Source organism: Anthonomus grandis, chromosome 6 (assembly GCF_022605725.1).
Source record: "Anthonomus grandis grandis chromosome 6, icAntGran1.3, whole genome shotgun sequence".
Classification (NCBI taxonomy): domain Eukaryota; kingdom Metazoa; phylum Arthropoda; class Insecta; order Coleoptera; family Curculionidae; genus Anthonomus; species Anthonomus grandis.
In genome coordinates, this window is record NC_065551.1 from 3,373,751 (window position 1) to 3,517,929 (window position 144,179).

A 144,179-nucleotide genomic window follows, 5' to 3' on the forward strand; every position below is an offset into this window, starting at 1 on the left:
TTAATAGAACTTAACATTTTTGGGCTAATCAAAATCCATCCTTAGATCTGGCGTTTTCAATGTAATCAACAAGGAAATTACGTGCTTTAGGCTTTACTACTTGCCAATCATTATTTCTGTTGGCCACGTTTTGGTGTACCAGATTTTGGATTTCCTGTATTTTGTTTAAGGAATGAGCCTCTGGAATACTATTATCTCCTTTCGATTTATCGTCAAATTTCAAAAACAAATTCATCAAAGTTCGAGAATAATCGCATCCTTATTCCGAAATATTTCGTTCTTAGCCTTCAATATTTTTTTTTGCGTTCTGATGCATACATACTCTGAAATCATCCTGCGTCACACAGCATTTAACGAAATTGTTCTTCTCTATAGCGATCAATCATCTAACCGCATAAGCTTAACTTAACGCACAGCACATGATGCTTTAATTAAATTAATAAAATCATTTAAAAGATGTTTTTATTTTACATATTATTTTACTTAAGGACTAATTTATATTAATTATTATTATAATACTTCATTAAAAAAAGTTGGGGCAATATTTTCAAACATTACGTTATTAATGTTTTTAGTAAAAAAAAGTAAATAAAAAAAAATACAATAGTAAATGCCAAAAAGGCCAATTAATTTAGGGACATTACTTTTAGAGCACCAATAATGTCAAAAATTCAGTTCAGCTAAGCCTATAGAAGCGACCTATCTATCTTTCTGAATAATAAATAACACTTTCATGATAAAAGATCAAAATGCACAATTTATACATCTTTTCCACAATTGATCTCAAAGATCTGAAGGCATCAGTTATCAGATTTGTTATGCCTCTTTTGCATCGCCGCCGCTAATTCTTGTTTGAGAATATCCTTTTTCCTGCTCTCCGCTAAGGGTTGTACCTAAAATTTAAAATTACCATTAAACTTCTCAATTAAATATACATGATAATGTATAGATGAATAATTCAAGTCAATCGCTCGCAATTAACAAAAAAATAAAATTTCTTACGGAATAATCAAATACTTTTAAAGGAGTGTTTGGTAAAGTGAGTGTAAAGAAAAGTAGAAGTGTACATTGCGTTTCCTTTTTGTTGGGATTGCAGGGTATCTCCCTTGCTATTAAGGATCGTAGTACCGTGCGATTTTAACGAACCTTTACCACTTTTTCATTAAACATAAATGCTGCAAACAAACATTAGCTAGCTTTTTTGTTTCTGTGATACAGGGCGGAAATAAATTAATCAAACAAAAACTTTTATTTGCTTCAATTACAACACATAGTGTTACGATCGTCACAGAAGAAAAAAAGAAGAACCTAATTGCACAGATCAAAATATTAAAGTTTTTAACCTAAAAACATAGTTTAAGAATTGATGACAAATTCATGTCATAATGAACAGACAAGAATATAGAAACAAGTATTGAAATACCAAACGATTCTTGGGGCGCGTTCACAATGGATGTCGGGCGTTCTCTAGACGCACTCGGCAGCCTGGGTAAAGCGTTTATGGTAATATTTAAACTCGTTCACATTTGAGGGTAAATTTCGTCGGAGGAAGGCGGACAGAGCAACTTTTTAACCCGGTCTTCTACATAGTTAAAAGTTGTCCGACTGGCCCGCGCAGACGTAAATATAGGTTTTATTTGAATATTTAGAAAAGTCATAACCCCAGAAAATTGTTTTGAAAAAAAAATTGAATACAAATAAATAAAGAAAAATTTAAAAAAATTAATTTGAGTAAAAATAATGGCTGTTATTTTTACTCAAGTCACACCCACAATCTAGTCGTGGATGAAAATCAGGATCCCATTATAATTAAAGATGGTCAAATAGTATTAACTTTTTTTCAGCAGAATTTCAGGTAGGTTCTATAATACATAATATTCAATACTACATAATTATATGAAACTACATGAAATACCTACCTATATTATTTAATAATCTATTCCTTCTTATGTTTTTTATAGCTATAACTATTATACTTAATCCTAATTGAAGTATGTAAATAATTCCAAACTACAACAGCAGTCACTTAATTCATCTTTTCCTCTAGATATTTTTTTATATCCTGCATATTTTTTAGACAAATCTCTCCTGTATTTTCCAAAAAATCTGGTAGAAGTCTTTGTTACCATTCAACCACGTCAGCCGCAATCAAGGCAACAATCACATGAAGAGGACTTGAGCTCTGAATTAGATGATGAACCAATTGTTATGAATGTTTTAAATTCATCAAATGTATGTTAGGGCCAGTTTTATCTTATAAATACTTATGAGTTAAAAGTATTTGATAAATAACTCAATGTTATTTCATAGAATGACATTACCACAGTACACAAATGAGAATTTTTTTTCTTTTGTGTACTGTGGACATTTTGGAATTAGTTTTGACAATTTAAGTGTTGTTTCTAAAGTTGGTTATTTATTAAATAACCTTAACACATGTTTATAATACCGGCCCTTAGAATTATATAATTATGTACAATGTATTATATAATTATGTACATATGTTATAAAATATAAAAATGTAGGTATACTTATATATATTTTCTTTGCAGACTACATAATTTTCCAATGCATTTTCATTAAAATCAGATTCTGAAAGAATCCAATGGACAAGAAAGGTTAATAAGTATTTATAAGAACCATACAAAACTATTTAAGTCACAAACATTGAGAAATGAGAAAGTGTGGAAACCAATTGCAGAAAAAATGGGCAAATATACAGGGGAGCAGTGTAAGAATAAATTCAAATACCTCAAATCAAAATATGTAAAGAAAAAGGATAATATGTCAAATAAGGCAACTGGACAAAAAAAAGTAACATTTCACTATTTTCATGAATTCGAAGACATGTTTGGCAGTGCAACCAATATTCAGCCAGTAGCAGTTGCATCTACAAGTGTGGCAATTCCTCCCATATCGGCAGATTACCAAGCAATTCCTTCTACATCCACGGATGATAATATGACCGAGAATATCACTAAAAGTGCAAATAGCAATAATGAAATTATTGATGGTGTTGTAAATAATGTTACAGTAACCAAAACACTAAAAACAAAAAAAAATTGCAATTTAAGCAAATGATTCAAGAAATAAAAAAACTAAGGGAAGATCTAAATAAACGCGAAGAAAATAAACAGAGGCGGCATAAGAAAAATCTGAAACAAAAAGAAGAAGCCACAGAAGCTTTTAAGGAATACACTAATTTTTTAAAGCACAATAAGTGAATTTTTTTTTCAGTTCCTGCATAACTATTATTTTTTGTTAAAGTTATTTTTAGAATAAGGGATAATAATCATTAATTTGTGATAAATATAATAAATTTATAATAAATTTCTAGTCTAAAGAAATAGATTTAAGTGTTCTAAAAAATGTACCTACTCATAATTCTGAGTTTCACATAATTCTAATTAATTTTCAGGAATGTTGGGTATGTAAATGAAAATCAAAACCTTTGTTAGTTAAATTTGTAATATACAATATTACAATACAAAAATTAAAATGCAGTTAAGAGTAATGTGAAGTTGTTATTATGTTCCTTAAGCTTTGATTAGATAGAATTAGATCATTAGTTTAAATATTTGTACAAATCTTCGTGATATAAATAATTACATAACATATTTTTTGAAATATTTTTTTATTCAATAAAACCTTAAAAAATAACATTTTTATCTTATTTAACAAAATAAGGACCTACATTTAAATATGAAATCTAGGCACCTAATACAGATGTTTTATACAAGGTGTCTTAAATAATATATGTCATTATTGCTATCTTGGAAATTATTATTATAGTTGTTAAATATTGATTATAGTTGTTAAAGTCAAAATTTAGTTAATTAGTCAGTAAATTACTGGCAATTTGATTTCTTAATTCCAGTCCTTTCCTATATGATGTTTCAGCGTATTGATATTGTTGCACATTTTCGAGCACATTTTTTTCTGCATTTGTATTAGTTATACCCTCAGATGTATATGCATCTATGTAATTATCGAGAACATTAAACATATATTGTATAAAACATATGCAGCTAGTATAACATTAGGAATAATTTGTGCCTTTGACATATCAAGATATTTCAGTCTTCTAAAACGCCCAAGCAGAAGTGCAAAACTTCTTTCTATCAATTGTCTGGTTTTGGCATGTTGTGTATTGAAATTCAGCTCCTTTCTGCCAAGGTTGCCTCTGTCTATATAGGGTGGCATACAGTTTATTAATATCGGATATGCTTTATCCTCTAGGATGAATTCGTTTTGTCCAAAGTAAAGTTCTGGATTTGAAGTTACATTTTTGAAGAAGTCAGAATTCTTGAAAATCCTTAGGTCACCAACGGAACTTGGATAACCAACAAACACATCTCGAAACCTTCGTTTATGGTCACAAATAGCTTGCAAAACATTTCCTGTTGATGTAAACCTCAGGATGTAAACTCAGGATCGTCAGATTCGTGTGGTGCTTTTATAGGTACATAAGTCCCATCTACTGCTTCAACCACTCCAGGAATTTGACCCCACTTGAAAAAGTCATTTTTAATTTCTCTTCGCTCTTCAGTTGATAGCCATTTAATTATCTCTGGACCCAGCTCAACAAGAGAACCTACCACTCTTTCAAAACATTTAAATAAAGTTGATTTTGGCATATCAAATCTATCTCCAACAGATCTGAAACAAAAGAAAATTCTGTTATCCTAAATGTTGAGAGGTTTATTGTTAATAAGACCTAGAACTGGCATTATAATGTCCCATTGACCACATGTTAATTGAGTTTCAACTACCCATTAACCTATATGTTTTTAATATGTTTAACTGCTAATAGTTGACCTCGAGTTGAAACTCAACCTGTTGTCCACCAGACATTATTATACTGGCCCTAATATAAAGAATTTTCTACTTACCGATAACTATCGGGTGTACTCATAATCCAAATTGAAGCTAAAATTTGCTTTTGAGGCGATACTCTTTCTGGACCATATGAAAAGTTTTTCAATTTATTCTCCAGCTTGTTCTGAAGCCAACTGAATGCTTCTCTGGTTATGCGGAAGTTTTCCTGGAACTCTTGGTCTGTAAAATTTGGGATAGTCACAGATATAAAATTATCTGTACGTTCTATGACCCTTTTCTCACTACTTTTATTAATGTTAGAGATAAAAGCAGCAGTTTGGGAAATTGCACAGGCAACATCTTCATCAGTTGTTGAATCACTACTATCTGCTTCAATAATATTTTGAAAAAAATTTATAGCATTAGGATTCATTTTAGTCGACAATCACATACGACCCTTGCACAAGAAAAATATACACACATTTAAAAAAATAAACAAACAATTATAAGATTGCACTGCGCATGACCACATCGTTCATAGAGGTGAAACAGAAATTGTCGGGGCGAAATTTATGCGGGCGTGACATGTAAAATTTAACCGGGTGAACTTTTAACCCATGGGTAGCGACTGTGAACGCGCCCTTGAAGCTACATAAATAAATAAAAAGAAAATAATAAATAATTCTTTGTCAGCTCAATTTTTGGGTCCGGTAAAGTTAAAGGGAGGTCTAAAAACCGATTTGTTTTTGAAAATTTGTACATAGAATGTTGAGTTTAAACATTTTATTGATAAAAAAGTGAGGATGGAGTAAAAAAAAAAGGCATAATTTTAAATATTATAAAGGATTTTCTACTCACGTATAATTCACGGTAATTCTGCAGTTTAGCGGCTTTTGTCTAAATTAACGAAAAATTATGGGACTTTTTGCACAATGGGTAGATTTGGAAATATATATTTTACACTAAGAATGGCGAGAAGCTAAATTTTATCACGACGAGGGTGTTATCACGCCCTAAATCACTCACTATGGGACGCGATTAATCATTAGAATAACCCTGTATTCAGCGCCGTAGCTACAATGGTTCCACGGGTTCGGTGGAACCAGGCCCGCTACTCTTAAGGGCCCGTAGCCAGCTAATAAACATAATAATAAATAAATAAACAGAGGATGTAAATTTAAACTAAAACTCAATAATATATTGTGAACTTATATAATCTAACAAACCACATAAAAAACATAAAAATCCAAGACTCAGCTATTAATTTTTACATCGATGTGCCTATCCGCAGCCGAAGCAAATCTTTTCTGGCCTTTAGCCTTTAGCACAGATTTAAATAACGCTAGTGTTATTTAAATCTGTCAGTTACAATGTGGAACAGTTAGTTTACAACAAATATCTACTAACTTCAATATTTTGGATACAGAAGTTCTATTAAATTCTAGTGACACAGTAATATACCAAATGGCTGAAAATATTCGTGAAATATATCAAGATGATATATCAGATATACTTTCTAATCAATTATTAGCATTTCGAACATGTTTTTCTGAAAAACTTAAAAATATTAGGTCAGTTAAAGATTTGCTTAAATTTATCCTGGTTGACAATTATTCGTCTAGTAGTAGCTTTACTGAAATAATAACATTATGCTTCTTATATCTGACAATTCCTGTAACGGTTGCATCGGCAGAACGATCGTTCTCAAAATTAAAATTAATTAAAAATTTAAGGAATTCGATGAATCAAAATCGATTATCTTCTTTGGCAATGCTGTCCGTTGAAAATAAAGTTGCTCGCTCTATAGATTTAAAGGAAATTATTAAATCATTTGCGACTGCTAAATCTCAAAAAGTAACTTTTTAATGGGTGTATTTCTTCTATATTAACTTTGTATTTGTATCCTTTTGTAAATGTTTTTTATAATTATGTACATATGTTTTTAATATTTTTATATTTTTCCGTAACTACTGTTATTAGTATTTTTGTCTTAATATTAATTTCATAAAAGTTTAGTTAACATGTAATAAATGCCTTTTAATTTTTTCTTTCCTTAAGCCATTGATTTAGGGAGAGACGAAGGTTAGTATCTCTTTAGGGGCCCGCGGATATAGTCTCGAACCCAGGCCCGTTATGTTGTTGCTACGGCGCTGCCTGTATTCGATTAGTTTTATCAACAAATAGGTGACAACTAAGGTGAGGTTAGGTGTGGTGTTGCTAGTTCTGTCGTCAACTGCGTTTTGTCTGCAGCTTCAGCCTTGTCCTCATGAGTGCCTTCTCTAAAGTGGAGAATTCACTCTGTATTTTTTTAGTCACGTGAAATGTTAGGTATTATGCGTAAAATAATTTCACAAAACCTGTTTTTACCTTTTCTTGTAACTAAATCTGTTATTTTCGTGCAACAAACATACCGAAGACACCCATAATGTATTATTATTTTGGTAATTTTTAGATTTTGGTCCGAATTAAAAATAATATGATTTTGCAGTTTAGCGGCTTTTGTCAAATTTAGCGTATTTTCACCGGTTTTCTTTTTTAAATGGCTTAATTTTACTTGGAAAAAATTAATTAAGTGGCGGAAGGTGTATTTTGCAAATAGTTTCTTTATAAACAATGTAAAGTACTCACAAATGGAGGTAAACTGATTTATTTAAATTTTTTGCTGTTTTTTTTGCATAAATTCAATGAGAGACGCTATCTGTCAAATGAGTTGTCGACTCTGGGAGTATGTGTGCAGTGTTTCGGTTTGTTCCGTTCCTCTATCACTGCGAGGAGAGCATAAGGTTCTGCGCACAGAGCATAGATATACCTAACCCAACTCAACCCAACCCGGGTTGGGTTACGCCCGCACAACATTTACGAGGGGTTGGGGTAGGGATGAGTTGTCGATAAATTGTTTTGACTTATAAGTGCATATAGGGGTTATAAATGTATATATGTATGTATAAATGGACTTGCGTCCCAATGTGCTTGACATCCTTTTTTATGCAGAAGTTCGAACCCTTCATATTTTCTTATCAAAATGTACATGTTCGCGCACCCCGTGTGCTTAACATTTACGAGGGGTTGGGTTGGGATAAATTGGGTTAGGATAAATTGTTTTGACTTATAAGTGTATATATGGGTTATAAATGTATATATGTATGTATATACATATATACATTTATGGGGCTTGCGCCCTCTGTGTGCTCAACTCAACTCAATATAACCGAACCCAATAAAACCGAGCTCAACACCCTAAAAAATTCATATGGAAGGAATAACAAATTCTTTAATGAAGGAACATGTATGGCAACCCTATCACCTCGCTGCGTTATGTCAAACGTCATTAAAAAAGAATAGTAACAGGAAGATGGAAGAGAATTTTGTTTTTGTTATTTATATGAAAAATTAATTTTCTTTAGAGTTAATTTTAAATAAAATATCCCATACTTCTTATTATTTTTGATTCGGACCGAAATCTAAAAATTGTCAATAATAATACAATTATGTCTTCGGTATGTTTTTTACACGAAAATAACAGACTTGGTTACTAGAAAAGGTAAAAATATTTTTTGCGAATATTATTATATTAAATTATATTACTTTATTTTATGCATAATGCTTATCATTTCACGTGACTAAAAAACTATGGAGTGAATTCTCCATAGTTTTTTAGTCACTTTTTAGTGAATTTTAGAGAAGGCAGTCATGAGTCAGCCAGGCTGGGGGCTAAATAAGCTGCAAAATGACAAAACGCAGTTGACGACAGAACTGGCAACACCACACCTAACCTCACCTCAGTTGTCACCTATTTGTTGGTAAAACTAATCGAATACAGGGTTATTCTAATGATTAATTACGTCCCATAGTGAGTGATTTAGTGCGTGATAACACCCTCGTCGTGATAAAATTTGGCTTTCCGCCACTCTTAGTGAAAGATATATATCCAAATCTACTCATTTTGCAAAAAACCCGACCATTTTTCGTCAGTTTTGACAAAAGCCGCTAAACTGCAGAATTACCTAATTCACAAGTATACCCGACTTAACTACACTCTATTTGCGACTAGGCATCACGTTGATCATTATATAAGCTATTAATTTAAATTTAAAGCCTTAAGTAACCAAATTCTATAACTTAGAAGGTTTTACATCACTTCTTTAGGTATGAGATACTTCAGATGTTCTTTAGATACTTCAGAAACACAAATTTCCACACGCAAATCAGAAATATCAAATATGGGTATAAGGGTATACCCAAATATGTAAACACGGATTAATTCATAAATAAAAAAGACCGTCCAAATGTCACTTACGTCAACAAATATTATTTTATTATTTATCGGGTTATACTGTGTGGTTGGCGCACATGTGGAGTTGAGATTGCAGAAAGGGATTGGAACCTTGGGTTGGCGCTAAATAGTGGGTTAGGTAGTCGTTTGAGCCCTATTTAGGGAATGGGATAATAGTTAGGAAATTAATAATTAGGTAGCCCCATGTTTGTGCATTTGTATACGCATTTGTATGCTTGTATATGCGTGTGTACATACAAGCGTACGCCCATGTGCATGTCAAGTCCCAATCTAATATCTTTGACATGCGGGAGGTAGCCCTGTTTAGTATCATTAGATTATAGTCCTATGGTTGGAAAAACCTTTGGTGTGATGCTCAAATAACGAGACAGTTTTACCACTAACCAAAACTCTTTATTTTTAATCTCGACACGTGTTTCGCTAACTATGTTAGCATCTTCGGGAGAAGATTAAACCTTTTTTTTTCTGAGTTTTAATCTTCGCCCGAAGATGCTAACATAGTTAGCGAAACACGTGTCGAGATTAAAAATAAAGAGTTTTGGTTAGTGGTAAAGCTGATAGTTTTAGTGATAGTTTTAAGTATAACCTGGGTATGTTTTCACTAAACTTTATTATAGAAATAAAAATACGGTATAGTATAAAATCCTTAACCCTTTCGGCCCCAATGGGACAAATAAATCCCAACATACATATCATAACATCTGCGGGGCGCTATCTGTCCCGTTTTTAATGGAAATTGTCATTAGCGGGTATTTTAAGATATTAACAATTTTTCGACAGGCAGCGACACGCTTTTTGGAGGTCATTCTGATTGTAAACGCCGAAAAGCGAGCACGTTGTTGGTTTTTGACACTGTTTTTTTACAAATTTGATAGTTTTTGTGTGGTTTTTGAAACAATCTGTTTAGGTAAGTTCAGCATATATAATAGCAAAGTATTTTGATGTTTTTTTTGTTTTAGTTTTTGCAAGTTGACTAGGGCAGAGCTTCAAGATCTTGCTGACAATTTAGAAGAGTTGTCATCCGGAGAAGAGGTGCAGTCCCCATATGAGGACTCTTCCTCAGAAGAAGACCCATTCCATAATAGTGAAGTGAAGAGTCCGACGAGTTGTATCAGCCCTCGGATACTTCGGACGAAGATAGTGGAGACATTGAAAGTGATGCAAACGAGAACCTAATCCAACCCAACGACGGCGTTATTTCTGCTGAAAATTCAGATCAACAGGCTGAAACTCCTGTTACAACTGGTAATATAATTTGGTCATTACCTACAAATACCTATGTCCCAAGACTTAGCATTCCAAATGAAAGTCAATGTGTCATACATCTTTCAATTGCTGCAAATGCCTCCCCGCTGGACATATTCACTAAAATTTGTCCTCGAAGTTTATTTACTTTTATTGCTGAGTCTACAAACCAGCGAATCAAAATTTACAAAGAAAATAAAAAAAAGCAGGCGACTTTCACTGATGCAGGGGAGATTATGATTACTATTGGCTGCACATTAGTTATGTGTTTCAATAAGGTGCCAAAACTTCGCCATTACTGGTCATTGCATCCATCTTTGGGAAACAAGGCCATCAAATCTATATACAAAAAAAATAAATCTATATATAAATCTATATAAAAAAGAGTTTGCCCTGACTGACTGACTCATCATCGCAGAGCCCAAACTACAATAGCTAGAAACGTGAAATTTTGGCAACCGGTTCCTTTTATAATGTAGGCACCGGATAAGAACGGATTTTTTGAAATTCCACCGATAAGGGGTAAAAAATGGGAAAATTATTACCCGTGACCTCGAGAACTAAGGAGGCGTGGCTTCGGAGTTTGAACGGAGACTGCCCGCACCAACGAGTCGCAGGCATCAACTTAAGAAAAAAAAAATTAACTGCAACAATGGTTATTTTATAATGTAGGCCCCGAATACGAACGAACTTTTTGAAATTCCACCGATAAGGGGTGTTAGCGATAAGATAAATATCGCATAGTGGCATAAAACTGATTAAAACTGAAAATACGATTGAAAAAGTGCCTCTGTATTATTTATATTTTGGTAGACATAACAACAAGGCGGGTCCATGCGAGACTGATACCCGAGAGGTGACTCGACTCGAGTCTTACCGGTCGCTCTGCATCTAACGAATCATTTTTAAGATTATTTGTGTCTTGGTTTTATAATAATTATATTATATTAATCGCGCACCTTGACCTCAAGAAAAACGGCGTGGCAATTGTGGGTTGCATGTACTATCAATGAGGCGAGGCTTCGGATTTTATTTTTGTGTATTGTGGGTTGCATTTACTATTATTGGAGGCCTTCTTCGACTTTTCTTTTATTTTCACGCGAGCAACGCCGCATGCATTCAGTCTAGTCAACAGCTAGTCGGCCATATCCAAAAACAGGTTTTTGTTTTTACTATCCAAGCTTTATTTCAATAATCCAGTCAAGCCAGAAGGGGTCAGTAAGATTTAATATGTACAAGAGCTTCTATCTTGCTTCAAATATACGTTTCAGAAATATCGATCCGACAGTACAAGTCAAAGTATTGACGAGAGCATGGTGGGCTTCAAAGGAAGTCTTCACTGAAACAATATATGCTACAAAAACCTATGAAAAAAGGCATAAAATTATGGTCTAGATGTGATGCCAAAACAGGATATACATACGATGCAAATGTATATTGCGGCAAATGTATAAGGACGACGTTGAAAGAAGCGAAACTTTGGGCGAAACTGTTGTAAAAAAATTATGTGAAACTATACAAAATCCAAACGTAGTTCTGGCCTTTGATCGATTTTTTACATCAGTCCGTTTGATGGATTCTATCGAATACCCAGCTGTGGTAACAGCCATTATTACAAAAAAAGACATGCCAGAAAAATTCATCGAAAAACGAAAAATGTCTAGGGGTGAATGCGAGTTTTTATCAAATCAAACAAACTCTATTGCGATCAAATGGCAAGATACAAAGCAGGTTATTCTTTTGAGTAACTGCCATACCCCTGATATGACCTGTGTGAAGATAAAAGACAAGACTGGGCAGAGAGTTGACGTACCATGTCCCACTGCTTTTGCATACTACAATGAAATCATGGGTGGTGTGGATCTGGCTGATCAGATGAGTGGTGTGTATGACTTTGGCAGAAAATCATGCAAATGGTGGAAAAAAGTATTTTATCGACTTTTGATGATTGCTGTTGTCAACAGCTGGGTAATATATAATGACTTACGTCGTACCCAAAAAAGATACCCTTACTGGAATTTTTATTTACCTTATCAGAGGACCTCGTTTCTCGACCAAGTCATATTTCACTTTTTATTTTTTATTTTATTTTTTGCTTTTTTCTGTTCTCCCGTTCAACTTAACCTCACTCTGCTTGTTTTGTTTACTTTTATTTAATTAGTTTTGACACCGAAATTAATGTGAACGTCAACATTATTTTTATTTTGTATGTATTTATTTTTGTTTTAACTTGAATGTTTGTGGTGTTAATCCTATAGCTTTACCGGTAAGTCAAATCTCTATATTGTAATTTGTGTCTATGCATTGTAGTTTTTGTACTAGGGTTGCTTTCTGTTTTCTTTTAGATCTGACGATGCCTTAGGGCGAAACACGTGTAATCATTTTTTAAAATAAACATCTTTTGAGACCATTGACTTTGTGTCCCTCTATTCTCTGAATTTTTATTATCAAGAGGTCTCTTTGAGAAAAATGGACTACTTTTTTGAAAATTGTGCAAGCATTGTTTTGCGCTTTATCATTCGTCCTAAAATACTTACCTTTGCGGGTTGTCTTTTTGTGAATAAAAAAATAAAAATTTTGAAATACAAAAATGTGTTTTTTTTGGCCCCTAGAGATATTTATAACCCACCTAAAAATCCCGCTGGGATATATTTGTCCCACAATTTTTTGCTCTCCCTGTATATATTTTTCTTATTTTAACTAGTACATATTGTCAAATGATCTCTTAAAGTACCATAACTCGCAAAAACATCCTTAAAATAACGTCGCAAGGCGTTGGTGGTTTGCCGGCCTAATTATTAAGGCCAATGTTAATTACTTAGTCAAGCCATTCCTAGTTGTTTTTAACACTTCATTAAAATATGGGATTTTGAAAAACCTGGAAAATAGCATTTTCCACCCTATACTTATACTATTTTTAGTAGTACTATTACCCACCGAATTTTTTTACATCGTTTAATTGGCACCCTGTATATTATGTTTTACTGTTTAATCAATTATCCATTAATCAAATCAGATATGTCTGGCCCAACAAAAAAAGCAAGAAAGATAGAGAAACATTTTATTTTTTGTAAAGTTATTTTGACAGTTTAATTTTTATCAACTAGTTTCTACAACTTATTATTTTCCAAATCTCTTTTTTTTCTTCGGATTTTCCATTGACAGGTATGATTTTATTTTCCACATATTTTTGTTTTTCTTTAAGCTTCACTGTTTTAAAATAAAAATTGTCTCTGATAGACCTGTTCTAGTTCTCTGGTCTCTATTTCTCTGGTCTCTCTAGAACTTAGGTCTATCAGAGACAATTTTTATTTTAAAACAGTGAAGCTTAAAGAACAATAGTGAGTGGAAAATAAAATAAACCATTTTTTTTGCTTATTTGTAGTGTGTACACTTTTTGTGGTAAATGGAAATGCTTCGTAATTTTTTGTAAAAGAATGTCTAAAAATGTTTAGCTGTTAAACTCAAATTCCAAGTTGTTTGACCGGATGAATGCAAATTCTATATTAATTTTTCAAAGGAAGTATAAATATCTGTTGCTTAATGGTAACTTCAAGTTTTAATAATAATAATAATAATAATAATAATAATAATGAATATTTTTTATTTGCATAGAAAGAAAAAAAATACAAGTTTACAAAATCTAGTAATAAATTTACGCAAATAAAAGGCCGACAAATTCAGAATTCTGCCATGGCAAATTCTGGTCTTTAACATTGTGGCCCCACACTTCATTAAAAAAAATGGTAATTTTAGTAACGCTTATTAACAGTAACGCTGAACTAATAACTGATTTAATACAGCTTTTTCTTTAATCATATACCTAATAAACATACATATAAAAGTTCTAAATTCTAAATTTGACAGTTTAACATCAAGCAAAACAATAACACACTGCAAATACCCAAGAAACAGATTAATTTTTTTGTTTAATAACAAAAAAAAAGAAAAATTATTACAATAAATAAATAAATAAAATGATTCCAATAGCAAAAATTGTAATAAAATAAGAAAACAACCATTCAAAAAGTTAATAAAGAAGAACCTAAATTATACCTAAATTATATACCCTGCTGATTTATTAGATGTACAATCATCCTATTACGAAAAGTATTACAAGAAATTGATAATCGGTCCGGATCCAAATTTAAAGAATTTATTTGATAAGCAAAATTGTAAGAAAATGATCGTTTAAATAACTGTGTTTTATGTCTCGGAATGAGAATAGTATTTCTTCTTAAATTTAAATGGTGTACATCATCACCATCGAAAACAACAAAAACATGAAAGTACTTAAAACACATAACAATGATGGACGCCTCCAAATACATCAACTAAGGGACGCAAACGGAAATATCAAAGAGGACAGTAAAGATTTAATGGATATCGTGGAAAATTTCTACAGCACACTGTACACAGGAGAAAACCCAGAACAAGCAATCGAAGTTGATGAAACAATTCTCAATGTAGGCTCCGAAGATCTTCCTGACATCACCAGAGAAGAAGTAGAACTAGCATTGTCTCAAATAAAAAACGGTAAAGCACCAGGGGAAGATGGAATTACAGCTGAAATGATAACACTTGGGGGAAGAACTACTGTAAAAGCAATGACAATTCTTCTTAACAAATGTATGACAGAAGGCGTGATACCCCAAGCATGGCAAAAGGCCCAGGTGATTTTACAGTACCAAAAAGGAGATAGGTTGAGAATCGACAACTATCGACCTATTAGCTTACTCCCCACCCGTACAAACTTCTGACAAAGATAGTAGCAAATAGGCTTACAGCTAAACTAGATGCTTATCAGCCCCCGGAACAAGCTGGCTTCCGAAAAGGTCATAGCACAATAGAATACATACAATCCGTTCGCACTATAATAGAAAAATGCAACGAGTACAATGAACCACTACACCTCGCATTTGTTGACTATAACAAAGCTTTTGACTCCGTAGAGTTGTGGGCTATTTTTAAGGCCATGAACAATGCAAGAATCGACTCTCGATACAAGCAGCTTCTCAAACACATACGAAAATGCGACAGTCACCGTTAAAATCTCGGAAGAGATAGAAACAAACAAAATTCAAATAAAAAGAGGAGTAAGACAAGGGGACACCATCTCCCCAAAGATGTTTACACTGGCACTGGAAGACGTTTTTAAAACTGTGGACTGGAACGAGAGAGGCATCAAAATCGACGGCAAACATCTGAGCCATTTACGCTTTGCGGATGATATAGTACTCTTTAGCCAGAATATAATAGTATTACAGGAGATGTTGGCAGAACTTCAAAGAGAATCGAAAAGAATAGGTTTAACCATTAATTTAAATAAAACAAAAGTCATGTCACCTGACAATATTCAAGTACATATAGAAGACCGAATTATTGACAACGTCGAAGAATATGTATATTTGGGACATTGCATCAAATTGGGCAAAGAAAATCAAGCTGCCGAAATAAACAGACGTGTTCGTTTGACATGGGCAGCCACGGGTAAACTGTCACACGTCTTGAGAAATGAAACTATTCCAATTAATTTGAAAAGGAAGGTCTTCAATGCCTGCTTACTGCCCGTGATGACTTACGGAATGGAAACCATGACACTCACTGTTAAATCAGCTAACAAGCTTAGGACCACCCAAAGAGCCATAGAGCGGATGATGCTAGGAATAAGCCTGAGACACCATATCATAAATGAGAGTATTAGACAAAGAACTAAAGTTGAAGACGTCATAACACGCATAGCCCACCTGAAATGGAACTGGGTAGGACACGTCGCCCGACAGAACGACTTGAGATGGTCAAGATACATCGTTCAATGGAGACCTCGCATACATAAACGCAGCGTTGGCAGACCACAGTTACGCTGGCTCGATGATGTCAAAAACAAAGTGGGCAACAGATGGCACCAACTGGCATAGAACAAAGAAACATGGAAGAATATAGGGGAGACCTATGTCCAGGAGTGGACTGTGAAGGGTTGCTGAAGGAAGCAGAAGAAGAAAAAAAACATCATTTCTAAAAGTTATTTTTTGATAGAGATAGGGCGGACTACGATATATTAAATTTTACAAAAAAATTTTAAAGAATGAGCAATTCTTCGATTATGCATAGTAAGCCATCCAAGTTCGTGAAGTTTATGGGAAATGCGGTTTCTCCTGCGAATGCCAAATGTTAGTCGAATGCAAGAGTTTTGGAGCTTTTGCAGTCTACCCCTATCCTCATAATCAAGACACCAGTCATACACTACATCACAGTAATTACATTGTGAAAGGAGCTATGAATCACATAAAAGCTTCTTAATATCTTTACTTAAATAGTGTCTATGCAAATAAATTAATTTTAAAGCAAGATATGCCTTTTTAAGAATATTAGACATGTGATGTTTAAAACGAATATTATTATCTACTATAAGGCCCAGACTCTTACATTTGTCAACAACTGAAATTCTTTCGTTCCCCAATTTAATGTTTATACCATTTAAAATATTATTTACATTAGTTCGATTATCTATGAATATTATAATGACTTCGAAGGATTTAATTTTAATAAATGCTTTGAAGAAACATCACAAATAGCTTGTAAATCCTGATTAATTTTAAACTTAGCCATTTTACAATCTCCTGGTAAAAATGAATAATATAACTGCGTGTCGTCCGCGTAAAAATGATGGGCACAATGCTTTAATTGAAGATAAAATCTAGACGTGTAAATAATAAAAAACAAGGGTCCTAAAATACTACCCTGAGGCACACCACTTTCAACTTCCAAAGGATCAGATATTTCGTTATCTATTTTAACACGTTGAATCCTATTATTTAAATATGAGGCAATTAAATTAATAGCAGAATCAGAAAAACTAATATAATGAAACAAAGACTTTAAAATTGAGTGGCTAACGAAATCAAAAGCTTTAGTATAATCCAACAACACCAGAGCAGAAATCTTACCATCATCCCTAGCCCGAATTACGTCATCAATAACGTCCGCCATAGCCGAAGTACAACTATAATTTGTTCTAAATTCAGATTGCTTAGGTGGTAAAATATCATTATTATTAAGAAAACTACGAATTTGAGAGTCTAGAATGCGTTCGATAATTTTTGAAAACGTTGGTAAAATACTGATAGACCTAAATTGACTAAAATCTGTTGGATTATGCACTTTCGGCAATGGCAACACAAAGGCTTCTTTCCAGCATTTGGGAAAGTAGTTTTTATTAATACACTCGGTAACAATATGTAAAATAAAAGGTATAATAAAAGGGCAGCATAGTTGAATTAACGTAATATTAAGATTATCCACCCCGAATGCTTTAGACTTAATATGTAAGATAATTGCAGAAATAGTATTATAATCAGTGGGATGAAAAGAAAACTTATTTAAGTTTGGTAATGCATTCTGATCATAAAAATTAATTACCTCATCACAATTATCAATATTTGTCATTCTTGTACTATCTAAAAAATATAATATGAATTAAAATTGTTGGTATTTACAAAAGATTTAGGAATTTGCTTTTGCTTTGATAGCAATATTTTTCTTAGTTCACGCCACTTGTCCTTGTATATACAATTCTCAAATCTATCACTATAAAAAGCCCTTTTTTCCGCTCTAATTGCTGTTGTGGTATAGTTTCTAAGCTGTTTGTAATAATTCCATTTAGCTGGCAGTTTAGTTGTTTTAATATCCTTTAATGCCTTATTTCTTAATTTTTGTAATAGTTTAATATTATCTGTCAGCCACGGAAAATCTTTTTTTTTTCGAACAACTATAGTTTTAATAGGAGCATGCTTGTCGAACAATTTGAGTAAGTTATTGTTTAAAAAATGTATCTTATCATCTATGGATTCGAATTCATATATTAAATGAAATGGAACAGCCCCCAAATCCTCTTGAAAGTTGTTTAGGTGTATATCTTTTAAGGATCTATAAGATACAATGTGTGGTTTGTACAATAGACTCCGTGACATTAAATTCACAAAAAACGCCAAAATGGTCAGAAAATGTAGAGCTTATTATGCCAGATTTCAAAATGCTAACATGATTTGTAAAAATAACGTCTATAATTGAACTAGTGTTGTTGGTCATACGAATAGGCTCGGTTATAAGCTGCTTCAAATCGAAAGTTTCACAAGTTTTTCAGTTTTTAATCTCGTAATTATCGATAATGTAGATCCATGTTAAAGATTTTGTTTTTTGTTTCAGGCAATTTGTATACACTTCAGTAATATAAAAGAACACTTGGCGAATACTACCTTTTATGTAAATATTGAAAATATTGCATAATAAACATTATTGTTATATCTAGCTGGCTCATTATAGATAAACAACTGAAAGTATTCATTAGAAGAAACATTTAGCAAGTTTGATCCCTGCTCAGATTGGAAAAATAAAATAAAAATAGCACGTTGATTTATTTTTAAAGTGAATGGATCAACCTGTACGAGTGACTTACATATAAATAAATATATGGGAAACTGATACTTACCGATCTTAAACTGTTAACAATATCTTTAGTCTTACTAAAATAAATTTCATTTAAGGTATTCCTTATTTTATTTTCCATCTCTTCAACCATTCTTCCTATATTGGCTATATGCGGATTGTTTTCATTTACTGGCGCATCTTGTTCTATCTAGGGGCAATAGGAAGGTAACATTTAAAAAATATTACCAAATTATCTAAATCCCACCTGTCTGGTCAAACTGCCACCCAAATTCATAGTACCGGAACCAGCCTCATTGGTTTGAAGCCAAAGCATGGCAGTTGAGGTCATTTTATAATGTGACATTCTTCCAGAACTCTTTTCTTGGACTTCCACCACATGTAGGGAGTCCCAGCAGCCCTTAATTTTTCTACTACCGTCTCCGATTTTTTTAATTAAGATAACACCTATGAATATTAAAGATCTATTCATTTAAAGTGATAAGCAATATAATTCACAACCCTTACCTGCAAAACCATGATCTAAATCCCAAAAATACACTGAGCTAACACCTCCCTCAAAGTACATTTCTCTATACTGATCAAAGGCCATATTGGCTTCAAGCTCTAGTTTTCTCAGCCTCTCTGAGGGCATTTGACCATCATCCAGAGGTGGATAATATGTGTTGGACCAGGGAGATCTAAAAAAATCTCCCTGTAATGTTTCTCATGATTAAATTTTAATAAATATTACCTATAAGAGTCACCATCTCGATTATAATCACACAATACATAGTCCTTGCCAGTCTCTTTATCTTTAGCAATTTTAAGAGGTTGGTCTACCGATGAAAGAAGATCTTCACATAAACTTGGCACTAGATCAATCAGGTCACTTAGGTTTTTCTCGATTTGTTGAGGTGGTAACCTTCGCATGAGGTCTAGGGCACAGTCAAATTGGTCACCCTAATAAATTAATCAATGAATATGTGAATCAAATCAAATCAAATCATTTATTCATGTTGAATACCAAAAAGGTTTACACAAGTCAAGAAAAAAAATCAGTCAGCTACTATCCTTAAAATATACAATTAAACATTTAATACTAAAAAAAGTTAAAATATACTAAGCAGTTCGCATGTAATTTTTTTGTTAATACGCATAACAAAAATATAAGACACTAAAATTACCAATCAACAAACAGAACAAATTAGTCATCCACTGAAAGAGATATTTTCTGTGAGAAACTGTATGTGGTCATATAAGGGATTTCTTAAGAGCACTAAAGCCTTCAGGGTATTTGGAAGTTTGTTTTAATATTTTACGCCCCAACTTGGGCCACCTCGACACCTCTCAAGCCTACAAAGCGGAACAGCAAGCCCGTAACGGGTCGAATACTTATGTTGGCGGTCATTTGTCGGATATTTATCAAGATTTTGTTCTATATAGATTAGATTTTCTAAAATAAACACGTTGGGAAATGTTGGGAAATAAACTGTTGGGAGAATATTTAACTCTATGAATTTTTGCCTACAATCATCTCTATAATCTAGACCACCAACAATTCGTATCGCCCTTCGCCACTGTGCGCCAATGTCCCCATGCAAGGATAGCATAGGACATGACCGAGTGAAACAAAGCAAAGTACGCAGTCCTCAACACTTCCTCCGATACCGTTCCCAACAAATTACGCAAGGCAAATAAACTTCCATTCAGCTTTTTAGTCAAACCCTCAACATATGCCTCCCACTTGAGTCCACTATCCATATGGACCCCCAAGAATGATGCAGTACCAATACCAATTAGCAGAGCACAATCTTCAGCTTCCCTTAGGGTGAAGAGAAGTTACTCAGTCTTGGATTCATTTAGGGCAAGGCTATTTTTATGAAACATTTTTCAGCTCTCGACTGTGCATTCCACACTCCGCTCTCCAAAGCCTCCATTTAGGGCTCTCTGGCCGATATGGTGGTATCATGAGCAAATAGGACATACTGTTCTTTTACTATGATGTAGAAAAGATTATTGATATAAATCAAGTATAGTATAGGGACCTGTGACAGATGCTTGTGGTACCCCAATGTATATAGTTCTTATGTCCAATGACACACCACCAATCACGACCCTAGTATGAGCTCATCAAGTTAGTGATAATAATAATAATATCCTTTATTTGCCAACAAAATCGTATACAGGACGACAAAGCAACGTCATACAAAGGAGGATCTAGTTCCCATACGAAACATTTTTTTCATAATTTTTCTTATCTAGAATTCATAGACGCAATAACCTTATATTAACAAAATTTAAAATAAATATTCTAAATATCTAACATAAGTTACCATTATTATTTAAAAGTAAAATTATAAAAACATTTAATCTGTAACCAGTGGTAAACAGCTTAAACAGCTTTTTTAAATTGGACTGTAGATTCAATGTTTCTAATATCAGCAGGTAGCATTCTATAAGCCCTGATGGCCATATAATGAGAACCCCTTTCATAGTAAGCTGGATTATGCAACGGAATACGGAGATCGCTTCTATGTCGTGTAATCATAGTCACATCCTCAGCGTAAATTGCCCTATTCTCAACAAACAAATGATTGTGTTTTTTCAAGAATAACACCGAGGAAGAAAAGTATAAGGAGGGAAGGGTGAGTATTTTTAGTTTGCTGAAGTAAGGTCTACAGGAAGTTCTGTAGGTCAAGCCCAATAAACAACGAATGGTACGCTTTTGTATTCTAAATATATCTAGAGCTCCTCTTGCTAATCCCCAGAAACAGATACCATATTGTAAGATCGACTGTATCTGTCCGGAATAAAATAGGTGAAGAGATACCTCAGACACTACATCCCTTAATCTTCTAATCAATCCGCACAAGCTAGCTAATCTGGAATAAAGGTTTTGAGTTTCTCCCAATTTAAATTGGGATCAATGTGTATTCCTAAGAATTTAATACTATTGGCTACAGGGATTGACGGCCCACCAGACCACACAAGTAGAAATTCTGAGACAACAGTGGCCTTCGAAAAATTAATCAACCCCGTTTTACCAGAGTTCAAAGACAACTTACTGTCCAGAGACCAGGTCCTCATGCGCTCCACTGCGGTTGAGCAGCCCCGCGAAAGATCTGCCACTGTCCTCCTGGCAACTATAACTGATGTGTCGTCGACGAATTGACAAATCATATCAGAAGGGAACAGCTCAAGCAAACCATTAACATAGAGTAGGAAGAGCACAGGTCCCAAGATTGAGCCCTGAGGCACACCTCTTCCTATAATTTGGGGGCGGTTGGTGCGCCGGAATGTGTCACACATTCCAACTATTTGTTCTCTTTGCTCTAGATATGAACTGAGTAATTTAGATGCTGCACCCCTGATTCCATACTGTTCCAGGATCTCCAGCAGTAAAGAATGGTCAACCGTGTCAAAGGCCTTAGACCAATCGAAATACAGTCCAGCTACACTGGCCTTTCTCTCCAGATTCTCCTTGATATATTGTATTGCACTATAAATGGCCATTTCCGTCGATCTTTTGGGAACGAATCCGTATTGGTGTTTATTTATTATTTAATGGTGAGTTAAATAATTCATAACTATTTGATATATAACCCTTTTCAAATACCTTTGATATGGATGGCAATGCGGATACCGGCCGATAGTTGGCAATATTCGTTTTTTAGCTCTTCTTAAAAACAGCCACTACTTTTGCCCGCTTAAGAGCAGAAGGGAAAATTTGGGTAGCAAGACTCTCATTGATCACATTGGAAATGGGTCCGGCAAAGTGAATCCAAACAAACTTTAAAACGAATACCGGAATTTCATCTAAGCCAGAGGAAAATTTATTTGGAAGGTTCATCAATATCTTAAAGATATCCTGAGAATTAACAGGATTGGGAAATGTGGTTGGATAATCATTATGCAAGTCATGTATATTGGAGTTACAGCTTTGTTGATGGTCAAGAGTAAAATGTTGAGCAAATAATTCGGTGATTAAAGCTGGGTTTTCAATGGACTGACCATCTTTTCTTAAAACAATATTGTTAGTTTTATTTTTACCTGACTCAGATTTTATGTTTGACCATGCCGATTTTATCTTGTTTTTTGAATTTTGTTATCATTTATAGACATTTTATAAGAGGAGATGTAACATCGATATTGTTTTCTTTCACGCTTGTATGTAACGTAGTGTTCCCTAGAATTAATATATTTGTACCAAACATAGAGATCTTTTATGTAGTCAGAATATCTTTTTATCTCTGGTGTAATCCAGGTTGACTTCTTATTTTTCAACCTAGTTGTACATATTGGAAAAGCCCTGTTTACAAGGATTGATTTTGAGGGTTAAATTAGTCCAGAATTATCTCTAGGATCAAAATGTCAGTTGAAGTGAGTTTAGATGAAGAATAATAGAACATAACCTCTAAATCTTTCAAAGTGTTAATGTTTAAAGATAATAAAAATAAACTAATAATTTATTTTTCAAGACTTAAGCTTGTCCTCTGTATTTTCTTCTTTATTTTTCTGTACAAAAATAAAAACCTCGTAAGCTAACATCCAATAAAATGTCATCTTGTTACTTCAAAATAGGTCCTAGGTGTTTACACTGAAAAAAACTAAATTTAATCTACCCTGTTTGGGAAGCATCAAATTCGCGTATGAAATTTTAGTGCACTGCCGGTTTACACCGAAAAAATAGTCCTCATGACGTCATTTGATCCATGAATTAAATATTTGGTACACGCGTTGTAAACGTAGCTAGTGACTCATACTCGACTTTTGGGATATTACGAAATATTGATATTAACAATAGTATTGTTACAATACATTCTTATGCATAGCCTAGAATTAATTTTAAATTACAAACCCTTTAGAATTAGTACCTAAACAACTTAAAGTCTGTATGTGCCCAATTATTTTATTTTCTTATATTATTATAATATTACTCATAATTATATTTTTTTTACAAATAAAACAAATTTGAAATAAACAATATAAAACTAACAAAATCCAAACAAGAGAAAAATGGAAACAAAAATATAACAATTGTTATTATTATAATTACTAGTTATTTCCATGCTGACAATATATAAATCTGTTGTAGATTCAAAATAATATTATTATATATTTAATTAGTGGGATTGAATGTATTAAATATTTGTTTATACTTATATTTAGAATGTAGTTTCATGGTTTTTAACGGATTTAAATTTGTTATTTAAAGTTCACCGCCAAGCTATAATCTCATCTCACAGTAATGACTCAATAAGTTTAGTTTAGTTTATTGACGGAATCCCCATTTACAAAATTTAAATATAAAATAATATAATAAATACAGATCTTAGAAAAGTTATAAACAACCTTTAGGTATAATACAATAGAAATATAAATTAAAAGTAAAACACAAGCTATTTTTTGACAACAATCTTCAAATGTACTACAAACTGTCTCCAGCAAAAAAACCAAAAGATATACTTAAATTAAAATTATCAATCTTTTTATTTAGCAAATAAACCATACGAAATATATAAATTTCCTTGAGTAGATCATTGGCCAGTCTACACATTCCATCAAGAGGCCTATTAAAACCATAATTAGTTCTATGAAATTGGGTTCCAAATGTTACCTCATGTCTATTTCTCCTAACAGGTACAAGAAAATTAACTAGTGCGAGAAGATTAGGAGAATTGATCAGACCATTCGTTAATTTAAATAAAGTACATAAATCTATATATGTTCATCTGTCTATTAATTTAGGGAGTTTTGGTAACACATAAAGGTCATCATAATTAATATTATCTACCGGAATATTCAACTTGTAGGCGATGAATCTTAGGAATTGTCCTTGAACCCTTTCCAGAAGATCGATGTGGCACTGATAGAATGGTGATCCTACATAACTAGCATACTCCAATCCAGATCTTGCAACAGCACAATATAGACATCCCTAATGACATACACATTATTAAAGCTTTTCATAGCTCTGTTGGATATCTGAGCAACATGAGAAGCAAGTGCAAGCTTTTAATCTAAGATGATGCCAAGATCCTTTATTTCTTGTGGTCTATCGAGAATAATATTGCCAATCTCATATGGAAATAAAATTGGATTCCTTATGCGGTGAAAAGTTATTGATTTACACTTATTTATATTAAGCTTTAATTTATTCAATTTGCACCACTGCATGATTGATGTAAGATTCTGCTGAAGCTTAAAGCAGTCATTAGTAGCCTTGACATCTGTAAAAATTTTCAAATTATCGGCATACAGTAAAAAATCACAAGTACAGATCATTTATGAAACAATTAAATAGAAATGGAGACAAGTATTCACCTTGGGAAACACCAGAATGAACAGTTATCACAAACTCCCATTACTTTAAGTTTCTGTATCAAAATACAATGGTTTACCTGGTTGCAAGCCTTCGAGAAGTCAGTGTATATTGTAACCATTTGATAATGACTCTCCAGGGCTCCCAGCACAGTAGATTGAAATTCCAATAGGTTAGATGTAGTTGATTTAAACCTAATAAACCTGTGTTGTTGCTGAATCAACATATAATTAAATTGGGATGTTAGAGCTTTAGTTAAAAGAGATTCCAAAATTTTCAGTATGAGACATTTTGGATATAGCTCTATATCCAAAAGAGAGATAACGACATCAGAACGATCACCATTTTTAAATAGGGCAAACACCCAAACCCAAAGGGTTTTTTGAAGACGTTTGAAAGACATTTGACAGAACACACTTTGTATTTTTCAGGAAAATAGCAGGAATTCCATCTGGCCCACAACTTAGATTAATATTTAAGAGAGCACTATATCACAGAGCGCAAGAGGTCTATATATCAGAACAGACAGATTCTCTGGTAGATTTCTCTTAATGTGTAAAATTTGTATATAAGTTTTCTTAATTTTATTACCATACAATCTATATGTCTTGTCCATTTTACGTGCAGATTTGTTAAAAATAAAAGACTGGTGTGATGCAAATTTTTTGACATTTAATGTATCCAAAACAAATATCCTTAATTTTAAATGTAATACAAATGATATATGTTTGAATAATGAAGCCATCACCATGCCACCGTTCAGTAAGTTTTTGGGTCTTTCCATAGACAAGTTCCTTAAATTTGAAGACCATATTGTGAATGTATGTAGAAAAGTCTCATCAGGCTGCTACGCCCTAAGGGTTATTGCCACCAGTCTTAATTTCTCCATCGCCAGATCTGCATACTTCGCGATTATCGAGTCGCACCTTCGATATGGAATTTGCTTTTGGGGTTCATGTTCAAATTCACTTTTTAGTTCAGTGTTTGTACTCCAGAAAAGGGCCATTAGATATCTATGTAGGGCCAAGCCTCGTGACTTATGTCACCCGCTTCTTGTAAGTCATAATATTTTAACCCTGTGTTGTATCTTTATTTTGGAAACAGTTTGCTTAGTTTTTAGAAAATATAAACAGGAACTCCACTTAGGAAGCCACTATAATACGCGACAAAATTATTTGTTGAGGCTACCCATTCCTCATTTTGAACTTGTCCGTAGCTCTATCATATATGGAGGTAGAAAGCTGTTTAATAAACTTCCACTAGAAATAAGACAACTTAAGACTGAAAAAAGCCTATGTACAAGGACGAAAATATTTCTTGCTAGTAAAGCGTACTAGTTTAAGTGAATTTTTTAATGATTAGCATTTAAGTATTTTTCAAAATTTTATATAATTTTATTTTATTTTAAATTAGTTTCTTGTTTTTATTCATTTAATGTACAGTCTATTGGCTTTGTCTACACCTTCTATGTTTATATTGACAATAAAGCATTTTTGAGTTTGAGTTTGAGTAAGCACTTGTCAGTTATTTTATTTTTTCACAAGTTAATCTATTCTTTTTTCCTTTAGGTAGATATTATCAAAGTTTGGTCTACTAAAGTTTATGGGAGAAAACGCGACGTACTAGTTTGTCTTTTGTAGATTTAGTGAAAGTTTAAATGTTTGCAACCAGTTAATGATCTGTTTTAGACCAGCTGTATTACCTCCTTCCAAGTTTTACCCTTAAATCTGACTTCATTATCGTCAGCATATGCCACTGCCAATTTATAAAAAAAAATAAGAAAAAAGATAGGAATAATAAATTTATTATGTCTGGGCACTTATTACTTTGTTGACTTTGATCTGTTGGTTTCATAAAGACAAGTAGCTCCTAAAGACCTTCAACACAGTGCCTCTCACTTGATAATGCTCCAAAAAATACCCAAAAGTCAAGTATGAGACAAAGTAAAAAAAAAGTAATGAGAGATGTGTCAAAAGCCTTGTCACAGTCCTAAAAACACCACAGTATTTTTATTTATTTATTTTATACACTTTACAAACACCAAAAACACTAGATTGGTATTTACATGTAAAGGAGAAAGGAAACAATAAAATTAATACAAAGACAAATCATCATTAAAAATCAAACAGAAACAAAAAAAAACAAAATGAAATAACTATTTACAACCTAATCAAAACTAGGAATTTGTTTTTAGTCAGTAACAGCCTCAACTGTGCCCTGGACACTTTAAAAATAAGTATATTAAGTTTATTTAGATACTGGTTACAATTATCATTCTGCTAATAGGAGAAATGCTTCCAGGATCTACCCTAAAGAAGTTTTGGTGTAAATGTCTTAAATACACTTAGGAACATTAAAGTTAATGTGATTATTCAGCAAACAATTTTTATATTTTAGGTTGGGTTGGGTTGGGAGAGAAGAGATATTCAAATTCCCCAGCACAATAAAGAATTATATAAATGATAAGTTTTCTATAACATCACAAATTACATAAACTCTCTTAACATAAATGTCAATCAATTTGTGCGCAGTGCAATTTGGTCTCGTTAGCTTTTTGTGAAGGAATAATAAAAATGTTAATGAGCATTGACCAAATTTATATAAATACAGGCAAAATTGAGGTATTTTCACTCTTGGTACTTGTATATAACACATTTAGTACTTTGCATACAGTTTGGTATAGGCAATAATATATTTGAATTTATGTATATTTAGGTAATACTTTGTTTTTTTTTAAACCAACAGACAACTTTGTCTTTGTGAAGAAATTTGAATCTGTTGAACTTTTATTTGCTAAAATATTTTGTATCTTTTTTTACATATTTTTTTGGCAAATAAAGAATATTTATTATTATTACTATTATTAACATAAAGCAATGAATTAAGTATGAGACCAGAACCCATATAATATAAAATATTACACATCTTAATTACATTTATAACATATATAACAAATCAGGAATGTCCCAGTACTAGTTCTCAGGTATTGGATTCATTAAGATTAAGATGAAAATGAGTAATAATCAAAAATACTTGTTATTATCATGGCTGATAACTGATAATATTCCATATTAGGAATTAGTTTTTACATCAAGTTTTAGTTTGTTTACTTATTGAAAGCTCAGGCAAATATGGATTTTGTCTACCATAGTAAAAGTTGAGCTAAGATACGAAAGCTTAGTGCCACATAAGAAAAATTAAACTTGGATGTGGGAATGATTCCTCAGAGAAAAATAGGAAAACTTGAAATAGTTCTTGTGGGTGTGACACATATTTACAAGACAAAAATTTAAAAAAACCAATCCAGTTGTCTCAACCATGTTTTATAAAAAACTGCACTTACCATTTTGATCAGTTGAATTATCAGAAAGAAGAAAGTCCTATAGTTCTGTTTAAAATATCACAAGAATCCCTTTTTATTTTTTTTAATAAAAATAAAATATTTTGACGTCTATGATGACACTGATGACGTCATCTTAGAAAAAAACCTAACCTGACGAGTTGACAAATGACAGTTGACGGGCATAAAAAGTTTGTTCCTGCACAAATATAAGCGATTCCAAGCGATCTATCGGTTTTAACCGCGGTTAAGCCCTTGGTTCACCTTGAACAGTCCCTTTATAACTTAACCAACGTGTCCCCTTAGACGTGTTTGGTTGAAGTAACTTCGTAATTTGTCAGCTGTCACTATCATCATTTTGTTTGTTTTTAAATAATACCCACGAACTTAAAAATATACCTGGACTGCTAATGCATATGGCCGCGATACTCAAAAATGACCACTGCATGGTGGCCGCCATTTTTATAGTGGTTGTGTCCTTTTGATGTTGGTCACTCTGAAAATGTTTTGTGTTGCCAACAAAAAATATATTAAATAACGGTAATGAAGTTGACATTTGACGTGTGAGTATAGCGGATTGCCTAGTTTTTGACGATTTGTAAACGACGCTAGGGTATATCGTCTGGAACAGGCGATGTATCTTTCTCCTTATTTAATACGTGAATAATGTATCACCATCTTTATTTAAAGGTATTTGGTTCAGTTTCTCAAAACCGAATTATTGTGAATTGTCCGTCTGCGTTGTTTATAATAGAATAATATATTGAGTTGTTGACAGAATAATAGATTTTTTCTATATAAACCCTTTATAATTACAAACCCTCATAAAATCATCTATATTTTGATTCTTATATATGGTTGTACCTATTAATGTGGATGTGGAAACACTGTACATGGAAGGAAAGTAAAACTTAAAAAAATTATAGTAAAAATAGAAAGAAAATAAGTGTTTTTAACTGAATTTGTTAAGTAAATACAAGCAAAAAGTTAAATGAATATCAGGATTTTCATGGTATTAGGATTTATAAGATTCAAGATTATCAGAATGATAAAACAAATATTTTAAAGTGCACGCATCTATTCTAAGTTGATTGAAACTTTGTCTCATTTTAGGTGAGGATTACTTTCTTTCATAAATTTTAATGAAATTCTTAAAGAAGTACCAGAAAAATCACAGATCTAACTCAACTATCTTAAATTCTTACCAATATGTAACTTTCTATTTTGTATTTTTGTAAACATAACCTCTCAAAAACTTTAGATGTTTTGTTTCCCTACAGTTGGCACAATTAAAATTTGTCAGAGTGACCAACATCGAAAGGACACAATCACGCACAATGGCGGCCCCCTAGTAGTGGTCATTTACTTTTCATTGAATTGGCAGTCCATGTATAGTTATAAGTTCGTGATAATACCCCAGACGCCAGTAATATTATATGTAATAAGTTTTTAAACATAAATATCAAAAAAGAAAACTTATTAGCCATAATAAATTTTGTGTCATTTTTAAAAAGGAAATAATTTGTTGTTTGTTTTTATTTTTTCCCGCACTTATTTCAATATCTTTGACATTTGACGTTTAGAAAACAGCTCCGGACTTGGGTAATTACTGTTCCAAATTGATGACGTACAAAGGGCTAATTGGTGACGTCACGTATCTCAAGCGGTTATAACTATAACCGCTTGAACGTGTTTGGTTAATACCATTTAGGTAATTACCGATAGACTGGAATCGGTTTTTATTTCCTTAACCCTTAGTCTCCCATGACCTTCAAATTGTTTATAACATTAACCAGCTGACGGTACTTTAAAGTCCCATGTTTATAAAAGCCCATAAAACCTCTTTACATGTAAAAAATGCTTTTAAATTCTAACGATCCTTTTAAGTACCTATCGGTAAATACAAAATTTAGGTTGCCACTACTTGCTTTGACATTTCATGCTTTCAGTTTATATTTGTGTTCTGTGACTTCTGTGGCTGACCGTGACAGTGCGTGGTGTGATAAATTTGGTATGTATTTTTCTAGTTTTTTATTAGAAATTTTAATTTTTAAAGTTATTTATGGTAAAATTCCTGTTTTGTTTATGTTAAAAGAGTATACTAGAATAATATTTATACAATTTTTATTAAATAACACCACTTATGACCCCTAGTTCAGAGTGGTACTTATAAGTACCGTTGGGATAAATAACGTTGCATTTTTAGATTTGAAGACAGTATACAAAAATGGCAAAGAAAAACTTTTATACAAAAAAGTTGTCTGACTCAGAATTGCTGGAAATTATAGAGGATGAAGATTTTTATTTAGATGAATATTTTCCATCTTTTAATGATCCTGACACTGATATGGAGGATTTTGATGCGGTTGAAGAAGGTATGTGTAATGTGTATACTTAAAGTTTATTGGTGTCTAGATACTTATATCCATGTATATATTATTTATATTTACATAATATATATATATATACAGGGTGTCATTGAAATGGTGTAAAAAAATTCGGGGGGTGATAGTACTCCTAAAAATTTTAAAAAAAGTTCCTATAACTATAGGGTGGAATAATATGCATATTAATAAATATGCATATTAAGGGAGTTAGGGGCACTGAAAGGGTAAATTTAAAAAACGGTTTTTTGAAATTGTAGGCTTAAAAAACGAGATAAAATTTCGAAAAAAAATCCTCTGCCATAAATTTTGACCCAAAATCAAATGGTGATACTGAAAAATAATTTGGAAAATCGGAAAGGGTAGTTTTTGCAAGGGTAGGGGGTTAATTCGTGAATAACTTTTTTTAGGTTATTTTTTCGCAACGTGGGTTCATTTTTTAAAAACTACATACTTTTTCCTACAAAAAAGGTACTCTTGTTGCACATCGCCCAGAACGATGGTTTTCGAGAAAATTGAAGGCAAAAAGTTTGCTCTGATGGGCTGCTAACTGGTTAAACAACATAAACTTATGAAAGTTATGGGGTTTCAAAAGTAAACAAGTAGTTATTAAATAATTAATTGAAAAATCTAAATTTCATGATTTTTAAAACATCGTATTGCTTTAAAAAAACGAAATAAACCAATTACCAAAATTCCTTATTAAATGCATACTTATTTGATTCATTAGCCTAGTTTACACCGCGAGTACCAAATATTCAATACGCGGACCCAATCCCCTATTCTCAAACTCAACGTGCGCGAGTTGACAAGTTTACACGTAAATTATTCCAAATTGTGACTTAATAGGTTTGAGAATAATGTAGAGGTTTTAGTCCGCGTACTGAATATTTGGTACTCGCGGGGTAAACGTAGCTATTGAAGGTATGCGGTCTTATCACTTTATTTATTTTGCATGTACGCAAAAGAAATGTTCTGGTTCATAAATTATGTATTTTTGTCAGTTGATTGTTGTTGAAGTGTGCGTAAACGTAAAATTTCACAAATTATGGAATACCCTGTGTGTGAACTGGCAGATATACATTTTATTTATGGAAGAGCAAACGGAAACGGTCTTTTGGCTAAGCGCTTGTATGTCCAAAAATATCCAAATCGCAGGGCACCTTCTCACCGGATATTTGCGAGAATTCATCAGCGCCTAAGAGACACAGGTTCATTTGGACATAGAAACCAAGACCGTGGCCGTAACTTGATGGTACGTACACCTGATGTTGAGGAGCGCTTTTTAGCACATGTAGAGGAAGATCCGGGGATATCTGTAAGGAGAATTGCAGCGCGGGAAAACGTGAGTCGCCATTCTGTGTGGATGACTCTTAAAACTCAACTCCTGCATCCGTATCACATCCAAAGGGTACAAGCTCTTGCTCCGGCAGACTATCCCGCTCGAGTCATCTTCTGTCGTTGGTTATTAAGAAAACAGGTACAAGAACCCCTTTTTTTGGCAAATATTTTATGCACGGATGAAGCTGGGTTTACAAGAAATGGAATTTTCAATTACCATAATACACATCACTGGTCCGATGAGAACCCTCATGCTGTTGTGGAAAGTCGACACCAAATTCGATTCTCAGTTAATGTTTGGGCGGGAATTCTTGGCGATAGACTTATTGGACCATTTTTTCTACCCCCGAGGTTAATTTGACACCTTTTGAAAAGTCGCTTATTATTTATAATAATAAACATTTTAGGCTAAATGGTCAAAGTTACCTTAATTTTCTAATACATGATCTACCAGCACTTTTGGAGGAAGTTCCCATAGCACAGAGGCAGATCACGTATTTTATGCATGATGGTGCACCAGCTCATTTTCCGCTAGCGGTGAGGAATCATTTAAACCAAGTTTTTGAGAGGCGTTGGATAGGACGTGGTGGTCCACAAGCTTGGCCAGCAAGATCACCAGATCTTAATCCATTAGATTTCTACTTCTGGGGCCACTTGAAAACTTTGGTTTACTCAGTGCCGATTAATACTGAAGAGCAACTACGTCAACGCATTATCGACTGTTCCAATCAAATTCGTACAACCCCAGGGATATTCCACAGGGTACGCAGATCATGGAGAAGAAGAGCAGATGTCTGCATTGAAATGAATGGTGGTCACTTTGAACATTTACTATGAATGAATTAAGAAATGCATTATTTTAATAAGGAATTTTGGTAATTGGTTTATTTCGTTTTTTAAAGCAATAAGATGTTTTAAAAATCATAAAATTTAGATTTTTCAATTAATTATTTAATAACTACGTGTTTACTTTTGAAACCCCATAACTTTCATAGGTTTATGTTGTTTAACCAGTTAGCAACCCATCAGAGCAAACTTTTTGCCTTCAATTTTCTCGAAAACCATCGTTCTGGGCGATGTGCAACAAGAGTACCTTTTTTGTAGGAAAAAGTATGTAGTTTTTAAAAAATGAACCCACGTTGCGAAAAAAATAACCTAAAAAAAGTTATTCACGAATTAACCCCCTACCCTTGCAAAAACTACCCTTTCCGATTTTCCAAATTATTTTTCAGTATCACCATTTGATTTTGGGTCAAAATTTATGGCAGAGGATTTTTTTTCGAAATTTTATCTCGTTTTTTAAGCCTACAATTTCAAAAAACCGTTTTTTAAATTTACCCTTTCAGTGCCCCTAACTCCCTTAATATGCATTTTCCGCCCTATAGTTATAGGAACTTTTTTTAAAATTTTTAGAAGTACTATCACCCCCCGAATTTTTTTACACCATTTCAATGACACCCTGTATATATTTATACTAATGTATTTTTAGGTCCATTAGCAGATGTATTTTCCAGTGACAATTCTAATAATCAAGCCGAAGAAATTTTAGAAGATACAAATAAGGTGATGAATAGTGAACAAAAAGAAGTTACAGAACAGATAGAGAGTGAATTCGATCTAGAAAATATAAATGACAATGAAACTGAAGGTGATCAAGAGGAAAACGACAAAAATGTCGAATCAACAATACAAAGAAAATGGGAAAGAAGATTAGCAAAAGCTCCTGATTTGCCAGAATATAATCAACCAGCAGGAATTAATGAAAACGAGTTTATTGAATGTGATACGGCTCTTGCGTTTTTCTAAAATTATTAGCTCCAGCTGTAGAAAAAATTGTTTTTCAGTCAAACCTTTATGCTGTGCAAAAAGGGAAGTCATTAAATTTAACAGAAAATGAATTTTTGTGCTTTCTTGGAATAAATTTCTTGATGGGCTACCATCAACTGCCCAGCCTATCATGTTACTGGAATACTAGTAGAGATCTCCATGTTGCTTTGGTAAGTGAGGCAATGTCAAGAAACCGCTTTCAAAAAATATTAATGACAACAGCCTTTTATCTAAGGAAAACAAAGATAAAGTGTATAAAGTCAGACCATTATTCAACATTTTGAATAATCAATTTAAATTTCTTTATTATGGAAGTCGGGAGTTATCATTGGATGAATCTATTGTCAAATTTAAGGGGAGGAGCGTGCTAAAGCAGGTTAACCCCATGAAACCAGTCAAACGTGGATATAAGCTTTGGTGCCTGTCAGATCAATATGGATTTATTAAAAAATTTGACATATACCAGGGAAAAAATGAGATAATAGAGACAAAATATAAAGACCACACTTTGGGTGAGAGGGTAGTTTTACATATGACCGAGGAGGAAAGAGGTAAAAAAAAGTTGGTTTACTTCGATAACTATTACACCACGATAAAGTTGTTGGAAATCTTACGTGGTCAAGATATATTTGCGTGTGGTACAATTAGAAATAATAGAAAAAGATTACCTAAAAATATGAAGTCTGATAAGATGTTGGAACGAGGGGCAGCAGATATGATGGTATCTAACACCGATATCACATATTTTAAATGGAAGGAAAATCGTGTTGTCCATGCGGCCTCAAATTTTCATGGCACAGAAGAAACCATCATACAGAGAAAAGATAAAACTGGAAAAAATGTGACATAACTGCACCATGTGCAATAAAAAATTATAACAAATATATGGGAGGGGTTGATCATGCAGATCGATTGCGGTACTGTTATTCAATTGACAGACGATCAAAAAAATGGTGGCACCGTTTATTTTGGGCTATGTTTGAAATTACATTTGTTAACAGCTACAATGTATCCAAGCACTTTTTAGATTTAGGTTCTAGCAAAGATTTGCTCACATTTAGGAGAGATTTAACTATGGGGCTAATAAACAGGTCTCCTTTACAAAAAATCAGGAAAAGATTGTCTGATGGATCATTAAATCCTACAAAAAGAAGAAAGTACAACTACAGTGTACCAGATAGTGTAAGGCTTGAAAACCTTGGTCGTCATTGGGTGCAGTTTCAAACACGCCGTGGAAGATGTGAACAATGCAGTTCAAGAGGTATTCAATCAAAACCCTATTCGATTTGTTCAGCATGTAAAGTTTTTTTGTGTTGCAACGAAAAAAAACAATGTTTTACTGAATATCATGAAATTACTTGGTAATAAAATTTATTTTATTTTGTACACTGGAGTTTTTTTATTGTGGTAAATATCCCAACGGTACTTCTATGTACCACTAAAAAAAAATTAATAAGAAAATACAATTTTGCAAAAACTCATTTTGATAAGTGATAGCACTATATTTTTAAATCAGAATTACAAAAAACATTTAGTAAATCTAATAGATTTCTGGTCTTGGGATTTGAAGGTACCAGAATTTAGCGGTACTTACAAGTGCCGTAAGTAGATTAAGGGTTAAATCAAATAATTAAGCGATGAAACGACTTTAAAGCTAAAGGCGCGCTTAGACGGTTCAGTTTGGGTGATCATTTCGGATGGATCATCCAAAGTGATTTTGACAACAATGTTTATACGGATCTACCAAATTGAATTATTCAGTTCACTAAAAAATGGCGCCAAATGAAGTTGTACGTACAGGCGTTCTGATAATCAGTGAATATCTTTTAAGTAAATTAAGAAAAATAAAACGTAGAAAAATAAGAAGATGGTGGATACAGCCATGGATAAATCGACGAAATATCAGTGGCGAAGCGTACGAGTAGACTAAGGTAGACACTGTCTACCCAAAATTATTTAGTTATTTGTCATTAATTGATCACGTAATTATTTCATGTAATTGTTAAATTAAAATTAAAAAAAAATAACACAGAACATAGTCGCTATCCTTACTATTATTATATAGTATCTAAACATGATTAATCCGAAGGCGCGCCCCGCCTGCCGCACCGATTAAGATAAAAATACAGGGCTAATTAATGTATACGAGCCCCAGGAAGACACATTGATATTTGTCTTCCGAAATTTGGAGTATATAATCGAATCATGTATCAAGCAGGCTACAGAGGTCCCGCCGCATCAGCATTCAGCCTATTACGTATGCAAAATTTACTCGCGGGAAAGACATTCGAGCTTTTGTCTATCGAAGTCGACCAGCTATTTTATTATGCTGTTGAGGGTTATTGTTTATTGACACGCTTGATCTGGTCGGCCGCAATACATCTTCAGTTTTGTTTCGTTTTGATGAATCTGCATTTGGTGTGGGCGCGTGCTATAGTAATTTAATAATTAGTATTTTTATTTTTGGGTGTATAGAAAAGGTTTTTTAGTGGATATTTTAGTGGTTATTTATGAACGACTGTTCGATATTGGCAATTGTATTTTAGTTGTGTTTTTTGTAAGTAGTATTTATTTTTATCTATCTATCTTTTAATGCTAGTAGTAATTATTTTTTTCGTTTTTATATCACTACATAATTTTTCTCTTTGAGTTAATATTTCATGCGCTTTCATTCTCTATTTCATTAAAGTGAATAATATTGAATACACATTTTTTTCTAATTAACGATTTTTATTGTTTGTCGACCCGAAAAAAAAGTTCACGCTTCGCCACTGCGAAATATAATAGGTGCGTCAACTTGTTTGTTATAAGAATGGATTGCCGAAGATCAACCAATGTTTAAAAATCATTTAAGAATGTCTGCAGCACAATTTGAATAGCTACTTGAAAAAGTGGCGCCACTAATTCAAAAAGAAAATAAAAATATGAGAGAAAGTATTTGCCCCAGGCTAAAACTGCACATTGTACTTAGATATCTTGCAGCAGGCGATTGCTTTGCAACACTAGAAGCATTATACCGTGTACCAAAATGTTCTATCTTTCAGTTTTTACCAGAAGTATTGGACGCTATTTACAAAGTTCTTAAAGTATATTTAAAGGTAAGTAGTAGTTAGGTATAATATGGTTATATTACATTAAAATAATAAGGCACATACTTTTAATATAATCTGTGAATATAATGAATATTTATTTACTGGTAATCAACAGTAGACAAGGCTTGTGACAATATATCCTGAGATGTCTGTTCTGGGTTAGTTTCGTTTTAGACAGCACTTTCTACAAAGTTCGGCAGCTTAGGCGACTGTAATGTTGAAGGAATAGGGGTGGCAGAGTAGGAATTTATTACATAGGATGTTGTCGAGTTTGGCATCTGACTATTCGGCGAAGGCGAGTAGGTCTATTGTGGAGAATATTGGGAAAGGGGTCCAGGGGCATCCGTTTCAGTTGTGTTGACTGACTTTTACAGAAGTGATCAAATTCATGCTCACTTTCTGTGGCAAAATTATATGCAGGAAGTGCAGATAATTTATCAATCGTCCTTTCTACATTCTCAACTTCAGAAAAACGGCTCTTTTTTGAAGATGGAGCTTTCCAGTCTCTCTGGGTGTTATCTTTTGTGACTCTTTTATGTGCATCGTCATTTGCTAATGCTTCTACAGGTGTGGCATCTGTATCGTCAATATCTTGAGTCGGGCTTGATTTACGATGTGGAATCTGAAATAAATAGATATTGTTTATTAAATTGAATGGTACACGTTCATACATATTTTTTTATTCATGCACAATTTTTTTTTAAAGTACAACATTTTTTTTACATCGTTTATTCATTGCAGGTTGGCACTATAATGGAGGAGTGGGAAAAAGTAATGAAGGATTACTACACTCTTTGGTACTTTCCTAATTGTTGCGGGGCTATGGACGGCAAACATGTTGCGATACGGTGCCCTAAGAAGAGCGGTTCTTATTTTTTTAACTATAAAAAAAACGTTTAGTGTCATTCTTTTTGCAATTGTAGATGCTAACTACAACTTTTTATATATTGATGTCGGTACGAATGATAGAGCAAACGATGCACTAGTATTTTTCAAATGCACATTTAATGAAGCCTTTGAGAATAATTGGCTAAATATACCAAAAAATGGTGTCGACGCTTTTCCTCTTAGAACCTATCTCTTAAAACCTTACAGCAAAAAATCATTATACGACGAAGAAAAGATATTTAATTACCGGCTATCCAGGGCGCGTCGCGTGGTAGAAATGCGATTGGCATTCTCGTGTCGCGTTTTCGAATATTTGAAAAGGCCTTTCCGCTGCAAGTAGAAACAACTGAACTAATAGTGAAAAACAACATGAGGTGTTCTTCATAACTCAGGACAACTTCTTCTCGACAAAACCCATACTTTAATGCAGAATTGGTTGATACTGAACTATGGGAGCAAGGCAGGATTTTATCTGGAAATTGGCGGCAGGTTACACATGATGGTCTTAGAGATATTAAACTCACGATAAGTAACAACTCTAAGAGATCTGCTACAGACTTGCGTGAAAATTACGCAAAAGAGTTTTGTTCCACAGAAATTGTCCCGTGGCAATGGAAAATGATTTAAACTCCAATAATTTAAATTTCTTTATGATTTACGTTGCTAATATAGTTATTTAAGTGAGATTTTATTGGAAATCTCCAATAATCACACCTCTTATTTTGGAAATATTGAGTAGACAAAGAATCATACTTACTTTAGTTGCTGTGCTAGTCCTTGGTACACATACTGCATTTAAAAAAGAATCTGCTAGTTTATACCAAAAAAGTTTAGGTACGTAAATATCATCTGACCCAACTCCACTCTTTGTTGACTGATTCACTTTAGCCAGCTCGGATGAGTATCTTGTACGGATTGTTTTTATTTTTAATTTAACATCTTCAACTGTGACCTTTTCGATATTTAACTCGTCGACGATTTCCTTTAAAGCTCTTTCTCGGACAGTTTTACTTTTATACTCTTCTATTTTCGTATTACACAAGCACTGTCGGTCTTTAATTAAGTTCAAAATTAACGGAGTATGATCTTCCTTCCACTTAAATGTTTAATAATTTTACGTTGTAGAACGCTGATAAAAATGCTATAAACAACTAGCCGCAGTAAATAACAGCCACCAATCATGCTAGATTTTCAACCATTCATTAATCACTGTACGCCGCGCCGGGAATGTTTACATGGTTCACTTTTAATGATTCATCCGCGATGAATCACCGAAAGTGAAACAAAGTAGAGCGGGTTCAATTTTATTTCATCTTCATCTTGGATGATCACTTTCGATGAATACTAGTTTAGACGATTCACTTCTATTTCACTTTCGATGATTCATCCGAAATGATCACCCAAATTGAACACCCAAATTGAACCGTCTAAACGCGCCTTAAGTTTTCGGTTATGTATCTGCCCATTGCGTCGGATAGCAACCGCAAGCTGCAGCGGCTGGCAGTGCGGCTTGTTAGTTACTTTTTAGTTCTTCTTCTTCTGTTGTGGGTGTCTGTTGTGGTTGTGTAGCGACTTAGACTATTAACCATGTACTATTCCCTCTGCTGGCGTCTGTACTTTAGCAGGGCTCCTTTTTCTTTTTAGCTTCCCTTTACCAATCTTTGCTGGCTTAAGGGGAGCTGATTTTTTTGTGTTCTCACGCCCTCGCTATGTAGAATGGGTTGAGGCTCTTCTGTTTCGAGGCACAGTCAGGGGCGTACCCAGGTAGAGGCAGGGAGGACAACTGCCTCCCCCTGCCCTCTATCTTCTTCCAGGGAAAGGGCAGGAACCTCCCCCTAGAAGATAAAATAAACGCCAATTTTCCTGGCAAGTAGGATTAAAAACGTGTTATCTACTCGCAAAATGAAATCAGTTATTTTGATTTAATATTTTTTTATTTATAATTTACAACATTCGACATAGTATATTATCAGCGACTTAATATAATTTAAATCTCCCGCGAAACCGTCGCCTCTCGTAGTTTCTAGGATTAAAGCCGAATATAATTGGAAGAAAACAACATCTAGCGCTATCTAGTTACGGGCGACAGTACTTTTTCCAGTAAAGAGAAGAAGAGAAATCTGAAATAGCATCAATTTATACGGTCAATAGCGACATCTTCTATTGAATAACAATACCACGAAGAAGGTTCTAGCTGGAAAGGAAAGGCAGTGATAGCAAGTATGAGACAAGGACGGAAATAGAGTCGAGAGTCGAGTATTTTCTACGTATTTCAGGAGCCGGAATATTTGATTATTTAAGTGGGATCATGAGGCAGAGCAAGACATTCAGTTCAACGAGAAAACGAATACAAATCAATTCAATCTCAATAGCGCATTTAGGGAACTAAATTCACTCATAAATTTAAACGAAGCTCTTAAGGCAGTACAACAATTTACACAAATCCTTCGAGAGGGAGGCGATACCTCAAAGGACAAGTTTGAAATTATGACACATTTCTTCAACGAAATTTTGCCTAACTATAAAATTTAGTGTTTTCAGGATGCATGTTGGAATGTTAATGGAATAATTAACAAACTTGGGGAGTTTATTGATTTCATAAATTCGCGCAGGATAGATATTATGATTGTCACTGAAACAAAATGATCTAACACGAGTATTATCTGATATGAGATTTAATTAATGTTTACTACGCAACAATTGGAGACTGGAAATATTACTCTGTGGATATCAAATGGATATCAGAAAATTCTTTGAAAGAGGTAAGTCAAAACAAAACAAAACCTAATATGATTATTTGATTTCTTTGTTCAAACCACAAATTTAATGAATTTTGAATATCGCAATTTTACTCTTACTCATAGCAAGTCCAAAGTAAATGATATTTGAATTATTATAGGTATCTTGATTTTTTATTTTCCGTATTTTCGTCCTATGCCTAAACACCGTAAGAGTAATTTTGTGTATCCATTTTTTAGGGACAACACGCGAAAAAAGAAAAAAGGTCAGGAAAGTAGCAGTGGAAGCGGAAGCGATGAAAATGACAAATATAATAAAACTACTCATGTAATGCCAAGATCATTGCCTGCTAACATTGGACAAGCGTCACATTCTCCAGCAGAACCTGTAAATTTATCTGTTGCCAACTATTGCTCTCCATCAACGTCCCAACAAATTTATGACATCAACGTCGATCCTGAAATTATAGTGGACGATGGCTATCATGAAAATGGTCTGGGTCGTTATGTTGGCTACCCAGCTATCGACTGAAAAGAAGAGGGAGTTGTTAAAAAATCCTTGGATCCCGCCCAGAAATTAAGATTTTGAAAGTAATGCAAGCCATTTGAAATGAAAATTTAATCATGCTTGGTTGGATCAATATGCACCATGGCTAGTATATTCGAAGGGACTAAAAGGTGCTCTTCGTAAGCATCGTGTCTTGTTCCCTCCGCCCATCAGCACTGTGGGAGGAATTTTAGGATCATTTATGGTCATTATGTCCATATAAAGTTCAAAAATATGCATGAAGACTACTGAAAGCATGCAACGACCAAACTTCACCTAACAGCGACAAGTGCTGCTGACAATTTTCTTGAAAATTTTCCTGTAGACATTTAACTGCAAAGTGGACACCAAAAAGCAATCGATGAAAACAGACATTGACAGATTGTCATCAATTTTTTCTTGTATAGTATTTTGCGGTACACATGATATGCTTCTTAGGGGAAAACCAACAGATGAAGGAGTTTTATTAGATTTATTGAAGTCGAGAATCAATTCAGAGGACCACAAATTAAAGAGTCGCCTGGAAAAGTGCGCGTCGCAATGCAGTTTACACATCGCCAAAAATACAAAACGAATTGATAAATTTATGTGGCGAAGTTATTAAGGAGAATATAATAAGTGGGGTTCAGAAGACCATGGCTTACGCAGTCTTAGCTGATAAAACAGCAGATGTAGCTGGAAAAGAACACCTGTCAATAGGCGTGCGATTCTACGACGAAAGCAAAAGGAAAATCAGAGAAGAATTTGTAGGGTTCGTTGAACTAAAAGCACAAAATGCTTTAACAATTGCCGAAACAGTTGACAATCTCTTGATTAGTTCTAACGTCCCAACCGAAGATTGCGTAGGGTTTGGATTCGATGGCTGTTTTACAATGGCAGGAAAAGATACCGTCGTGCTTTATATTTTCATTATTCAAGTCACAAACTTAACCTTGTTGTGAATGATGCGAATGCAGTGCCAGAAATTAGAAATACTGTCGCCACTCTCAGAAAGTTATAACTTTTTTCAGAAAATCGACTACACGTCGAAACTACGCTCCAAACCTATCACGATTGTGTGAGACGAGATGGTCCGAAAAATATAAATTAATCAGAAAGTTTTCTCAAAATTTCCCAGAACTTGTGATATCTCTAGAAACGTTATCCCTAGAGGGAAATTTTGCCACTAGAAAATCTGCATATCAGTTGCATTCAGCCGTTACAAAACCAGTGTTTATTATTGCTCTACAAACAATAGCCAAATATTCAGCAGTTTTAGAACTAGTACTTAGCCAAGCTAAATCAATCGACATGATCTGGGTGGGGGAACACATAAAAAATATCAAGGACATTCTCAGAAATGACCGCGAGTTTCCTGATAGAATAAGTAATGAAATGCTTCAAAAAGCGCGAGCTGTTGCAATGGATTTGAACATAGAAATTTCGGTTCCACGTCTTGCTTACAAGCAAACACATAGAAGAATCCGCCATCAGACAATGATAACAAATATTGGCGGCGTTCCCTGATAATACCATACATTGATTTACTCATTTCATCATTCGATTCTCCTAGGAAAATACTCCGGCGTTTGCTTTAAGTAAGCTTCATCCCTTGTATATGACCAAGACCAAAACCAGCATTACAGACGTACACAAGAACGCAGAATCATTTCAAGAATTTTATAACCTGAATATCACCGGAGAACTGAACCTTTGGCATAATTTATGGGCGAAGAAGGCTTTATCAGATGATCAATTAAGGGAGATAGAAGTAGTTGATCTATTCAATGAAGCCAACATTTTTTACCCAGCTGTCAGAAAGGCATTGTTTATTTTAAGCACTATCGGACGAATGGTCATAATATAATCTAAATATCTCGAAAAGGATAACGCGTATCTGGATTTTTGAAGTATACCTTTTTCAAGCAGAACTGTTTGCAATGCATATTTTAAATAAAAAGTTAAATTATATCAAGCCTAAAAAAAATCAGCCTTACAGAATTTAAAGAAAATAAAAAAGGTTTTGGGTGGCGCCCTCTATGACAAAATTCTAAAAAACGTTAATTTTAAGATTTGTTGTATACCATGTGTCGAAGATAAGGATGTCTATTATGGAGATCTTGGAAAACAACAGTTCCCCATAGGATTATCTGGTCGGACGAGAGTATGGAATTTTTAACTGGAGAAATATCTATTGTTGGTCAAGGGACAATCCCTCAATATACCGAATGGCTAGGCATCAGCACCATTTTGGTTTTAATATGTGGTTTTGGAACAAATTTATTGGGCCTTTTTTACGACAACTCATTTTTCCAGAGCATTATCGCAATTTATTGGAACCCGATTTGGAAGAACCCTCGGACAACTTATCGCTTGCAAGGGTTAGAAACTGTTGATTTTAGCAGGATCGTATTCCCACGCAAAATGTCCTGATCATGCGTGAGTATTTATTGAACAGATTTCATGTATAGGTTCAACAGTTTCGTGGCCCTCTTGTTCGCTGGACATAGTTCCGCTTGACTTTTTCCCTTGGAGTTTTGCAAAAACTATGTTTACAAGTGTGTTTTTGAATTTGAGGATCAGCTGAGGAGAATAGTTTTTGCTGCGTTCAAGAACCTTACACCTGATATGTTAAGAAATTTTTTTATATTCGCGTATTTTAATTTAAAATTTTGAGGCAAGAGTAATAATAACCGACTACTCCATACTCAGCGTCATCATTTCACTGCCTACTAAACCAAACTATTAGGAATTCAATAAAAACCCATTTTGTCTAATTTAAATATTGCAGAATCATATTCTGTCATATATCGTTGCATTCGTAATAAAATATGCTATTTAATACAGGGTATACTTTTTTTACGTGCCATATAAAAAAATTAGGTTAATGATGGTTTCTCCGAAACGAAACGTCGTATGGAGAATATCTCAATGCTGTTTTTTAGAGCTTAAAAAGTGGTCATAAGAATGTGTCTATTCCTTTAAATAATGTCGTGTTGAAAAAATACAACGAAATCGGAAAATTTCGGTTTTTAGGCATATCTCCGGAACTACTCGGAATTTTAAAATTTTCTAAACGGCATATTGTTAAGCTTGAAAATGCGCACCTTTTCATTTAACCATCTTTGTATTTTTTTACTTTTTTAAGATCCCCATGATAGACATGCTTATCTTGGACAGACTATATAAATAATTATTGTCCATAATTTATTAAAAACGAAGAATTGGCCAAAATACATTAAATATATCACCCTGTGATGGTGGTCTTTGACTTTCGGACTAGGAATACTTTACTTAACCTCTTTTTTTTTAAGGAATTTGCTGTTAAATCATTTACTATTATTTATGGGACATCCTGTATATCAAACTACAAATACGCAATGAATATAAGTTGTATATATCAAACGCCGAAAGGAATATTTCTTTGGACCCATCTAGCTTTTGGAATTTTATTGGTTCTAAGAAGGCTGGCACCAGGATTACTGGTATGATGAGGCTACCTAATGACGTGGTAATTAATGACCCACAAGACATAGTTGATGCTCTTGCACTGTTCTTTGGTGAGGCATTTATACAATCAAATTTCATTAACCATTCGTCGACTTCTGATAATGTGCCCCACTTTGACATTTCCAACGTTGATGCTTCCCAGATTATTTTGGCTAGTAAAAAACTCAAAAATAAGTTAACATCTGGTGTAGATGGTGTTTTCAACTTAATACTGTCAACAGAACAGATTCCTGAAATTTGGAAGACTGCTAAAATAATACCTATTTTAAAAGCTGGGGACTCATAAACTTCAGGTCAATCTCATTACTCTGTAACTTCTCATAAATTTTCGAACTTATCCTGAATTGGTCGCTATTTAGTCACGCAAAAGAACTCATCTCTGTAGACCAACATGGATTTTTTAGCGGCTGATCATGTGTTACTAACTTATCCTGTCTGTCTAGCCACATCTGTGAATCACTTGATGTTAATACTCAAGTTGTTATGTTATAAATATTATCCCGGCAAGACTATCCGGTTTACAGGGGCTATTTCTAGGGAGTTGAGTTTGTTCGACAGTCTTGGTTTAAGAGTTCTAAACAACAAGAACAACTCCCTAGATCTGATAGGTTCCAGAAACCCTGTTAAATTTAAAAGATGGAACAAAAAAAAAAGAACCTATCAGGCCGGCTTCGTGGGTTCTCTGTATGGTCAGTTGCCTCAGTCACACTCACTCACTCAGCAGTAAAACACCTTAATTTAATTTAAATAGGGTGTTTATTAAAGTCTTCATACTCAATAGCTTAATTTATCAGAAACAAGGAGTTAAATCTACATGGTAAGTAAATATAAGTAAATATACAAGATGGTTTTAAAAAGGTAAACAAAAATAAATAAAAGATATATATATATATACAAGTTTATAACCCAAAGGTAGATACCTGAATTCGTCAGTGATCACTTCGGAAGCATTACATAATAAGGCGTAACATTGAATTGTTTTAATGTAGATAATTATACCATAAATATAGTTACTTAAGTTTTAAATATTAAAATGAGAAAGTGATAATAAATTCATGTTAAATCATACAAAAAAAATCAAAAGAAGAATATGGTTAAGATTAAAAGAATGTGCTTACGGGTCAAGAAAGAATGTGCTTACGGGTCAAGTTCCATGGTGTTCTTCTTTCGGGGGCGAGAGCCCGCGATGGGCAATTTTTCACCACATAGGGCTTACGGCATGATGTGTGTTGACGGGGCTAAGGGCGGCGAAATTATTTTTCAGGCTTCAGGGCGAAATCCTCATCACTGCTGGGTCACGGCTGGCGGTTTACACTGTCATATTTAAGGAGCCCTAAGAGAGATTTCTCAATGGAAACACGGAACACCAAATAAAATGTCACCAACGGTGAAAACTACTTACGAAGTTTCGAGAGGCATCAAACTACTAAAACCCATCCTGCTTCAAAAATATTTCGTTGAAACTGAAGAAACACTAATGCATTTTAGTTTTAGATGTTATTTTAACAAAAAAGGTGCTGGCGGAGAGAGATGATAATAGATTTATTTCAAACCTCTCTCCGTCACAGCGGGCAGCACGGTTCACTCTTGACGGACGCAGGAGCTGGAAAGACCCCCAGATGCGTCGCGGAACTGCTTAAGTAGTAGTCCAAAAGACGTCTGGGCGCAAGACCGGAGATTGAGGAACTTCACTCGTTACTTTATGGGTTTAGCCGCTATGGGCCCAACCAAAACCCATACATAGGTCACTAATAAGCAAACCATAGAGTGCCTAGTGGAAAGTACAATTACGGGCCAAATCGTAATAATTCGACACGCGGCGCCACTGGCGTCCGCTTTAGTATACCGGTTGACCAATTCAATTGCCGTGAAATCTTCTCCATGCACAGCATATTGTAAACAATAACAAAGAATTAAAATGGTGATAATATTGATAGTGGTTTAATGAAAAATATTGGCGAATTCCATTAAGAGTCGAAGGCAATTGTAATTATGGTGGGTGTCTCAGTTTTGAAAGAAAAATTTAGAATAAAGTCATTTTTAAATATTTTAACCAAATGAATAAAAGTTAGGATTCTCCAGATCCCGTCTAAAGCGTAATTAATCCTGCAACAACTTCCCCTCTTCCCCCAAGAGAATTACCAGAAAAGTAATTCTCATGCGAAGAGAAGTAAGCATCCAACTGGGAAGAGAAGTAAAGAATGTGCGAACAATCTAATTATTTGAAAATGCTATTCAAGCATTAAAATAAGTCAGAAAAATTAAAACTTCAAATTGATTGACTCATGGAATAATAATACTATAATAACCAACGAAATACCAAATAACACAAAATTTCTAGTAATTTCTGATAGAATTCCTAATCGGAAATCTAAAATGCTTCAAGTGGTAGGCCTTCACCACAAGAAACTTCACTAGAAAGAGAAAAACAAACAAGGTAGCTACTATCCAATAACCGCAAAAACATCAAAATACCCAGTCCGCACAGCTTTGAGGAAAGAAACTGGAGAAAAAGAAATTATATTTGAATTGAAAAATCAAAAGAACTAATAAGTAAAACACAAAAAAAAAACATACGTCCCGACCAGTAAGCAAAATCGATAAAGTCTAATCGGAATCGGAATCAACGAGTAGCTCTTCTTTTGGGATCTTTTTCAAATCTTTAACATGCCAAGCACCCTTAAACTTGCGCTTTTCGTCAATCAGTTCATAGACTACCGGAGATAACTTCTTCTTTATTGTAAAGGGGCCCAAAAATTTTGGTGCGAGTTTGGCGGTAAAGTTTTTACTAGCATCAGAAAGATCGTAATTTTTGCGATAAACTCGCTCACCGATCTCAAAACTAATTGGTCTTCGTCGAAGATTATAACGATTCTTTGATCTTTGATGCGCCGCTTTCAGTCTTTCCTCAACGTCCCTATATACTTTACTTAATTCACGTGAACGTGCCATAAAGTCGCCAACCGTGATACTGGGAACATCCCTATTATTGTGTTGGTCGCCCGAGGGCATATATTCTCTGGAAAAATTCATAAAATAGGGAGTGAGCCCGGTGGCTTCATGCACCGAAGATCTTATGGCAGAACCAACCTTAGGTAGAAGTCGATCCCAATTCTTATGATTATCCTCAATATAACAACTTAACATGGTTTTAAGGACTTGATTCACACGCTCCACGGGGTTGGCCTGGGGATGATAAGCCGGAGTATATCGGATATTGACCTTATACTGCTCACACAGTTTGGAAAAAAGTTCACCTCGAAATTGAGCACCATTATCGCAAATAAGAAATTGGGGAACACCAAAAATGAGAAAAACTTGTTCCTCTATAAGACGACAAATCATAGGGGCCTTAGCTGAGCAAAGAGGGAAGAACAAAGGAAATTTAGTGAAGGTATCCAAGACGACCAATACGTATTTGTAACCCTGAGTAGAACGAGGCAAGGGCCCAAAAAGATCGACGCTAATCGTGTTCCATGGCTTCAAAACTTGAGTTTGTTGTCCCATTAATCCGTGTCGCTCCCGGAGGGGCTTTTGCGAAATACATTTGGCGCAATGCCTAACATATCGGAGGACATCAGCTCTCATTTTTGGCCAATAATAACGACGCTTCAATCGTTCGTATGTCTTCATGACACCACCATGACCAGCCAAGGGATGATCATGATTTTCTTCCAAAATCATACGTCTTCGATCCTTGGGTACTACTTCCTTCCAGAAATCTTCATCATCTCGAAGAGACGGGTAAGAACATTTCACATACTTGTAAAGTAAATTTCCTTCAATTCGCCATTGGGGATAATTAATAGGATTCTCTACGACCTGATTGAAAACTCTTCGATACCACTTATCTGCAACTTCTGGTTCCTGGTATACACTCAATTTAGCAATCTCTGGCACAGCTCTACTGAGAACATCCGGCACAACATGATCTTGGCCCTTTCTATGAATAACCTCAAAATCGAATTGTTGCAACCGCAAAACCCATCTGGCAAGCCGTCCTGTTGGTTCCTTCAGACTATGAATCCATTTCAGACTATGATGATCTGTTATCACTTTAAAGGAGTATCCCTCTAAGTAGGGTCGTAATTTCTCGCAAGCATAAATAATGGCCAACAGTTCTCTCTCTGTGGTGGAAAAATTCCTCTCTGCTTTAGACAGAGATCGAGATATGTAACAGATAACATGTTCACCATCATCAAACTCTTGAGATAATACAGCACCGATCCCATACGCTGAGGCATCAGTCTGAACCAAAAAGGGTTTCGAGAAATCAGGACAAGTAAGTACAGGAGCGGAAACTAACGAATTTTTGATGTTCCGAAACGAATTTTGACATTCTGGGGTCCAGTTCCACTTTTTGTGTTTACAAAGAAGAGCGGTAAGGGGAGAAATAACAGTTGAGAACTGAGGAATAAAACGCCTGTACCAGGACGCCATACCGATGACACGTCGGACTTCTGTGGTGTTCTTTGGAGTCGGAATGTTCAATACGGCTGTCACCTTATCCGGGTCGACATGAAGTCCATCTTTATCGACAACATATCCTAAATACTTAAGTTCGGATCGACAGAATTTACACTTATCCTGAGAGAGTGTTATACCGGCTCTATGAAATCTCTGGAAAATCTCTTCCAAAACCTCTAAATGTTGCTGAAAAGTCTCAGAAATACAGATTACGTCATCTAAATAAACAAAGACATGTGGCTCCAAATCAGCTCCCAATAAGGTATCTACCAATCGCTGCCAAGTTGCAGGGGCATTCGTCAACCCAAATGGCATTCTCTTAAATCGATAAAGTCCCCGACCAGGGACAGAAAAACTAGTTTTATCACGTGAATGTTCATCAACCTCGATTTGCCAATATGCAGAGTTAACATCTAACGAAGTAAGATACTTTGCATTTCTTAATTTGTCCAAAATACTATCAATAAAAGGGATCGGATAAGCATCCTTAGCCGTAACAGAATTTAGTTTTCGATAGTCCACGCAAAATCTCCATTTACCATTACCTTTCGGTACTACTAAGGCAGGGAAAGACCAGGCAGATTGTGATGGCTCGATAATATCGAGTTGCAGCATGTTATCAACCTCCTCATCGATAATCTTTAGAGTGGCGGGTGAGTATCTATAAGGGCGCAAACGAATGGGTTGGGCATTACCAGTATTAATCTGATGCTTCACTAAATCTGTTCGACCAAGCTTACCACCCATTAAAGAAAAGTATTTTGAAGTCAATTTATCCAAGGCGGATCGCTGTTCGGGGGTTAAAGTTTCCTGAGGAATAATGGCTTCAGTGATACAGATGTCCTGAGACGGCACACCAAAATACCAACAACCATTTTGCAAATCAGGAACGACACCAACAGTTTTCCAAAAATCGGTACCCAATATCAATGGACAACTCAATTTCTCCACTACCAAAACACTGCAAACCGCTACCTTATCATACAAAACAATAGGTAAGTTAATTGCGCCAATCACTTTACTAGAACTATGATTTCCAAAATTGCACTGAGAAAAAGGTGATGATAACAATTGTATGTCTGAACGTTGTAATATATTCCATATGCTTAAACCAATAGCAGTAACATTTGCTCCAGAATCCAATAAGCCAATAAATTTCATACCAAATATCGAGACTTCGAGATGAGGACGATCATCACCCTTGCACTGTGCGAAGGCGTAATCTAGAATAGGGTAGCTGGGGTTACTAGTCGAGACCTTAGGAATCGAACTGATCTCTCGACTAACTAACAGTTCGCCCTTGGGTTTCCCGACCTACTACAATTTGGACATGAACGGGTAGTCACATTTTCCCGACCGCAACGGAAACAGTGTCGACGAAAGGGTTGTGGACAAGTACTACTCAAATGGCCAGTACTACGACAATTCCAACAAACCACCGGACCACGAGAATTCTGAAGGTGCGGTGAAGAATTCATTGTATGTACACGAGGGTTTCTTGGTCGCTGATACATCAACTCAGGCTCGGCGACATTATTAGGGTTTACTGGAGGAGGTTGCATGCGTTGAGTTCGCAATTGGATGTTCTCAATCTCTTGTGCTGCAAGTTCCAGCTCTGTGATGTTGGTGAAATTGTGAAGTGCAAGTTGATTTTGCAATGAGGGGAGCAAATTTCGGCGTATAATGCGAAGTTGCATTTCATTTTTTTCCCTATTATTCACTTTTACTATTGATTGGTGTTCCCTTCGTTTTCCATTGTTCCTTCAGGTTGCTGACCAGACCTCTATTCAGAGGATTCTTAATTTCCTAAATTATATTTTTCAAACAGGCATAATTGTTTTGGTATAAGGAACTTGCATTAAACAGATCTCACCAAGAATGTCCCGCTATCGTGAATGGGACCTTTCTTGTAAGGTTTATGTAGGTAATTTGGGTTCTTCAGCAAGCAAACATGAAATAGAGAACGCGTTCAGCAAATATGGTCCTCTGAGGAATGTTTGGGTTGCCCGAAACCCGCCTGGGTTTGCATTTGTTGAGTATGAAGACTTTAATAAACACCCTATTTAAATTAAATTAAGGTGTTTTACTACTGAGTGAGTGAGTGTGACTGAGGCAACTGACCATACAGAGAACCCACGAAGCCGGCCTGATAGGTTCTTTTTTTTTTTGTTCCATCTTTTAAATTTAACAGGGTTTCTGGAACCTATCAGATCTAGGGAGTTGTTCTTGTTGTTTAGAACTCTTAAACCAAGACTGTCGAACAAACTCAACTCCCTAGAAATAGCCCCTGTAAACCGGATAGTCTTGCCGGGATAATATTTATAACATAACAAGAGTTAATATTCGACATATTGAGATCTACCAATCAAGTAGGAATTAAATAAATTAAATAATCTCCCTGAAAAACCATACTGAGTTAATTTATGCAGCAAAATATAGTGATCTATCCAATCAAAGGCTTTTTGGAAGTCCGTATAAATAACATCGTACCGTACAGTATGGGGTTTCAAATATGGGCAAAATATTAGAGAAAGCGCCCTGGCTAGGGATAAATGTTTGTTGGAGAGCAGTGAAAAGAAAAGAGATATCGAATCGGGATGTAAGAGTGATGCTGCACCAGGAAGCTGTACGAAATCAGAACCAGGACCGTCATCTTCCCAAGTTTGTGATCTTTTTCTGTTGTGCAAACTTGGGAAGATGACGGTCCTGGTTCTGATTTCGTACAGCTTCCTGGTGCAGCATCACTCTTACATCCCGATTCGATATCTCTTTTCTTTTCACTGCTCTCCAACAAACATTTATCCCTAGCCAGGGCGCTTTCTCTAATATTTTGCCCATATTTGAAACCCCATACTGTACGGTACGATGTTATTTATACGGACTTCCAAAAAGCCTTTGATTGGATAGATCACTATATTTTGCTGCATAAATTAACTCAGTATGGTTTTTCAGGGAGATTATTTAATTTATTTAATTCCTACTTGATTGGTAGATCTCAATATGTCGAATATGAGGGCTTTAAATCGAAACTTTTTAACGTAGCGTCGGGTGTGCCACAGGGCTCGAACCTGGGTCCGCTCCTGTTTAGTTTTTTTATAAATGACTTGATCGAGTCACTTACTTGTCATAGGCTGGCTTTTGCCGATGATTTGAAGCTATATTTCGCTCTAGCTAGAGTCTAAGCTAGACTCGCTCCATCCTATATGTCCAATCAAAAAGATTGGAGGGAAGAGTGATATCTTCTATGCTTGCTCCATGCATCGCGCTGGAGTCGATCTACCGCAGCCAGCTCGTTTTCTGCCTCGTTTCTCTGTGTGTGCGGCTACACATAAAGCTGGTAACGGAGAAGGTGGCGGTGGTGGAGGTTTCGGAAACTGGTTACACATGTCGCTGGTTTGGACGACTATTTTAATTGTACTTCTGCAAAACTTAATACGAAATAACCTAATACGCGCAAAAATATCAAACAAATTTAAACGCTTCGCTACCAGCTAGCAAGTATGCGTCCTTCCGCCATGCGCTCTGCCGTATGTGTGGCCATATATATTTAATTTAACGCAATTGAACGCTCCGCTATCCTCTTCAATCCGATGTTCGCCTTATGTGTGGCGCACACTTACTCGCTGTTTCGCACTTATTTTTACAACTAATAATAAATATCAATTACATTTGCCAGGCGGGCGTTGCGCATTGCGCTACTGTGCAAATGCTAGTCCGAGAATAGCAGTGTAGAGGTAGCGATATCGCCATACAGAATTTGGCCCACCCAGCACAGGCAAGTTATCTCTCCTCCTTTCAGTCTTCTTGCATATTGCCATTGTTTACAATCACATTGTTGTGACATGTGATTTTGACAATTTTGACAGTGACAGTTCATTCATTTAATTTGAGGAGAATCTTCAAAAATAAAAATAATCTGTAATAATCCCGAAAATCCCGCAGAGTTTTAATCGTTTTTCAGTGAAAAATCTAAGAAAATAATATTTTCAGCATGACAGCACCAAGAGCTGCCGGTGATTCGAACAGAAACAGAAATTTGGCGTATAAAGACAAAAGTAAACCCGCAGATGTCCGTTCCAGTAATATAAATGCCGCAAAAGCCGTTTGCGATGCTATTAGAACTAGTTTGGGGCCCAGGGGTATGGATAAGATGATCCAGGCCTCTAACGGCGAGGTCTGTACCATTTTTCTTTACTGTTTATTTTTGTGGTATATTAAAAACAATTTTTCATTGGGCCTTACAAGAAGTTTTGTTGTGGGTGTAAAATTCTTTTCTGAGACTTTATTACTTCAACCTTGTTTCTAAAATAAAACATGTAGAATGAGGAAGACTGAAACTTTAAAATGAATTTTTACCTTTAAAATATTTAGTTACCCATTTAATTTCTTTACTGGTTTAGGATGACAACAAGCTATAAAAGACTATTTTAAAAGTAAAAGTAGTCTGCAATTTATGATAATTTATTTATGCAATAAAAATGTAGAATTTAGACTTTTTGGATTACACAAATAAAAGCTAATAATTCAAATTAAATCAGTTATTACTGGCCAAGCACATTAAAGTAATCATAAGATTTTTAGTAAAAACTAAAATCTTATTACTACTACTAACCATCCTAATATATTGCTTATACCATATCTGTAAAAGAAACACTTAAAATGCAAAGCTAATGAACAATATGACATAAATGTATAAACATTTTACTTCACACACAGGCAAATACCTGTTCACAAAATATAAAATTTGGCAATATGGGCAGCTATAGCCAAGCTTTCTCAATTTGTTGGAATCAGATGTGTTAGTGTTCAAAAAATGAATTACTGTATAAAATGGATGTTGGATACTGTAGAATTGCAGCAATTATATAAAGAAATTATTAAATATACCTACATATTCAATTTTCGCACTTCATCAGGCAATGCATTGTAGATTTCAATTCACATGAAATAAGGACTGTCTTCAAAAAATTTGGTCTTATGCCTGGGTACTGAGAAGTTTTCCTTTTAATTAATTTCCTTTTTTTAAATTTTTTATTTTTATGTTAGGCAACATATTTTATACAAATAAGGAGAGATGCTCATTATCCCCATAGTCAGAAATACCTTAGATGTGGTTCTTACTATTTTTTTTTGAATAAGAAATATGCACTGCATAGTATCTGTTTGAGAGTCCTAGAAAATTATTCCATCGCTGATATGGGAATGCACCTAAGCATAATATAATTGTAAAAGAGACTTCTCACCCACAATGCCTCTAATATTATGAATTGCAAAATTGTCCACAGAAATCTTCTTGTATATTCTAGTTCTCTAGCTTCCACAGTTTAAATTCCTGTTTGTTGTAAGCCCTAGAAAACCAGTTTCATCAGTCTGTTGAACTTATTTACTTTAAGAACCTTTTTTCTTTTGTCTCTATTTTAAAACTGGATAAACTTAGTATTGCCAGAAACAAACAACTTTTCATTACACCATTTCTGCATTGCAGCTGCAATGGATTTTCCAAGGTTTAGGGCTGTTTTCTCATCTCTATGTGACACGAAACATGTATTGTCATCAGTAAACTGTGATAAAATTAAACAGGATACTATTTAGATCATTACAAAATTAAATGAAAAGAACCAGAGACAGGAGAGAACCTTGGGGAGCCCTTGTTGGAGGGTTGTGAAACTTGATCTGTAGGTGTAGTTTATAATCCTGACAGCAGTCAATTTGAAAAAAAAAAGATAGAAAGTATTAAAAAATTATACTAGCTAAAGACCTTTAGCAGGCAAAAAATAGGCAAGAGCCAGAAAGGCTAGCCAAATTAAAAGAAAGTACCATTTAGTATAATACTGTCCTTTCTTCCCCTACTCTCAACAGATTGTGGCGATCACTCAAAAATTACCCAACCTAACCAATCTCCTTGGCACAAAGTTCCACTGATTTAAATCGAAACAAAATATGGTTTATTGTCACAAAAATAAAATATTCATGGACTAAGGTAAACTTTTACAAATTTACCAAACTATTTTTAAATTAAATAAAAAATAAATCAAAGTAATAAAAAAAATTACATAAAACAAATGTATATGGTATAATAATATTTGCCAAATAAGTACACAACAAATTACAAACTGGAACAAACATACAAAGTACGAAGGACATCTAAGAGAAGTCTGTGATCCATCTTGAGATTAAAAAAACTAAAAAATACACTGCAAATGTGTACTTTCCAGTATCTATGGCTTCTATTGTTTAAAAAAATCATGTTGAGTTTTGGTAAAATAGATTACATTAAAGTGATTTAAGAGCCTATCATAAAAAGCAATCTGCCACATGTTTACAATTGTTTATATATCAGAGGTACTTCCTATTTTATGTAAAGGTATTAAGCTATTTTTTTAAATTTCTGGACACATTCCTTCTTGGAAGGATCAGTTTATCTGAATGTATATGGTAAGACTAATTGTATGTGAAATTTTCCTCAAATTATTACAGAGGATTTCATTGAGGCCCACAAATTGTTGCTACCTGTTTTTTTAATGGTATTAAAAACCTCAATCAAATCCACTGATTCAACTGGAAATTTTAAATTAACTGCAGTTTTTATTGTGGTCTCTATACATTGTTGGAAGGTTACTAAAATGGGTATTAAATAGTTTACATAGCTTACTACCATTAGAGCTTACTTGACCATTGTTATCAATTTCTTTTGTGGATCTTTTCTTTTGCTATTTCTTTTTTTAGAATATTCTGTATTATTTTTTATTTTTACCACTTCACAATTTAAATCTTTCTTTAGCCAGTGTAAAGATTTAGGTTCATTTGAGAAATTGAATATATTTTGGTCCAACCATTTTTTTGTTTAACTTTATTATTTATGTTTTTTTTTCTGAAAAAGCTAATTTAAAGTAGTGCTTAAATGTACCAAAAAAGCATAAAAGCTCTATTTTCATATATTTGATACAATAATTGTGTTTCCAGTGGTTTTTGTAACTTATCATAGTCAGCCATTTCACCACCAATTAATGGGTAATGGTTTCCATCTACTGCATATTGTTTCTTGGCCATTCTTTAATTAATTTCCTGTAGTTGTCAGATAGACACAGGTGTGTCTGAGGACTTTTGCCAATTTGTCTCCTCTATCATTAACTCTAATTGAATCCTTGATTAAGGCACAGGGTATTTTCAATATTCTATTCACTGTTCTATGAAAGATAGCATAGCTTTAGGAAGTTGCATTCAACCAGCTTGTCAGTTATGGATTTGTGGAAGAAGGTACTTCAGGGCTTTGGGGGTGATTTACACTATCACACCATATTTTATGATTTATTGAGAGCCTTTGAATGAGCATGATATTCTTCAAAAATTAAATTACTATAATTTTGACTCCAGTAGTCATCAATTATTTTAGTCCTGTCTGACTGATAGAAGTAGAAGTCAGTTTGGGTGGTCTGAGGAGTGTGAATTACAGAAAGCATTGAACCATGGAGTTTCACAAAGCTCTGTTCTAGGGCCTATTTTATTTTTTATTTGTCATGCAGGCTCTGTATTTGATCTCTGCAGCATGACTTCTTTAATTGCTCATGCTGATGAACTACCTTTACAAAGTCATTTATGTGCAATATAAGCAAAGTAGGGCCCAAGACTCCCCTGTGGGAAACACCATACACTGTTTCTTTGGTAGAGGAGAATTTTCCATTGAACTTGGGTCACTTCTTGGCTATCCCTTAAGTAATCCCCAAACCATTTGAGGATAGGCTGGTTCATCTTGGATATCAATGGTTTCAGAAGCATGTTTGAATGCCAAAAAGACAACCCCTATTAGTTTTCTATCATCCAATGCTTTTTTCTAATTGAAAAGAACTGTTTGTAAAGTACTTTCACTGATTTTTTTTTTCTGAAACCCAGCCTGGTATACACTAAGTATATATTTTCCTCTATATAGTTTACAATTTGTTCATTCACACACATCTCGAGTAGATTTTCATAGGATGAGACCATTTTTATAGGTCGAAATTCCACATTTGTTTGTCCCACTAATTTTCTCAATTGGGACAACAGTGGTTAGTTTCCACATGTGCCAGACTCCTGGCTTTGGTTAATTACATTCAGCATTTTGTCTCCAATTACTTCAAATGATAATTCTTACGCTAATGCCATTGGTGTTGCTTTCTTTATTTTTCATAAGACTTATAAGTTTTCTTAATTTAGATAATTCTAACTTGCAAAATTGGTCCAGCTCATGTTCACACATTATATTTTGTATAACATCTTCATTACTTTTATTTCTGGGTATATATTCTGCTATTTGTTTAATACTATCCAGAAAGAAATTGATAAAACTCTCACAGAGATCCTTTTCTTTAACAATCACATTATTAAATATTATTTCCTTTTTCTTTTCAACATATCCGATATGGCTAATTAGTTTTTTTAATGATTTCCACATTAGAGTTATTTTTTACTTCATCAATTTTACAATTGTAGTAACTTACTTTAGCTGATCTAATGAATGATACTACTTTATTTCATTGCCTTGAGTAGTTGTTCCAATCTTCCTCGGTTTCGGCATTAGGAATGTGGCTTCCAGTTTCAGGTTTTCTAAGCAATCTTCTAATTTTTCTATAAATATCATCACTTGTGCTTGGGAAATGATATAAACAATATATATAATATTTATGTATTTTTATCATAATTTCAATTCCCAAGAACCACATATTGTTGCTAAAATTATAATTGGCTATTTTTTTATATGCATACCCTTTTTTTATATATATTGCTGTGCCTCCGGTACATGAGTTTGATGAAAGATTGTTGATTGTGTTATACCCATCTATTTTTATTTCATTTTGAGTAAAGTCCTCTGTGATGTGAGTTTCAGATACACACAAAATCAATGGTTTTACATTTTTTACAAACCATTCCAATGAGTTTTATGAGTATTCAGACCTTGTATATTTAGGTATATTATTTGTGCTTTTAATTTATTTTTGGCTTGGATAAATATTATTTGGATAGTTTATTTTTTACTCTATTTGGTTATAGACTCTTTTATATATGGCACAGTTTTTATCTTAAACATGGTGATCAAAACTTACGTTTGGTATTTTTAGGACTATTTACTTCTACAAATTTAAACTTATTTTTAAACGATCTGGAAACACAAGGATTTATAGGAAAGCAAAATATGTGCAATATATTTATTGGGGATATTAACATTAATATTTTGGAGGAAACTGATATGAATGTAACTAAGTATTTAAGTGTTATGTCGCAAAATGGTTATATGTCGTGCATAAATCAAGCAACAAGAGAAACCCACAATTCTAAAACAGCACTCGATCATATATTTTTAAAAATAGATCAGTTTGATTTAAGAAAAAACTCTATCATACCATTAATCTTTAAAACTAATCTAACTGACCATTATCCTATTGGGCTATCTATTAAAAATGTAACAAAAAATATTGCCCAGTTTAATAGCATGCAACGGAAAGCAAATATAAATTACACAAATTTAGAAAATGATCTGGCTAAAGAAATATGGGAAGAAGTGTTTACAAACAACAATATAGAAGAGTCATATACCTGTTTTAAAAATAAAATTTTATATTTTCTAAGGAAACACACGTATATTATAACACTAAATAGCAAAACAAGAAAACGTAAGCCTTGGGTAACCCAGGGTATTATTAATTCTATAAAACAGAGAGATAGCATGAAAAAATCTTTAAACATGAACCATAATATTGCCGATGAAATAAAATATAAAAAATTTAGGAATAATTTAACTAAGGTAATGAAATTGGCAAAAAATAATTATTATAAGCTAAAAATAGATGAATCCAAAAATGACCACAAAAAAACATGGAAATTTATTAATGAGATTACCAACCATCAAAAAAAAGCGCCTCAAAATAATTTTAAAATAAAAGTAAATAATGACATAATAACAGATGAAGTAACAATTAGTAATACCTTTAATGAGTTTTTTACAAATGTAGGTTCAAAAATTCAAAAAGATATCAATAAAAATTCATCGAGTTTTAAAGAAAAAATTAAAATTAATCCTAACTCCATGTTTCTTTTTCCAGTTAATACAAATGAACTTATAATGCACATTAAAACATTAAAAAATAACTCAGCACCAGGGGAAGATAAAATTTCAACTAATTTAATTAAAAGAATACATGTTCATATTTTAAAACCTTTAGCTTACTTAATAAATTTGTCATTTTCAACGTTTAACTTACCCTCTGATTGGAAAGTCTCTCTGGTATCTCCTATATTTAAATCAGATAATCGTGATGAAACTACTAATTATAGACCCATTTCTCTCATAAATAACTTTGCTAAGATATTTGAAAAATGTTTAAAGTCAAGAATAATGAATTTCCTGGAAAAGAATAATCTTTTATATCAAAAGCAATATGGTTTTCGAGATAAAAAAAATACGGAGAAAGCCGTATTTGATTTAGTTAATAATATTAACATTAATCTACAAAACAGAAAAAAAAGTTTAGCAGTTTTTATGGATCTTTCGAAAGCCTTCGATACAGTTTCACATGAAATTCTCTTTAACCGTTTAGAAAAAATTGGTATTCGAAACGGGCCTCTTAACTTATTAAAAAATTATTTATCAGATAGAAAACAATTTGTTAAGATTAATAACACAATGAGCTCTCCTAAATACATTAAAACCGGAGTTCCACAAGGGACAGTGCTGGGACCAGTACTCTTCCTTGTGTATATTAATAGTATAGGAAGCTTATTGGACGACTGCGAAGTTATTTCGTACGCAGATGATACTGCATTATTGTTTTCTGATAATTCTTGGAAGAGAGTCTTTAAAAAAGCCGAAATTGGCCTTAGTAAAATGTATGAGTGGCTCAACAATAGTCTTTTAAGTTTAAACTTTAATAAAACTTATTATATGAGTTTTTCCGCAACGTCAGTAGATCAACCACCGCCCACAGAGATTGTTATTCATAATAATGACTGCTTATCGCATAATGATGCATGTAATTGTATCAAAATAAAAAAAGTTGAAAAAATCAAATATCTGGGGGTTATACTGGATCAGTATCTTAAATGGGAGGAACATATTGCATTCGTTAATAAAAAAATTAGAAATATTTTCTATAAATTGTATCAGGTACGTGAAATCCTAAATGTAAAAATGTTAAAAACTTTATATAACGCACTAATAGAATCCAATTTAAGGTACTGTATTGTTATATGGGGTTGCGCGTATAACAATACTATAAAGAAGTTGTTAATTACTCAGAATTCTGCACTAAAAATAATATTTAAAAGACCATATAGATTTTCAACTGGTGAACTATATAATAATCTAAATTTACTAAGTGTCAGAAATATTTATATCCATTCCACTTTAAACTATGTCCATACTACATTATCACCAATTAATAGTGATTCTATCAACTATCTCACAAGAGCAACAAAAGAGATAAATATGTTTATTCCATTTAAACGTACAAATGTGACCCAAAGATTTGTAACCTATTATGGACCAGTTCTTTTTAACACACTGCCTGCTGAATTGAAAAAATATTATAATTATCCAAAAATTTTCAAAGTCAAAACCAAACAATTTTTATTGAAAAATCAAACATTTTTTGAAACGTTGTTCTGAGTTTGTGGATATTGGGTTATTTTAGTGCATGTTAGTCGTAATTTTTACTACCTTTTTGTTCTCTCGCCTGTTTTCCGCCTGCATAGCGGCCGGGCTGTTGCCGTTCTTAGCCTCTTAATATCTGTGCCATTTTTGGAAGAGGAAATCTGCACACAAGGTACGTCATTAGATGGCCTTAGGCCGATTCCTCTTCTTGGATTTTTACATTAGGTGTGTAGGTATTTAACGTTATTTTTCTTCTCTCATGAAATAGGGTTGTTATCTATTTTTATTTGTACCTATTTACCTATGTAACAATAACACTTTTGTATATAACTTTACGTAATATATTTGAATTTGAATTTGAATTTATTTGAATTTACAATTTGCACAATTAATATTTGATTGACATTCCTCAAATTTGTGATTACCAGCATATTTTCCACATATGACATTTTGAGATTTGCATTCTTTGGAAAGATGGCCAAATTTGTAGCATTTAAAACTCTGGATGACATTTATGTGGTCAAAGAACTTGTATGACTTCCAACCAATAGACAATCTATCTTTTTTTTTGCATAAGACTGTATGTATTTGGATCAATTTCTAAAATGACACTTTCCTCTGTTTCCTTTATAATGTGTGACTGACATTTTCCGTTCAGACATATCTGTGTTTATAGCATTCTGATAAAAATTTACTCTAAAAAGTCTTCCTCATTATTTAGGAGTTTTTCTTCTATGTTTACAATTTTTACTTTCGGGCACTTTTTTTGCAAGATTAAAACCTCATTGCCTAGTCATTGCCTTATTGATGTTTTATGCTTTCTGAAATATCAAGCAAGTTTTTCCATCACAACCACAGCTTATTGCTACACCACCATCTTTAATAAACTTCATACGAGACACTTCAGCTTTGATATTCTTTGGATCTACTTTTTTTTCAATATAAGTTTTTGCTGCATAACTTTCCTGAGCTTTCTTTGGTTTGATGATCACCACTTCATTATATTTTTTTTCTCTGTTGCAACAGTGCCCTTTGATTTGCTTTCTTCATTTCACTTCTGGTTTCAATGTCTTCAATTTCTTTTCTTAACATCAAAATTTGATCTTCTAGGTTTATTATATGTTGATCTTTACTTTCAATAACTTTTTCCTTGGCTTTTACCACCTCATCCTTGCATGGCCTCATCTTTTTAAGCAGTGTTATGAGTTCAACATTTTTGCATTTAACACAGTAGAATTTCATAACTCTTCAACTCAGTTCTAATACTCTTACTTCTGATGATGTTAGCTGTCTACATAGTTTGCAATTACATTTTTTGCAGATATCACAGCCATAAACTGGATTTTTGTTTTGTTTACATATATCACATTCCACATTGAGGTTAAGTGCACTCAAATAATAAATTCAATTTCAATTAAACTGGAATACACAACATTTCTTGACAATTTTCCTTGTAATCCCATGCAACAAACATCAATAACATAACCTATACCCATCAATAATTCATATTTAATTTATTGATCCACAAATCTGAAAAAGGTGTATGAACATGAACAGTTTTAAAGAAAAGGCAAAATTTAATAATAAACCAAGACTAAAAATTCAATCAAATTTATCTACTTCTAATAATATGCAGTTGTACTCATATACCTCAGATGAAAGTTAAAATGAAGATGTCAATGTGATATACATTTTTGTCAAATGGGAAATTATATTTGTCTTTTTTTTTAAATTTATACATGACATACTGTCACATTAAAAAGTGCTTTATTACAGGTGACAATTACAAATGATGGAGCAACAATCTTAAAACAAATGAATGTAATTCATCCAGCTGCAAAAATGCTGGTCGAACTGTCAAGGGCTCAAGATGTAGAAGCTGGAGATGGTACAACATCTGTTGTGGTTATTGCTGGAGCCCTTCTTGATGCTGCTCAGAAGCTTTTGTACAGAGGTACACTTAATTCTTATTTACTAATTCCTAATAAACCTTTTAATTTTTGAGCTATAAGGTCTAAAGTTTTAGTATTTTACTGTTTTTTTAACAACCAAATTTTCCTTAGTAAATTTTGATTTTTAATTTTTTTTGAAAGAATTTGCTCTGTAGCCTTAATCTCGTACGACTGGACCAGACAACATTAAAAAACGATATATTTGATATATTTTTTTCATTTTTAATATAATTTTTGGACAAGAATTAATTTTTCTACATTAACCATTAAGTCATGTCCGCAGAGGCATTATATTGGAATAGACAAAAAGTGAAAAGGACATTAAATTCCTGCTTAAAGCAAATGAAATAAAAATTAGTAGGCTGTACAATAATTTTTTAATGGTTGCATTCACTGTAAACTGAGCCAATCAAATTTTAGTGATAATAATTTAATTGCCTAAGAAGGAAGAGCAGTTGAATTTTTTAAAGTTATTTGTATGTATACTTAAATACTAACTTGGCAAATTGCTTTCTTGTGTGCCAACATATTCAAATTCAACAATGCTTTATTGTTTTCAAAGAAAGATTTTTATAACCAAACTTTCAAATAGAAAATTCAAGTAAAAAGCAATTATAATAAGTCATAAAACAGTACACTTCATGACACAATAGGTAAATTAAACATGTACAAAGGATGAAGAGACAAGATCAAGGGACAGTGGCAGCTCGTGATTTTAGGAAGAGGTGAAGCGCAAAACCCAAAATATACCATAAGCAGCAAAAACAAAATTTTAAAACACATAATAAAAAATTATTAGAGAGACACTTTAAAGTCAATAGAATAAGAACCTTTGGCTGGCAGCGGCATGCATACGCAGCGCCGTTCTGTAAATTACCCCGCGTGTTTGTCCGTCCGTTGCCATAGCAACCGTCGTAAGCGCGGGGGGAGGTGTTGCATCGGATTATTGTTTCTGCTAATTGTGCCGCATTGACTCATGCGGTGGCAGTCGCCGCTGCTCTTATGAGAATATGTTTAGCGCGCTCGGGTTTCTGAATACTTTTACAAATATATTCTTTATAGGATTACACTAATTTTGATAAATCAGATAAAATAAAGAATTAATTTGTTATAAAATATAAAACAAACTAAATTGTAAACGTAAAGATGTCGATTTTAAAACACTTAAATTTTTTTAAATTTGTGGTGAAGCGGCGCTTCACCAGCGTCCCCTGATGAGCCGCTACTGTTAAAGGATAAAAAACGCGCCAAGTAAGAATCAGTTTAAAAGTAATCTTATAATTGGACATTGTTTGAATCACAAAACAGTTTTACCACTAACTGAAACCTTTTATTTTATGCTCAACACATGTTTTGCTAATGATAGCATCTTTAGCAGAACTAATTTATGGTTTTTTTCCTCTCTTTTCTTTGTTGTTCTGGTTGTGCAGCCCTAAAGATCCCAAAAAGTGGAAACACTTGGCGATAGATACCACCTATACTTCTTTTGCTTCCTGTCTAACATATTATCCCAATAAACTTCTTTTACTAAATCAAATATTTCCAACATGTTCCTTCTCTTTCTAAAGTCAAAGTTGTATTTGAGGAAGAATTTTTCTTTTACAAAAAATATATTTATTTATTCATTGAAACTCCAATCAAAACACATTAATAATGTACCTAATTAGAATGAGGGAGTGCCTAGAAAGAGAAGAAAATGTGCTATATTACGTAAGACAAAACAAAATCTTGTGTACAAGAATCCTAAAAACTAAAAAGTTCCAAATTCACTTTAAATTTTAAATTTCAAACAAACATAACATCTAAAACATTTTACCATAAAATTTATGCACATTACCAAAATTAATTATAACAAAACAAATTGAAAAAAAAAATCTTTTTGATAAATTTAATTAAAAAATAAGTAAAGCTTAAAACAGAATTTAGAGGAAGTAAATTAAAATATTTAATAGGAAACAAAACTAAAACACTAAAATGATGTCAGAGCACAGGTCAAAAGGTATAATTAAAAAAATCGTCAACGCTATAATATGCCCTGGATAATAAAGTGATTTTAATTTCTTTTTGAATTTCTTAACTTCTAAAATTTGTCTGATACATAGAGGAACATGGTTGTAAATTTTTTTGCTAAGGTATATAAGTGAGTTCTTGGTGAGAAAGGATGTAGGGATTGGTAAGGGAAAATCGTTAACCTGGCGAGTCATATGACCAGTGTTAGAGGGAGGTTTAGGACATTTATGAATAAGAGTAGCTGTTTCTAAGATAAAAAGAGTTAGGATTTTTTGAGTTATAAAGAGAGGTTTACAAGAATCTCTTAATCCAGCGGAACATAGGTATCTAACTGCCTTTTTTGAATTACAAAAAATATGCTCACCAACTAACTAAACAAAACCAAACTAACGTAATAAAAAATAAACAATATAATTACTAAATAAAACAATAAAATTAAACTATAGGGAAAAGTTACAGGTCAATAAAGGCAGTACTGAGATATATGCCAAAATAAAATAAGATTGAGTATAGTAATAAGGACTAAAACAGAGGATTATAAAATTAAGTTAATTCCACACTAGGTAATTTTTCTTTAAGAATTAAAACATTTATATTAAAAATATCTATATCAGAGTTAGATCACTTTATTGCACTTAGCATGATTTTAAGGCGTGATAAACTAGCCAAATTCACATTAAATAACTTGATTGATAATTAAATATGATATATCTCTTATATCTTTATACCTCTTCTTCCCTCAACTTCTTTGGTGTTATTTGTGAAAAAAAGGGCATTTCCAATTATTATTTGTGAAAAAAAGGCATTTCCAACAGGTTTGTTACCCAATTACAGGAAAGAATTTGATTTGAAAAAAAAAAGAAACTATAATATGTTGAAGGTACTTCAGCACAGGAAAGAAAAAAAGAAAATAACAAAATATGTATAAAAATGAAAATAAAAATGCTTAACATTCTATGTACTTAAACAGACTATCTTTATACATACTAGAAAGACTCTGCATCACTTATCTACTTCATACTTTTTATAATGGACCTTAAACTGTCAACAAAAATATATTGCACCATTCTAAATTATTATTATTATTATTATTATTATTATTATTATTATTATTATTATTATTATTATTATTATTATTATTATTATTATTATTACTGTCTTATCAGCTGAGGGCACTTGATGCACATCGGCCATTTCAAGCATGTGGACGGGACAAATCACAAAATAGGATATGCGAAAAAAAATGTTGCCAATTTGTTAGGTAATATTTCTTCACCAAAATCAGCAAATATATTCTTTATTAATTAGACAATATTAAAAAAAATATAAATGCAAGCAACATGTTTTTATAGTAAAGATAATAGCAATAAACGACGGTTGTGGACCGGACAAAAAACCTTAATAACTTTAGAATATTTTTTTATAATTTATTTTAGTATAAATAACATTATACTATGTAATACAACTAAATTAAAGGGAATGATAACGACGAATTAGTTCAACAATAAATAATTAATGATTATAATGTTTTGTTACAGATATCTTTCTTATATTGTTTTGATGGGTCTGACCAATTTCCAATATTTTTTCGGACACAGGCCTAAAAAAGTGGCATGATTGGAGTCCTGCAATGGGCAGGACACTTTCCCATCGAGCGGTTAACATGTTTTTGTTATCCTGAATCTTTTGGCTTGAAACGTAGATAAGATTTATATTGGTTTTAGCATTAAGTGCATTAAAAAAGTCTTTGGAATTATTAATAAGTAGTTTTCTACTTTTCACCATTTCCCAGGCTACTCTTTTAAGCTTTCCTCCTACTCCGTCTACAGCCCCTTTCCCGTGAGAAGTGGCAAAGAAATTCCAAAAGCCAGATATATCGAAATCTTCATGAAAATGACATAAATTCGATAGAGTAAACCATCAGAAAATATCGATACAGTTCTCAAAGTACTATAGGCATTTCTTAACCAATGCACTATTTCTTTTAGAAATGCCCAGACTGCAAACTTATCATGTGATAACTCATCACTGATGATAGCAAACGAATGATGGGTATTTTTAGTCCAGGCTACTGCCGTAAATATTGTGACCTGTCTGTGGCTCCAGTGCGCACTTTGTATCTCGCCCTGACTTATACATGAGTAATTTTCTGCGAAGTCTACTTGCAGGACAACTTTTTCTTCATTTATATTATTTTTTTCTTTCTCAAAATTGCGTTCTTGTGTCGTTTTTACAAAGCAATAAACTTTAAATTTCTCCATAGATTCTTGCAGTTGATCCAAAGCAGCTTTTAAAGTACCAGATACTTCTAATACTTGGCGTTTATGAAGATCGACTTGCCACCTTTTCCATTTTATTCCGGTCTCCAATTCGTTTTTAACAGGATGTCTCCTGTTAAATTCCGCCGCAGCTTCACGAAATGTTCTAACTCCATCACCAACTAGCCGCACTAATTCAACTCTTTCCTTTAAATTATAATGACCCATAATTGTTCGACAAGTAGTCAAAATGAACTAAGTGCATGAAAACATTTTCTTTCATAGCATACTTGGGTAAAATTCCCACAAAATAATTTTTAGCCAGACACAATCATATCTTTGGAATTTAACAAACAAACTCATAAAAAAAAACAAACAAATTGAGCCCAAAATAGTATGATAATATGATCGATTGTTGTTTATTGAAGGATATTTCCAACCTTTGTGTTCTCAAGACGCATGCCAATTAGCCAAAAATTTAAAAAATATTCGTATTTGATTAAGAATGTTATTGCGCCTTTTAAAAATTTGACTCCAATTTATTTCAACACCCTGTATACTATCATAACCAAATTTGGTACACTTATGTTTTAAGTGGTCCTAAACAATAATCCAGTACCATTTTTCAAAAATAAATATCGCTAATACTACTTCTCGATTTTTCGCACTTCAAACTTGAATACAGTAGGCCATGACCTGCTTTCTCTAAATGTCGAACCTGGCTCATAAGACATGTCTATGATATTTGCATTGCAAAGAAAATGTGTGAAGGTGATTGCTCATTTGGGCTACATAGAGTGTTGTAAATCCCATTTCAGGAAATTAAAAATTCTCACTTTACCCTGTGCCTTTATTCTAGTGTGCCTATTATATGTTAGGAAAAATGTGACTGATTATGCAACATATGCTGATGCCTACCGGCACTTTACCAGAAATAATGACTCCTTAATTCCACCTTTCCATTGACTCTCCAGATCAAGAACTGGGGTTTTGTAAAATTCATTAATGCTCTGCCAGTCTCTGTAAAGGTTCTACCACTTTGTATATTCAAAAATAAAGAATTTTTCTTAATTAACAAACCTTTTTACTCATTTGAGGAATTTCTTCACTCCACTGTGGCTTTTTAGGAGTATTATGTTTTTCATGTTTATATTGTATTTCTGTTAAAGCTGTTTTGTATTTATAAGATTTACTTAATAATTGCTCCTTGCAAAGTTAGGATATTTTGGTTGTTCCGAATGCACAATTTCTTTTTTTGATTCATATCTTAAAAATAGATCACATTCAGTGTTGTTAAAAACCAACAATGGAAGTTTGGACCACTCAAACTATCTTGACTTGGAAATTGGTGTTCCTCAGGGCTCCATATTGGGACCTATTTTATTTTCAATTTATGTTGCAGATATGCATAACTGTATTGAACATTGTAAATTACAACAATATGCTGATGATTCTCAGATATACGTGCCATTAAATTTTTTAAATTTTAATATTTCGGAGCAAAAAATAAATCCGATATACTAAACATAGTTAATTATTTCAATGAGCATAACTTAATAATTAACCCTGCTAAATCTAACAGCATTTTATATGACTGTAATTCAGGAATTCTGAGACACTTACATGAAAGTATAAATATTGAGATTAATGGAGAAAAAATTATAGTTGTCAATGAAGTGAAAATATTGGGATTGACTTTAGATTCTAACCTTTGTTTTGAGACACACATTAAGAACAAATTAAACATAGATTAAAAAATGTCTTAAAGAGTAAAACCAAATATTATCTCTGCAATAGCCTTATTCTTTCCTTACTCGACTACGGTGATATCGTACTTATATTCTAATTCTATAACATCTGAGCTTTCTAGATCTATACAAAAATTGCAAAATAGCTGTTATATCTTATGTCGCTGCCTATAGGGAGCATATCACATCCTATTTAAATGTAAATTCTATTTTAAATATGGAAAGGAGAAGAAAATTACACAATGCCTTTATATATAAAATAATAAAGTCGGGTCAACCCCCTTTTTAAAATAAGTTATTTACTACTCTCTTTCATTTACAGAATACTTGTAATGTTGGAAGTTTTAGGATACCTCAACATAGAACAAGTAACTTCCACAAGTCATTTTCGGTTGTCGGAGTTGCAATGTGGAATACCTTGCCAAATAATATTAAAGATTTGTCACTTAATAAATTTTACACCAAGATTAAGCAAATTCTTCTCGACTTCCAACATGAGGCACCGTCCTGTTGAAAGATAAAATCTCCGGATGGATATAAATTTGCTGCACTTGGTAACAGCGAATGTTCGAGAATGTCTTGATATTTTTCTGCATTTACTATGCCATCAATAAAGTGTAACGTTCCCAACCCTTTAGCTGACATACAACCCCACACCATGATGCCCTGTGGAAACTTTACAGTCCTTTTAAGACAATCCTTATGGAATGCTTCTGTTTTGTCCCGAATCACACGCTTTCGATAATCTCCGACACAGACATCAAATTTGCTTTCGTCGCTATAAATAACTTTGCTCCACGAGAGTTTTGATTTGGCCCAAATGTAACGATTCCTTTTTTGAGTCTTCGTTAACAATGGTTTTTCTTTGGCCTAGGCGAAAAAATGAGAAAAATTAAAATAATATAGCATAGAACAGCCTATTAAACATAGCTTATAAAAACTAAGACCGCTCTTGTGGAATATTTGCGGCAGCATTCTCTGGAAACATTTATCCCACTTTCTCTATTCCACCTTGCAGTTACTTCTCGTAGAGTATTTCTTCTTCCCGACTTACAAATTTTAATCAAGTTCCTTACATTTCTTTGAGAAACAACTTTTGGACGTCCTGAACTTTTGCCGCGAACACCAATACTGGCAGTTTCACCATATTTTTTAATTATATTAAATATAGTAGTTGTTGCAACATTTAATTCACTGGAGATTTCTCGCATTGTTTTCCCTTTATGGTACTGCCGGATAATAATTTCTCGCACTTTTAGATCAGTAGGTTTTCCACGAGCCATTATTGTATTTTACTCGTAATAAAAATGACAGTAATTGATTATTAATGGTCAAGTGACGCATCAACATTTTTATTGTTGACAACGCACTACTTACTTTTGTTTATTCAAAGCCATCTTCGCGTCTTGCTAATAAAACTGGAAAAATTTGAGCAAAAGCAACTCATGTTCCAACATTTAGTTGTCAACATTTTTTGATTATCAAACAATTATTTTTTTTTTGTCTATTCTTGTTGCCTTTCGTCGCATGCGAGCCAAATTGCTTTGCCATTTTTGTTTCTGTCCTTATTAGTTTTAGTTTTGTTCTTTTTTAGATTAATTAGAATTTTTTTTTGTGTTTATTTATAATCTTTTCAGTTTCAATATGATGGTTTGTAATGGCATTTTCTTTTTAAGGCCTGTTTCACGCAAATTGTGCTATTGTGGTTTTATATAATCGCGAAGCAGTTCCTTTTACCAAAAATTGTCAAATATTTTTTTCTCGTGTAATTATATTTATAACTTTTTTTTTTGGTAATAAACTTTTTTTGACTTTTGACTTAATGCTTAATCCTTGATGTATTTTTTGTTTAATTGTGGATTATCTTATCGTATTACACAGGGTGATTTTCAACCTATGCGCATAAACTTGAGAAATGATAGCTGATAAGTAATAATGAGTAATAATGAAAAAAAAATGCAGTAAAATATTTTTAGTTTTGGAGATATCCATATTTTTTTAAATAAAAAACGTGTATTTTTTAAGGTGTTTAATTTAAACTAATTTAAAGCAACTGTTCGAAGTTGTTTCCATTATTTTCGATACAGACTTGAGCTCGTCGAATCCATGAAGACGTACATGCACGGGCCAAACCAGGCTGTAGGCGAATTGCGTCACTGGCAGCGTTTATGCGATGTCGTAGCTCTTGCTCAGTATCAACTTCGTTAACATACACCATTGTTTTCATATGACCCCACAAATAAAAGTCTAATGGATTAAGGTCAGGCGAGCGAGGGGGCCACCCAACTGGACCATCACGGCCTATCCATCGTCCGGGAAACACACGATCTAAATGTTGTCGCACTGGTCGTGAAAAATGTGGTGGAGCACCATCATGAAGAAACCACATGTTCTGCCTAACGTTGAGATTCACATTTTCAAGAAGCACTGGTAAATTGTTGCGCAAAAATTCTAAATACCGAGCACCAGTCAAACGATTTTCCAAAATAAAAGGTCCGATGAGCATCCCGTTTAGAATTCCAGCACATACATTTACAGAAAAACGTTGTTGAAAGTATGTTCTCCGTGTAATATGCGGATTTTCCAAAGCCGAGTAATGAGTGTTATGAAAGTTGAAAATTCCATTGCGCGTAAAATTTGCCTCATCCGTAACTAAAAATGTTCATGGTAAAGTTTGGGCTTAACTGCTGGTGATGTAACAACCACTCACAAAAGTGTACTCGAAGCGCCAAATCTCTTGGAAGTAGGGCTTGTACCGTCTGCACATGAAACGGGTACAGCAACTCGTGCCCTAAAATTTGCCAACTTGTAGATTGCGATATTCCAAATCGCGCTGCAAATTCCAGGTTGTTCTTCGATAACTTCTAAAATATCCTCCTCCAGATTTAGAATGTGCCTAGGTCTAATAGCTCCTCCATCTTGTCCAGGCCGCGGCCACAAATTGCCAGTTTCTCTACCCCGCTGAATAACACGTAAGAAAGTCCCACGTCTCGGATGATATCTTCGGGGAAATCTTTGGGCATACAGATCAGCTGCTGCCACTGCATTCTGATGCGTTTCTCCGTAAACCAAAACCATGTCGTTTGTAAAAATGTGCGCCATTACATTTGACGCTTTTATTTTGTTCGTGTGAAAATACCGATCGAAAATGATCACAGCCACCAACAAACTAAGTACTGCTAAAGATTCCAAACAACAAATTCCAAACATTATGACTTGTTTACTATCAGTTATTAATAAACAAAATAAGTTCGTCTGATACACGTTCTGTTGATATTTATTTAACTTTATTTCAGAAACCAAAAATATTTTACTACATTTTTTCTCATTATTACTCATTATTGATCTTCATCTACCATTTCCCAAGTTTATGCGCATAGGTTGAAAATCACCCTGTATAGTTACTGCATTGGTTTTGTTATTGTAATTTTAATTGTAATACTTTTTTTTCTGTATTTTGACTTGCGTACGAATTTGTACTTTTTGGCATGAATAAATAAATAATTAAATTCTTTCCCGAAACACTCATTCCCTTGATTATTCAGCAAGGTAAAATTTGGTATCAAATTGAAGATAAAAAAATGCACTATCAAAACACGTTACTAGATATAAGGTGTTACATTTAAAAAATAGAGCAAAATTGAATTGAAAATATCATTATTTGAGTAACGATTTTGATCACTCCGTATAAAAAAATTAATTTTGGAATTTCGAAAGATAAAATGAAGTTAGCCAAGGACTCTACATAGATTTTTCAAAAAACGTGGTTAATAATAAAATTTAAGTAAAACATTGATTTTCATGAAACTTTCTTTAAATTGTTAAATCAGTAGGCAACGTCGCATTTTAGGAAAAAACAGTTTTAGGGTTAGTTTGAGAGATTTCAATGAGACTCCCATTTCGGAAAAAAAACTAGGTAGTTAAAAGAAAAACAAAATATGTACCACATTTTTTTAGGACACCCTGTATCAATTAAACGAATTTTAAAAGCTAGCCCCTCTAACTCAATTAACATTTCCCCTGTTAAAGTTTTTTCCATTTCAAGATTTAGCCGCAATCGAGCACCGCGATATTAAATCGACACCCTGTATAAAAAACCTAAAGTGTCGCAAACCTCTTGCAAGACCATCTTAGGTACAAACATCGTTTATTTATGTTTTCTATTATTTCCAGGTATCCATCCCACGGCAATCTCAGAATCGTTCCAACGCGCATCCACCCACGCACTACAAATCCTGAACAGCATCGCTACACCCGTAGAACTGAGCAACCGCGAACAACTTATCAAGAGCGCTTCAACCTCTTTAAATTCTAAAGTAGTGTCTCAGCAGTCCAGTCAGCTCGCTCCATTAGCAGTAGACGCTGTATTAAAAGTAGTTGAACCTGGAAGAGAAATGGCAGTGAATCTCGCCGATATCAAAGTATTAAAGCAACTCGGTGGCACAGTGGAAGACACAGAACTGATTAATGGTTTGGTGTTTCCACAAAAACTCGCCAACGTCTCGGGACCCAAGAGGCTGGAAAAGGTTAAAATTGGCTTAATTCAATTTTGTATTTCCCCACCTAAAACTGATATGGATCACAGTATTGTTGTCTCAGATTACTCCGCGATGGATCGTGTGCTCAAAGAAGAACGCGCCTACATCCTTAACATTGTCAAGCAAATAAAGAAAGCCGGGTGCAATTTATTGTTGGTGCAAAAATCGATTTTGCGCGACGCCGTTTCCGACTTGGCCATCCACTTTTTGGATAAAATCAAGTGTATGGTGATCAAGGATATTGAACGGGAAGATATCGAATTTGTGTGTAAAACCTTAGGGTGTCGTCCCATCGCCTCATTGGACCATTTCGTTCCGGAGAACCTGGTAAACGCCGACCTGGTAGAAGAAGTTGGTTTTGGTGGAAATCGTATGGTCAGAGTTACCGGCATTCAAAATCCAGGACGCACTGTTACACTTTTAGTCCGTGGATCCAACAAATTGGTTTTGGAAGAAGCGGAGAGGAGTATTCATGATGCTCTGTGCGTTATCAGATGTCTAGTGCGTAATAAGGCGGTAATTGCGGGAGGCGGGGCTCCAGAAACCGAATTAGCCTTAAGACTGGCTGCTTTATCGGACAAAATGGAGGGCATAGACGCCATTTGTCTTAGGGCATACGCAACTGCGTTGGAAATTATACCGTTTACATTGGCAGAGAATGCTGGACTTAATCCAATTCAAACTGTAACTGAATTGAGGAACCGACATGCCAAAGGTGAAGTGTCTGCCGGAATAAATGTTCGGAAGGGATGCATTTCGGATATATTGGAAGAAAATGTCGTTCAACCCTTGTTGGTTTCTACTTCTGCTTTGTCATTCGCAACAGAAACTGTTAGGTCTATTCTAAAGATTGATGATATTATCAATACAATGACATAAAAATATTCTTTAATGTTTATAGTCTCTAGTATTATTAACAATTTTAATTATATTATTTTCTTGGCTTTGTTTCGAAATAACTTGCTTGTAACGCAAACTCACCGTTTATAATTTATAACATTCTTTGTTTCGATTGGCACAGCTGCCATTATACCTTTTGATAAAGAAAAAAATAAAATATTCGTCAGTTTAACCACAATAGTTTTATCATTTCATAAAGCTTTCGAATCAAAAAGTTTTACTCAGACATTTCATTTTCTAGGGGAAAATGGGTTAAATCAAAGTAGATAAAAATACTTTATCCAATTTGCTATGAATAATTTTTTAGCCTTTTATACCTACAAATAATGCAAGAATCTGAATGCAGAAACTGGTGCAGGTTGGCTGCAGGGTCCAGCTCGTCTGGATACCTCACCAAAAATCTACTACGCCTAAAAAGACGCGAAATTCGGCTAGTGACAGGTCTTTTAACCGGTCACTGGCACTTAAGAAGCCATCTCCATACTATCGGTATTGCGGACAACCCGGAATGCCGATGGTGCTATGAGGAGGATGAAACCGTTGACCATGTAATCGGGGAGTGCCCAGCACTCACGCGCACCAGGTTCAAATACTTGGGTAACACTTTCAGTTTACCGAGCGACTTTAAGTCCTTCAGACCAGAGAGCCTTATCGGTTTCTCTAAGGCCGTTGGGCTCTGGTAACCCCCGCTGGGGCATGACGGGCCCATTAGGAGACCTATATGCACAACTGCCTTGGCAGTCCACTGTTTCGACAAATCAAATTCAATTCAATGCAAGAATCTTAAACTGCATATTTTGTTCCAAAAAAAAAGATTAAAAAGTGGATTGCAATAGGCTTCATAATTTTCATTAGACATCGAGATAAATTTGAAGGGTAGTTACTCAGAAACTACAATACTGAACTTGAAACAATATAACATGGATGCACAGACCGCGGCCCGCCGGTTGAATACTGGTGGCCCGCTGAAAGCAAAAATAACACTCGTACATTCGAACAATATTGAATTCTATCCCAGATAAAACCAAAAAATGCTAAGTCAAGTAACATCGCTTGCCGCCTTTATATAAAGTTGAAAATAGTAGAGAAATCAAGAATTTTCTAGCGCGATGTGAGCAAGCCAGATAGCAATAGTCCCAAATCCTCGATTGCTCGCGTAGGTAGATACACAAAGCTTCCAGAGTCGTATGCGCGGTATAAAAGCCACGCTAACTGCAGCGACCGACAGTTCGGTTTTGAGTGAAGATAGAAATAAACGCGAAAATACAAAGCGAAGTAATATTTTATTGAGTTTTGAGAGTATTTAATAGTGTTTTGGGGAGGCAATAGTTCTAGGGCGCGTTCACAATGGATGTCGGGCGTTCTCTGGACGCACTCGGCAGCCTGGGTAAAGCGTTTATGGTAATATTTAAACTCGTTCACATTTGAGGGTAAATTTCGTCGGAGAAGGGCGGATAGAGCAACTTTTTAATCCGGTCTTCTACATAGTCAAAAGTTGTCCGACTGGCCCGCGCAGACGTAAATATAGGTTTTATTTGAATATTTAGAAATGTCATAACCCCAGAAAATTGTCTTGAAAAAAAAATTGAATACAAATAAATAAAGAAAAATTTTAAAAAATTAATTTGAGCAAAAATAATGTCTGTAATTTTAAGTCACACCCACAATCTAGTCGTGGATGAAAACCAGGATCCCATTATAAGCGAAGATGGTCAATTAGTTTTAACTTGCAGAATTTCAGGTAGGTTCTATAATACATAATATTCAATACTACATAATTATATGAAACTACATGTAATACCTACCTATATTATTTAATAATCTATTCCTTCTTATGTTTTTTATAACTATAACTATTATACTTAATCCTAATTGAAGTATGTAAATAATTCCAAACTACAACAGCACTCGATATTTTTTTATATACTGCATATTTTTTAGACAAATCTCTCCTGTATTTTCCAAAAAATCTGGTAGAAGAAGTCTTTGGACCATTCAACCACGTCAGCCGCAATCAAGGCAACAATCACATGACGAGGACTTGATCTCTGAATTAGATGATGAACCAATTGTTATGAATGATTTAAATTCATCAAATGTATATTAGGGCCAGTTTTATCTTATAAATACTTATGTGTTAAAATTATTTGATAAATAACTCAATGTTATCTCATAGAATGACATTACCACAGTACACAAATGAGAATTTCTTTTTTTTTGTGTACTGTGGACATTACTTCAATACCAATTTCTAATTTTTAAATTAGTTTTGACATTTTAAGGGTTGTTTCTAAAGTTGGTTATTTATTAAATAACTTTAACACATGTTTATAATATTGGCCCTTAGAATTATATAATTATGTATATATGTTATAAAATATAAAAATGTAGGTATACTTATATATATTTTCTTTGTAGACTACATCATTTTCCAATGCATTTTCATTAGAATTAGATTCTGAAAGAATCCAATGGACAAGAAAGGATGTGATTAGGGTAATAAGTATTTATAAGAACCATACAAAACTATTTAAGTCACAAACATTGAGAAATGAGAAAGTGTGGAAACTAATTGCAGAAAAAATGGGCAAATATACAGGGGAGCAGTGTAAGAAGAATAAATTCAAATACCTCAAATCAAAATATGTAAAGAAAAAGGATAATATGTCAAATAAGGCAACTGGACAAAAAAAAGTAACATTTGAGTATTTTGATGAATTCGAAGACATGTTTGGCAGTGCACCCAATATTCAGCCAGTAGCAGTTGCATCTACAAGTGTGGCAATTTCTCCCATATCGGTTACCAAGCAATTCTTCTACATCCACGGATGATAATATGACCGAGAATATCACGAAAGTGCAAATAGCAATAATGAAATTATTGATGGTATTGTAAATAATGTTACAGTAACCAAAACATTTTAGTCGATAATCACACACGACTCTTGCACAAGAAAAATATACACACATTTGAAAAAATAAACAAACAATTATAAGATTGCACTGCGCATGACCATATCGTTCATAGAGGTGAAACAGAAATTGTCGGGGCGAAATTTATGCGAGCGTAACATGTAGAATTTAACCGGGTGAGCTTTTAACCCATAGGTAGCGACGTGAACGCGCCCCTAGTGTAGATTTTAACTCGACTAGCAGGTGTCATATATTTTGATCCACAATCAACGTAGATTTCCTGTTGCAGTGTTAATCCGTCAAGTGCCGTGTATAATTGAATTGTGAAATCGTAAATAAACTCTGTTATTAATAAGTGTTTCTCTACCTATTTAATCGATTTTAATCAAATTTAGCTTTAATGTTGGCCAAATATTAAAATAAAACAAATAAATTACTTTTTTTCAGAATTTCTCTAACTGTAATAACTACGTTATTATTTCAAATATAAAATCTGTATTAAAATTTCTGAGGAATACTATCTAATCAATTATTTTTGATAAATTAAAAAAGGATGGGTAATTTAAGTAGGTACTGTAATTGTTTTTAGGTGTTGTGTTAACCCATTAGTGCATGAAGTAGGATGGAATAAGAAACACACATTTGTTTAGTGTACTTCAAATAAGCAGGCAAATGTGGAAAAAAACTAGAAATGTATACATTTGAAAAAAAGAACAGTCCCTTATGAGGGACATTACGCTAAAAATAACAAAATAAAAATTCTGAAAATATTCTGATAATCAAAAAAAATGTATTCTTTGATATGCCTATTTAGTGTGATAAGCCTTGAATGCTGAATTTGGGGTGTAAGCCCGCATTTTACATTTTACGCAAACAAAATTTGGCTTTTTTTTGCAAAATGCACACCTTCTATCAGTCTCAGAATATTCCACCAAATGATTGATATTATCAAATCTAACATCCAGCGGTAAGGTTGGTCTTAGTTTCCCTTTTACAGACTTTACGCCATATGAATGCAGCAAAGCTAGGGCTATTTTTCTTCGAAATATAACTAAAGAAGAACTTATTGGATCCTCAGGGTGAATTATTCTCATAAGTAGCCACGCATTTAAAAATGGATACATCAAAAATTGGCCACCACCATTTTCTTTGTCTTATTCAGGTCCTATAGTTGGCAACCATGTTGTCTAATTTATCTACCCCACCCATCCCTCAATTATAATTATGCCTGGCTGTGGAATATTTACCTTAGATTTAGTTTTCTGCAGTAAAGTGGAGCTGTTTTGTTTGCAGATACGTCAAAATTTGAAGCAGCTGCTACAACTTTGTTGTCCTTCCATTGAACAACTACAACATCTTGACATGCAGACTTATGACAGGAGCCTCTTTTTTCAGTTTTCCAATCTTGCTTTGACCTTAGTGGGCTATTTTCTACTCGATTTTTACGTAAAGTACCTGTGGCACAGTAACCATCCTGACACAATCGACTAAGTAATTTTAACGAAGTAAAATAATTATCAAAGTAAAATTGATAGCCTTCATTACATTGATAGGACCGAAACCAGTCAAGAGCAACTCCCCTGAAACCATAGATCTCGAGTTTCTGCAGCAGAATTCTGTGACTCACTCAATTAAAAGCCTTGGATACGTCACAGAAAACCGCTGCCGCACATTCACCAGAATTCAACCCCAAGTAGAGGCTCTCCAAAAGGTTGAAAATAGCATCGCCCGTGCCGATTCTCTCCCGAAAACAAAACTGATCGAGAGCGCTAAAAAGTCGAGAGTCGGCAGAGCAGAGCTATTGGCCTAAAATTTGATAGACTGTTGTAGTCACCTCCCTTATACAATAGAATCAGCAAAGCCTCTTTAAGAGAATAACGAAAAGATCCCAATGAAGAAGAAATAATGATTTCTTCAGAAAGTGCAAAAAGTGAGGTTTGTGGCAATGCAGCAAGTACTCTCACCGAAACTTCATCACACCCACCAGAATTCTTACTCTTTATGTCATGCAGGCCAGCTTCTATCTCATCTGGATCTGTAGGTACAAGTAAAAATGTTTCAGGAACTTGAATGCTAGTAAGATAAAATACTAGATCGACATTACACTGGGGTACATTTTCAGAGAGATGCAAGGAAATACCCTGATAATAAGTTTTAAGGGACTTAGTTGTTAAAGCTTCAGAAACAGGATCACACCGTACACCCCTCATGTTGTTAACAATTTTTCAAGACTTCCTAGATTTGATGGATGATTGTTCAATTGTTTTAGAGTAATATGAGTTTTTTTACCACCTTAATAGAGTTTTGGTAAATCCTGCGGTATTTATTAACATAAGATCCAAAATGTGCATTACCATTATTGTGCATTTACCATTACCATTAAGGATGCGTCAAATGAAAAAAATCATAAAGCCGGTAATATTCAGCTATTAGGAAAAAATGGGGCAAAAATTAACTCAGATATATATTAGTTTTACTCATATAAGCTTAATTTATACCTAATACTTATTAAATTTGGTATGTGTGTAAAAGTACTTTTTTTACTAGGATTTCTGATGCACTGGTTAAAAATACAGCAGCCAATAATTCAGTTAATTTACAATCATCTGTATAATATCAATATCTGTATTGCATATAGTAAATCAAGTGATTTACCCCTCAAAGCTGCAAGGGTAGCTTTCCTGAAGAGTGCAAAAACTTCTTTAGCTTCCAAAACGGTATATGGTACAGACAGTGAAGCTAATATAGACAAGTATGGATAATTAAAATAGATTAATATTCTTGATACACCAACTTTTGTATAATTACAGATCTGATCATTCATCATCAACAATAACTGCATCTGAGATTAATAGTTCTACAGTAACCACGGGGTCTAGGTCAAAAATTACTATTTCTCAACAATTACTGCACATTCCCTGACTCCACTAAGTAAAAGGTAAAAATACACTCAAAATAGACACCAATATAGCACATTAAAAAATTATTGTTTAATTCCTTCTCTAAGTACAAATAAGAGTTTTATGCATGCCATGTTATTCTATATATCTTATTTAAAAGTGATGTAGTATTTTATTGTGTTATATTTCTTTAATTAAATGCAATTAATCATTAAAATGTATGATATTATAAAGATCCTTTATAATACCATACATTTTATTGATCAATTGAAATATCATAATACACTTTTTTATTTTTTCTTTTCAGAATTAGAGATGTAGAATTGACAAAAAAACAAAGAAAGTCACGGTCTCCAACATGTAATTAAACGGGCTACACGTGTTTCGCTCTAGTAAGAGCATCATCAGGCCTAAAATAAAAATAATACTTAAACAAAACTAAGAACTTACATAAAACAATTAAAAAAACTTTAGAAGCCATCCACACACTTCATAGTACATAAATAAACAATAATTTTAAGGTTATAATTGTACAAAGCAAAAAATAAAAAATTAAAAAGTGGAACGCAACAACATAGACTCAACGAGAGTCGAACCCGGTACAACAAGGTTATAAGTACAAGCGTAAAACCTATCGGCTATACGGACCTAATGCTAAAACAACTTAACACGTTAGCCAATGTAAATTGAAGAAAGTGACTACAAGAAAAATGTTAAATGATACTTAGCTAAATTAAATTGTTAAAAATTATTTAGGTTCAAAAGTAAACACGTCATTCACACTCACGAGAACAGGACTCTTTTTAGCTTTTGTAATTTCCATTTTCTCCAGAAGGTCAAGCTTCTTACCTTTAGGGCATTCATGAAGCATTTCAGCTCCCACCCCCGGAGAAAAATTATGAGTAGAGGCCAGCAAATGATTCGCAAACGCTGATTTGGTATCACTGATGCTCTAACTATAGCGAAACACGTGTAGCTCGTTTAATTACATGTTGTGAGACCGTGACTTTGTGTTTTTCTTTGTTTTTTCGTCAATTTTGTATGTTGGTCTCTTAGAGAATAATGGATGAGATTTTTGGATTAGAGATATGTAGAGGGATGCTTGGAGAAAGATATTAATTTAATAACATTAATATCACTACCACACAAAAAATAAGTTTTTTTTGATATAATAAGTTCATATGTAATTATTTAAAAAATTTACACATTTTCAATTTTGGTAATACTATATTTTTATGTACATTATTCTAGGGTAAAATCAAAATGATATCCTGGGGACCTAAGCACTGATGATTCCACCGTTTCAAAAGCTAAAGTTAGTCGCCAAATTATGGAAAAAAAAGAATAATGAATTAAAATTCAAAGGTTGCAACAAACAACAAATTTGCGCCAAAGAAATCGAATTAGACGTCTGAAGTAAAATACTTAAGAAATAATATGATTTCCGAAAAAGCCCAACACACTACATACTTTATTTGACTTGTAAAAGTACTTGATTGTATATTACTACTATTAAACTATCTAATCTATTGTACAGGGTGGCCAAATAAGAATGCGAGGTACTGTATCTGGGAAACTATTCATCGTAGAAGCTTGCGATAAAAAAATGTATTACTAAAATGGCCAAGAGAATGACCTGGAAAATATCTTCAAGTTTCTAAAATGGCCGCTAGGGGGCGCAACTGCAATCTTGAATCTAGAAAACTGATGTTTCTGTAAATTTTGCTGAATTAAACTAACAAAAAAATAGCTGATTATTAAAGTAGAGACTAATCCGAACCTTTTTTATTTGAATAGTTTTGCTGTATCTCTAAAAATAAAGTGGTGGGGGGTGTTCAAAAGTTGGCTTAAAACACACCCTGTATACTAAAAACGCCTTAGCCGATTTTATCAAACTTAAGCTAGTTGAAAAGAGCTATTATTAAGCTACGAATATTATTATATTTCATGTTTTTTTAGTTTTACATCTCGCCGCTAGAGGACTTTTTTCGGATTTCTGACACAAATGACTAATTTTCTCAAAAAACTTAAATGCAATGGTATAAATTTTTTTATATAAAAAAATAGCTTAATGACGCCTAAATATGCTTGCGAAAACCGCATCTTAATATCTTCATCCTAACCTAAAATTTAGGCCAAAGAAAATTTTATATGGAAATCCCTTAATATTTATAAAAACTACAAAATAATTTATTTCGAATTTCTTTTATAATGTAAGTTGTGGCCCTATAAAGGACCGATTTAAAAAAAAAAGGGTTTTAATGCCCCCGTAAATGCTCGAAATGCTGACCATCACGCTCTATGCATTGCTGAAGCCTCTCATGGGTAGATAGAACTCCAGCTTCAATTTCGGCTCTCGGATGGTATGTATTGCATTACGAATGCGGTTTTTCATATCTTCTCTAGTCGTCGGCTGAGTCTGAAATACAATGTCCTTTAACCGCCCCCATAAATAGAAATCAAGACAGGTTAAGTCTGGGGATCGCGGAGGCCATGGAAACAGGCTTCCTTTTCCAATCCACCGCTGTTGAAAAATGTTATTAATATGCTCTCGCACATTCCTAGCAAAATGTGCTGGACAACCATCCAACTGCAAAAACAAATTTTGCCAGACTTCCAGTGGCACATCTTCCAGCAACAACGGTAATTGATTTACCAAAAAGTCGAAAAAAACATTGCCATTTAGAGATTGCTCAAAAAAATATGGTCCAATAATGTTGCCTCCAAGTATACCACGCCACACATTTAAACTCCAGCGCCCTTGGTGCTGAACTTCACGCAACCAATGCGGATTTTCTGCAGACCAATAATGTATGTTATGCAGGTTGACTCTACCGTCACTATTAAATGTGGCTTCATCGGTCCAAAGAATTTTAAATAAAAAATCTCTGTCCTCGCGTATCATGCCTAATATCCAATGGCAATAGTCCAACCTACGGTCAAAGTCTGCTTCTTCCAATGCCTGATGTAAATTAACATGATATGGGTGCATTCTATAAATATATTTAAAAAAAAAGCTGAACTTAAATAAATCCATATATGGCGATGGCTATTAGAATTTACCTATTGTCCTTCAAAATATTTTGAATCGTTGTTCTTGATATGCCTAATTCAAGGGATAATGCTCTTGTGCTAATATGAGGATTTCCTTCAATATATCCCAGTACGCTGTTAATATTGTCCACATTTCTTCTAATTCTTGGCCGTTGAATCCTAGGCCGAAAACTACCATTGGCTCGTAAGTTCGCCACTAATCGGGGAAAAAATCTAATATCGCAAGGACTTCGATTTGGATATCGAGCAGCATAAACTCTTTTTGCTACTGCAGCATTTTGAAGACATTCAAAATAAACCGCAAGCATATCAACAGCTTCATCGTTCGTAAAACGCATTTTGCAAAAACAAAAAATGCAAAGTAACGTAAAACTTTTGACAACTTACTATTGACAATTTGAGGAATGTTTATAATTTGAGTAGACATTTGTTTTGTTGCATTCCATGGCCTGCTTTCTAATAATTATTTTTTTCGTATTATATCCATAGTGAATATATAACATAAAATAGGTCTGATTTTTGATATAAGCATTATTAATACTTACCTTTTAGTGATATTAGGTAATATCTTCAAAAATGGTAAATTTTGTTTTCAAAAGTAGTGAATTTTAAAAAATTCCAAAATAATTTAAATTTAAGGGTATAAAATATTCTTTGGCCTATATTTTAGGTAAGGAACAAGATATCGAGTTGCGGTTTTCGCAAGATTATTTAGACATCATTTAGCTATTTTTCTATGAAAAAAAAAATCATATCAACGCATTTAAGTTTTTTGAGAAAATTAGTCAGTTGTGTCAGAAAGCCGAAAAAAGCCCTCTAGCGGCGAGATGTAAAACTAAAAAAACATGAAATATAATAATATTCGTAGCTTAATAATAGCTCTTTTCAACTAGCCCAAGTTTGATAAAATCGGCTAAGGCGTTTTTAGTTTACAGGGTGTGTTTTAAGCGAACTTTTGAACACCCCCCACCACTTTATTTTTAGAGATACAGCAAAACTATTCAAATAAAAAAGGTTCGGATTAGTCTCTACTTTAATAATCAGCTATTTTTTTGTTAGTTTAATTCAGCAAAATTTACAGAAACATCAGTTTTCTAGATTCAAGATTGCAGTTGCGCCCCCTAGCGGCCATTTTAGAAACTTGAAAATATTTTCCAGGTCATTCTCTTGACCATTTTAGTAATAAATTTTTTTATCGCAAGCTTCTACGATGAATAGTTTTCCAGATACAGTACCTCGCATTCTTATTTGGCCACCCTGTACATAGTCTTTATTCTTAAATAAGCTTTGTGTTTTAGTATAAATTGATATGATATCATTGGTATTAGGTATTATATAGGTTAGTCAAAACAAATTGTACAGGCTAAATACCCATAAAAACAGTCTTAAAACCGATAAAAACCTACAACTCCTTCACAATTTGAACATCTTTATAGTTTTAACTCTTTCCGCTATAGCAATACCACAGTCTAACATTGAAATCTATATACTTTGGCAATACTGTCCCTTTGAAAAAGTCAGCACCATAGAAGTACATATTATGTGATATAAAGTAATTGATGTAAAACTGAGTTTTGTTTAGCATAACAATAACAATAAAATTTTGCAAAATGTTACAAATTTGTGTATTAAAACATGATTTATTAAGAAATCTATAATACTATAATAATAAAATATTTAATTTCCATAAAAATGCTTTTTATTAGGACCTTCCTCTAATAAAGTCCGTTAAAAAAACACATAAATGATAATATTACTTATACTCAAACTTTATAATAATTAATAAATATTTATCATGTAAATATTTGTTGACGACGTCACTGGTGGAGAGTGCTTGTATCGGTGGCATCATTGATACGATCGAGCGGCGTTGCGATGCCATTACCGTTTTTTCTAATATAGGTACTTTATTTACATTTATTTAACGCTGTATATTGACTTCGATATAGAGTATCTTATCATATTTTATTTAAAAATGCTTGATATTTTATTAAAGAGGAGCACTAGTATTGTTTTGTGCCTTCGGAAACAACTGAAAATTTTTATGATAGGTATTATCAAGTGATTTTTGCCATTTCTATATAAGCATTTGTTGTTTGCTTGCATCAGAGATGTTGCAAGCAAACAAACCTGCCCATAATTCCACGGCATGCTACTTCTAGCCTTTCAATGTTTTAAGTTACTACTATTTATGTCGATTTAAAAGTCGCGCCAAATTTCGACTTGAACTGACTGTTCGCTGCCAGGAGCGAGGACTCCTTATATACTCGCAAGACCATGGTTCCGGTTGTTAAAAATAAATTAAAATGGATTAATGGATTATGCCTTATTTCATATGCCCGAGAGAGTAATTAGAGGGTTCAGGGTAATTAAAAATTCGCTCTCTATGTACAAGTTATTATTAAATCCTCCCTCACTTAAATAAGATCCCGGAAGTTCAATACTAAGCGCTTTGATATTATGATAACCAAGTTTTTTTAAAGAGACTGTTGTGATTCATGCAGTCAGATACCTTGCATAAGTCACATAATATTAATAATAATATGTCTTGATTAAAAAAAAGCAATAATAATCTTGCAATATTACTTAATACTAGATTGCCAAAGAAGGCGAAGACTAGCTTAAAGCTACTCTTTAACTCTTAACCTTCCTAACATTCACAATTTAAATGGAGAAAAAGAAACAAGTATAAAATAAATATAAATAAAGTATTTATCTTCTAGACTATATTTTGGATTGATTTAAAAACAAAAGTTTATAATATTTCCTATACACATTTGACGAAGTATTAAATATTGGTTTATAGGTATTAAAGAACTTAACGGCATTATAAGTAAAAGATCGCTTGAACAGAGCCGTGGAATGGTGCGGCATGGTCAAGATATTGTATCTAATATTTCGAGTGTGAACCTTGGTATTAACTTTTCAAAAAGATATTCAGGACTTTGACTAACATATAATCGATAAAGAAAAGTAGAAGTGAAGAATTTGAATAGGTAAGGTAGCGTTAACCACCTCAACTGAAATATAAAGTCTGACACATGATCAAACTTTCCGAGGTTAAAAATAAATCTACATCAAGTATTCTGCACGCGTTGCAAGCGGTAACGATTTATTTGGTCTAAGCAAGGATAATAAACTATAAGGAATTATTTTAAAATAGATAAAACAAGAGCCACTACGAGTTTTTTCCTAGATTTAAAATGTTGGCATAAAGCATACGCATGCGTAAATAACACCTCTGCAAAAGAGTATTAACATGTTCCTTAAACCTTAAAGAATTGTCTATTTTAAGTTCCAGAACCTTCACAGTATCAGAGAACAAAATAGTTTCGTTATCCAATTGAATGTGAACTGTTTCCATTATATTTTTATGTAATGACAAGGTTATGCTTTATTTGAAAATTGATTTATTAGGTTCAAATCAGCGTTAATAGTATCAGCCACGTTATGAAAATTAGCAGAGTCAAAATAATGTATGTATTGAGTGTCATCAGCATACTGATGTATTTCAGAATTTTCAACTAGACCGGGTAAATCTGAAGTATAGATAAGAAATAATAATGGGCCAAGGATCGACCCCTGTGGGGCACCAGAAATAATATTTCTCGAAGCAGAATTCTACTGGAGTAGAAGTTAATTTTGTTTACACATTATTTATCAGATTTATTAAAGACGCTTTCAAAAAAATCATTTATTTGATTTGGATCAGATATTTTAAACGGCAGCTCGTTATTATTCTTGGCTGTTTTAATATTTAAAGTTTTTAGACCTCTCCAAAGTTTTTTACCAGTTTTGTCACTCTCCAAGCGTGCAAGATATGCAGCTTTTTCTCGTCTTATTGATGCCAACGCAAAATTACGACACTCCGTGTAATATCTCCAATTTTCTAAACACTTGTGATTTTTGTATTTAGTCAAAGCCTTATCACGTTCCTTTCAAATAAATCTTAAGGTGTCTGTCAACCAGGGAGCTGGCTTTTTACTGACTTATAGTTCTGTAGGGTGCATGAATATTAAATAAACAATTAATATTTGGTTCTAAATATTGAACTTTTTTATTTATGTCCTTAAGATAATAAATATTATCCCAGTAAATATGTGATAAATCAATCCTAAAATATATCTCATTGAATTTTTCTCTTTTAACTACTAATTTTAAAGTGCAAAAAGGTATTTGGTTGTGATCACTTAAACCCGAAACAACGGTGCCATTGCCTTTTATGACAAATATCTTTAGTATTAATAAAAATGGGATCTAAGCATGTTGCAGTAGTATTTGTTATACGAGTTGGTTCATTTATTAATTGTACGTACCCGAAAGAGTTAAGCATAGAATATAATGAATTAGGTTTTAACATATCAATATTTAGATCTCCGAGAATTACTGAATAATCATAGTGGAAAAATAAAAAATGTGGAACAACTTCTTCCAGGAAATTTATAATTTCAAACGCTTTCGATTTAGGGGGCCTGTATATTATAAGTATTGCAATATTGTGTATACCAATTTTAACATTTAGGAGCATAAATTCAAAGTTTACATTATTAACATGACCTGACATAGATGCCGACACCACCCCCAACTCTGTCTAATCTATCCTTTCTAAAAAAATTATAACCTGGCATAGAAACCGCACTGCTTAATATATTTTCATTCAGCCACGATTTACTTATACCTAAAATATCATATTTATTACAACATTTGAGAAAATCCGGAAGAATCTCTTCACTCTATTTTCGTCTCAATGGGTGTAGTAATGCATATTAACTTTCCTACCAGAATAACTAGAAATAGTTCTAGTACCATCGATTATGTCGTGTCATCTTTTTATTTCCGGATTTTCTGATCATGAAGCTGCACTAACTAAATTTTCCATAAATTCTAAAGGCAAAAACACGTTACGTAAATTAGGCCGTGTTTTTGGCAAAAATTATTTATTACAATTCAAGAACTTATGCCAAACGGCTGATTGGGATTTTCTTACTGACGATATAGATAGTGAATTTTCTAGTTTTATAAAGTCTTTATCAAGTATTGCTGATAAGTCGTTTCCTCTTAGACCTATCAAAATTAAACATCATAAGCCATGGACCACTAAAGGCTTACGTGTTTCTGCAAAAAACATGCGCTCATTATCACACCTGAAAAAATTTACAGACAGCGTATTTTTTCATAACTCTGTCAAGCTTTATAGAAAAATGTACCATAAGACTATAAAAGCTGCAAAAGATATTTACTATAATAAATGGATGATCGAATCAAGTAATGTTGCCAAAGAAACATGGTCTATTGTAAATAAATTAAGAAATAAGACTTCTTCATCTAGCACTATCCCTACTTCACCTGAGGACCTTAATCACTACTTTGTTATTGTAGCTAAAAATTTAATGGCTACCATAACACCTTCTCACGATCCTCGTTCATATCTCCCAAATGAAAATTTACACAGCTTCTTTTTTACCCCCATTGTATCAACAGAGCTTCAAACTACAATTAATGAAATAAAAAACAAATCATCATCTGGTACAGATGGGCTCACTCTCAAAATGTTTTCCAATCTGCCAAATTGCACCTTAATCCATCTAACAAACTTAATTAACAAGTCATTCCAAAATGGAGTTTTTCCTACCTGCCTTAAGACTGCAATAATTATTCCTTTGCATAAGGGAGGAGATAAACAACAAGCTTCAAACTATCGCACTCCTTCCCACTTTATCAAAGATCATTGAACGATTGGTTAAAAAAAGGCTCTTATCGTTTCTGTTTAAATATAAAATTCTTACTCCTCACCAATTTGGATTCTTGAGTAACAAGTGCACAAATGATGCTATGTTTTCTCTCTTTAATAGTGTTTACACCAGTATAAATAATAATCATTCAACAGCAACAATTTTTTGTGATTTCTCCAAGGCTTTTGATTGTGTAAACCATAACATCTTAATTGGCAAATCGAATCACTATGGGTTCAGAGGAACGCCCCTTGAGTGGTTTAAATCGTATCTCAGTTACAGAAACCAGCTTGTAAAGGTTGATACGACGAAGTCTTCTTGAAAACCAATAGAATGTGGGGTACCTTAAGGTTCAGTCCTGGGCCCTATTTTGTTTCTGATTTTTATAAATGACATGGCCAATCTTAACATCAGTGGCAAAATCTGTCTTTTTGCTGACGATACTAGCTTTACATGGAGCAATCCGGATGCTAGGGCACTACATGCTTCTATTTCTAATGATTTAATTACCATTAAATCGTGGTGCGATTCTAATCTTCTGTGCCTAAATGTCTCAAAAACTAAAGTCTTATCATATAAAACTACTATTCAACCCTTTGTACTTAACAACACCAGTTTGGACGTTGTTGAATCTGTGAAGTTCTTGGGACTTAATGTTGACTACTCCCTAAAATGGGACTTGCATATTGATGCCTTATATAAAAAATTAAGTTCAGCATGTTTTGCCTTAAGATCAGTTTCCAGGGAATTAAGTTTTCAAACATCAAGAACAGTTTATTATGCCCTTTTTGAGTCACATCTACGTTACGCCCTTCCATTCTGGGGCACATGCGGTGTGACTCAATTTGAGCGCATCTTTAAACTCCAAAAGAGAGCAGTTCGGTATCCGCTTGGACTTAATAGCAGAGCTCACTGTCAAGAAATCTTTAAAAAATACAAGATACTTACTCTTCCCTCTTTATTCATATTGGAATCTATTTGCTTAGTACGCAAACATAAGTCAGAAATGCCAAGTAGGCCGTCTCACAATTATTCACTTCGCAACGCAGTGCATGATCTTTATCTGCAAACTCCTCGGTCCGAGTTAAAAGCTCTATTCTATACAGAGCCAAAAAGATGCATAATCATTTGCCTTTGGAAATTAAATCAATTACTTCTTTTCCTCGATTTCATAATGCTTTGAAGGCATACTTTCTGGAAAAAGCCTTGTACGCAGTGGAGGATTTTTTTCTAGGATAACTTTTTGGGTATCACACACACATTTTTATGTCTTAAAATAGCAAATATATTAGTTTTTTTTTCTTTAATAAATGAATTGCACTTTCATTTTGTATTTAATTAATTTACTGTTATTGACCATTGTGTTTATTTTTATTGACATTTTATACATTATGATGTATATTGACCAGGTACATTGTTTTTGTACAGTTTTGCATGTATTTATTTTATTTGTATATTTATTTTTATTTTGTGTGTTTTGTTTTGTTTTTATATGTTTTTTTTATTAGCTTTGTCTACAAAATTTTTTAATTTTTTGACAATAAAGCATATGATTGATTGATTAATAAAAAAAAATAAAAATAGCTATTTATCCCAGTAAAAAAAGTTATTCGTAATTAAGTTGAGATCCAAGCTTTAAAAGATGTTTCTGATAGGAAAGACAATTTTTATCAAAGCTATAGTGGTTAGTAGAGATAGACTTTACATTATGTTTGTTATGAGAACCTAATTTAACACAATTAATACACATTTTTTCTTCAGAACTACATTCTTTCAATTTATGATTTTTTCCGCATTTGGGACAAGTGTCTTTTTGTTCGCGACAGTCTTTTACGGTGTGACCATATGCACAACATCGAAAACATTTAATAACATGCAGATAGTCCTGTCCTCCACAACTGACTTGGTCCATCCCACATAAACCGATCCTATTCCTAGAAGGCGCTTACGAAGTACCGGGGAAACTTTAACACAAGGTCAATTTTGTTATTGCGTTGCTTTAACTTGGTAATATATTTGATTTCAGATGCTAAATCTGAGATATCATTTAAAGACGTTATATTGCCTATTATTTGGTCCGGTGTATCTAATCCTTCTAAGCGCACTCCCTTTATGATTAATCTTGGATTATATTTTTTTCCCATTTTTGCAATTAAACTAGTTTTTAACGTTTGCAGCGATCTATTGTCTTGATAGCGTACTGCAACTCCGCCACGAATTTTCGTTTTATTGTTTATGCAAGCTTTAATCTGACCCGGATTAACGGAATGTGTAATGGCATTTAAAACATCATCGTGCTTGGTATTTTCGTTGTTACTTTTAACAATTAAGACAGAAGAATTTTCTTTAACGATATCGCTATATTTGTTGTTAGGTGGTTTGTTAGAAGTGCTACTATTATTAGGTAATAATTTAGTTTTCAAGCTACTATTTTCATTACTCTCAAGGTAATCTAAAATCGTTTTCTGCAAGTTAATGGTATATTCAGAGTTTTTTAAGAACCTATTCATTAACTCCTGCTCCTACTGCAAGCAGGAAACCTTCATTTCCAAAATAGTATTTTGAGTATCGACTTCGTTGCTCTTAAAAGCCTTTGTAACATTTTCATTACATTTTTTGCACAGCCAGTGCAGGTTTGGTGTATCAACAACAATTTTTAACCATGAATCCTTAATACCAGAGCATTGCACGTGAGACTTAGCCGAACAAGCGCTGCATTTAATCTGCTTGTTATTAACAATGACATTGTCGCTACACTCGCAGCATGTAGCCACATATACATCCGGAGTCATGTTGAGCTCTCTTTAATGCAAGGAAATTGAGCACAATCTGGCAACGTCACCAAGGCCATCACCAAAAGTTTCGCTGCACAGTAAGCAGTGGAACTTGGAATCCCAGATAATTGTTATTACAAATATGCATGAACACCGCCAAAAAAAGTAAACATGCAAATAAGCACTTATTGTTTTACAAGTAAAAACATAAGAATGAAAATGGCCGTCAATAGCCTGGTAAAGATTGCACTATAATTATTAACAGAATATCCTTTTTACTTATTAAACTTTGCAAAAAACTCTGCTTTTAAACATTTTCAAGGAGTAAATAATATTGTGATGTTTACGATCACCAACGTTATAAGACCCATGACACAAGTGGTGTCATTGGTGTCAGTGGTGTTATCACCTCATTACAGTGTTTCTCCCCTTTTTAAAGTCAGAAATTCGCATTCAGAGAATAAATTTTCTCATTCAAAAAATATTGGAAGTATAACTAGTTCTTGGACACTTCCTTTTTAGTAATCTAAGGAATATTAAAACGATCTTGAACTTTTTCATAATATCTTTTATTACTTAAATTTAAGCCTGGATTGCACCACCACCTAGCCTAATAGTTATTTTAACAGAAGTAATAAATAATTTACAACAGAACATTATGGAAGTATAAAAACTCAAAGAAGTGTCTACCACTCTTAATCGCGATATGTCTATTTATTAAGTATTTATACACGTTTATTATTATCAGTATCAATCTTCGATTTTTAAGTGTTCACAGGATGGATCAAAAACCCCACAGGAAAACTAGCTAAATACTCATTGTTTTGACCCACCCTGTAGATTTCATCCAATGCGTGTTCCCTTATAAATCTGATATGAAACTTTTATTATATAAATAAATCCATATTTATAGTTACATATAAAAAGGCTATAAACAAAACTATCTGAGCAAAATAATTATTTGAATAACTATATTATATCTTTTTTAGTGCCCCTAATTTATGATAGTAGAATTTTCAACCCTGTACAAAATGAACGTTTATAATATACAAAATTTCGATAAATATCACCTAAGACTTTCAAGATATAAATATTGCTGAAAAAAGAAATTCACTTGATATGCTAAACGGATTTATAACCCCTTACATTATACGTACATTTTCTTAGTCTAACTGTCAACAATTGTCAGATTCAATTTATTTTATAAGACTAATCTGATTGATTTGGCAACAGTTTCAGGCCCAGGATTATCGTACACTGGGATTAAATTCTAAGTTTTGGTTCACTCATTAAGAAAAATGTTCAAGATAGGGAAAATTTTACATATTACCCCGATAATTAAAAAAAATCTTGTATTTTTTTTGTATCACAGTTTTTATTTAGCGTATCCAAAATTAGGGCATATACGGACAATTCCTAATTTTCAATATTTTATGTTGATTATAATGAAAAAATGTAAACGAGCATAGCGAGAAAGTAAAAAAAACAAAAGATCCCGAGATTAAATTTGTTTTAATGATGTTGAACTAATTTTATGTTGTGTCACAATATTTATTTTTATTTTTATACCGTTGGTGGCGTTTTTAAAAAAATGTAATACTTTAACTATTTTTAATTTTAAACTTGCGATTTTATGAAAATAACTTTTTATCCCTCTTTGTTTTTTTTTTTTTTTTTTTTTTTTAAATGGAACACATTCTATATTATACTTTTTGTATATTTTTTATAAAATTCTAGGCATATTTTATGTAAATGTATAATACTCCAAGCCTCACAGTTCTTTAATTATTTTAGATTTAATGTAAAAAATTATGTTAGCAAGCCGACACATAATAACGAATTGCTTCTAAAAAGATGCTTTTAATTCGAGGTTGGAGCATTTCTGGAAGAATTCACTGGTGGACTATATATATGTGTATATATTATACACATATATATAGCTGGGTGACACAGCAAAAGGGAACACTTTGTTACTTTTCAAGATAAATAAATGAAATTTGGTATATCGATAGAATAGTTATAAGAGCATCTTTTGACATATTCTATTGTTTTCCATCACTTCCGGCTTAACAGGAAATGACACTAACTTTCTTATTTTAAATGGGACACTTGGTATATTATTACGTATTTCGATAAAAAATTATATTCTGAAAACAATGATACTGTATTTCCTACTTTTTGTTTTATAATCATAGAAAAAATATTTTTTTAAATTTTAAAATAGGGTGCGATGAATGCGTTTAAATTTTAAATTTTTAATTAAATAATCACGGAAAAATAGTTTTCATTGCATTTTATGACTTAAATTTTTTACACGCCTATGTAAACTGTCCAAACCATTAATTTTGGCATTTACTTAATTTTTTTGAATAGCACAGTATTGGAAACAACCACTTTTAAAATTCGGTTTCTTTTTCCCAATAATTTAATATGATTATCTTTTAACCCATTAGTGCGTAGGGTACCTTAAAAGGGACGCCACTGGTTTCAAGCACATGCGCACTTCTAATGTTTTCATAACCTCGTGCATTTGTCTAGACGTTCGCTATTTGTTGTAAAATCAGTTCATGTGCAGAAATCGAAGATAGCGTTTTGATTTTGTATTTTTATGTGACCATGGATCCGGAACTTTACTCTACTCGAAATGGAGGGTAAAGAAATTCAGTAAATATGTTTGAGGTTAGAATCATTATACAATTTTGTCTGCAAAACAAACATGTGTTATTGTTTTCTTAGACATAAATATTTGTTCTGTCCCTTATAAGGGACTCAGTATAATTCTACATATTTGTTGTGTCTATACAGTGCGAACGTAAAGGTTGGAATAAATTCATTTAAAATTCAGGGGTATGTTCAAAAAAAAAACGCTCGGACATGTCGATTTTTATTTTTAACTGCGGGTTTTCTTACTATAATTTTATGTATACAGGGTGGCCCAAAAATAAGTTACGGTCATCCACGTAATTTTTTTAAATGTAAACACCTATTTTTTATTTTAGATTTAGGTTCTACATCAAATTCTAAGTACATTTCATGTACCATGTCCTATACCTAAACTCGACCGTTGACGATTGAACACAATAAAAGGCTATTTTTGGAAGAGTTATTTATATCAAGCAACCTATCAGTTATTGTTTGGTTATTTACATTTGTGGTTGGTGTTTTTGATTGTTAACTTGTCACAATTTGTTGAAATCAAATAATTTTGAGTGAATTTAGTTTGATTTAGATGCCTAAGCAAAGTTTTGCTTGTGTTAAGTTTATCAAAAGATAAAATTAAAATTTCAAAAAATTGTACGTCTTAGTGAGCGAGAGCGAATAGAGATTTTGATGATGATTGGTTATGGAAACAGGATGTGCACTCAGATGGAAGTCTGTGAAATTTATCATGCCAAGTATCCTGATAGGCCACGTATATCTCAAAGTACTGTCAGTAAAATAGAACAGAAATATCGGGATTTGGGTCATGTCAGGGATAATTATATGAAAGGTCGGTCAAGTATATCAGAAGAGAAGCAACTAAATGTTTTGCTGGCAGTTGAAGAAGATTGCCATAAAACGACTCGCAATATTGCGTTAGAAAATCAGATATCCCAGACATCCGTCGTTAAGTATTTAAGTATAAATAAATGGCACTATTACTATTTAGGTATAAATAAAAGGTACAAATGAAGATGACCCAGATAGGCGTTTAGAATTTTGTGAGAGACTTATGGACTTGTGCCATGCTAATCCACAATTTTCAAAAAAAATTGTATTTTCTGATGAGGCAACGTTTTGTCTTTATGGTAGTGTAAACCGGCAAAACTGCCGATATTGGGCTATTGAAAATCCGCACTGGATGATGGAGTGCCACAGCCAAGTCTCTCAAAAAGTAAATGTTTAAGCGGGGGTGATTGAAAACAGGGTTATAGGGCCCTTTTTCTTTGAGGGATACTTGAATGGTGAGAGGTATTTAGAGTTTTTAGAAAATGACTTGGTTCCATGCCTTGCCACTTTATACCCCGATCCAGAAGACTCGGATATATTAGATAATTCCTTATGGTATCAGCAAGATGGAGCTCCAGCCCATTACACTCGTTCCGTGCGCCAGTACCTGGATACCGTTTTCCCTGAACGTTGGATTGGTCGGAGGGGTGCAATTGAATGGCCGGCCAGATCGCCGGATCTGACTCCTTTAGATTTTTTTTTGTGGGGGTATCTTAAGTCCAAAGTTTATGGTAATCGGCCAAACAACATTGAAGACTTAAAAATTAGAATAACGAAAGAAATAAGATTGATAGAACCTTCTGTTATCGATAACGTTTTACAAGAATTTCAGCATCGACTGGGATATTGCCAAGAGGTTCGTGGCAGCCATTTTCAATACTTAATAAATTAATTAAAATATTTTTATGTATTCTTGCTTGATATAAATAACTCTTCCAAAAATAGCCTTTTATTGTGTTCAATCGTCAACGGTCGAGTTTAGGTATAGGACATGGTACATGAAATGTACTTAGAATTTGATGTAGAACCTAAATCTAAAATAAAAAATAGGTGTTTACATTTAAAAAAATTACGTTGATGACCGTAACTTATTTTTGGGCCACCCTGTATACATAAAATTATAGTAAGAAAACCCGCAGTTAAAAATAAAAATCGACATGTCCGAGCGTTTTTTTTTTAAACATACCCCTGAATTTTAAATGAATTTATTCCAACCTTTACGTTCGCACTGTATATCTATAGACACAATCCTCAGTATAATTCGTAATTCGTATTTTGCAGATTATCTCTGCATGAATTGCAGACATCATTTGAAGAAAATGACGGTGAAGTTCAACAAAATCTTGATGTTTACATTGGAATTCCTGATGACCTAGACGAAGACACAGAAGAACAGCGACAGCTCTGATGATGAGCATATCAGAGATGTAAATCGCTTATGCCGTGGAATACTTCAGCAGAATTGTGAAGTAAGAGCCAGAAAACAAAATGATTTTGACGAAGAAGATCTAGTTCCTCTAGCCCAACTATTTCCAAAGTCTAAGGGTTTATCTCGTCAAACCTAATGAACAAGATGATTTTGGTGAAGAAGATCTAATACCTTTAGCAGATCTGCTTTCTAAACCTGGGTCAAGTATAAGTCAAGGCAATTCTTCGATTAGCAAAATCCGTTAGATTTTTTAAAACTGTTTTTCGATGAAGATCTCACATCGAAAATTGTTGAGGAAACCAATAAATACGGCCAACAAAAAAATAAGGAGCGAAATTTCTCAAAAGAATTATGAGTACTTGCTTGTATGCTGTATGCTTCCTTCAGGTTATGCAAAATATCCGAACAAGAGGATGTTTTGGAATCCAACAGAAGATATACCAAACATTTTAAAAAATAGCATGCGACTAAATAGATTTGAAGTGTTACTTCGCCACATCCATTTCAACGCTAATGCTAATTTTGATCGGACTGACCGGCTTTACAAAATTCGCCCTCTACTGAACTCACGAATGAGAATTTCAAAAAACACGGAGGTTTGGATGAACATCTTTCAATTGATGAAAGCATGATACCCTACTATGGCAAACACTATGCCAAAGAGTACATCAAGGGCAAGCTGATAAGATTCGGCTTCAAAAACTGGGCTCTATGCAGTAGTAATAGGTACATGATTTCTTTATGATGATTTCTTTCTTTATGAGATTTACACTGGCAAATCAGATGCAGAAAAAGTTTTTGGTCTTGGTGGAGACGTGGTTATGTCCTTACTACATAAATCGGAAGTGCCTTCTAACCAGGGATATAAACATTTTTTTGATAATTATTTTATAAGCCTGAGTTTACTGAACCATCTCTCGGAAAATAAAATTTTTGCAACGGCAACAGTAAGAGAGATTCGAACGGAAAAGTGTCCATTTCCTGTACTTCATGGAAATCAAAACCAAGGGGAAGCCACAGTTTTGTTTCTTGTGATAACGTTACTTTTGTTCAATGGAAGGACAACAAGGTTGTGACATTGGGTACCAACTTCGGAAGTAATGATATTGTTACCACATCTAGATGGTGTAAGGAAACTAAAACTAAAAAACAAATTCCACAACCAAAAATTATAGCTGGATACAATAAACACATGGGAGAAGTTGATAAAATGGATGGGCTGATTGATTTGTATAGGACAAGAATGCGACAGCGAAAATGGTATTGGCCAATAGTTTCATATTTATTAGATGCAGGCATCTCAAATGGCTGGGTGCTTATGAAAAAGCTAAGACCAAATGATGCAAATTGTGCCTCCTTACTAGAATTTCGGTTTAAGTTTTTTACAGTCCTATTTTAAAAAACCAAGTAGAGGAAAAACTACGCTTCCAGTTCATAAAGCCTCTAGATTTGATAATATAGGACATTTAATTCGGTACAATGAATCTGATCGAAGGTACCAAGTATGCAAGAAGAAAAGTAACTTTATATGTGTAAAATGTGACTGTGGACTTCATCCAAAAAATTGTTTCGAAAATTACCATATAAACTAAATAATATTAATTTTATGTATTTTATGCATGGAGTCCCTTTTGAGGGACGGATCATAACACACTAATAAAAACTAATATTTGATTTTTGTATTTTTTTTATATCTTATTTAAGTCACTTAACTAATTCATAAAGAAAAAATACATAAAAAACAATTTTTATAAGTTTGCACTAATGGGTTGATAAATAAGCCCATAAGGAGAAAAAAACTAATACACATAAATAAACGCATTTAATGAATAAAAATAGCATAGAAGACTTTGATTTCTTGAATGGCTGCATTTTAACGCGTTCTTCATTTATTTTTCAATTGACATAATACATGACATCTTGTTAAGCTCAATTTTTATTTGTTTAAATAAATTTGCTAATATTTGAAATGTTTAACAAAGAAGAAAATATTGATATGCCGTACATTATATTCCCGTGCATATCTACTTTCATTCGACAAGAAGGTGGTCGCTTCGAACAATACATGTAAACAGTTTTGTATTAAAACAATTTATAAACCTCAAATTTTTTCTGTTTGTTTACCGTTTGTGTGTACCTATGTTATGTTAGGTAAATGTTAAATAAAATATGTAGTATTAAGATATTGAAAAAAGTATTATATTGAAAAATTTATTCTTTTATTCTCAAATAGTAATATAACGTTTGACGAAATATGATGTGTTATGTCACTTGAAAAAAATATGCACGAGTGTCATTACAATGCTTCCTGTTCGTTCATTTTTGTAAATTAGCTTTTTTTTTTTATGGGCTTATTTATCAACCGATTTAAAAAATAATCATATCAAATTATTGAGAGAAAGAAACCGCATTTCAAAAATGGCTGTTCCCAATAATGTGCTATTTAAAAAAATCATGTAAATGCCAAAATTAATTATTTGGATTATATAGAATTATTAATAATGCCAGAGTAGTTAGGGAATATCTATCAACTAGATTTTTAAGAAGACATATCAGTACATATTCCAGAATACAATGGCCAGCACGTTCCGCCGACATTACTCCCTTAGATTTCTTTTTTTGAGGGTATGTTGAAAATTACGTTTACAAGAATAATTTTAAAACCGAAGAAGTAGTTCGAGGCTTTTGAAAGTATGTAACACCAATGATGCTCAATAATGTGTTGGAATCCACGATAAGAAGATGCTATTTATGCTTAGAAAATAAGGGAACTCTTTTTGAACATTTACTACCGACGTAGATTCTTCTATTTTGTAATTTTTTATTGGTTATTTATTATTAGTGTTTGTACTCACGTTATGTAGTATTATTGTTTGTTAAAGTTGTTGAGTAGATTTATTAGCCAGCGTTAAATTGATTGTACTGAGTTTTAGGCACGAAAACATGAAAAAGCATGTCTCTATAATAACCAATTTTTTCCAAAGCCTACTTTCTGCTGAGGCATCGAAGATATTTAATATTGCTTGAAGATATTTAGTAATTCTAGTTGCGATCCTATAGGTTTGAAATCTTGAGTTTAGTTGTGGGATGGGATCGAAGGAATAAAAACAAACGTCACTTTATGTACTGGCCAACGTTTCGCAATAATTTTATTGCTTCATCAGGGCCCTAAGGTAACAAAAAAGACACAATAAAAAGGATTATTATATATAAACAAAATTTAACTTTTTGGGGTTATGTTGATACCACCAAAAAAGAAAAAAACAGAAAAACAAAAAAAAAAAAAAAAAAAAACAACAAAATCTTAGATTTGAAATAAAAAAATTACACAACAAAAAAAAAATGATAAAATTGCTTACATAACAGTGTGATTTTGCTTGTCATAAAAAATCATGTTTACAAGACACACAGGTAACATAGAATATATAAAATATTGTTTTTTTAACAAAAACGGTTTAAATTGATGGGTTGTATCACAGACAGTTGCTTTAAAATTGATTCTACGGTGTACAATAATAATTTAGCATCTAGCCAGAAAAACCGGGTATGCGAGAACACAATAGACGCATTCTTTTTAGTCATAAGAACCAAAACAGTCCCAAAAGTTTACATTTTGATTTGATCTATTAGATTAAAATAAGAGGAACTTAGATTGTCTATATCCGTTCTTTTATTTACCGCATTATTATGTTTTTTTATGTTTATCATTTCGGCTAGAAGTCTCTTTTTAAAAAGCTGCTGTTGGCCCATAATTGAAGTCTTGCCAAAATTAAAATTGTGTCCTGTATTCATTTTGTGCTCAGCTAAAGCAGTAGGGTTTTTTTTTAAGGGCTAAATTCCTACAATCATACTCATGTTCGTATAGGCGCTGCCTCAAATATCTACCCGTCTGACCAATGTAACACACATCACACCCAGAGCAAGGTATTTTATAAATAATGTTAGAATGTAAATCAAAGGCGTCTTTAGTTTTAAGCTTCGTAAAGAAATGTTTTCTTACCGAGTTTTCACTTCTTTCTGAGATTTTAATAACATCAGATTTTGATTGTATGGTCTTTTTAATTTTATGAGAAAGTGTGTTAATGTAAGGAATCTTGAAATAAGCCAATTGATTATTTTCATTGTTTCGTGTAATATTTTGAGTAATGTTCTTGGTGTCGTTAATTATTTTTTTAATAATTGATAGGGGGTAGTTGTTTTTCTTTAAAATTGTCTGAACATAATGAAGGTTTTTGTTATGATATTCTGGACTAGAAAGTCTCAAGCACCGATGTTTTAAGTTTTTTATTACATTTATTTTGTGTGTCATAGGATGTTCTGAAAAATAATTTAAAATGCGTTCTGAAAAAGTTGGTTTTTGATACCAAACTGTTTTTATGGTACCATCTGTGGATCTTATGACTTTAACATCCAAAAATGGAAGACTACAGTTAATTTCTTGTTCGATAGTGAATTGTAAACGTGGATGGAAACTATTGAAGACTGATAGAAATTCGTTTTCTTTTTTATTTGGAATTGCCGTGATTATGTCATCAACGTACCTACAGAAAAAAGGTACATTAAAAGATAGTTCAGAAATACACTGATCTTGTAGTTGTGCCATTACAATGTCTGAGCATATTGGGGACATGCAGTTTCCCATTCCTAGGCCAAAAATTTGGGTATAGAAATTTTCACCATGTTGGAAATAATTATTCTCAATACAAAAATTAAAAAGAAAAACAACTGTTTCAAGGTCTAGCGATGTATTAGGCCGGATAAGGTGCCACTTTTGGGTGATTATATCAGTTACTAGGTCCACCGGTATATTAGTAAATAAAGAAACAACATCCAACGATACAAGAATATAACCTTCAGGGACTGTTTGCTCTTTAATGTAATTAGCGAAATCAAAAGAATTTTTCACATATCGTTCATCTTTTATAAAGAAATGTTGTAAAATGTTAGACAAAAGTTTTGTTAAATTGTAAAGAGGGGAACCAGTAAAAGAGACTATGGGTCGTAGTGGTGTCCCCAATTTATGAATTTTTGGTAAAAAATAGATTTTGGGAGCGACACCATTATTAATTTTTAACCATTTTTGTTGTTCAATCGATATCATTTTTTTATCAAAAAGTTGTGATATAATTTTGTTAGTTTTACTTTGAATGTTCATGGTAGGATTTTTATTTAATTTTTTATAAGTTTCAGTATCATTGAGAGCATTAACTATCCTTTGGTCAAAGTCATACTTGTTTTGGATTACGGTGCAATTACCCTTATCTGCTTTCGTGATTACAAGCTCTTTATGGTTACGTATAAATTGTATAGTTTTACTTGTACTTTTCTTGAAATTATTGTTAGTATTTTTGTAAAATTTGTTTGACTTAATATGGTTTGTAATAATATTTATACACCTATTACGTAAGTCAATCCTATTTGGTTCATCAAATTTTTCAAAAATGTATTCAATGTCTATGATCAGCTGTTCGATTGGCACTTTGTTAGTGGGGTAAGGAAGATTAAATTTATCTCCTAAACTTAATAGGTATTTTACATCATTCGGAATGTCTATATTTGTTAAATTGATAATCCATTTATCATTAACATTGTAACTGGACATGCAACTATCATTACGTTGTTTGCTAAGTAAAGATTTGAACTTTTTTATTTGATTATTTTTTAATTTATTGCAAGTGATATTAAAAAAACGATCTTGAAAATTGCAGAAAGTTTGGAACCTTTCATTAGAAATATTACCATGCACTGTATTTTTTAAAGTATTAATTGATTGTTTAATTTTATTGCATTTCCAGTGACTATGCTCGATTTCTAAGTTAATAATGGATTTTTGAAATTTAAGTAGAACTTTATGAAATTTGTTAGTAAAAGGGCTGTTATCTAACATTAAATTTTCTAAACATTTTGAGGTTTGTAGAATATGATTAGGTAGAACATTATTACTACGACATCTAAGTAAAAATTTTTTTCGGTTTTCATAACTCGCCAGTTTACGGTTGTTAGTTGCCCAAAGTTTCAAATTCGATACTATGTGTTCACCATGTAGCTGTCTAACTTCGTGAAAGAAACCCATTTTGTTACCTTGCCTGCAGGTCTTGTGTGTTGCACCCAGATTGAATGTTCAATAAATTCTTTTTTATTTTTTTGAAGATTATATTCAATTTAAACCGTTTTTGTTAAAAAAACAATATTTTATATATTCTATGTTACCTGTGTGTCCTGTAAACATGATTTTTTTTGACAAGCAAAATCACACTGTTATGTAAGCAATTTTATCATTTTTTTTTGTTGTGTAATTTTTTTATTTCAAATCTAAGATTTTGTTTTTTTTTTTTTTTTTTTTTGTTTTTCTGTTTTTTTTCTTTTTTGGTGGTATCAACATAACCCCAAAAAGTTAAATTTTGTTTATATATAATAATCCTTTTTATTGTGTCTTTTTTGTTACCTTAGGGCCCTGATGAAGCAATAAAATTATTGCGAAACGTTGGCCAGTACATAAAGTGACGTTTGTTTTTATTCCTTCGATCCCATCCCACAACTAAACTCAAGATATTTAGTAATGCTTAAAAAAAGTCTAAAATATAATTGAACCACAACTTGTGATTCACCGTGGAATTCGGAATTAAAAGCACTTTTAATATCTGATAATGAAAAACCAGGTTTTGAAAAAAATAATAATGATGGTAGCCTGAAGACGAAACGTCGGATCTAAAATTTAACAACTGCATCTTAAAGAGGATAAAATGTGTCTGAGAAAGTGTCATTTGTCTTCAAAAATCTTTTGTAATAAACTCAGCAGATGATTTTTTGAAAATTCGTTTTTTTTCAGATACTTCCGGAACTACTAGGATTTTTTTAGATTTCAAAGCGGGATGTTAATGAGCACCCAAAGCCGCTACATTCTTCCCATTTAACCAACTTCCTAACTCTCATGGTTACGGAGATTCCTGTCTTGCGACACGTTGCATATGCATCGGATGTTCCGAAAAACCGCATATATGCAAAGAATGCTTTTATAAACTACAAAAGATTTCCTAAATATTTTGTTTTTAGAGTTTATATTTCTTAAAAGTTCGTTTAAAAACGTTAATTTTTGCTTATTTTATATTCAAGTAAAAATTTACGCCCACAAAAAAGTATACTTTATTTCTATAGGCCATTTTTGGTAAATGTTCTCCTATGCCAGAGTTGTCGAAACACCAATATAAATGTGCGCGCTTTAAATACACCAAGCGAGAAACATTGCATATACCTGTATGTGGATACGACGCACGCGGCGGTCTGTGCAGAGGCCTTGTGCGGCACTACGACACAGGACCGTTAGTTAACACGTTCACTGCCAATGACTCAACATATGAGTCACGGCGGTACCCCTCCTATGGCCAGTGGCTCAACTGTTGAGTCATGTGCATGGCTTTAGTATATGAGTTTAGTATTGTCTCGGCTTCCGCAGGGGATACGTCTCGTTTCACCGGTCGCAAGTGTACTTATAAACACGTGTTTTTTCGAAATCGGTTTTGGTTGGTGATAAGTAGTTTTCCTGACATGGATGAAGAAAATCCAGGTCCTTCTCGGCCTAAACGGAGGCATACAGATTTCAAAATGATGAGACCCCTGACATTATCTGAACAAGAAGAACTTTTGTATTTATCAGAAAGTGAGGAGGACCCGTTCGTCGACAGTGGCAGTGAATACGAGCCTACTGATCATGAGAGTTCAAGCGACGAAAACGAATTGCCCGATGTTGCCGCTTTAGAGGATGCAAGCCTTACCGACTTTGAGAATAATGAGACGATTAGTGTTCAAAACAGTAACAGTGATATTCCAACCTGGACTGATGTGCCTAATCAAAATGACTTTTTATTTTCGGGTGTGCCTGGACTTAGAGTAAATTTAACCTCGGACAACCCCATCGATTTTTTTCAATTGTTTATCACAGACGATTTTCTGGAACATATTGCTACCGAAACTAACAACTATGCCGAACAACTCTTTTTAAGTAAAGAAACAAAAGAGAAATCAAGAATCACTGAATGGAAGCCGTTGACAGTGCCAACACTGAAAACTTTTTTGGGTCTGTGGCTTCACATGGGCAATATTCAGCTAAACCGTTTGCAGGACTACTGGAAGACCGATGAATTGTATAATCTGTCTTGTTTCAGAAATAACATGAGTCGAAATCGATTTCTAGTCATTCTAAGATGTTTACATTTTTCTAAAAATCCCGAAAGAGGTGACCCAGATTATGGTGACCGTTTGTGCAGGATAAGATGGCTTCAAAATTTCTTCAATGACAGAATTGACAAGATCTATTACCCAAACAAGGAGCTATCACTAGATGAGTCCATGGTGCTATGGAGAGGAAGACTGGTTTTTCGCCAGTATATTAAAAATAAAAAGCACAAGTTTGGGGTGAAACTGTATATTTTGTCAGAACCTGATGGGCTTGTGTTAAAAGCTAGGATATATACTGGAGACGAAAAAGATATGAAGGGAGAATTAGGGCATGCAGCAAACGTTGTTTTAAGTTTGACAAAGAATTATCTTGATAAGGGCCATTCCTTATACATGGATAATTACTATAACTCGATTGCACTATGTAAAGAGCTAATTTTAAAAAAAAACCTATGCTACTGGAACCTTAAGGCTGAACAGGAAAGGAAATCCTCCCGAAGTGAGTTCTAAAAAACTTAAAAAAGGTGAATCTATTACAAAGTACTCTAAAGGCATTGCAGTGGGTAAATGGCGTGACAAAAGGAAGGTTTTATTTATATCTACAGAGTTTAGTGGGGAACTGATCAAGCAACCAAATAGACGAAACGAGGAAAAAGAAAAGCCAAATGCTATCATTAATTATAATAAAAACATGTCAGGAATCGACAGGCAAGATCAGATGCTTGCTTATTATGCCAGCGAAAGAAAAACCATCAGATGGTATAAGAAGCTTGCTATTCATCTGATATCAATGATGCTGCTTAATAGTTATCACCTTTATAACAAATATTCTACTCAGCAAAAGTTAAGCTACTATGATTATAGGCATAATATTATAAAGAATTTGTTGTCTGAAGCCAAAGAAAAACCACCTGAGCCTCCTAAAGTCAAACAAAACCAGCCTAGTCATTTGCCTGAAAAATGTGAAATGGATAATAAAGGTCGTCAAATGAGAAAGAGATGCAGGGTTTGTTATACACAGAAAATGCGCAAGAACACGCCATTTTTCTGCCCGGTTTATCCAGATAAGCCAGGTCTTTGCCTCGGAAATTGCTTTCGAATCTACCACGATGAAAAATAGGTCTTTTTTTCATTTGTTCTTTAAAAAATGTTAATTTTGTTATTATTTTTTGTGATTTACTCCTAAGAAAAATTAATTATTTATGTTTTTTTTTCGCTACGTTATGTGTTTGCAAAGTTTTAGTGATAAGAATTACACGTGCAATACATAATATAAAATATACCTGTTAAAAGTTCTTTGTTTTTTATTTTAATTCTGACTTTAAAATTTGACTCAAATGTTGAGTCACCGGCATATTCTAGGAGAAATATACCTCAGGGGCCGGTGACTCAGCTATTGAGTCAAAGTAGATTTAGGCCCAAAAAGCAAAAAAAAACACAATATTAATCATACAAAGTATTAAAAATCCTATTTTCGAACTACTTTTTGCAAATAGTCCCGACGGCTTCTGAACAAGGGCACAAAATACTTATAGGCAGTCAACGTGTTGAATAATGGGTTTAAAAAAACGCGGCATGTTGGACGACAATGACGTATTCATTTATACGGGACCATTAAAGTGGTTTACAACCTATAGAAATCAATTAATATATCCATCCTAAAAATATGCTGCGTTCTCAATTTTGGTTCCTTTTGTTTCGCTTGGTGCTTTTTTATTATCCCACTACGCCTCATGCTTAACCAATTCAAGCTTTGTGGTGTCATGAAACCACCTTTTTAATAATTTATCACGACGCTGCGGAGCGGTTATCTGCCGATACCGCCGTATAAGAAGTAGCACTATATTGCCATCTAGTAGGAAAAAAATAATTTAAATGGGACGCCGTTGCTAACAGCTTATTGTTTGACATTTATAGATTTGTGTTTGCAATTTGAAGGTCAATACCATTCGTGGTCATAAATTGAGTGTTTATTTCAAAAAATAAGGACAGAATGGCGAGTAAGTACCATATTTTGTTGTATTAGGTATTGTTTTATGTTATATCATAGTAGCACAAGTGATTTTATATATTTTTATTGGTTGCTTTGAATAAAATTAACGTGGTGTCAATTGATACCACAAAGCAATCAATGCCTAATATTTTCAATGATTCTGGATTTTTTCTTTGTATGTTTGGCGGTGTGTTTGTGTAATTTGTGGGTGTATTTTTTTGTTTTTTAATAACTTGGTTGTTTTGCTGGGTTAGTTGCTCTGCCGTCAATTCGGTAATTGTGAAGTTTGCGGCGGGATGGAAGTCGATGAAAAAACTATTCAACTAATATTGGTTGGTGGGCTAGTATGTTGTTGGTATGTTTGTTTATTGGTGGGCATATACTTTTGTTTTTGATTGAATTACAAGTTAGGTGCTTACATGGATAACTAATTGATTGGGGATTTTGTTTCTGAGAAAAAATGGTCTTACAAAGAATTTGAAAATATGAGATATGAAGAGGACATACCTTCAGGAAATGAATCGGATGATCAAAATGGGTCAGATCAAGATACCATTGATGTGGATATGCACCACGCCACTAATTAAAATGATAATGTTGGTATTCACCCTGAGAGAGCCTCTAATAGTGATAGTTCTTATAGCAACGATGACTTCATACCCCTTTCAGATTTGCAGAAAAAACTTAGTTTAGATAAATTTGTTTGGAAAAAAGTTGCAACAAACAACACGGCACCCCAAGAATTTTCCCAGGATTCTGGACCTTGCAATATATCAGACGACATTGAGCTCCCTGTTGAGTATTTTTGTGTCTGTTTCCGGACAGTTTGTTTGACCACATCGTTTTCCAAACCAACCTGTACGCAACACAAGCAAGCGCTCGTTCCGGAAAACTTTTCACACCCACGAATACTATGAAAATGAAGATATTTTTTGCGATAAATATACTCATGGGAATAAAGCGTCTACCCTCTTCACTTCTGGTCGACGCAGATTGAGCTTCGGGATAACTATATTTAAAGTCTTATACCCAGAACAAGATTGATTGGTTGTTAGGAAACGTTCATTTGAATGATAACCTAATGCAGCCCAAATGCGGAGATCCCAATACGATAAGTTATACAAAGTCTAGCCTATTCTACAGATTCTATCAGAAAATTATGCGAAATATTATAAACCAACGAAAAACGTTTCCATCGACGAATCAATGATTAGATTCAAAGGACGATCTTCCCTGCACCAGTATATGCCGAATAAACCGATCAAGCGTGGGTATAAAATGTGGGTTAGAGCATCGGAGAGTGGATATGTATATCATTTTCAAATTTATACGGGAAAAATTGAAAAAAATGCAGAAAACCATTTGGGTGCCAGGGTGGTAACTGACCTTACAACATCATTAGTGAATGGTCATCTTTTTGTCTATTTTGATAAATATTTTACCTCTTTAGTGCTTTTGTGGCAACTAAAATTAGATAAAATATATGCCTGTGGAACAATTAGGCAAAATCGTGTAGGAATACCAACTGATGTGAAATAAGACAAAGCATTGAAACGAGGAGAGAGTGACTTTCGAGTAACAGATGATGGGATTACATTTTGGAAATGAAAGGATAAAAAAGAGTAGTTGCAGTGGCAAGTAATTTTCACATGCCGGGAATAATAGAGACCGTTGAGAGAAAGAAAAAGGATGGAGAGAGAGAAACGATTGCATGCCCTGTCATTATAAAGGACTACAATGTAAATATGGGATATGTTGATAAAGCTGATATGCTAAAATCAACCTATGAACTGGATAGAAAAAGTCGAAAATGGTGGCACAGAATTATGTGGCATTTTGTTGATGTCACCATAGTCAATGCATATATTCTATACACTAAAAGGTGTAAGGAAAAATCCTTAGATTTGAAAAGTGTTCGTTTGTGTGTAGCAAGTGGGTTGGTTGGTGCAGCTTCTGAAAATCCCCGAAGAGGTAGACCAAGTACTGAGATGCCCTCTAACAAATTCAAAGTAAACATTCCTCTGGAAAAGCGCACAGACCAAGCTGATCATATGCCAAAATATTCGTCTTCGAGAAGATGTGCATTTTGCGGCACAAAAGCGGAACAACACCGTACACGATGGTCGTGCAGTACTCGTAATGCGGTTTGTGTCTCACTGACAAAAAAAATTGCTTTGAATAACATCATAGCAAATAAGTTGTAAGTTTTTAGTTTAAACTCTTTAAAGATATATGTTTCAGACATATCTGCATTGTATAATTTTAGTGCTTGGTGGTATCATGGTGATACCACCTACTAATTCCTTTTTTTCCAAATGGAAAAAATATCTGGACTATTTTTAATGTTTGTGAGATCTGATCACTTCATTTTTTCAGTTTTAAATGAAATAGCTTTAAAATTTAAAAATATGTCTTGAAAGGGTTAAGGATCTTTGCTAAAAATTAAAGAAAACGTACAGAGGGCGGAATTTTCGTGGTAGACGTTTTAGTTTACGAAAATATTAAACGTAAGTTCTTCAATTGTGTTTATATTGCGATTAAATTTTTTAATAAGCTGCGCATTTAATGTAAAATTGCACTTGTAACTTTCTGATGATCACTTGCACAGAACCTTCATTAAGTGAAGGTTATAAGAGTTTTAACTCATTATTGAAACAGATGTCATCTAAAGCAATATCTTGAACTTGTATGGAACATTACTGTTATGCTTAGAAAGTGTATATATTATATAATCCAATACTTAGAATTTTCTCCCACTCTTTCACAGCGTTAAAATATTTTCCGCCTTTTTAAAAATATATTTACAAAATGGCAGTCGCGACATTAACTTCTAGAGTAATAAGTATTCGTTAAAAAAAAACTGAAAAGTATTATGGAATAAAATTAATTAAGAAATTAATCACTTTAAAATAATATAACGGAATGTTAATCAGTATTGGACCAGCGCGAGCATATTGGCAAGACCGCTGATTCTATTAAAAAAATAAAAATTTATAATTAAATACGAAACTGGAATTATATTGTAGTTCATGTCTTCAAGGAACTCTCGTAAGATGTTTAAAATATTTCGTGTTAACAACAATGATTAACAAACACTTTTTCTTGGTCTGAAATGGAGTTGGATGTCTTTTGTATTATTTAACCCCATTCAGACCAATCACGCCCTCTATCTCTCTCACTCGCACTCCTATCACATGTGTGTACACGACGGCTTTCCCGTATTCCTATCTCTCTTCCTCCTCCTGATGGCGTTTTGCCTGCCATTTAAAGTCGCTCTCCATGATCCATTTTTGGCCCTCGCCGTAGTTACAGGGCCTTAATAGCGGTAAATTTACGTCACTTGGGTCGGGCTTTTGCAGACAGCTGCCCGTGTTGACATGCTTGATGCTCTTATCCTTGGAAAGAGAAAATAATATTAATCATTCAAAAAAAAAATAAATAATCAACTTATTTTGACGACTTAAAACGACTCATCTTAGTGTCAAACTTAATTTTAAACCGTCGGAAGAAACATTTTGCAAGTAATGGGTCTACCAATAGAAGTGATAGAAGTTTAGTGGGCCATGTACGCAAAATGGTATGTGTCAAAACGCGGATCAAGCGTCAGTTGTGTTAAGTATACTTTGACATTTCATCATGAATCGTTTAAGTCAAGAGCAACGTATAGCTATCGTGAAAAGGTATTACGAAAATGCGCAATCGGTTAGAGCCTGTTATCGTGCTCTTAGAGAAGATTTTGGCCATCGTGGACGGCCTTCTGAGCTTGCAATAAGGCGCACAATTAATAAGTTTGAACGGGAGTACACTCTTCTGGATAATAAGCCACCAACGCGACAAAAAAGTGCAAGGACCGCTGAAAATATCGCCGCTGCAAGAGAAAGTGTTGACGCGAATAACAATGTGTCTGTTTTGCGCCGTTCTCAGCAATTAGGCATTTCACCAATGTCTCTGTGGCGCATTTTGAAGAAAGACTTAGGCCTACATCCATATAAGATGGTTCTAACTCAAGAATTGAAGCTTGCTGACCATGGTTTGCGAAGAACGTTTACCGACTGGGCCCTGTTGCAGTTGGAACAAAATGCCGATATTGGGAAACAAATCATCTTTTCAGATGAAGCCCATTTTTGTCTTAGTGGCGCTGTCAATACGCAAAATTGTCGCTTCTGGTGTCAGAACAATCCCCAGAAATTAGTACAGGTGCCATTACACCCGTTAAAAGTGACTGTGTGGTGTGGTTTGCATGTCGGTGGAATTATCGGTCCATACTTTTTTGAGGATTCAGGGGGGCGTACTGTGACAGTCAACGGAGAGCGCTACCGCGACATGATAACAAACTTTCTTTGGCCTGCAATTGATGGTGGAGACTTCGAACAGAATTGGTTTCAACAGGACGGAGCAACATCACACACCGCCCGAGCTCTCTTAATAAATTAACAATTAATTTATTGAGAGAGCGTTTTGAAGATCGAATGATTTCGCGACATCGCAATATCAACTGGCCACCAAGGTCCTGTGATCTTACTCCCCTGGATTTTTTCTTTGGGGATATGTGAAGTCGAAGGTGTATTCTAACAATCCTCAAACCATCAATGAGTTGAAAGTTAACATATTTATAGGGTTATTCGCGAAATTCAGCCCAACTTGTTAGAAAAAGTGATTGAAAATTGGGTTCATCGTCTAAACGTCTGCCGCCGTAGCCGAGGTGGACGTCTTAATGATATTTTGTTTAAAACATAATGTTACCTAATAAACTACAACATGAAACATCAATCATAGAAATTAACCAATTCGTTTTTATTTTTTAGCAATTTAAACTTATATCATTCTTATTGGCAGACCCTATATTTTAATTATTAACAACAGTGGCGGCTCGTGAAATTTTATATTAGGTGTGCTTAAAAAAAGTGTTTAAGAATTTTTATTAAAAAAAAACATTATTTTCTCTGTAAAACAAAAATATTTTGCAACGCCCTATACAGGGTGTCCCATTAAGAATGTTTCTCGGCTGTATCTCAGGCCCCAATAATCGTAGAGCGTTGAAAAAAAAAATTAGTATAAAAGTGGCCCAAAAAAAATAGCTGGAAAATATTTTGAAGTTCATTGGTTAACCGCTAGAGGGCGTTCTAGCTACTTAAAAACTTTAAAGTCTAATTTTTCCAAAAAACCTTTAATAACTTGCATCCCAAAATATTATGGAAATAATCTACAAAGTATTCCTGACAAAAATGTTTTGACAACCATTTCTGTCAAATGTCAAATAAAGTGGTGGGGAGAGTTTCTATCTTAAATGAGAAAAATGGTAAGAAGTAGGCTTTGGCTGCACCGATTTTTTTAAAACAACTTTTATTTAAAAGCTCTTTTTTTGCTTTATTTTTCTACCAAAACGATATTATTGGAAAATTTTCCTAAAACCCGCTAGGGGGCGTCTACTTCTAACTTACGCTATTCGACTGATTATTTTAAGAAACTCAAATGCAACCATGTGTGTTTTTTTACGGTATTAAGAGCGGAGAACAAAGCTTAATAATTTAGTAAAAACCGCATTTTGATATCACGTCTCTAACTAAAGGTACAAAAAAAATGTGTTCATTAGAAAGTGAAAACATCAAATATGGTCGTTAAGTTCTATTTACCAGCCGGGTTGCGTATTTACATACTATACTACAGCACAGAGCACCATACAACTCGACGGCTCTGCACCGCAGTATAATATGTAGTTGAAAAATGCGCTTATTGATCACTACATACTATACTACGCTACAGAGCATTAGAAAGAAACATGTTTTTATGTGATTTGTTTGGTGCTGTAAAATTGGTAGTAACAGAGTAAATAAATGTGTAATTATTTATGTTATTATTATTATTGTTTTTGTTTCATTTTTGTTGATGATTTTAATATACAAGATGAGGCATGTTAAAATTTTTAATGAATACAATGCTACTTTAAAATTTAAAAACAATGTTGTGAAGGTGTGTTGTAATTTGGGTTTTAGAATTTCGATAGTGCTTTGTTTCTAAGTAAGAAAAGTAAGTAAAGTAAAGTAAGTAAGTAAAGTTTTTTTGTTATTATATATATGAATACAAAGTATGTATCTAAATAAGTAAATATGTATAAATTGTTAGATTTTAATAAAGTGCCACCTATTTAGTTTAGATTTGAAATTTAAAGGGCCTACTGAATAAAAATAAAGCAATTACTTTTGCTTAAAATATGAAAGCAAAACCTCAAGATTTTGCGGATTAGAAATGGTAGAATGAGAAGCATATTTTTGTGTGTTAATGAGACAGAATATATAGGAATATACAGATAATTTTTTTTTTAAATTTTACTCATCTACCTAATATTGTCTACCATAGAATGGACATGTTCCCTATCTATAGACAACATAACCAAACTTAAGGAGTTTCTACGAACACCACTGTTAATCAGTAAGAAAAGGCTGTAAGAAATCATTCAATATTTTATTACATCTATTTTATACAAAAAAAAAAATAGATGATACCTCGTATTCATTCAACAAAAAGATTAAATTCAATAGTATCTATCTTAAATGAAAAAATTGAAATATTTAGTGATATATTGCGTTTTGACAATTGTAGGGCACAAGTTTATTTAGTGTCCCTGGAGCCTTCACGTCTGCAAAGACATATTATTTATTGTCTTTAAAACTAAATGAAAACTGCTTACAAAAACAAACACAAACAAAAAGTCAAAAAAAACAACAAACAAAGTCTTAGTCTTCAAAAAGTATCTTAGTTTGAATATAGAACAATTGTGGACGTAGCGATACAATTAAGACTAAGAAAATCTAAGGAATAATAATAACAGCAAACCACTTGTTAACAGATAATATTTATATTCAATAGTCGATTTATTTCCCACACAGTAAGCTAAGTTTACACCGCGAGTACCAATTTAGCCTTCCGACTAAATACTGTATTAATTTTATTAAATCTTTAGGCTTTTACTCCACCAAAGTCAAGACTATTATTTTAATCCCTTGTTTGGCCCTAGATATCAGCTTCAACTTTAGTCCTTGAATAATGTCCATATACATTATACCTATATGTTTTCGCCGAAAAAAAATTAATTTAGTCTACCCTGTTTGGCACTGACTAAATTCCTTTATTAGTTTTTATTACGCGGTTTTTTACAAGGAAAAAATACAAGGTACATCTTCTAATTCTAAACAGTTTGCAAACTTTTCTGAAATTGCAAAAAAAATCAAAGCAAACTTCAGAAGAATACTTAACGTAATCAAGCTTAACAAATGAAGGAGTTTTTAATTCATATGAATTGCAGAATTATATAAATCAAGTTATGCGATATTACTATTTTGTGGTTCAACATGTGGCTACTTTGAACATATTTTCACATCATAAGGGCATTTTTCGCTATTTCAGAAAAGTTTATCCCACTGTATTATCCATACAAGCAGATTAATGATAAAAAATATAAACCTGTACATTCTGAAGCGAAACCTATATTTAAAAATTAAACCAAATTTAGGAATGGACTAAAGAAATTACGTTTTACGCGTACGTATTTAAAAGTTGTATTTACGTACCTTTAAAAGCCTACAAGCCACTATTAAAATTTTTAAAATACAACACACCTTTACAACATTAGGTATTTGTTTCCAAATTTTCCGTCGCATCATATTCATTAAATATTTAAACATCCTTTATCTTGTATATCGAAAGCGCAAGCAAAATTCAATAATAATAACAACATAAATAATTACACAATAATTAAATGTGTTACTATAATTTTACAGCACCAAACAAATCACATAAAACATTTTTCGTTCTAATGCTCTGTACCGTAGTATAGTATGTAGTGATAAATAAGCGCACTTCTCAACTACATATTATACTGCACTGCAGAGCCGCCGAGTTCTATGGTGCTCTGTGCTGTAGTATAGTATGTAAATACGCAGCCGGATTAAAAAAACTGGTGTCTAAATGAATCTTTGTGTAGAGAAACAATCTTGGTATACCAGCTTTTTAGGAATTCCGGAAGGTGGCGTTTATTTATACACTTCTTTATAAAGGAGTTTCAGCGGGGATAAATCTATTCAGTATGGGAAAACTATGCATAGGAACGTTTTAAATTTTTGGACAACGTAGCAACAAATAATACCACATGATGTGCTAAAATAAGTTAAAAGAATAATATTGAAAAAAATGCAGCAACATATTTTTTTAATTTTTTATGATAAACACAAGCACAAGAGGAAAGTCCTATGTCACTCTTGGAGTGGTGCTTGCGCGAAGATATTTGTGGGCATTTATCTTGAATCGCTGCACGTTGTATGCGTCGGGAAATATGTGAGGTGGAAGCCCGTTCCACAAAGAAGATGTTCTCCAGATGAATGAGTCCCGATACAGCGATGTCCTTGGGGTAGGCAGGTGGACTCGATGTTGATGAGCCGCAACTGCTAGACGCGTCCTTCTTGCCGGAACAGCCCTGGGTGAAATCAGGCCTGCCAGCTCAGAGGAGCACTTAGCGTGATAACAACGGTAGAATAAACAGAGATCAGCCACCTTTCTCCTGTGCTCCAGACTATCCAGACTCTTTGTCAGTTCTGGATTGTCAATAAGACGAATAGCTCTCTTCTGTATAGAATCTAGCAGCTTTAAACTATGCTTGGGTGCAGAGCTCCAGACATGCGAGCAATACTCGAGGGAAGGGCGTATTTGAGCCTTATAAAGAGTCAGCAGCTGTTCTGGTGTATACAGTTTTTTCGTTTTGAAAAGCACTCCGAGTTTACTGGGAGCTGCCCTGGCGATCTCGGCAACGTGGTCACGCCAGGACACACTGTTGGTGACTTTGACTCCTAGAAGATGTAAAGATGATTTCATTGGCAATGTTTTCCCTGTCATAACCAGCTCCGGGCCACCAAAGTTAGTCTTCATCGTAAATACTGCAGCTTGCGTTTTTTTAGCGTTAAAATTGACCAGATTGTTACCGCCCCACTCCAAGATTGCTCTAATATCGTTGTTGGTTGAAGCTACTTGTTGCTGCCTAAGATTCTGAGAACTTGCGGCTGTCGTTGGTTTGGCGGACTTAAATGTGGAAATAAGTGTGCTATCGTTCGCAAAGCTGTAGATTGGATTGACAGTGGTTCCTAGCAAGTCGTCGATATATATCAATCAATATATATCTTTTCTTGAAAAGGGTGGGGGATAGAATGCATCCTTGAGGGACTCCAGCGTTAATGTTAAATTTGTCGGAGAGGTGTCCATCGACGGCTACTTGGATTGTTCGTTGTTCAAGAAAACTTTTGATCCAATTCAATAATGAGTTTTGTATGCCGATTGAGGAGAGCTTGGTTAGTAGTCCCTCATGCCACACTCTGTCAAATGCCTTGGAAATGTCAAGAGCGACTGAGCGGGACTCGTCGTGCTTCTCCATGGCCTCCGTCCACAAGTGTGTGACGTAAGGCAGAAGATCGCCGGTGGATCTAAGCTTTCGGAAGCCGTATTGATGATCGCTGATTAGTCCAGATGATTCCAGATATCTTAACAGGTGTTGGTTGACTGCTTTCTCCATAATCTTCGATATTACTGGAACTAGTGCAATCGGGCGGTAATTGGAGGGCATCGTCTTCTTACCCTTTTTGGGTACAGCTTGCACTCGAGCAGTTTTCCAGCTTGTTGGAAATGAGCCCTGCTTATACGATGCCGTGAACAGTCTACATAAGGGAGGAGTCAATTCGTCTGCACAACGTTTTAGTACTAGGGCTGGAATTTCATCGGGTCCGGAAGCTTTGTTTGTGTCTACGCTTTTAAGAATTTTATTTATAATTCGTTGGGGAAACGAAATTTCTCCCATCGATGAATTCACCCTTGGCAAATATGGCGGTGTTTTGCCTTGCGAGTGCAGAGTAGAATTGGACGCGAAGAGTTTACCCAGTAAGTTGGCTTTTTCCCTTGCTGTTACCGCGATAGAACCATCATCTGCTGTTAGGGGTGGCAAGGCCGACTTAGCAAATCCTTGACTAACGGCTTTCGATACCGACCAGAAAGAACTTGTTCCATTTGGGCAGTTTAGCAGTTTGTTTTTGATCCTGTTGTTGTGACTCTCTTTGCATTCATCAATAATTCGCCTGCAGCTATTTCTGGAGGTTAAAAAGTTCCTCCGATTTTCGGTGGAAGGATGTTGACGCCATTTGCGATATGCTGCGTTTTTAGTGTTTACTGCCTTTTTGCAATTCAGGTTGAACCATTGCTTGTTGTTTGATCCGCATTTAGTAGAAAAAGGGATATAAGCTTCCATTCCTGCTAAGATCGTCTCTGTAATTTGGTTTGCACATTCTGAGATGTTATTGGTTCTAAAGCAGACTTCTTTCATTAGTTGTGTTCATAAAGGAACTAAAATTAAAGTTTATATAAGACTATCGGTTAGCAGTTTATTCGAGTATAAATAAATAGGTAATTAAATTATGCCAATTTTAATAATAAGTTGGCTTTGCATTTGTTTAAAAAACAAAAAGGCCGGTGACAACTCTGTGACAGCTGCTTAAAAGTTTTCGGTGGTCCTATAAATTTAGTTATTTATTTCGATCAGAGTTTATTCTTTGACTTTAATTTAAAATGCATCTGTCTTTGCAAGAGTCGGTAAATGTTATCAAAATGTTTTATGAATGTTTTGAAAATGCTACTATAGCTGCAAGGCTGTATGCTCAACGTTTTCCTCAAAACCGGCGTCTGAGTAGAGGCATATTTCTTCGTTTGGCCCGTCGTTTTCGCACAACAGGTAGTGTTTGGGCATACCTCGTTCTGTAGTTCACAGAATTTTGCAGGAACACAGGTATAACACAATTTTTCAAAAATAAGTGCCTAGATACTTACTTAATTTAAGAAGACTATGACAGAAGACTGATTATTGACTTATTGTCATTGGATGGAGAATATGTTGCTCGAAAATCCAAATTTTCTCAACGAAATTTTATGGACAGACGAAGCAACGTTCAATAGTGACGGAGGAGTTAACAGACATAATATGCACTATTGGTCTGAAACTTACCCTCGTTGGATGCGCGAGATCCAGCATCAGGGAAGGTGGAGTGTTAATGTCTGGTGCGGTGTAATAGGATCTCAGGTTATAGGTCCATTTTTATTTGATGAGAGCCTAACTGGATAACGATATCTTGGATTTTTAAGAAATGAGCTCCCAGCATTATTAGAAGAGGTGCCTCTGGTTAAGAGCCAACATGTTTTTACTTTTTATTTATTAACAGTTTGTCAAACTATTAATAAACCGTCAAATCATATAAAAAAGTATATAAAGTATTTTCGAATTAGGAAGAAATTTTGATGAGACTACATTGCTGAAAATTTGAAAGATAAGTATATTTTATTTTTAATTTAATTTAATTTTACTTTAATTACCTTGATAACGGTAGTAGATATAACTACCGAAACGTTGGTTCAAATTAGGTATTTTTAAAAAAAGTAGGTCTTCTTGTTGTTTTTTATCGTTTTTTAATTGTAATATTCATAACAAAGTTAGGTAGGATATTGAAAAGAAGAAACGAGCTCAGAGATTAACAGATTGAACCTCAGCTCCTAGGTATATAAAAAAATCTATTATACCTCAAGTAAATTATTGTATTTAAAACTTATTGAACTTAAATTAAATTAAGTATATCGAACGGTATCGTTATAGATTTAAGTTCATATTTCTTTTAAATACGTGAATAAGTCTATTTTCTTCTTCTTTTCAATTGTTGAGCGTGTGAGATAAAAATTTCTAAATTGATTTTTGCTATAAGTGACGTAATACCCAATATAATAAGTAACTCATTATTATTAGATTACATTGCATATACTTGCAGATCGCCAGATTTAACCTGCCTTGACTTTTATTTATGGGGTAGAATAAAAGCCATTGTATTTTCTTCGATTCCTACCAATAGAGAAAATATGAAACAGCGAATAAGGGGCGCTATTCGGAGTTTACCAGCCGCAGAAATAGAGGCAGCCGTGGAATCAACCCGACGAAGAGTTCAAAATTGTATAAAACAAGACGGACGACAATTCGAACACCTCGGCAGGCATTAGATTAGTGTAGGAATTAAAATAATATTATTTTTTATTCCATTTAAAATAAGCAAGATTTTTATCTTTTTTCAGTTTAATCGGTACCAAGTGCCAAAACTATCAAAATATTTTTGTCGTGTTACAATGACGCGTCGACGTTGATAAATATTTAAAACGTTCCTGTGCATAGTTTTCCTAGTTTTCCCATAAACATTGATTTATTACCTGATTTATTACCAATGAAACTTCCTGTATAAATAAACGCCACCTTCCGGAATTTCTAAAAAGCTGGTATACCAAGATTGTTTCTCTACACAAAGATTCATTTAGACACCAGTTTTTTTAACCCGGCTGGTAAATAGAACTTAACGACCATATTTGATGTTTTCACTTTCTAATGAACACATTTTTTTTTTGTACCTTTAGTTAGAGACGTGATATCAAAATGCGTTTTTTACTAAATTATTAAGCTTTGTTCTCCGCTCTTAATACCGTAAAAAACACACATGGTTGCATTTGAGTTTCTTAAAATAATCAGTCGAATAGCGTAAGTTAGAAGTAGATAGCGGGTTTTAGAAAAAATTTCCAATAGTATCTTTTTGGTAGAAAAATAAAGCAATAAAAGAGCTTTTAAATAAAAGTTGTTTTAAAAAAATCGGTGCAGCCAAAGCCTACTTCTTATAATTTTTCTCATTTAAGATAGAAACTCTCCCCACCACTTTACTTGACATTTGACAGAAATGGTTGTCAAAACATTTTTGTAGATTATTTCGATAATATTTTGGGATGCAAGTTATTAAAGGTTTTTTTGGAAAAAATAGACTAAAGTTTTTAAGTAGCTAGAACGCCCTCTAGCGGTTGACCAATGAACTTCAAAATATTTTCCAGCTATTTTTTTTTGGGCCACTTTTATACTAATTTTTTTTTCAACGCTCTACGATTATTGGTGCCTGAGATACAGCCGAGGAACATTCTTAATGGGACACCCTGTACTTATTTCACATAAAAAAAATATCACAAAAAAAATATAATATAAAGGTTCATTCTTTAAATGAAAAGTCCATTCGTCGATTTTTTAGTTTTACAAATGTATCATTCATCACTTTCTCGTCAAAATTCGGAAGGGAAAGGTGGGGCAAGTTGACGAGCTTAAGGTAAAAAATAAACTACATATAATTTTAAGTTTTTCAAAAGTATAATAGAATCATAGAACATTAACTTGATTTTTCATAAAATAATCATAAATTAAAAAACAAATCATTACTAAAATAATTAAAAATGTTCACAACTTGTTGCAATTTCTACAAAGGTCACATATGAAGACACTTCTGTTCTCGTAGCTCGTGCAGGCCTCATGCCACCAATTTTCGCATACATCGCACTTTATCCAATCTTCAACTGGAGGCTCAGTGTATGGTTCCTCGCAGCCGGGACAAAAAATATCAGATTTTTTTTGGGCCTCTTTAATAGGTTTTTGTCTAATCTTTTTGAAATTCATTTCTTTTTGCTTTTTCTTCACACTTTCTTTTCTTTAGCCTGAACTTTATCATTTTTTTCTCGTTCTTTCTCTTCAAGGTCTTCTTTATTGGGAGTAGAAGTCAATATCGACGCCTTTTGCTTCTTTCTCTTCGTTTTCAGGACCGGCCGATTTATTTTAGGCAAAGGCCTAATCTCAACAAAATTAATTTGCTGACCTGCGACAGCCAAATCTTCCTGCAACACGTGCTCCCTTTTATTATCTTTATCATCATCATTTTGAAGTCCAACAACGCTAGGAATTTTTTGCAAACCGGATAAACAAGCTGATTCTGAAGATATTTCAGCTTTATTCTTTAGTTTGTTATTTATGTTGATGAGTGGTTCATCATCACTAGACACTCCTTCTGCGGTGACATGTTTGCGCTCACTAACTGAAGCTGGTGCGAAGTCGGCGTCACTAAAACCGTCCGGATCAAAGGGTTCAATTCCACATTTATCGAAGCTTTTAACTGCAGTTCCTAAATTTGCTGCTTTTAAATAGGCTTTTCCAAACAGCTGTCCTACGTCTTTGTCTGTAATAGTTTTACCGGGATTATCCACCAAAAAATTGTCGCAGGCCTGGCTACAGAATGTTTTAAGAGGACCAAAAAAGCCCACATCCAATGGCTGCAATCGGTGAGTTATGTGAGGAGGCAAACCAACCATAATCACTCCAATCTCTCTGCAAAAATTGATTGCTTTTAAAGATGTATGGGATGAATGATTATCAACAATTAATAAAACGGGCACTTTGTTAGAAGAAGAGGTGTATTTAATAAAATGATGAGGGTATTGAACAAAAGCATCTGTATTCATCCATCCGCTCTGTTGAGCTATACCTCCGGAATTAGGAGGACATCCATGTAACAGTTCAGAACGCATTTCCACTCTGGCAAAAACAAAAAAAGGTGGAACGTACGATCCTTGTGCATTCATGGAACAAACAACAGTCGTGTTCCGGCCACGCTCACCACTAGCCACTTTTGCCACTCTCTTGCATCCAGTTGGAGATAAAATTTTTGGCTGCTTAGTTGGAACGGTGGACAAACCTGATTCGTCTGCATTATACAGGGTGTTCATTTGAAAACTTCCCACCACGGATTTATGGAAAACCACTGTTTAAAAAAAAACGCCGAAATACGTAAAAAGGTTTGTCAAAGGGGACAACTTTCTAACCTAAAATTACTTCAACCTCTGCGCCCCAGGGTCATCCCCTTAAAAATTTTAAATGGCAAGGGGTATCGACTAATAGCTTGTTTAAAAGGTCTTTCGAAGTCTTTTATTTTGACGTTTGATTTTTTTAAATAGGTCGATTCATTTTCGAGAAAATTAGAAAAATCTTAGTTTATATTAATTTGTTCAGATAGAAAACAAAAACATGAAAATATCAGTTTTTATTTCAATAAGTGTTCAAAATGTTGCCCGTTAGGGTTTGCCAAATCTACAATTCGTTCATAATTTAAAACGGAAACTACCAACATAAACAGCAATTCCGAAGATTAGACGTGAAAAAAACTAAATAACCTGAATTTTTTTCCGCACTCTTTTCATCAACACAGATATCCTGGGCGAACTATATTTATTGTAATACCTGCTTAGTTATTTATAGTTGCTAAGGAAAATAAAGAATTTATTTTGCCGTCAGTTACATTTGTGACAGTCTTGGAATAGTGAAAATTTATTTGTTGAATTGAAGATTTTACTTCCAAAATGGTTTACACACTAGCCGAAAGAGTGGAAATTATTCTAATTTATGGTGCCCAAAATCAATGTGCTCGGCAAACTGCCGTCACGTTTACCGCCAGACATCCGGAGAAGATAACTTCGCATAGGTATGTTTTGGACCTTGTTACTAAGTTTACTGAAACTGGATCTGTTGCAATTACAAAACGTGATCATCGGCGAATTTTGGATGAAGCCGGTCAAGTTGAAGTTTTGGGTCATTTTGGAATAAATTCTAATACTTCATTACACAAAATTGTTGCTGCCACTGGTATTTTATTAGGCTCTGTTCATACAGTTATCAAACTTCATAAATTTTATCCATTCAAAATGAAAATATTGCAAGAGTTAACCGAAGACGATTTCGAGAGCCGAGTTGAGTTTTGTGAAAAAATGACTGAAGCGATTAACGATAATACTATTCATGTAAAGAATATCTGCTTCAGCGATGAATGCACATTTTATCTAAATGGATTTGTTAATAAGCATAACTTTAGATATTGGAGCAATGAAAATCCTCATGCATTCGTAGAAGGGCATACCCAGTACCCTCAAAAAATTAATGTATGGGCAAGCATTTTAGCAAATAAAGTGATTGGGCCGTTATTTATTAACAGAAATTTAAACGGAGACATTTATTTGGATATGTCGGAAAATAACATCAATCCGCTTATCACTGAATCCATTGAAAACCAAATCGATGATGATGGAAACCCTATACTTGATGAGGCTGAAATATATTTCCAGCAAGACGGAGCTCCTCCTCACTATGTTCTTCCCGTTCGGCAATGGCTAGACGACGAGTTTCCAGATAAATGGTAGGGCGAAGGGAGCCTATAGAATGGCCTGCTAGATCTCCTGATATAACGCCGTTAGACTTTTTTCTGTGGGGTCATTTGAAATCTATTGTGTTTACTCCCCAACCCGAAAGTTTGGATGAACTTTGTCAACGCATCATCGACAGCTGCCATGATGCCCCACAACATGTTTTTGAAAATGTCCGTTAGAAGTTTGAACATGGCCTATATCATTGTTTGTCCAAAAATGTGCAACATTTTGAACACTTATTGAAATAAAAACTGATATTTTCATGTTTTTGTTTTCTATCTGAACAAATTAAGCTAAACAAAGATTTTTCTAATTTTTCTCGAAAACGAATCAACCGATTTAAAAAAATCAAATGTCAAAATAAAAGACTTCGAAAGACCTTTTAAACAAGCTATTACTCGATACCCCTTGCCATTTAAAATTTTTAAGGGGATGACCCTGGGGGGCATAGGGTGAAGTAATTTTAGGTTAGAAAGTTGTCCCCTTTGACAAACCTTTTGACGTATTTCGGCGTTTTTTTTCCAAAACAGTGGTTTTCGATAAATCCGTGGTGGGATGTTTTCAAATGAACACCCTGTATATATATGCCTTTTAAAAAATTAGCAAATTCGACGGAATTCTTAGTGGAAAAACAACTTCCGAAGCCTGTTACCTCTCTTAAAACCCCATTCAACCACGAAGAAAGTTTATAGCAAGGAGAATGCACAAAAGATACCACTGGTCTAATTGGCTATCCTTTATGAACTTTAGGTAGCCCGTAAAGAAGAGGAGTTCTAGGGTTCATAGGATAAAGAGCCTCCTTTCCAATATTAAAAAACTCCAAGGTTAATAAAGATCTATCGAGAACACCATTCATTTTTGTAAAAAATGAAGTTGTGAGATCCCTAGTCAATGGTTGAAACTCATCGGTATCAAGAAAACCCACAACCTTATTCACATAATCTGTGCGTTTCATAACGACTAAGCAAGATCCTTTATCGGCCTTAGTGACAATCAAGTCATGTTGTTCAATTTTAGTTTTTAAGGATCTTAAGTGCTTACCAGTATAATTAAAAATTTTGTTTTTGTCCAATTTAGAATTTAAGAGAGCAATAGTATTTGCTCTAAGGATATTTTTGTTGATAATATCTGTAGTTTGTAGGATATTTTCAGCCTCGACGGCTAGCGTTTTTCTAATTTTTAAATCAACTTTATGCGAAAAATTAAATTTTAAGTTATGACTTAGAATATTTTCTTCATGGGCTGAAAATGAAATGTCAGATAAATTCAAAAATCTTTTGTGAAAATCAAAATATGAATTACCATTCAAGTTCTGTCTAAATTCAGGTAAATTACATTGTTTTAATTGTGTCAACTTGGATGATTTAAGATTGGAAATTTTCTTACCTAATCTCAGTTTTTTCTCCTAATCTCGACTTTTTCAGTGTCGGATGATGTAACTACACTTGCGTGCATAGAAATCGGCCCACTGTAAACTTTTGACTTTAAATATATTTTTTAAAAAAAATTATACATCAGATCAAAAAAAAGAAATATGCTGTTTGAAAGACAATTTAATATCCTTTAATATGAGTATAAATTTATGAAAACTTATTTGAACATCCTGCTTGGTCTGGTAAGAAAAAAAGAATTTTTTTTTTTTTTCTCTTTTGTAAAGTTGTTACTTATCTTTTTAGTTAAGCAGAAGGTGGATTTAGACAATTCAGAGAGAGATTTAAAGTGGACTGTATTTGTGTGATTAAAAGTAAATGTGGAAAGGTCGAAAAAACCAGCCTTTAAAGATCCTTACCTTAAGGTGTCTGTATCCAGCTTCAGCAGGCCTGCTCTTGACTTACTCTTAGGTTGCGGGTTTGATAAGTAAATCACGATCTGTGATGCGGTAAGATTAAGACAACAGTTGAGGAAATAAACGTATAGATCACGACACTGGAATCAATGCGCGATGATAAAGTGCTAACAAGAAAGTCGTCTTCTTTCTGGTCTCCGTTCAGCACAAACCAAAGGAATTTAGAAATTTAAAGGCTATCGCACACGCGCAGATTTGTTGTTGTTAAGACTTAATATAAAAATATTAATTAAATTGGTTATAATAAAAGGAGAAAATTAAATTAAATGAAATGGTAGTTTTAATTTGGAGAGAAAAACAAAGAAATATTATAAAAAGAAAAAATTTAAACTATTTGGACGTTCACAAACTAAATGTGGACGGACCACATCCTATCTTTAACATAGTGAAATTAATGCATTAAGAAAATTAGGCTTTTTTATTATTAACATAAATAGGGTTATTGACAATTTAAAACTTAACACTTTTTTTTTAATAATGGGTATGACTTCCTCTTGCCCTAATAATATCTCTCATACGATTAAGCATAGATCTAATCAAGTTTGCTATTGTTTCTTGTGGGATGTTTAGCCACTCTTCTTCTACTGCAACAATAAGCTCTGGGATCGAGTTTGGGGTACGAAGTCTAGCTCAAATTCTTCGTTTTAGCTCATCCCATAAATGTTCGGTCGGATTTAGGTCAGGACTGTATGCTGACCACTCCATAACCCGAAAACCGACTTCTGCAATGTAATCTTGCACGATTCTTGCGGTGTGCGGCCTTGCATTGTCATGCATAAAGGTAAATTCATCTCAATGTAGTCGACGTAAGGTACCACATGAATTGCTAAAATCTCCTCGATATACCTAGCAGCCGTTAAACTTCCGTGAACACGGTCGCCCCTATGAATGAACTGAAGGTCGGTTCGTGCTTCTATAGAAATTGCACCCCAGATCATGCAGGAACCACCTCCATAAGCACTTCGCTCTTCAAAGCAGCAATCTGCAAATCGCTCTCTTGGTCTTCGGTACACTTTCCTTCTTCGGTCGCTACCATGGAGGCATATTATGGAATCATCTGAGAACAGAACAGATCCCCATTGTTCCAACGTCCAATTCAGATGATCCCTTGCAAAACGCAGGCGTGCTTGCCGATGAGCTGGAGTAAGTTTTGGACGAATCGCAGGTGTTTTAGGGGTCAGGTTATTTTCCTGCAGTCTTCGTTTCACTGTCCACTGACTAATAGGCACTCCTCGCACCTCACGGAGCTGTCGTTGCACATGAACGGCATTAAGGCAATCACGAGCGGTTGTAAATCGCTTCCTACCTGTTCCAGGTCGCCTATGAAAGGATCCAGTCTCCTCACAACGTTGGCACACTCTTCGAACCGCTGCGCGAGTCATATCCAATTGTCTAGCAACAGCTTGCTAACTAAGTCCATTTTCGATTAAAGCAATAACTTGGGCGGCTTTTTGTGGTGTAGTATGCATTAAATTAACACACTTGAACACTATTGAGGTTATGAAAAACGAATAATATGCAAATTTCAGTTGCAAACACAATAATTTTATTATTTGACATATTCGTTACAATCATCACATAAACACGGTTCATTTGTTTACAGGTTGCTACGCATATAAACGATAAGCCTTCTTGATAAATTTCTACTCACATTAAAGGATATTAAATTGTCTTTCAAACAGCATATTTCTTTTTTTGATCTGATGGATAATTCTTTAAAAAAATATATTTAAAGTCAAAAGTTTACAGTGAGCCGATTTCTATGCACGCAAGTTTATATTACATGAGTGTGGCAAGGGTAAAAAACTAGATCTTCTCGAAAAGCTGGAGATTACAAGAGCTAAGAGAAGCCCAATATTAAATTGTGTCAATATCTTTATTATACAATTTCGAACCTGACCTCATTTTCAATGATCTCCAATAAATTTTAATCTTGTTAACATCGTTTTATCACTTCTCATATTACGTAAATACTCGTATACTACATCATTACCCCGGTTTGGCGGCAAGGTCTATACTTCGGATCCAATGGTCTCTGGTTCGATTCTTATTTAATTTTTTTTTTTATTTTTGTTCTTTCATGGTTGTATTTGTTTTGGTTCTTTATAAGATCATATGTATAAAATGTACTTGATTTCGGTGATATTTGGCGTTTTAAAGTTCATAATACAGGGTGTCCGCTAATTAATGGTACATGGAACAACCACAGACTCCTGATGTAAAAATATTACGATTTAACTATATTTACCTATATCCAAAAGTTGATATTAACTGAGATACAGAGTGTTAAACTTAAAACTTTTTTTTTTGTTTTTCCCCAATAACTTTAACAAAAGTTAACTTTTTTTCACAAAAATTTGTAGTTAGGGGTTTTTTAGGTCGAGAAATTCATTTTTTTAACAAATTGAGTGTACAATGTAGGGGGCGCTGTCTGCGACATCTTTTTCTCTTTCATAAGATCATAACTTTTTTGTGCTTAACTGTATTTAAGTTTTTATTGAAAATAATACTTTTTTTCATATTTTTTACGTAAAAAAGGTATACTAAGTTGAAGTCGCTCAGAGTTACCGTTTTGGAGATATTTGTATTTGAATTATTTAGTGCACCATGCACTCGACCCCGGCTGAATAATTAATATAATCGGGAAATAATTCGCTTTTTTAAAGTAAGCTATGAGAAAGCAAATGAACTTTAGAGACGCAGTTGTTAGGAAACCGCCATGTTGTTGTTGTTTGTTGATTAGTTTAAAGTTGTCAGAAAATATTTAATTAGTGTTTTCTGTGATTTTGTATCCAGTTTACTGTTTTGTTGAATTTTTAAATTTTTCGTTGAGAGACAATGCCGAGGCACAATCTTTTTTCAAATGCCTAAATGAGGGATATGTTGTGTGTATATGCGCAGGCAAATTTTAATGGACGCGAAGCCTATAGACGATATTCAGAACTCTATCCAAATCGAAGACAACCTGATTTCAAGATCTTCAAAAATCTTTACAATCGATTAGGAAAAACAGGTACATTTCGTCCTAAACGGAATTCCGCAGGACGCCCGAAGGTTATAACTCCAGAACAAGAAGAAGAAATTCTGGTCCGCGTGGCTGAAAATCCGAAAATAAGTGCAAGACATGCTGCTGCGGCAACTGGAGTAGGCAAGTCATTCATTTGTAAAATATTTCACAAAGAGGGTCTTTATCCGCATTCAGTACACGAACGTCATTTCCAACATGAAATCAAAATTAATGTATGGTGTGGTATAATCGATAATCATTTATTGGGCCCTTTCGAACTACCGCCCAATTTAAACGGGGAACTCTACCTTGAGTTCCTAGAACCACATTTACCAGATTTTCTCGATGATATTCCGCTGGACATAAGGCAACATATATATTTCATGCAAGACGGAGCGCCAGCACACTTCTCTAGAGCTGTCAGAGAGTACCTGAACAACCGTTTTCCTAATCGCTGGATAGGTCGTGGGAGCCAGAGGCCATGGCCGGCGCGAAGTCCCGATTTTAACCCGCTGGATTTTTGTGTATGGGGCTATATGAAGTCGCTCGTTTACAAAATAGTGAATTCCAGAAAAGAACTGTGGCAAAGAATTTTATATGCTGCACAAAAGCTACGAAACGAACAATTATTTTTTTAAATTAGATCTTTCAGCAAAAGAACTGTTAAATGTATTGAAGTGAATGGTAGACATTGTTTTTGAATTGATCTATTTTTTTACTAAATCTCGTCACAGTTTCAAAATGGAAAAGTTATCAGTCGCATAGTTAAGTTTGTTTTCGTTAATGTTATTTTCTTTCAATAGATTTTCTAGTGTCATAGTTATTTTGAATAAAGTTAATTAAATGATAATCCAATTTTTGTCTGCATTATTCTCAATGACTTATACTAAAACATTATTTATGATGTAAAAAATGATTGGTAAAGAGTAACAAGACATTATTGCTTGCTTGAGCTGCTGTACTAAATAATTTGAAGGCAGATATCTCGAAAACGGCGACTCTGAGCGACCCGAAAGTAGTATACCTTTTTTACGTAAAAAATATGAAAAAAGTATTATTTTCAATAAAAACTTAAATACAGTTAAGCACAAAAAAGTTGGGACCTTATGAAAGAGAAAAAGATGTCGCAGACAGCGCCCCCTACATTGTACACTCAATTTGTTAAAAAAATGAATTTCTCGACCTAAAAAACCCCTAACTACAAATTTTTGTGAAAAAAAGTTAACTTTTGTTAAAGTTATTGGAGAAAAACAAAAAAAAAGTTTTAAGTTTAACACCCTGTATCTCAGTTAATATCAACTTTTGGATATAGGTAAATATAGTTAGGTACCTAAATCGTAATATTTTTACATCAGGAGTCTGTGGTTTTTCCATGTACCATTAATTAGCAGACACCCTGTATAGTCAATATCGACGGTACACGATGTTGTAGACATTATATTTTATATTTTTATTTATGTTAGTGAGTGTTACGAGAAAACCTTATGTAATAAACGCACCCGCCTTAATTTCTAATAAAATAAATATTTGGCCCCGTCGCGAAAATCACCAGACAGTCCGTTTGGCAATCTATTTATAGAACTTGTGTTTACGTGTGTATCGGCCAATCAGGAGCCGCGATCAGCACCGGTCGGTTCCTTTACTGACTTTTTATTATTCATAACCTATTACTTGTGCAGAAAGACACTCAAGCGCGCTCGCTAGTTTTTGTCGCGAACGGACCTTTTTTTCTGTAACTTTTATTATTTTCTCGCCTTTAGTGTCGGTCAAACTTTGTAGTTGATTTTAACCTCATACAGTCCACTTTAATATTTATTCTTTGTAATAAATCAATTACTCCAAGTTAAACCCGGTTTGTTTTGCTTTACTTCGTAGCAAAAAACCTGAAACTTAAACGTATACTTCCTTGAAGTTAAATTCACGATATCGATAAGATATTTTCACCGAGTCGATCGTGAAAAAGTGGTCCGCCCCAACATTTTGGTCTTCAAGCCGAATAGATAATCAAACCATTTGATTATTTCAATCTGAATTAGTGCCGATTGATTGGAAATTCGTCGATGGATCTTCACTGTTAAAGGTTAGTCCGTTCCAACTTTCATCTTAACCAAGAGCCGTTAAACCAAGATTAAGCCACAGCAGCCACCAGAGCCTGTCTTGAAGTCTTTGAACATATATTACCACCCCAATTCTTAACCGCAGACGTTTTTTCTTGCCTTGGTTTAAGGGTTCTCATGAGTGTCTTTTTGTTTCACCTACTTTAAAAAATATTTGTTTCAGTCATAATTTTAAAATATCATTCGTTTTCCGTACATGCGTTATAACCCTTTTTTATTTAGGTGGTGTTTATTTGTACTTTACTCGTTTAAACCTCACATACCTTCGCGCGTATATTACTTTTGATTAATTTGTTGAATAAACACCTACTTATATTATTCTACACTGGTCACAAATTTATGTGATTTTATGAAACTTGCATGTTGGTAAGTACCCAAAACCTTTTGCAGGATTTAATTTTAAAGCACTTGGATTTAAAACAACAAAATTTTGTACTGTGTTTTATTGTTCTTACCTCGTTGTTGGCTCGTTGTTGTATAAAACCTTTGATAGCTAAGTAAAGTTTCTTTGTGGGTTGTTTGTTTGTGGAAAAATTGTAATTTTGTTACTTTTTACGTATTTTTTAAACGAAAAATAATAGATTGCAAGATGAGTGAAGAAATGACCGCAGAAGAGATTTTAGCTAAAGCTAAAACCGAACTTAAATTCCTCATTAACCGCCGTGGTCATATTAAAGGGACTATCACGCGTTTTCAGGGTTTTTTGAGTTCGTTTACACCAGACACTTTGCATCTTCCAGAAAGTATAGCGCAAATAGAAACGAGATTAAAGGTTCTGGAACCCTCCTATGTTGAATTTGAACGTGCTCAGACAGCCATTGAAGACCTCTGCGCAGTACACAACCTCCCGGACGCCGATCAACAAGAAAATGATCGCGCTGAGTTTGAAGAAAAATATTTCAAGGTTATGTCTATGGCCCAATTGGCCCTTAAACCTTCTCCAGGAACTATTGCTGATAATCCTCAAGGTTTATTTCAAAATACTAATATGGATCCGATTGTGTCGAATATGTTTACTACAAAACTTCCTCCAATTGCCATTCCGGAGTTCTCAGGTTCCTACGATACTTGGACTCAGTTTCACGAAACGTTCACATCCCTTATTGATGCCAATCCATCCCTATCAAACGTTCAAAAGTTTTACTATTTACAATCAGCTCTTAAGGGTGATGCATCTCATATCATTAGCTCTTTAACTGCAACCAATGAAAATTACACTATTGCCTGGAAGTTATTGATCAACCGATACCAAAATAAAAAAGCCATTATCCATTCACACATCAAAGCCCTATTTAACTTGCCTCCAATTAAGGAGGAAACCCATTTAAGTTTGCGTAAATTCTTAGACAATTTTCAAAAGCATTTCCGCCTATTACAGAACCTAGGAGAAAACGTGTTGGATTGGGATACGATGCTTATCTACTTACTCGTATCTAAGCTAAATCAAACGACTCGGAGGGAGTGGGAAATATACTCTAAGGATAAAGAAAGACCTTCAACACAAAACTTTACTGATTTTCTCACTGAACGGTGTCACTTGCTCGAATCGATTGATTTCAAGGCTGTTAATAGCAAATTTGAAAACCCTAATAGGTCTGTCGCTGCACACAAGACCCACTCGCATGCGGCATTCGTAGACTATCCTAATCCTATTTCGAATACTACTTGTCCACTTTGCAATGAGAGCCATTTTGTTTATTCGTGTAATTGTTTTATTGAGCTACCAATAAGTTCTCGCTACAAAGAAGCAAAGCGTTTAAACCTGTGCACTAATTGTCTTCGCCCTGGTCATTTTACTTCCGCTTGCAAATCTAAATTTACTTGCAAAACATGTCGTCGTAACCATCACTCATTGCTACATCAAGATATCAACCCAACCACTAATCCTACCACAAGTAATACAGCATTTAAGCCAAGATCGATTACCAGATCAAATCAAGGTGCAATACCCCGTCAAACAAGTTTATTTACTCAAACCAATGACGCGCATGCTAACAATCATTCTCATAACGCCATCATTCCAGCCATTAATGAAGCTCAACCCTTAACAAATCCAAGAAACAATCCAACGCAAGCAGCTCCTACTAACATACAACATGAACCAACCAGTAACCATCAAGATCCATCTAACTTACGTTATAGTTTATCCTGTGCCAATGCAACCGCCAATACTTATGTTCTGCTGTCAACAGCCTTAGTCAAAGTATATGATAACCACCGAAACCCTATTTTATGTAAGGCGTTATTGGACAGCGGTTCACAATCCAATTTTGTGTCTAAAACCTTGTTTGAGAAATTAAACCTCGCCTTTAATAAAATTAATATTCCCGTCTGTGGAATCAACCAGGCCACTACCTTTATTAACAAACGTGTTAATCTTTCTTTAGCCGCCAATCACAATGGCTATAAATTCAGTTTATCAGCTCTTGTAATAGACAAAATAACTGAGACTATTCCACCTCAACCTTTAGATATCTCCCAGATTCCTATTCCTATTGATATTTGTCTCGCTGATCCAACCTTTTCTGAGCCCTCAGAAATAGACCTTCTAATAGGGGCTAGTTTGTTTTACAGTTTATTAAGCTCTGGACAAATAAGCTTAGGAAAAAATAATCCGATGTTGCAATCAAGTAAGCTAGGCTGGTTGATTTCTGGCCCATTGCCTTTTAACCTACCTAGTCAAACAAACTGCTGTTTAAGCTTGAATGATTCCGCACTGTATAATAGTCTTGAAAGGTTCTGGAAGATTGAAGATTCACCCGATTTAGCCAATAAACTTTCCGCAGAAGAGACTGAATGTGAAAGTCATTTCATTAAAACCACCAGTCGTGATGAATCAGGAAGGTTTCAAGTTTCTCTGCCCACCAAATCTTGTGTCGATCAATTAGGCAGTTCTCAAGACACTGCGATTAAAAGATTTTTGTCGATCGAGCGAAAGTTTTCAAAAAACGCAGAATTTAAAAAATCCTATGTCTCATTTATGCAAGAATATGTCGACTTAGGTCACATGACCAAAATTGATCCCAACAAACCCATTGATTGTCCTATCTATTACATCCCACATCACGCGGTGGAGAAGCACGACAGCTTAACCACAAAATTACGTGTCGTCTTTGATGCGTCCGCGAAATCTACATCGGGCATTTCTCTGAATGATTGTTTGAAAGTTGGACCAAATGTTCAAAATGATTTGTTTTCAATTGTCATTCGTTTTCGACAACATAATTATGTGTTGACTGGTGATATAGCGAAAATGTATCGCCAGGTCTTGATCGAGCCCCAGCAACGCCACCTTCAGAGAATTGTCTGGCGCGAAAGCTCAGACACTGAGTTATCTCACTTTCAATTGAATACCATCACGTATGGCACAGCTAGCGCCTCGTTCTTGGCGACTCGTTGCCTGAAGCAAATATCGCTAGACAAACGTTCTGAATACCCTGTTGAAAGTGAAATCATAGAAAAGGACTGTTATGTTGATGACGTCATAACCGGAAGTGCCTCATCAGAAGGTCTTCTAAAAATAAGAAATAACCTCTCAACAATTTTTAAGGAATACGGTTTTGACTTAAGAAAATTTGCTTCAAATGACCCATGTTTATTGTCCGATTTAGCAAACGAAAACTCAATTGAATTTTCCATTAACGATTCCCAGAGTTCCAAAACATTAGGAATTGTATGGAATTCATTATCTGATAAATTAATCTACCATTCAAATGTTAATCCTAATCCAAGTATAGTAAGCAAGCGTTCTATCCTATCCGATATCTCTCAAGTCTTCGATCCCTTGGGATTGCTAGGCCCTATGATAATTCAAGCTAAGTGTCTTCTACAAAAACTATGGTTATTAAAAATCCCCTGGGATGAACCTGTTCCATCTGATATTCGCCAAAAATGGTTACATTTTGTTAGCAATCTTCACTCGGCTAGCACTATAAAAATTCCACGTCATGCCTTTCTAAAGAATGCTTCTACCTTTCAATTACATGGATTTTCCGACGCATCCATCAATGCTTATGGTGCGTGCATATACATACGATCCCAAGATAGGAGTGATAGTATAGTCAGCAGATTAGTTTGCGCCAAGTCGCGTGTCGCTCCTCTCAAGGCGGTTTCATTGCCGCGTCTAGAACTTTGCGGTGCGCTTTTATTAGCCAAACTCATGAAGAAACTTTGTGAAACCTTAGACAATCGACCCGTTGAGTTATTCTATTGGACAGACTCGTCTATCGTCCTTTCCTGGTTATGCTTGGAACCCCGAACTTTAAAGACCTTTGCATGCAACCGCGTAGCGGAAATACAGCATCTCACAGACACAAATAATTGGTATCATATTCCTTCAGCAAAAAATCCTGCTGATTTAATATCCAGGGGGATTGATCCTCATGACCTAAAAAATAGTGACTTGTGGTGGCACGGTCCTAGTTTTTTAATTGAATGCACTGAGAATTGGCCCACTATCAATCACATTAGTAAATATGCTAGTCAACCCAATGACTCAAACCAAATTCCCGAATTTAATCCTAATCGTGTGACATTAACCACAATTATTCCTTCCCAATTTTTGAATGAAATCTTGAATAAATACTCAAGTTTTACTAAATTGATTCGTATTTTATCGTATTGTTTTCGCTTTGTATTTAATTGTAAAGCATCCATGGGATTAAGGAAAACTGGCCCTATTCAACCTTGTGAATTTGATGAAACTCTAGGCTTTGTAGTCAAGCAAATTCAAGGGGAATATTTTGGTGATGAGATCGAACGATGTAAACGAGGCAAGAATGTCCGAACCTCCAGTCGTTTAAGCACGTTAAACCCGTTTCTCGATAAGGACGGTATTCTCCGGGTTGGAGGGAGATTAATACACGCCAAAGTTAACTTTGATTACAAACACCCTCTGTTGCTTCCCCATGACTCTGTCTTTACAAGGTTAATAATTCAGTATGTGCATGAGAAAAACCTGCATCCAGGCGTTCATTCTACCTTATCCTTTGTTCGCCAAAGATTTTGGCCCATAAATGGCAAAACCCTTGTAAAGGGTATTATACGAAAATGTATTCGATGCTTTAAAGCAAATCCAAGACACCTTCAACCACAAATGGGGGATCTACCTGCCCAAAGAGTAACGCTTTCTTATCCCTTTTGCTCTACAGGTGTGGATTATGCAGGTCCCTTCATCATTAAAGATTCAAAATTTCGAAATAAAAAATACCTCAAAGGATATTTGTGTATTTTTATTTGCCTGTCCACCAAGGCCGTCCATGTAGAGTTAGCTACAGAACTAACAACACAGGCTTTCATTGCCGCCTTCAAGCGGTTTGTGGCTCGGCGTGGGGTTTGTGAATCCCTATTTTCTGACAACGGTTCGAATTTTGTGGGAGCCAACAACGAGTTTAACGCAATAAATAATGTTTTACGCGACAGCAAGTTTCAAAGGTTTTTGGAAATAACCAATATGAAGTGGCATTTCATACCATCTCGATCACCTCACTTCGGAGGTATGTGGGAGGCGGCGGTGAAGTCTTTTAAGCAGCACCTGAAGCGCGTTGTAAACAATACTCCTTTAACTTATGAGGAACTTTATACCCTGGTGGTTCGAATTGAAGCGGTTTTGAATTCGAGGCCGTTGGTTCAAATGTCGGACGATCCAAATGATTTTGATAGCCTGACGCCAGGGCATTTCTTAATCGGACGCCCTTTGAATGCCCTGCCTGAATCAGATTTAAGGGAAGTTCCTGTAAATCGCCTAGGTCGTTATGCTCACATTCAAAGGATGACTCAGCATTTCTGGAGCCGGTGGTCTTCTGACTACTTGCATACTCTTCACCAGCGCTTTAAATGGAAGATGAAGACTAACATTGACAATCTGCTTGGTGTTCTAGTGTTAATTAAGGAGGATGGCCTTCCTTCGCAGTGTTGGAGTGTTGGACGAGTCATAGACATTCATCCTGGTAAGGACAATGTAGTGCGCGTGGTGAGCATAAAGACAAAGGGGGGCGTGATTAAACGAAGTGTAGTAAAGGTGTGTCCGCTACCATTAGAGACTGAGACAATCCATTAGAATTTCTATGTTTTTTGCAGTGACCTTTTATTTATTGAAACTCTCTCGCTTTCTTAACTCGGTCATTTCAAGGGCGGCGGTATGTTACGAGAAAACCTTATGTAATAAACGCACCCGCCTTAATTTCTAATAAAATAAATATTTGGCCCCGTCGCGAAAATCACCAGACAGTCCGTTTGGCAATCTATTTATAGAACTTGTGTTTACGTGTGTATCGGCCAATCAGGAGCCGCGATCAGCACCGGTCGGTTCCTTTACTGACTTTTTATTATTCATAACCTATTACTTGTGCAGAAAGACACTCAAGCGCGCTCGCTAGTTTTTGTCGCGAACGGACCTTTTTTTCTGTAACTTTTATTATTTTCTCGCCTTTACAGTGTCGGTCAAACTTTGTAGTTGATTTTAACCTCATACAGTCCACTTTAATATTTATTCTTTGTAATAAATCAATTACTCCAAGTTAAACCCGGTTTGTTTTGCTTTACTTCGTAGCAAAAAACCTGAAACTTAAACGTATACTTCCTTGAAGTTAAATTCACGATATCGATAAGATATTTTCACCGAGTCGATCGTGAAAAAGTGGTCCGCCCCAACAGTGAGAGTAAGTGTGTAGTTTTTGTATTTAGATGAGGTATGTCTTTTCTGTTAATTAGCGTTTAGTTCCTTAATATTTAATTTTGATAATTTTATGTAGGTCTGATGATGCCCTAATGCGGCGAAACGCGTAACCTTTTAAATAGACACTTGATTTTGAGTATACTTTCTCTTCCTTTGGTCTTATATCTAAGTCTCTTTGAGAATAATGGATGATTATTTTGAATTTTATTTATACTATCAAAATCATTAAAACATAGGAGAATTATCTATTTTCATTAATTTTTTTGTTTAAATAAGCAAATAAAAAACCAAATAGAAAAAAAATCATGTTCCTGTATTAACTCTGGCGCTGAACCCGTTAAACTTACCACTTCATCGTAGACCCAAGCTTGGTTACCGCCCATGCCATGACACCGAACCAATTTGACAGGTCCATTTTTACTGTTTGCGTCCAAGCAATTGTCATCGTTCATGATTTGTTGTCGCTTAGTGTAAGCGAACACCTGATTACCGCCCATGTTGTGACAGTATGTCATGCCTAGATTTTCCCCGGATTTCCGACCCATCGTGTCGAGGCAATTACGCGTTTCTAAGTTTCGAATCTGAAATGTTAATGATTTGAAGTTATAGATTTTTTTTATGATTAACGGAAAAGAATAAATAAATTTTGTTGTTTGATTTGGACAGATAAGATTGGTTAGCAAACCATTTTTTCAAAAAATAAAGTCATACATTTTACTTACATCACCCAAATAATAATAATCCAAAGGCATTTGCGATTCTGGATAAATATTCTCCAGGTACCACCTAAAGTTCTTACATTTAAGATCTTTCCTGAGCTTGAGTCTCTTGGAAATATCTCCTACAGCCACGTTCTTTGCACCTATATAAACAAATGCGTTAAAATACATGTAATAATGCATATTTTTTTGCTTGGATGACAAAAATCATATGCATTAAATCAGTTTAATTAAGAATTAATTTGGGGTAGCATGCAAGCATAAAAAAGCAAAGGCTTAAGTATAGAAGCAGGAAGAAGTTAGCTGGGGAACATAAAAACAATTGTGCAATATGAGCATAAAATATTCGAACAGTGGGTTCTTAAAAAAATACAGATAAATGTTGGTGTTTTAAATCGTGTAAACAGAATGCAAAAACAGGTGTATTTATATAAATAATAAACACCTAACTTAAGAACTTACGTGTATGATACATTCCAACTAAAATATCTAAAAACATAATACACTATGCTATACTATACTAATACTAGTCTATATTGTTTTATGTGACTATACACTACACACAATTTCATATTAATTCTAATTTTAAGTGGAAATTTGCTAAGAATACCAGCAACAGATCAAGTGCTATCAAGATATTACATTTTTTATGTTATGGGTAAAGTAGGATTAAACTGGGTAACCGGAAGAATATTATTATTTCAAAATAAATATAGTACATGGGGGTAGCGACCTTTTTTTTGTTGATGATTAATTACACGACAAAACTTTGAGGATTGCCCAGGACGGCTGTGGTGTTCATTTTCAATGTGTTATAAATGATTAAAAATTGTTGCTTAGGGATGACGGCATCTGATGTTTACTACGCTACACCACACATGTCTTCAGCAATCCTCAGATTACCAGCATGTAAAAAATAGGTCGCTGGCTCCCATACTGTAAGATTCTGGATATAAGTTTGAAAAGCTTATCGCAAGCTTGACAGTTAATCCAACATAACTCGTAACATGTGCTCTAATCTAATAAATGTCCAAGTTTCATTTAAATTATTTGGTCCATTTTTCGCACGAAAATATTCATAAGAAAAGTACGAGTGTGGTCTGAAAAGTTTCCGATCTTAACGTGAAGGTGGCAGCACTCGTCAAAAGCTAGTGATTGTAGTTGCCTAAACAGCGCATTGTTAATGCAGTTTTCTATCGATTAAAAGCGTTTGAAATATATCAGTCTATTAAAAAGTCTATACATGAGATGGAATCTCTCTCAGACACAGCCCGTCTTCTCAAACTACTGACAAGAAAACCGAGATAGGATGCCTGAAGAAAGGTGAACTATGGACCTCAAACAGAGAAGAGACCATCCAGCTTCTCCTTAAAACTCACCTTCCTGGAGAAGAAACGCTGCACTTTGGGGCGAGGAACCGGATCCAGAGCCTGACTGAAACCTCGCCAAAAACATAGTAACAAACGAAGCCATAGCTTGGGCAGTGGGTGAGTTTAGTTCATATAAGGCTGCGGGACGTAATGGAATTATACCCATGATGTTGCAGGTAGGCCTCGAAATTACGCGTGGTCTTTGTGGCCTGACTTCATTTCTACTAAAGACTATAGAAAGGCTTATAGAGAGGTATATAATAGAGGAGATTCTAAGAGAATCGCCACTACATAGGAATCAGCAAGCCTACATGAAAGGGAAGTCGGCGGAAACGGCACTTCACTCTGTAGTGAGCAAAGCTGAAAAAGCCATAGAGAACAAGGAAATAGTACTTGCTCTGTTCTTTGACGTGGGAGGAGCATTTGATAAGGCAAAAACAGATACTATCTGCCAAGCCTTCCTGACCAGGAGCACTCCGGCTCATCTTGTCAGGTGGGTCAAAACGGCGCTGGAAGACCGGTGATCAGTGTTACACTGGGAGACTGTCGTGTCGAGACCAGGGTGAAAGGCTCTCGCAAAGCAGTTGCCTTTCGCCACACCTTTGGTGCCTGGTGATGGACAGTCTTCTCAGGAAGCTAGAACTTGAAGGATTCTATGCACAGGCATACGCGGACGATGGACTAGTGATGGTCACGGGTAAATTCATGAACACAGTCTGTGAGCGGATGTAAGTCGCGTGCGGGATAGTGGAACAGTGCTGTCAGTCAACCTTGAAAAGACCGAGCTCAATCTCTTTACTAAGAGGCGAAATTTGACAGGTTTAAACATCCCATTATGTATTAGACTCGCCTAACTTTGAGGCAGCAGGTCAAATTCTTGGGAGTTACTTTAGGCAGCAAGCTCACGTTTAAAACTCACGTATAGCAGACAGTATAAAGGCAACGACCCTAATATGGCTATTACGACGAACAATAGGTACAAGATGGGGTGTAAAACACTACGTTCTTCAGTGGCTTTATACGGCTGTCATACGACCGAGGATCTCGTACGGATCCGTGGTATGGTGGCCAGCCGTATTGAAGGTCATTAACGCCCAAAAGCTGACCAGACTGCAAAGACCAAACAAAGGTCTGTTTGGGGATTACTGGAGCTATGAGAACAATACCTGCGGCACCACCAAATATTCTTCTTGGGCTCCCGGACCTCGCAGTCAGGATTGAGAAGGAGGCCATGGCGGCGCATAAGAGGATGAAGGATAGCGAAGGGTAGCGCAACGTTCAGGTCAAGGCCATATGACGATTGCTCTCAGGATGTGTAAGAACATACCAATTCTGACATCCAGATGCACTACAGAAAGTGACAAATTAAGGTTAAAGAAGGGGTTTCAAGTCGAAATTCCGAAAAGAATAGTCGGCGAACCAAATTAAAGAGCCAAGTGGTTTCCAGGCTTAAAACACAGATGGATCATGGATGAAAAGCACCAATTCAGCCGGAGCCGGAGTGTACAGGATGGAAACGAACACAGGGAAATCCTTTCCGCTAGGGAAACACACCACAGTTATCCAAGTGAAGGTGTTTGCTATACTCGAACTAGCAAACAAACGAGAGGCATTGGAAGGTAACGGGGGGATTTGCATCTACTCCGATAGTCAAGCTGCCCTCAAAGCGGTTTAGAAACCCAGGGCCAACTCAGCGCTAGTCCAGGAATGCAGAGACGCATTGGAAAGGCTTGCAGCACACAGGGAAGTGAGACTGAGGTGGGTCCCAGGACACCAAGGTATCGAGGGCAATGAGCGGGCCGACGAACTGGCAAGACAAGGTTGCGTTAACCCTAGTAGGCCCCGAACCTTGTCTCGGTCTTAGCAAAAAACAAATCTCCTAGGTACTTAATAATTGGGCTGGACTAAAAGAATTGGAGAAGAATTGGACAGAAGGATGTAGACAGCCCAAGGAAATGTTACCAGACCATGACGGCACTAAAGCAAGGCGACTGCTAACAAAGACCCGACAAAGTATCAAAGACTTGGTGGGAATCTTGACCGGGCACAACAGTCTAAACAGGCATCTACACCTTCTTGGTATAAGAGAAAGCCCACTCTGTCCGAATTGCGGTACAGGGTAGGAAACTTCATACCACAAACTAGGTATCTGTGATAGGTGGAGTCGCCGGAGAAGGAAAACTTTCGGAGCAACGAGACTCCCAACGGGAAAATCTTAAAGATCTGGACTGGGACAACGTGCAAGCCTTCAATAAAAGGACGGGCCGACTCAGTGAAGACCGCACATTGGGAGTGGAGACGTAAGGGTGGGTGATTCTGCGGTTGGCGGTTACTACTACTACTACTGCAAATCAAGATTTACCTACGAGGGAGCTGTCCGTATCTCAGGTGCCGCGTTTGCTTACGTTATACGAAAAACATATACCAATGAATGATTGCTCTGTTGGCTAGATAAATCGAGGAGTGAGTTGTGTCGTCAAAAAAAATGTTTTATAATTTAGACTTCAGCGGTTTCCATGGCGAAAATCTACGATTTATGAATTGAACTGCATGACCGCCCTCCTTACTCCAGCCTTAAGTGACTACTGTTTGTTCGCTAATGTAAAAGGTGCGCTAGTCATGGTAAAAGGTTCAAGTCTCCTCCGTAATTATTTTGCAAAGACCGATCTATTTGGATATACTAGGAAGACGCGAACTACTATTTGGACGGGTTAAAGAGATGGGAGCATCGCTGGGAAAAGTGTGTAGACTTACAAAAGGACGGTGTAGAAAAATACAAGATAAATTTAAAGAAAGGATATTTTATCTTTCTTTGGTCGGAAGCTTTTCAGACCATTCGCGTATCTACTTTTAGAATTTAAACTTTAGACATTTAATAACAATACGTTTAGACCAAAACTAGAAAAACCTGGATTAATGTTGTAGTAGAAGTCCTTCCATTGGTCGAGCCACACTTCGGCCAATCGCGCGTTGTTGTGGTTGACTATGCGCGAAGTACCGCCTGGAAACGAATAGGGTGTCGACTTTCGGAACACGTGGCCCACATGGGAGCAGGTCGCTATTTCTAGCGTTCCTCCGCACATCCACACCTGAGAGTACAGTTTTGCCAAATGACTTAAATAATTTTACTAAATCTAAGTACATGACTGAAAAGATAATCTTATATCACACAATTGCTTGCTTAAAGTTAGTACTCTTTTTACTGTTGGTTAGTAAGGTTATTAATTGGGGATTCAGACCACGATCAAAATTGCTATTAATGAATGGCCAAAAATATAAAGGAATTCAAAAGGGACCTAATATTTGTAGTAGCAGTAGAATCCGCTTTTACATTTTTGACCACCCAAATATTTTCAAAAATCGTCCTTTTTTAGTAAATATATTCTAACCAAAAACTACTGACTAAATATAGATAATAATCATTGTTAACAGCATCCAAGGACAGCAATCAGGGCATTATGGTCGATCAAAAAAATCAAACCTGGACTCATGATGTAATAAAACTCTTTCCATTCGTCCATCCACACCTCGGCGACCCTAGCGGCATTATGCAGAACTATTTTCGATACTCCACCGGGGAAGGTGTAGGGCGATTTGTCTCTGAATACGTGCCCCACGTGAGAACAAGGGATTATCTCTAAGATACCGCCACACTGCCACACCTAAAGTCCAGTGATTTTTTTGTATGGTTTGTAAGTTTCTCGTTATACGGGGATTATTAATTAAAATAAAAAAAATAATATTTGGTAAATAGCCTTCTCCCTAATTTATTAAAATATGTTTACCGTCTCATACCGTAACCACTTTTCAAACTTTAAATGATATTAACTTCATTATCAAACATATTATAATAACGCGAACCACCTGGCCTGGGAAAAGCGGCGCCAGACAAACCGCATGATTGTGGATAGTTCTCGAACTTATCATGAGAGCCCGTACTAAAATCAGAGATACTCTAGTACCTAATAGTAGTGGTAGCATGACCGAGAATAGAGGAGGTACATATCAGGTCGGAAATTTCGCATCTGGATAAGAGTAATTTGTGATAACTTTTTAACTCGTCCGCTCATGGACCTCCTCTCATACCCTAAAATATTCTATACCTTTGAATGTAAATTTATCAATCTATACCTTTGAATTTAAATTTATCAGAGGTATTTTGGACATGTTAGTAATGGTACAGAAATTTCCTAGGCACACATACGGAGCAAATTTTTTTTCTCAAATTGTGTATTTGTTGTAAAAATTGTGTTTGTTCGTTTCTCTGTAGCCGAATTTTCAAAATTCGCATATTTAGTGAATTGTTCACTTCACAAGAGGTCAACAATCAAATACCCAAAATGTAATCTCTTTGTCCAAATATCATTACTTTTTTTAAGGAATAGGTAATAAAGTAACTTAAAAAACGACTTAGAAATCTTTAAATCATATCGCCAAAGCAAAAATCGATATGCTGTCTGTAAGAATGGCCCGAAATACAATGCCAGCAGCGAGGCGGAAAATCTGGTAACTTTTCTTCAAGCAAAAGTATTTTCCATTCTAGAAGTAGCAACAAGGGATGAAATAAGGAGGATCTTGAAAGTAAAATAATTATATAATCCTACTGCCAAGCGGCCTTAAAAGACATCCAAGAAGCTGGTAAAGGAGTGCAGGAATGCGATAGACGAGATAGGCAGTATCAACAGGAAAGCTTAAAATAATATTTAGATTGAATTTTGAGTGATTTTCACATCTCTATTGCTGTTAATGTGAGAAACTCTATGTTATCATCTTCAGGCACTGTTGACCCGTTAAATTTTATGGATAACCCAATCTCGCAATCTTTTTTTTTGTCTGTTTCCTACTGATACAACGGAAATAATAAGTGTAATGCAAAGGATTCAAAATAACAGTTCCTCGGGATGGATGATATTTCCATTAAAATTCTGCAAACACTTCCTGGTACTGCTTTGACTGTTTTTTCAGAAACCGTAAATCAAAGTTTTAATCTGGGTGTGTTTCCTAGTATGTAGTCTTAAATTGGCCAAGGTTGTATCTCTTTTTAAGAAAGGTGATACTAAATCTTCCTCTAACCATGGACCGACCAATTTCTCTCCTATCAACAATTTTAAAAATTATCGAAAAACTAGTCAAGTGTCGAATGCTGGATTTTCTTAAGAGAAATCAGATTTTATCAACATCACAATTTGGTTTTCAAAACTATCTAAGTACAATCGATGCAATTTTTTCATTCCTAAAACAGCTTTATCTAAGCCTCAATGAGGGTAGTGTAGCGGCAGCTGTATTTTGTGATTTCACTAAGGCGTTCGATTGTGCTGATCACAGAATTTTATGAGTTTTATGATTTTCGTGGTGATTCCTTGAGATGGCTTACATCCTATCTCTCTGATAGATCACAGGCAGTGGTGTTTCAAAATAGCACTTTTCAACCTATCACTGTAGGTTAGCTTCAAGTTTCTGTATTGGGACCTTTATTGTTTTTAATTTTTGTTAATGACCTTCCAAATTTGAAGTTCTCTGCAAAATTTATTATGTTTGCTGAAGACACCACTGTCTTGTAGAACACCACATCAAAAGAAGATCTACATCTAACTATCGGCTGGGATCTAAATATTCTTGGA

The 144,179-nt window shown here is 34.2% G+C and overlaps 3 protein-coding genes and 1 long non-coding RNA gene across 7 annotated transcripts in view; 2 read left to right on the plus strand and 2 right to left on the minus strand.

Annotated features, from left to right (window-relative positions):
• Positions 1–445: 445 nt before the first annotated feature.
• LOC126737457 (F-actin-capping protein subunit beta) lies at positions 446–28,614 on the minus strand. The gene is made up of 6 exons (XM_050442370.1): positions 28,450–28,614; positions 19,536–19,744; positions 19,310–19,482; positions 19,050–19,249; positions 18,846–18,992; positions 446–893 (listed from the first exon to the last, which is right to left on the minus strand). Exons 1-6 carry the CDS (start codon positions 28,450–28,452, stop codon positions 801–803), a joined length of 825 nt encoding a protein of 274 aa, XP_050298327.1. The 5' UTR covers positions 28,453–28,614; the 3' UTR covers positions 446–800.
• Positions 28,615–30,241: 1,627 nt separating this feature from the next.
• On the plus strand, positions 30,242–35,384 carry LOC126737925 (uncharacterized). The gene is made up of 3 exons (XR_007661165.1): positions 30,242–30,457; positions 30,653–30,821; positions 33,661–35,384. It is a non-coding gene; the product is annotated as an uncharacterized LOC126737925 (long non-coding RNA).
• Positions 35,385–53,081: 17,697 nt separating this feature from the next.
• Positions 53,082–74,426, plus strand: LOC126737654 (T-complex protein 1 subunit delta). The gene is made up of 3 exons (XM_050442634.1): positions 53,082–53,393; positions 62,619–62,796; positions 72,984–74,426. The coding sequence occupies exons 1-3, from the start codon at positions 53,211–53,213 to the stop codon at positions 74,225–74,227; spliced, it is 1,605 nt and encodes a 534-aa protein (XP_050298591.1). The 5' UTR covers positions 53,082–53,210; the 3' UTR covers positions 74,228–74,426.
• Positions 74,427–92,168: 17,742 nt separating this feature from the next.
• LOC126737967 (polypeptide N-acetylgalactosaminyltransferase 5) overlaps positions 92,169–144,179 on the minus strand; it is a 113,435-nt gene continuing 61,424 nt past the window's right edge. For 3 of the 4 annotated variants that reach the window (XM_050443107.1, XM_050443106.1, XM_050443105.1), the window contains exons 9-11: positions 137,192–137,331; positions 136,817–137,050; positions 92,169–110,102 (exon numbers count right to left, since the gene is read on the minus strand). In XM_050443107.1, coding sequence (XP_050299064.1) covers positions 109,932–110,102; positions 136,817–137,050; positions 137,192–137,331 — 545 coding nt within the window. In that variant the 3' untranslated portion in view covers positions 92,169–109,931. Of the gene's footprint in view, positions 110,103–136,816; positions 137,051–137,191; positions 137,332–142,039; positions 142,221–144,179 lie in introns of all 4 variants that reach the window. The other variant, XM_050443104.1, reaches the window with a different exon arrangement.

What these genes read in the sequence shown, in the direction of transcription:
- LOC126737457 (XM_050442370.1), bottom strand. An exon ending in CGAGATGGTGACTCTTATAG is followed by an intron (nt 19,483 to 19,535) that starts GTAATATTTATT and finishes AGATTTTTTTAG; the next exon opens with ATCTCCCTGGTCCAACACAT. An exon ending in TTTAGATCATGGTTTTGCAG is followed by an intron (nt 19,250 to 19,309) that starts GTAAGGGTTGTG and finishes TAATATTCATAG; the next exon opens with GTGTTATCTTAATTAAAAAA.
- LOC126737654 (XM_050442634.1), top strand. Translation starts at nt 53,211, where the DNA reads ATGACAGCACCAAGAGCTGCCGGTGATTCGAACAGAAACAGAAATTTG. An exon ending in TCCAGGCCTCTAACGGCGAG is followed by an intron (nt 53,394 to 62,618) that starts GTCTGTACCATT and finishes GCTTTATTACAG; the next exon opens with GTGACAATTACAAATGATGG. An exon ending in TCAGAAGCTTTTGTACAGAG is followed by an intron (nt 62,797 to 72,983) that starts GTACACTTAATT and finishes TATTATTTCCAG; the next exon opens with GTATCCATCCCACGGCAATC.